Genomic DNA, 144179 nt, shown 5'->3' on the forward strand with positions numbered 1-144179 from the left:
TAATCCATCCTGGATTTGGTTTAAATATGTAGAATAAGGGTTTGCTAAGCAAATAATAGTGTAAATCACCTTAAAGAGAACAACTGCTTTTGAGAACATTAGCACAGTATGGTAAAATCTTGATAGGGTTATTGAATTTTTTTGCACCATGAAGTTTTTTTTTTTTGTTTGTTTGTTTTTGTTTTTTTTTTTTTTGTTTTTGGTCAAACACCATAGAAACATGTTCTCTCTTTTTTTTTTTTTTTGTTTCAGCTAATAAGGTAATTAAATTTGATTTCTGAATATTTTAATTCCTCAGGATGTCATTCTGGACAACAACAACCACTCAGCACAGGTTAGTAGATGGGAATTAATTAGGCTATCAAGTCTCTGGAAGTTTTAAATGATATTTGTTGATGCAGAGTTATGGTCTTGTGAGTTGATTCATCCTTCTAAAGGTAGATTGCAGCAAAAACATCAGCAGGATCCAGGGTAATGGAGGTTTTGATTACGGTTCTGTATGTTTACAGAGATCCTCTAATTTCAAATAGATTATTTATTAAAGCCTGCGGTTTGTGTATTTGAAATAAGAAGATCTATTTTATTTTAAAACTTTTATCATTCAGACTTTTTGGTAATTCAGAATTTCTTCTGCCTGTTAGTTAAAGTGCAATCCTGAATTATTACTGTAGTAGACAAATGTTTTTAGTAAGTGGATTTCAAAAGGGGGCTTTTTCTGCATCACTAAAGAAGTGGGTTGTAAAAAAACCTATGAAAACTGGACTTCATAATGGAAATACAGTAGTGTTTGAAGAGGGTTGGGGTGAGCACTGTTGCTATGGAGACCTTTATAGGTGTCCTCCTGCTTAGACTGTCCCACCTTTGTTATCTACAGGTGGTAGCAATATTGGAAAGATCAAGGGTCTTACTTTACTGACTTGACCCTGGCATTCTGAAGAGCTACCCCTTAAATTCCTAGCCCCTTAATGGCCTTGTAGCGGTAGCTGCTGCCTGGATTGTTTTCTAATTCTTGTTCATATTCTCAAGTTTGAAGGCTCTACCTAACATCACTTTTTTTTCTTGAGTCATACAATATATGACTAAACTTTCATCTGACAGCTGGGGATGAAAAACTATATCCTGAAAATGGTCTTGTCTTGCAAATGGAGAAGTCTGAGCCGGTTCATCACTGACTCTCAATCTGCGTTGCTTTTAACAGGATAATTGAAGTCTTGCCATTTAAAAAAAAAATATTTATTTTGGTTCCCCATGGATGAAAGACATCCAGAAGGTATAGAAGTTACCCAAGAGTAGCGTCAGAAGATGTGAAGTGATTGTTAGGGGGAAATATCAAGCTGTGGATTCTTTAGTTAAATGTGATTGTTTTAGTCAAAATGATGTGTTTGGGGCTATCCTCGTGTGTCTTAAAATACTTGAATGACACTTACTTTTGTATAACTCCCATAGATCTCCCTAACTGATTCTTCAGTTAGATAAGGTTTTAAGTACTAATGAAAATTAATGCTGATTTAAGCATAATCAGATTGAAAATTCTTCCCTGTGGTCTACATGAAGGCAGATAAACTTCACATAAAGAATTCTAGGCCGGGCGCGGTGGCTCAAGCCTGTAATCCCAGCACTTTGGGAGGCCGAGGCGGGTGGATCACAAGGTCGAGAGATCGAGACCATCCTGGTCAACATGGTGAAACCCCGTCTCTACTAAAAATACAAAAAACTAGCTGGGCGTGGTGGCGCGTGCCTGTAATATCCCAGCTACTTAGGAGGCTGAGGCCGGAGAATTGCCTGAGCCCAGGAGGCGGAGGTTGCGGTGAGCCGAGATCGCGCCATTGCACTCCAGCCTGGGTAACAAGAGCGAAACTCCGTCTCAAAAAAAAAAAAAGAATTCTAAATGTTATGGGACACACACACGATCCTGAGTTTTAGAAGTAGTGAGGCACAGATGGGCACGGTGGCTCACACCTCTAATTCCAGCACTTTGGGAGGCTGGGGTGGGTTGATCATCTAAGGTCGGGAGTTCGAGACCAGACTGACCAACATGGAGAAAGCCCATCTCTACTAAAAATACAAAAATTAGGCAGGTGTGGTGGCACATGCCTGTAATCCCAGCTACTAGGGAGGCTGGTGCAGGAGAATCGCTTGAACCCAGGAGGCAGAGGTTGTGGCGAGCCAGGATTTCACTGTTGCACTCCAGCCTGGGCAACGAGTGAAACTCTGTCTCAAAACAAACAAACAAACAAATAAAACAAAAACAAAAAAAGAAGTAGTGACACACTGTGCTGTTTTATTATTGGACACTACATGCTTTCAAGGAATTTGTTATATATTTATTGGTAATTTTTACAAGATTTTATTACACTGAAGAAATATGTAAATACATGTGAGCAAGTTGTAGTTAGCCTCAAGAAACAAATAGTCATTGCTATTTTAATCTCATATTTCAATTAACCTTAATCTTTTGTTTGTATAGCCTTGAAAAGCTGTAAAAATCAGTTATTATAGTTTAATTACTAACCACTATCCCAGGTGGTTAACTCCACTTCCTTCTAAACAAGTGCCTTCCTTCATTTACTTTTTAAATGCCACCGTTGGCATTCTCTAACAATGGTATTATGCCTTATAACCAGGTGCTGTAAGTTACGCTGTAGAATATTTTAAGTCTTGTTGGTTTCTCCTGGTACGAGAGAACTGCTGCTGCTGCTTTTCTTTCTTTTTGAACTGGACTGTTTGCTGCACTTCCACTTCGGCATGGACTCACACTTGAGTTTTACATAATGACAGAAGTTGAATGTTTCCTGCGCTAGTGTTTATTTAGTAAAACATTTTACATTCCTGGATAGATACCAGTCTGTCATTAATGGATTCTTGGCTTTGGGCCAATAGCTAATAGTTTTATTGGTCCTCATAACATAGCTATGTGATTTTTGTAACCACAAGGGGCTCTTTTCCTTTCTTTTCTTTTTTCTTTCTTTCTTTCCTCTTTCTTTCTTTCTTCTTTCTTTCTTTCTTTTTTTTCTTTCTTTCCTCCCTCCCTCCCTCCCTTCCTTCCTTCCTTCCTTCTTTTTTTCCTTTCTTCTTCATATGATTTTTTAAGAAAAATAATCTAACAACCCAGAGGTGCACCAAATTTAAGGACAGCGCATTTTATTTAAACCGTTATCTTTTCTACCCCATTCATTCTCTCTGCTCTTAGGAAATTCTCACATATCCTGGAGTACTTTGAACAAATCTTGGGATTCAGTTGTACCATTCTCAGCTTTCTTGTTGCCCTAAGGAGGCCGAACAAAGCTTATATTCTCTGCCAGGTGCTGTCTGTTTGCCTATCTCAATAGGGAAAGGGCAGGCAGGGTTATTTACTATAGGGAAACTTGTTAAACTTTATTTGATTGTTTTAAGCATTGAGTAAGGAGGGCTAACTTTGGAAATCTTGGAGTCACGTACCCTAAAAAAGGAAGAAAAGGTCTTTACAATTGGGTGAGTGTGAGTCAAGTCTGTGCATTTTATGTAGTTTTTTCTTAGATATATAGGTGTTAGTCTTGAATTCGAAACCTGCCATTTTCGTCCTGACCTCACACAAGGCTATGCTGTGCTGTCCTTAAACTTCCATGTTTGTTTCCTCTCGGTGACATTTCCTGTTTAGATCTTTCTTCCCTCATCCTCCCATGTATTTTAAAACAGAGTTTCAAATAAAACAAGTTAAAGTGCTTTGTGACTCTAAATTCCCCTTAAACTCAATCCTCTCCCTAGTGCATAAGTTACCATGCAATCTCACAATCACAAAACCATCTAGAAACAAACTTGAAGTTGGGCTGAGTTCCAGGATGGCAGATTCTGTTTTTTGCTTTGCCTTAATATGTACCAAGCAACAACAGCAACATGAACAATAAAATACAAAGATCGTGCATGCCAACAGTGGAAAACTCAGAAAATATGAAGAGGATGAAGAATAGGATAATTCTTCCCAATCTCCATTTCCACCCCTGTGCCATCACAATGATACACATTTTAGCCTGTTTTTCATATAGTAAAGAGCATTCTTTACATAAGATTTTTGCATTCTGATTTTTGTTATATGATGCTCATTTCCACATGCCATTTAAATTCTCTATTAACATAATTTTAAAAAATAGATAACATTTGGCCATGAGCAGTGGTTCACACTTGTAATCCCAGCACTTTGGGAGGCTGAGGCAGGCGGATCACTTGAGGTCAGGAGTTCGAGATCAGCCTGATCAACATGGAGAAATTCTGTCTTTACTAAAAATACACAAATTAGTCGAGCATGGTGGTGCATGTCTGTAATCCCAGCTATTTGGGAGGCTGAGGTAGGAGAATTGCTTGAACCTGGGAGGCGGAGGTTGCGGTGAGCCAAGATCATGCCATTGCACTCCAGCCTGGGCAATAAGAGCGAAAGTCCTTCTCAAAAAAAATACATAAATAAAAAATGCATAACATCCCATGATAGGAGTTGTACTATAATTTACTCAACCATCTCCCAATATTGAGTATCTTGTTTTTCTTTTCTTTTCCTTTGCAATTATGGAAAATGTGGTCATTAACATATTTGTGCATAAATCTGTGTCTCATTGTCAAAATTCTTGGAGATTTTGCCTCATTTTAAACACAACACCATGGAACATTAGCAAAGTCTAGTACTATTGATGGACACTCACTTCCAGTGGCTAATTCCAGAGAAAATATGTTGCCCAGGGAATAGTAAATAAAAATGCTCCATTTTCGTGTAAGAGATTTGCCTTTAAAAAGAGATAAGATTCTAAAGGTTTGGTGGGTAAAGGGAGGGTCCTAATTCTTTTTCAGAGGGATGTATACTCTTGGAACTCAGCTGGAGAAGTTATGGTATGACATATGTATAGATGGATTCCGGTGGCATGGCTCGGCTGGAGAAGATTGAGCACTTTGGTGACATAGGTCAAGTTCCCTTTATGCTGTGATGTTTTAAAACAGGATGATGCCAGTTTAACTAAATGTCCCAAAACAGCGGTGTGCAAGGCCATTCTTTGACAAACAAAACAAAATAAATGTTTCCTGCTTTTGAAAACAATACCTACAAATAAATCACATTCTACATAAAACAAACCAGCCACAAAATAAAATATATTAGAAAAACCAAGAGAGAGGGCTCTACCTGAGGATACCAATGATCAGCCATCAATCCATCAGTCAGCTGTGACTGCTTACTGTAAAACTAATGTATTTTACTGTTATGGTAAAAATTACATCTGGATTTACTGAACTCATGAAAACAATAATAGCTAAAATAAAAGTCAATGTTCTTTTATGTAATAAACCAGTGTTTTTTTTTGCTTGGCCGATGCCTTTAAAAGGTAGCATGTTTCTACTACTGAATCCAACCTCACTCCTCCTGTTACTATCACAGCCAGGTGTATTTGGAAACTGAGAGGAGAAAAAGAAAGAAATTATTGCTCCTGCTGTTTCTGATTATGAAATTAAGCCTGTCAGTGATTGGATTTTAAGAGGAATTCTTTCTTCACTCCAGTTGTCAGAGGTCCTTTTGTGTAAATTCTGTTCAGGTCGCCAAGTCTGGTTATGAATTTTATTAACCAGCTTGTTTGATGGTTGAATAAAACCCCACTTAGCAGCTAGCAAGGGAAGAACTCCTTCTCTCTTGTGTTACTTTTGTGTGAAAATCTGGAGTGACCAAATGAATTTAGCAGCCCAGTGAGCCAGTTAGATCTAAAGAGCAGTCTCTGGGTCTCTTGAAGGTCCAACATCGTCACCCTAAGTCTGACTGGAAGAAGAGAGGGTGATGAGTTTAACCAGGGCCAAAACTTCAGTTTGGCTTTTGACCAGGCAATAGCTGGTTGAAAGACATAGTTCCATAATTAGAGTAGTTTAATTTCCTGCAGCACTAGCGAAAATTCTGACTTACCTGAACAACTATCTGAAGCAGCTCCTAGGCCCAACCACAAAGCCAGTAGAAGAGAAAACCCAGGCTCTTAGAAGATAAGATCTACATCTTCATCTTCATGTCTCCTTTGGCACCTAACACTATTGTTTATTTTATTATATTTCATTTTATTTTTGAGACAGGTTTTGCCTACTGTCTGTTGCCCAGGCTGGAGTGCAGTGGTGAGACCACAGCTCACTGCAGCCTTGACCTCCAAGGCTCAAGTGACCCTCCCATCTCAGCCTCCCGAGTAGCTGAGACCCCAGGTATGCACCACCATGCCTCGCTAATTTTTGTATTGTTATTATTATTATTTTTTGTAGAGATGGAATTTGCCCATGTTGGCCAAGCTCACCTCAAATTTCTGGGCTCAAGTGATTCTCCTGTCTTGGCCTCCCAAAGTGCTGGGATTACAGGTGTGAGCTACTGTCTCTGGCCAGCACTGTGTTTTGAACATGGTAGTTCCTTATGGAACATTTGTTGAAGAAAATGATCAAACAAATAAGTTAGGAGTAGATATTAGAAGCCAGAACATATTAATAGAGCCAAGTCTCATGCCAAATCTAGGAGTATATATTTTTGCCCTGTGTTATATGAGGCCCCAGGATGCTGAGATAAAGGAATCAGTCCTAAGGGCTCCCTGTGTACCGTGGTTTGGGATCTGCCAAGCGGCTGTCACAGTGGATGGCTTGTTTTGAAATAGGTTCTGAAGAGGGGACTGAGCAGGAGGTGGCCACCTGGTCTGCAATGAATTCTCACCAAGCCAGGCCTACTATAAACAGGAGTGTTTTAAAATAGCAGGATGATAACGTGAGGGATTCCACAAATGATCATTTCTCTCTGGTTAAATGGGTTATGAAGTAATGCTCTTGTCTATGCACTTTCCTTTCATTTTGAACTCTCCATCTCGGCCTCAGCAAGAATTGTGCAAGCTTTGAAATATGTCAACATAAAATAAGCTTTGAGACAGCTTGAAAAATGTAAGATTCATAATGGACTCCACTAAAAATATGGTTTGTTAAGAAAACAAACCAGGCTCGATCTTCCTCACTTGGAAAAACAATCAGATGGAACCTGAGCTATCACCACCCTTTTATAGATTCCTGCACCATGAGAAGTCAAGCATTTCCCAATTAAAGCAGGCATATTTGTGATGTTCTTTTCAACCACTTGCCTAATGACCTCCATGACCTCTTCAAGTTCTACTTGACATTCTTCAAGGCTCTTACAGAGGCTGCCTATTCCATGAAGCCTTCCAGACTACTCCACCATGACAATCTATCCATCTAATTTCATGCTTAGCTGTGCATTGGCATGTATTATCCTCTGATTGATTCATCAGTATTTTCTCTCAGCTTCCCAATAGATAAGGCCCTTGGTGGTAGGAGGGAAGTCTTTTATTTAATGTCTTAGCACAACAAAAGTTTATTTCTTATTCATACAGGCCCTGATGCAGTTTTCAGGGGCAGGTTGGAGTATGTTGGAGAGCTATTTTCATGACTTAGGTTTCTTTTCTTAGAAGGTTGCCTTTCCTCAATAGCGACCTTCTAAGATCACTGCAGCAAGGGAGAGTGTGGATGTGGCTGCCAGGTCTTAAATGTCTCAGCCTTAAAGTGGTGTACATCACTTCTCATTTCAGTTGCAAGATAGATGACAAGTATAGCTGTCACATGGGCTCAGGAAGAAGAGGAAATTATATGTGGGTGATCCTAATTAGTGTCTACTATGTGGCTAAACCAACTCAAACTACTCTCTCTGGCTCTTGTCCTACTCATTCTAATCCATTCTCCATACTTTAAAAAAAAAAGCAAAACAGATTATTATATTTTCTGAGCTATCCATTACCTACATGGTAAAATCCTAACTCTTTAAAAAGCATAGAGTTCCTCTAGAATCTGCTCTGTCTCCCAGTCCTTCACATCTTTCTTAGTTACCCATAAATACTCTGCTTTTTCAAGCCTGAATAGTTTTGTACATGTGATTCCTTCCTTGAGCCTGGAATGTTCTTCATCTCTGCACACCAGGTAAATTTCTGCTCAAAAGTCCTTTTAGAAGTTTATTCCTGTTAAAGGGCCTGTTTCACCAGAATTAAAGACCTATTCTTTGAAGTCCCATGGAGCCATCTTTCATGGCTCTTCTCACATTGTTCATATGTCACTCTCTCCCATTTAATTCAACTCCACATTCTCCTCATCTCTGTTAATCATCAGGGTCTAACATGGTGCCCAGCACTGAAAGGGCTCTCAGTATATATTTGTTGGGAGACTACATTTAAGTTGAAGATACACATGATTATACTGATATCAAAAAATTAATGAGATGAATTTGATCTGTTTTTAAACTTGCAATGATTTGAGGGGTCTGGGCTCATGAAAAATGATAGAGTTTGGCTGAGGGGTAGGGAGCTGTGAGTTCACATTTTTGGTTTAGTGCAGGCAGTTGTGTGACTGAAATAGATCCTGGCTATTGGAAACAGGTGTGCTGAAGAGGCAGGAGGGAATATCATTTAGAGGCTAGTCTGGTTTCATCTCAGACATCATTACCCATGGTGTTATTTATTTATTTATTTTACCTCATTGATTTTCATTGCTCATTGGACTGTGTTCTCCTGTGCTGTGGAGAACATGTTGCTTCCACTGTTTTCCTCTTTTATGGTTGTTTCCCTTCTCCCCGTGATTGGTGTGCCCACATGTTAGGGTCTTCTCAACCTTTACTCTAGCTAAGCTTTGTGTGTGGAAAGTCCATCCCTTTATGCCCACTTCTGTCCATCAAACCTTATTTCGAGACATCCTGCTCCAAGAGTCATCACTAGATTCTATATGCACAAAGGAAGTGCCCATCAGGAGAATCATACCAGTCATTTGGAGGGGTCAGCATGTAGGTTGGCTTAACTGGGCAGCCTAGAGAGTGCTGAGAAATCAGGATGGGAAGGAGTTAGAGATGGTAGGATTCTAATTTTGGGCTGAGAAGCTTAAGGCAGAGGTTTTCTCAATCTCTGCAAACATCCCTGGCTCTACCCTCTGGACGCTCTGATCTAATTGGTCCAGTGTGTGACTCAGGCATCACTCTTCGTAAAAATTACTCTCACAATTCTGTTGTGTAGACAGGTTTGAAAAATCCATTGGTTCACAAAGCCCTTGAAATCCATGAAACATTAGGACTGGCTACTAATGGTCATTAATATTTTCCGTGGCAGTAAATCTCTCTTCCTTCTCTTTCTTCTCTATCGAGAGCTGAAAAAAGGACACTTAAGGATTATAAATTTTGTTTAGTAATTTTAGAATTTAACAGAGGTGCCTCAGGACTGCAGGCGTCCCCTCCTCTTTCAACCAGAGAAGGCTCACATTTATTATTTAACTTATTTTTTAAAATTGAGGTTCTGATCAATGTTTTGTTTGAAAAATGGGTTCTGCTGCTACAAACAGCTGAAAACTTCTGAATCTTGTTTAACTATTTTAGAGGTGGACTCACAGTTTAGAGTGTGATTTACTATATCACACACCTCTTTAATTCTCACACTGACCTTGGCAGGGCCACAGCTAGCTACGTGACCTTAGCAACTAACTTTTAGGAGCTTCCATTTCTATATCACAATAATATTAATGTCCTGTCCCCAGCTGAGAGGCATTTGAATAAGAATATATGCAATAGCAGGCTGGGCACTCTATAAAGTATACTAATGTGAAATATCTTTAATAAAATTCAGAATCTTTTCTCATCTTTGCTATGATGCCAACAGACAAAACTAAGCCCACTTGAAAGTCCACTTTGGAAGGGGATGTAAAAATTTGAAAGGTTTGACTGTGTTTTATTCATTCACTCAAAAACATTTATTGAGCACCTGATATTGTGCTCAATTCTGGGGATTCCACAACCAATGAGAAGAAATTTCTTCTGGGATTGCAGAGAGAAGCACTGCCGATAACCATGGGCAGAACGTGCTTGAAAACAGAAACATTCAGAGGAACCAAGTCCTGCTCATTTTGTTTGTGTTGTCTTATTCACTGAAGCCTGAAATCAGACTAGCCCTGAAAGTTTTTAGTTATTCAAGGAAATACATCCTCACCTTTATCCTTTTTATTTTTATTGTTTTTCATAAGCCAGTTTGAGTTTTTCTTAAATCACTAGATATGGAGGAAGTTTAAACATTCCTAAACATTCATTCATTCATTCATTTATTCACTTATTCCACAAATAATTATTGATGGGCAAATGTTTAAAGCACAGTAATTTGACTCAGATAAAATGCATGTGTAAACAGAAATATAGTTATACAAAATGGGTGACTATGATCTGCAGTTTTATTTAGTCTGTATTTGTTTGGATCTTTAGAAGGTCTTTTCCATATAGTGGTTTAACCTGGGAAGGCCTCCAATCTGTGGACATTTTGTGGGTCACAGAGCTTAGATTAATTATATAGGTATGCAGGGAGATACTGTGTTAGCAGTGGTTTCAAATGTTTGTGCATCTGTTTGACTCTTGAGGTCTTGATTTTTAATAGATCATATCATATGAAAGTTTCACATTATCATTTGGAGGAAATTCAGATATTTCGAGATGGAGTGATATCAAAAGATATTCTGTTTCTGGGAATTTTGGTTCCTATATCCTGTGTTTGTTAGCAAGATAAGTGCATAAAACCCTCTTCAGGGGAGGCCAGCCATGCTGCACAAAAATGGCTCACCACCACTAATATTTTAAAGAAATCTAAAATGTCAGGCAAGGACATCTGTTCTCATGACCGTTCTTCAGAGCTCGGTAGGTATTTGAGTTCACGTCTGGCTCACTGAGACTGCAGCGGAACTGACTGGCTTGTGCTCTCCGCTGGCTGCACTGAACCATGAATTCATACTGGATACCTGTATTGCCAATATCTAATCAAAAAACAACTCAGTTCCTCCTGTACTGTTCACTGGTATTTCCTACGGCATTCTACAGGACTTGTTTCCCCAAGTTATATTTGTCACGTGGTATTACATTTTGCCACATTAGCTGATATTTCATAAAGCGAGGATGCAGGGTCTAGGACAATGCAAAAGATGAATAAAAAAGAATTAGCATTAGTATGCTTGGATATTTTAAAGCAAATTTCATATCATAGTATGCTTGGATATTTTAAAGCAAATTTCATATCATTTTTTGACTTAATCCATAATATCAGCATCACACCTACCACAGTTAGCAATATTCCCTAATTATTATGTGATATACAGTCTTTTTCAACATTTCTGTTAGTCTCAAAATGTCTTTTTACAGTTGATTTTTTCAAACAAGGATCTAAACAAAGTCCATACATTGCATTTAGTTGTTGTGTCCCTTTCTTCATCGTCCTGTATCAGTCCACCCTTTTGTATCCCCTGCCTTGTGCTGTTTATTTGTTAAAGGAATGGACAGTTTGTTCTGTAGAATGTCTCACATTCTAGATGTGGCTGATTGCTTCCTTTTGGCGCCCTTTAACTTGTTATTTTATTCCTTTCATTTTTCTATAAGCTGATCAATAGGTCTAGGATTAATGAAATTCATATTTATTTTATTTAGACAAAAATATTTGCAAGATGATATGCTTCCTAGTTTATTACAGCAGGAGACACATAACCTGCTGCTGTTCCTCTATTAGTGGTGCCACGATTGAGCAATGGGTGTGGCTGCTCTCTGACTCATTCATTTATTATAAAAAGTTCACCCTCAACAGGGCACAATGGCTCACACCTGTAATCCCAGCACTTTGGGAGGCCTAGGGAGGTGGATCAAGAAGTCAGGAGTTCAAGACCAGCTTGGCCAAGATGGTGAAACCCCGTCTCTACTAAAAATACAAAAATTAGCTGGGTGTAGTGGCATTTGCCTGTAATCCCAGCTACTTAGGAGGCTGAGTCAGGAGAATCACTTAAATCGGGAGGTGGAGGTTGTGGTGAGCCAAGATCGCACCTCTGACTCTTCCAGCCTGGGAGACAGAGTGAGACTCTGTCTCAAAAAAAAAAGAGAAAAGTTCACTCTCACCTACTTAGTTGTTTTAGTATTCATTGGTCATTGTTGCCTGTATCTATTCTTTTATTAGGGGCTATAAAATTCTTTATTTCTCCTTCATTGTTAGCTGGAAATTTTCCGTAAAGAAGAATGTTCCCTCTGTCATTGATGTTGAAACTGTAGACTGGAAAAAGGGAAATAGGAAAACGCTTCAAGGCCTGATTTTATATCTGGGGACCCAAAGAATCATCACAGCCTCCTCTTAGACATACTCTAATAAATATGGGCTGAGTCCTAAGTCTAGCCCTACCCCAGATCTAGTTTACGGTGGGTCCACTGGGACTATTGCCATACCTGGATGTACTTAGCAGTTGGCACAGCCTGCACATTTATTCCTTGGCTTCTGGGTTAAGAGCTCTTGTAGTGAAGAAAACCAGGTGGAAGCCTCTGAAACTGCCCACATGTTCTGGCAAAGATAGTTAATAAAAAACTATATTGCCTCCCAGGGGAAGGAAAGGCTTACTGTCACCTTTGAAGGTACAAAGTATGCAGGGTGGTGGTCCCTATTAAGTCTATATTTAATTTGTCAGTCTGACCCTTATGAAAATTAGACGATCTGCTCAGGTGCTGTGGCTCACACCTGTAATCCCAGCACTTTGGGAGGCTGAGGCTGGCAGATCACAAGATCAAGAGTTCGAGACCAAACTAACCAACATGGTGAAGTCCCGTCTCTACTGAAAATACAAAAATTAGCTGGGTGTGGTGATGCACACCTGTAATCTCAGCTACTCAGGAGGCTGAGGCAGGAGAATCACTTGAACCCGGGAGAGGGAGGTTGCAGTGAGCCAAGATCGTGCCACTGCACTCCAGCCTGGGTGACAGAGTAAGACTCCATCTAAAAAAAAAGGAAAAAGAAAATTAGATGATCCTGAAAGATGACAGTAAATCATAACAAACTCAAACAAGTAACAGTTCTTTGCAAGTCCGCTCTTCCAGATGTGCTGTCTTTTCTAAAACAGATTGATACGGCCTCGGGTGTATGGTATGTAGCAACTGATCTAGGAATTGTGTTACCACTGCCCCAATATCAGAAAGGAGGATCAGAAACAGTTGGTATTCACTTAGTGTAGACAGCAAGAGGCAGGTAGAGTCTTGACCAGACATATGTAACTCTCCAATCTTTCATCACTGTATACTTCAAAGACACCTGGGCCATCTGGATATTCAGAACATAACACTAGACATCCACTCTACCAATGACAACGTTCTAACAGACCAAATGACTAGGAAGCGGCAAGTATATTAGAGCTTGATAAGATATGTGGGCTCCAGAGGACAAGAGATAAATCTGAATGGTTCAGAGGTCTACCCTATTAGTAAAACGCTTAGAGGTCTAATGGCTAGAATGTGTCAAGACATCGTCTCCGAAATAGAGGACACTTTATGCTGCATAAAGGGATGATGCCTTTCTGCATCTAGCACTGGGAGGAAAAATATTTCACACCTGGGTATTCTACTCCCAAGATGCAAAGGACATTAGAGAATAGGGTAGGACTTGGCAATGGTTCAGACCTACTATTTGCACAAATAAAGGATACAAAGATGATGCTGAGGTTTCAGGTCTGAGACTTTGAGATGATGGTGATGACAGGAACTCAACGTTCACATGAAAGATGATGAGTTAAGTTTTAGACAAATTTTGTTTGAGATGCATGTAAATAGTCTAGCAGACAGTTGGACACATAGGGCTAGAACTTGTAGATATATTGAGACTAGAAATAACATGACTTCACTAGTCATTCAATAATTATTTACTGAAAATTATTGATGTTTTTAGAGCTGGAGGTAAGTTTTGGTGTGGTCTCAGCTGGCTGGACTGAACCATGAATTCACGCTGGATACCTGTTGTTTAAATCAATTGCCAATATCTGATCCAAAAATAACTCAGTTCTTCCTGCAGTGGTCACTGGTGCTTCTTACTACATTCTACATTCTACTGTCACAAGAAAATTCTTAGATGCCATCTTAAGATGCTAAATTTGTATTTGAGAAAAACTTGCAGTTTATTTGACATGACTGTCATCAGCATAGGCATAATACTGAAGCCCTGATTTTCATTTGTTCCTCATTCACTGATTTATTCATTCATTTACTTGGTGAGATTTCTCAGGAATATAAAGGGCAGAAATCACCTGGGGAGCTTGTAAAAAATCGAATGTCTGCTCTTTACCCTGGATAGAATGAATCAGAAACTCCAAGAGTAGGGCTTGGCACATATGTCTTTTCAAAGCTCTACAGGTAATTTTGACATTCAGCCATAATTGAAAACTACCAGTGGAGTGAAAAAACACGAGCGGACAGCTCATTTATGAGAGAAGAGCTAGAGAAAGACACAGAGCAGGAGGACATCAGCAAAACAGAAGATGACTCAAAAGAGGATCATATCATGGAAGCCAGGGGAATAATATCGTGCATGTGTATGTGTGTCCACTTAGAAGGTGCATGGAGGACAAGATGAACTTCTAACCAACATTAGTAGGGAGATGTTGTGGAGGAAGGGAGAGCAACACTAATACGATTTCTACTGCAGAAGAAGAAGTTGGAGGAATGATGGCAAGGAGACTCTATGCAAAGAAGGCTCCATGTGCATGTGTTTTGTTCTTACAGGAATGCAATGGCTTTTGAATCCTGTTAAATCATAATTTTGGCTTCAGGCATGGAGTCTCACTGGAAAAGTGTGATCATTTGGTTTACCACTGTCTGAGAAAGAGATATCTTTGTACCACAAACCAGAACCCAGAAGGCAGACCCTTAGGTAAGTACAGGAGAACATTCAGCCTCCACTGATATTCCTGAACCCAAGCCATCAAGATGGTGCTTTCACTCGGACAGTGCACAAGAAACCAAACTTGGTGAAAAGTGATGGTGGGATTAGTGCACTGTACTGTACCCCCTGGTAGTGAATATCTCTTATGAGTTCTGTGTGTTTGTCCTAAAGGAAAGTCCCTTCTGACAGTTCCAGTCTCTCAGCTGTAGAAGGAAATGAAGGAAGAGCATTTTGTTCTCTGCAGTCAGAAAATGAAGCACAGAGAACACAGCATGGTGGTGTCACGCTTGGTGCAGCCACCTCTCCTTTCTAAGAGAGTCTTGTTCCACACTTTACCCTGTGGGTTCTGGAGAGTGTGTTAAGCAGGAAGACCTAAATCAGGGTATGCAATGAGGAAAGCTGCACATTTAAGTATGATTTCTATGTGTATTTCTGGTTGGTTTTCTCTTACAAAAACCTCTTCCATGGGGCGGTCAAAAGCGGGCCATTACCTTTTCATCTGCGACTTTTTATTGTAAAACATTTTATAAAACTTGAAAGAATGGGATAACGATTAATCATATTATTACTACCTACTTTCAATAATTGTTAACATTTGGCCAATAGTTGCGTTATCTGTCAATCAATATTTTTTTTTCCTGAAGCATTTGAAAGTAAGTTGTAGATATCATGATATCTCATCCTGAAAATACTTCGTAATTCATCTCTCAAATATATGGACAACCTTTTTCATAGTCACACTATCATTATTAGATCTAAGAAAATTGACATTAATTTCCTGTTTCATCTAATTTCATGTAAATCCCTACTGCCCTTTAAATGTCTTCTTACTTGGATTTTTTAAAAAACAGGGTCCTGGCCGGGCATGGTGGCTCATGCTTGCAATCCCAGAACTTTGGGAGAACAAGGCAGGTGGATCACTTTAGGTCAGGAGTTTGAGACCATCCTGGCCAACACAGTGAAACCCCGTGTCTACTACAAAATAAAAAAAAAAACAAAAAAAAAAAAAACAAAAACACACACACACACACACACACACAAAAATTAGCTGGTGTGGCACATGCCTGTAATCCCAGCTACTCAGGAGGCTGAGGCAGGAGAATTGCTTGAACTCAGGAGGTGGAGACTGTGGTGAGCTGAGCTGGTCCCACTGCATTCTAGCCTGGGAGATAGAGTAAGACTCTGTCTCAAAACAAACCAAACCCCAAAAACCAAAAAACAGAAAACAGGGTCCAATTAAGGTGTAGGCATTACTTTCAGATATTATATCTCTCTCTTCAACACAAACTTTCATGATATGGGTCACTAGCTATTTGGGACAAGGACCACATCTTAACACTTTTAATCTCCAGTCTTGAACGTGACCAGGCATAGCAGTAGATTACTGCTTTTGTAACTGCCCTTGGGTAGGCCCCTCTCCTTGAATCTGGGCTGGCCCTCCAACTTGGTTTATCCAATAGTGGTGGACATGATGATCAGGAACTTAAGACCAAGCCTTAAGAAGGCTTGACACCTTCCAGGTTTACCCTTTCGGAGAAGCCAGACCCTGTGAGAAGTCTGACAACTAGATCCCTGTGCTGTGAGAAGCCTAACTTAGTCAAATGTAGAGGCCAGCTGGAGGAGAAATGAGGCTTCCAGACGATGGACAGCACCATCTGGCCAGCTATATGAGTGAGGCCATCTTGCAAGTGGATCGTCTAGCCCCACTTGAGCCACCTCAGCTGATGCGGTGTGGAGCAGAGATGAGCTGTCCCCACTGACACCCAAATGGCAGAATTGTCAGCAAGTAAGTGCATGTTGCTTTAAGTCACTAAGTTTTGGAATGAGGGATACTCAATAATCAAGGAAGACCCTCAATAGTTGTTTGTTGAACTAGACTGGGTAAGAGCCTGAACAGAGGTAATATGGGAAAAGCAGTCAGAAGCTGTAGAAAAAAGGCCTTCTGCCGGGCGCGGTGGCTCAAGCTTGTAATCCCAGCACTTTGGGAGGCCGAGGCGGGTGGATCACGAGGTCAAGAGATCGAGACCATCCTGGTCAACATGGTGAAACCCCGTTTCTACTAAAAATCCAAAAAATGAGCGGAGCATGGTGGCACATGCCTGTAATCCCAGCTACTCAGGAGGCTGAGGCAGGAGAATTGCCTGAATCCAGGAGGTGGAGGTTGCGGTGAGCCGAGATCGCGCCATTGCACTCCAGCCTGGGTAACAAGAGCGAAACTCTGTCTCAAAAAAAAAAAAAAAAAAAAAGGCCTTCTGACTGAAACAGCAGACACTTTATGGTCTCCTAGATCACAGGAATCCAAACTTGGCCAACCCTAAAGTCAATGCCTGTCTTCTTCCTTGCCTTCTCCAACCCCAGCCAAAGAGGACCCTGTCCCACCACATTCTTCGCTCTCTCTTTGCTCTTCACACCTTGACCCCAGTAGACTTTTGTAATCTTGTTTCTCATAGCTGCCTTCCATGCGTGCCGTGTCCTGGCCTGTCCCGAACCTCCCAGGTTCTCCTCAGCATGAAATGCCATCCATCCGTGTCTTCTCTGTCTGTAGGCATGTCGAATGCCACCTCCTCGATGAAGCCATTCCTAACGCCACACGGGAATTAATCAAACCTCCTGAAGTAGTTGTCTATGCCTCTCCTATTCTATCTGTCACATTTTTCCTTGTTCTGTGGCGATTTTTATACATGTGTCTCTTTCCTCATAGCTCACAAAGCCCCGAAAAGTAGGAACCATATCTTTCCATTCTGCTGTTCCTGCCACTGTGTGGCTTACAATCACTGGCATGGGAGATGCACCCAAGAAAAGGAGGTGGCATGGCACAGTAGCTAAGCAGGGGCTCTGAGTCAGGCTGAAGGTCTTGGTCCTCATTCTGTCACCCATCAGCTGTATGATTCTGAGCAAGTTACCCAACCTCTCTGTTTCTGGATTTATCATCCATGAAATGGGGATCATAACAGTAGACACCTCAAAAAGATGCTGTCAGGATTCATGAGATGCACAAAATGCTTGGAATAATGTTTATCACATAGCAAGGACTGCATAAATGTTAGCTACTTAATCCAGGCTGCTCATCGAATTGAATCAACATCTCTTTTTCTTGCTATAGTACTGCTTTTCTTTTTCTCTGCAGTCCTCGCACCCACTTTAGACGACATTATTTTTACAGAAAGTATCACTGCATTGGAATTAGAGGGAGAAATAAAGGGAGGGGTATTATGATATGAATAATATGATACACAAACCTCAGGAAGAATCTATATGTTAAATGCCCAGAACTTTCTTTAATAATTTTTTGAAATAGATGGAATTAAGACAGGAGAAGTTTATATGAGTGGGTGAGGAAGAGGGAAGAGTGGGACTAAGAAAGAATAAAGTCCCCAGGTTTTGACCTAGAATGACTGATAACTGTTTTTTAAGGTGACGAAAGGAAGCTATTTTTTTTTTCTGCCCATGTCAAACGTCCTTGGTTGGGTGGATTCAGCTGGACCCCACCCTCAAGCCAGATGCTGTTGTTTACTTCCAGCTTTTTTTAAGGAACCATATTAGAGAGGACCCTTTGGGTCCTCTTGAAAGATCCTGTAAGAATGAAGGCACTTCCTTGTAAGTAAAATATCCCCAAATGCAACAATATTTGGATAATTATAGTCTCCCAGGAGCATAATCCTTAAATGGCTGAGATAATTATAGCATCCCAGGCCTGTGGCACTTCTCTTTTAAGAGCTTAATCCTATGGGCAGAGGGAAGTGGGGACCCCAGGATGTTTCTTATGCTGAGTCCCCCTTGCCCACACCCTAGCGCAGATCATTCTCCTAGAAAGCAAGCCTGGTGAATCTTCAGACCAAGACTTCCTTATTCACACTGGCTGTGTTCCCTAGGGTGCAACAACAACAACAACAACAACAACAACAACAACAACAAAATCTAGCACAAAACAGTGTGCATGAATGAGTACAGCTATTTCTGACAAGTAGAAGACAGCTCTGCATGTAAACAAATGAGATAAGAAATGATTCTTTGGAACCACACCTCTGATAGTTACTAGAACCCTAATAGTGCTTTCTGCTGCACAGGCTTGGGCAAAGAGAGATCCAAGTCAAAGTTCATGGTTATTGGTGTGACTTTTATTTTTATCTTCTCATCTAGTCTGAGAAGTGAGTTGTATGGGGTGTGATATTTTAGCCATGGCTATATCTGATTTCTTAAAAAGACAAATGGAGTCAAAGAAAGAAAAGTGTTACCTTGGCTATGAGCTGCACCTCTACCACTGGTCAAGAAACCTCTTTTAAATTTATGAGCTGGTGTTCACACACAGAAATGAGAGCATGATAATGGTTTGGTGTAGCCTACCACCTCTACTGGAAAAACAAGCGAGAGTGAACCTTCAATCGATAGGCAAGCAAAAGCTTCCTGCCTATCCGTGAGTAACAGTTTCTCTATCCTTTATTGCTGGATGCCTTATCCCTTGTCACTTGCATTGTATTCGTTTTCTCTTGATTGAAAGTGACTCTTTGAGTGACTTGAAGGCACTGTGAGGGCTGTATATTTTTCCTTTTTTTTTTTTTTTTTTTTTTTGAGATGGAGTCTCACTCTGTCCCTCAGTCTAGAGTGCAGTGGTGCCATCTCGGCTCACTGCAACCGCTGCCTCCCGGGTTCAAGCGATTCTCTTATAGCCTCCCGAGTAGCTGGGATTACAGGTGCATGCCACCATGCCTAGCTAATTTTTGTAATTTTAGTAGAGATGGGGTTTCCACATGTTGACCAGGCTGATCTGAAACTCCTGACCTCGGGTGATCTGCCCACCTCAGTCTCCCAATATCTTTTCTTATTAATTAGACTATGAATCCCCATGGATAGGTACAATGATTGATAAGATAGAGGAGAATATTCTAAAGCCTGTTAACACTGTCTGCAGGACTTACCCTGTGGTTTATGGGAACATGCTGCATTTTCCTTTTATAACCTGCCACTGTTTGGTTCCCACAATTAGAAGAGGTTGTTATGACTCACTTCGCTTACAGAACCCTTTTCTTTTCAGGTTTGACAGGTGTGCTCTCTGTGGTTCAGCTGACTTCTATGGGCCCTGGGATGATTTTTATAGATAACAATAGTAAAACTCTGTTGACCTTTATTTCCTAAGCTGGTAAAGAGGGAGCTGCACCAATTTATCTCTAAGGTCCCTTTGGGATTTACACAACTCTCTCTCTCTGTGTGTGTGTGTGTGTGTGTGTGTGTGTGTGTGTGTTTGGTATCCAAATTCTTTGCAGTATTTGTTCATTCATTTATTTACTTCCTACTATTTGTTTTATTATACTTTGCAGACTATTAGACACCAGGAAAAAATTAAGATATATGGCTTGTCCTTTCAGTGATCATTTGGCACATATGAATGCTCCGTAAATGTTGCTCTGTTCTCTTAAAGCACAGCCATATAACTATACTATGGTATCATAAGCTGTTTTGCAACCATGGATACATTTAACATCGACTTTCTTATGTCATAGATATTGTCCCCAGTGACATCCTTTTGACACTGTTCTGTTAAGGTGATTCAGAAAAGTGTTTTGCTGGGACCTTGCCTTTTCTGATTCATTTTTCCCCCAGCTCTTTTCTCTTTGAAGAATGTAGGTGTCAAACTGGGTACATTTCTTGGGACTCTTGCCTGGGTGCCTGTTACGGTTTCTTTGTGGGCTGTACAAAAAGGCAAAGGTTGTAGCAACAAAAAGCAAAACTGAGAAGTGCTGCCGAGACCTGGGACAACCTCTGCTGAAGCTTCTGAATGGCAACAAACACAACAAATCAAGCATGAAGACTATTTCACAAAAGGGACATGCCGACTTGTGAACAGATCCCCAAATCAAATTTTCCCTTAGGTTCCCTGAAAATCTGAAAGAGTCAGAAAGTATAAAGGATATAGCCCTAAGATTTCTCTATTTCTCATTGTGACGAGAACATTTGCCATGAGATCTAGCTTCTAGAAAATTTGATACATGGTATTCTGGTCAACACTGTGTTTAAAATGCTCTAAAACTCCAGGAGAAAATGAAGTATTTCTACCACAGGATGTGAAGTCCACCTAAATCTGACTTCTGTCTGCACCTCCTGCCTTAGCTCCCACCTTCATCTTCTCTCCCTGTAGGTGGCAGCGTCATTAAACTCCACTGGGTTTCTGCCCACATCAAGTTGTTTCATGTCTTTTTGCTTCTACATACCTCGCTCTCTCCCAGGAATTGCTTTTCCTCCCCTCAATCTCGGTATCTGATCCCTACGCAGACTGGAAGACTCAGTTTGTGTGTCACCTCCTCCAGGAAGCCTCCTCTCAACTTTCTTCCCCACATTCCCTGTGCTTGTTCTCTGCTCCCACAATACCCTGTTCATAGTTCTATCATTTAATTTCCTGTGATACATTTGTCTGTTTCTGTGTCTGGAACTCCCACCAGACCTCAGGCACTTTGAGGGTGGTGGCGCTTTATCTCTGTATCCTGAGAGTCTGGTAAAATGCCTAACAGAGTCATAAGTCCTCGTGGACTGAATTAATATAAGTTGTTTGAATTTTCAGAGCTTCAGCTTGCTCATCTGCAAAATGAGGACAATAAAACCTCTCTTTCAGGGTAGTAGTGTGGGGATAAGAGAATGTATGCAAAGTACCTAGGCGAGTACCTGCAAACAAAAGAAACCCTTTGAAGGATAGCCTTTGTTATCACCAATGAAAGTGCAGTCGATGCAGTGGAGAGAAGGCCATATTCTGACTGTGGGCCAGGAGTCCTGGCAGAAGAATGAAAGACAGGATTTTGTGTGCTTCTCAAGCCATATCAGTGGAATGACCCAAAACCTGGGTCCCAGCTTACTCACACAAGTGACTGTCACTGAGAGATGGTTGTGGGTGATTGTGGCTCATAGATTCTTGAGGAAACTACCTTCCACTCCTTTGACAGACATGTCAGGTGACCCATGGAAACCATGCAATACAACGGAATTAGGTTGAGTGTATTTACTTTCCACGTCCTGCAGGAACTGTGGTTCTCATGAAGGTGCAACCAATGGCTAATTCTGCTTCCAATGCTCAGCCTGCCCAAGGCCCAGTTTGCAGCCTGCTGATGTTGTTTGCATGAAAAAAAAAAAAAAAAAAAAAAAAAAAGCTGTGTTATTCTGGATTTGTTCAGTTAAACTCCAATTAACTAGAACTCCAATAACCAAGACTTGGAGTTCACTTTCCAAATTAAGAGGTAAATCTTATGGTGCATGAATCAAGGTCAGGATTTGGTAAAATAAACAAGGAAAGTGACTGACAAAATCCCGATAACAAGCAAATAAAGCTCAGAAAGGACCACTCACAAATAACTTCCAGAACTCGGTTACATGTGCTTCAGAGTTGGGTTCAAACTTCTTTGGCATGTACAGAATGAAAGATTTGGGTTTTGAAGATAGGGGACATGGGTTTAAGTCCCAGCGCTTCCATGCATTATTTTTTTTTGAGATATTGGGCAAGTCATTTTATCTGTCTAAGCTTTAGTGTGCTCATGTGTAAACTGGGGACAGCAATGATAACTGCAGATGGTCCCCGACTTACGATGGCTCAATGTAATGATTTCTTGACTTTATGATGCTGTGAAAGTCATATTCATTCAGTAGAGTACCCACATAACCATTCTGTTTTTCATTTTCAGTACAGTATCCAATAAATTACATGAGATATTCAACATTTTATTATAAAATAGGCTTTGTGTTAGATGGTGTTGCCCAACCATAGGTCAATGTATATGTTCTGAGTATGTTTATGGCAGGCTAGGCTAAGCTATAGTGTTCAGCAGGTTACATGTATTAAATTCACTTTTGACTTACGATGTTTTCAACTTATTGGATTATCAGTATGTTTCCCCATAGTAAACTAAGGAGCATATGTACTCATTCAAACTCATAGAAGCAGAGAATAGAACAGCACTTACCAGGGCTGTGGGGAGGGGAAGAAGGGAGCTGTTCAATTGATATACAATTTCAGCTAAGCAAGGTGAGAAGTTCTAGAGAATTGCTATACAGTGTAGCACCCATAGTTAACGATAGTGTAATGTGCACTAAACATGTGTGAAGAGGGTAGACTGTGTTCTTACCACAGACACACACAAAAGGGCACAAAGAAATTTCTGAAGACGTTTGATGGATACGTCTATTAGCTTGATTGTAGTCATAGCTTCACAGTATATGTGTATGCCCAAATTCATCAATTGTATACATTATGTATGTGAAGTTTTTAAAAATATTAATTATATCTCAATAAAACTGTTAAAAAAGTAACACTTGTGATGGCTTAGCATAGTGTCCAGTGTGTGATAAGTGCTCATAAACCTTAGTTGTTATTAACAATCCCTTGACAGTGAAAGAAAATATTTAGGATCATTACATCTCAGTGTCAAAAGCTAAATTGTGTCCAGTATTGTTTATTTATAAAAGCAGAAAGATCAACATTTTTGAAAGACAATGGATAATAATGCTCTATACAAATATCAGCTATAGTACTTCAGTTGGCATTATGTTGTGGAACCAGAGGGCATATAAAAAAGAAAGATCATGTGGTAACAGGTTCTTCTAGAGAATCAAACATTCTGGATTATGCATAACGGAAGGAGAACATTCAATCTTACACAAATTGTCTCTGATTATATATCATATATATTTTTAAAAGCCTTCCAGTTCTTATTACTGAGTCATGTTCAAGAGCAATGTAGAGGATGTATCAAGTGACTTGCCTGGAGTTCAAACCACCTCAAACTTCCTATTACCTTTCCTGGCCTTCCTTCTATTGACTACCATTTCTACTGGTAAATAGAAAGCTCAATTCTAAAAACGTATCGTTATGACCTGCATTATCTGTTTGCTGCTGTAACAAATCACAACAAATGTAGTAGCTTAAAATAATACAGATTTATTATCTTAAATCCTAGAAGTCAGAAGTAAAAAATGGGTCTTACTGGGCTGAACCCAAGGTGTTGGCAGGGCTGCATTCTTTCTGGATGCTCAAGGGGAGAATCTGATTCCTTGCCTTTTCCAGCTTCCAGAGGCTGTCTACAATCTGTGCACTGTGGCCCTATCCTCACCTTCAAGGCCAGCAACCTTGGGCTGAGTCCTTCTCCTGTGGCCATCTCTCTGGTTCTCACTTTTCTGCTTCTGTCTTCCATTTATAAAGACTCTTGCGGCTGGGCACGGAGGCTCATGCCTGTAATCCCAGCACTTTGGGGAGGCTGAGGCGGGCAAATCACTTCAGGTCAGGAGTTTGAGACCAGCCTGGCCAACATGACAAAATCCCATCTCTACTAAAACTGGGTATGGTGGCACACATCTGTAATGCCAGCTACTAGGGAGGCTGAGGCAGAAGAACTGCTTGAACCCAGAAGGTGGAGGTTGCACTGAGCAGAGATCCAGCCTGGGCAATGAAGGAAACTCTGTCTCAAAAAGGAAAACAAAAAGGACCAGGTAATTGGCAAGCTCAATGCTCAATTCCCTTTAGTGATATAACCTAACAGTCATAGGTTCTGGGGATTAGGATGTGGATATCATCGTGGGTGGGTGAGTGGGGGTATTAGTCTGCCTATCATATAGTCCCAGTAGGCTTGTAGCAAATAAAGATGTCATTTCTCCCCTTCTCTTGGGAGTAATCTGCTTGGTTGCTGTGGGAAGTATATACTTTACATGAATTTTTATAGCAGCAGTGAAATAGGGGAGTGTGTTGAAAGGATGAAGGTTATACATTAGCATACACCAGAAACGTTTGTGTATGAGAAAGTGTGAGCATGCACGCATATACAAAGTCATCAAGAGATCAAGTTCATTTTTTGCGACTCACTCTACAACTGTGGGTCATTGCTCCGCCTCTCCATGTCCATTTCAGAACATCATTGTACTTGCTTTCCCTTTGGTGCACACACAAAATAAATAAAATTTAATTTGAATGTTGCTTTTCCAAATGTAGACTCCAAGAGGATTGGTAATATGACTGCAAACACTTTTTGTTGTGACAGAAAACCTGACCCAAATACGCTTTAACAATAAAGGGAAATTTTAATCTCAGAAAATATGCAAAGTAGATCAGTTTTAAAAAGTAGATTAGTAATCATAGTCCCAGCTCTGTTTTGCCGTGATTTTGCTGGTACTGCTTCCCATCAGGTAGTAGCTCAATTCTCAGGCAGAGCTGCCTCATCATGACAAAAATGACTGTAAGTTTGGGCACAGTGGCTCAGGCTTATAATCCCAGCATATTGGAAGGTGGAGGTGGGCGAATCTCCTGAGCCCAGGAGTTCAAGATCAGTCTGGGGAACATGGTAAAACCACATCTTTACAAAAAATACAAAAATTAGGTTTAAGAAAGAGATTGAGACTTTTTGCATCAGGTTCTATCAATAGTGGTTAATGGCTGAGTGATAAAATACTTACAAACCCAGGGCCAGTTCATAATGTGTACAGATTTCTAAAAACTTGGTACAGGCCTCTAAAGACATAGTGGCATGTATCCATAGTCCCAGCTACTTGGGAGGCTGAGGTGGGAGGATCACTTGAGCCCGGGAAGGTGGAGGCTGAAGTGAGCTGAGATCATGGCACTAAACTCCAGTCTGGGCAACAGAGACCCTGTCTCAACAAAACAAAAACAAAGAATGGTTGTAGCACTGCAAGTTTTCAAACTTATTTCAAAGCACATGTCCTCAGATTTACTGTTATTGGTTCAGCACATGTCATATACGTTACATGTCTGCCCTAAATCAATAATGATGGCCAGATTGCTTAAGCCAATAAAAGCTGGAGGTAGAGCATCAGCTTCAACCGTGAGTACCTGAGTGGAAGGAAGGAGGTGACACAAATGAAAATCTTAGAGGGGTAACAAGTCACTACAAGCATGAGGGAAGTCATTATCTAAAAGATGGTGTGAGGCCAGGGGCAGTGGCTCACACCTGTAATCTCAGCTCTTTGGGGTCTCTTGAGGTCATGACACCAGCCTGGCCAACATGGTGAAACCCTGTATCTACTAAAAATACAAAAATTAGCCGGGCATGGTGGCATGCACCTGTGATCTCAGCTACTCGGGAGGCTGAGATGGGAGAATTGCTTGAACTCAGGAAGTGGAAGTTGCAGTGAGCCAGGATCATGCCACTGCACTCCAGCCTGGGTGACAGAGCATGACCTGGTCTCACACACACACACACACACACACACACACACACACACAAAGATGGTGTGATTTTTGAAGCCTGGTTGAATTAGATCAATTTGGTCTCTTTAACCACATTTCCAAAACATGGAAAACATCAGAGTAGGTTTCTATAATGCCCAAATAATTGTGAAATAGATAATCATAAGCTTCATGAAATTATGTCATCTAAATAGAAGTTATTATTATCTGCTTTTGTTGAGGGATTATGTAGAAAGAATTGGCTTCCCAACAGTACCTTATGGCTTTAGAGAGAGATTGAGACTTTTTGCATCAGGTTCCAACGGATTAGTGGTTAATGGCTGAGTGGTAAAATACTCAAAGACTCAGGGCTGGTTCATAATGTGTACAGATCCCTAAAAACTTTAATCATACAATCTTCTGCCTAGCTCCACCTCAGCCCTTCCACTGTGTTTTTAAAATAAAGCTACCAGTTTATAAACAACTTTCATACCAAAGGCGTGACCCCCTGGGTGGTAAGTGACAAAAGAGGAGTACTAATGGACATTTTAAGTGTTCCACATCCGCAGACTCAGCCTGCCTCAAACTGGCTTGGGGTTATCAGTGTAATCTTTTAAAAATTACTTTCTAAACAAACTTAACAACTAAAATGATTGGTATAAGGGAAGGAAAGTTAAAGTCTAAAATATTTCAAATGTAGCTTCGAAAAGAATAATGGCATATACATCACCAATCAATTTCTGACCTCTGTACATTTTCCTGTTTTCTTTGTAAAGCAGAAGAGTTTTCCTCTGCTCTTGTGCCCTTGACCTCCTGCCACACATCCTAAATAAAAAAATTTGTGACTCTCATAAGCATGATTCAGAATTACTTCTGCACATGACACTGTGTTAGGTGTGATGGTAAACAAGATGAACAGTCTCTCCCATGAAGCAGCTTTTATTTTAAATCAGTCTTAGCTGGTCTTCTAGTTAAATTAATGCATTGATTTTCATGTGTTTATTTTTCTTCTCCCTCTACCTCTTGGGACCCACAATAAAGAAAGAAATATTAAAGGATAGGGATAAAATCTTTAAACCAATTTTTGGAAGATGGAAAACAGAACTAGGAGTTGTGCCTGACATAGTAGAATAGAGGAAGTTATAACCTAAATTACTTATTAAAAGTGATGCTGATGAGGGACCAAGAAGGATACTGATAATAAGCAAATTCATTCTCCACCGCAAACTTCCTTCTGTAGTATTTAAGAATTTAGAGTCACCAAGAAACCCTGAAGGTGAGCATAAAGCATGAGACTGAATACAGAAAACTTATTGAACTGAAATTTTGCAAAAGGAACAATTGGATCCCAGAATTTCCTCCCTGATGCTATGTGAGCAGAGGATTCTAGTCTAAGAATAATGCTGAAAATGTATTCTTTGGAATCATTCAATGATATCATATAGAGAGGAGGGCAGGGAAGGTGTTGAGCTGAAGCAGAAGAGTAAGGAAAACCCACCCTAATGAAGCACAGGACCCTTAGGATATGCCCCTCTTTCCATCTCTGCAAACATAAAATTCCAAGCACACAATCCTTAGGTAGGAAACTGGAAAACTTCTCTTTGGGGAAACTCTGGACGTTCACCTACTGATAACTGGGAGTTTCCCAAATCCAGCTGGCATGCTCCTGACCCATTTCACCAGAGTGTAGACTACCAATACACAAGTCTTGCTCACTCACAGAATTTCCAAACAGTTTAATTAAAATTCTTTTGGTATAGAAAATTTCTAACATATAAAAGTAGAGAGGAGTATAATAAACCCTCACACACTCATTATTCAGAGTCAATGCTTAGCAATTCATGGCCAATCTCAACTCATCTCTACTTTTACCTGATTTCTCCCACCTATATTATTTTGAAACAAAGATCAGGCATTATATCATTTGACCCTTAGATGTTTTAGGTCTTATACCACGTTTTTCTAATAAAGGCTGGCTCTTAGCCTATACTCAGGCAGCATTCCATCCCCCGGCACCATCCCAGCTCTTTTCCTGGAATGCAGACTGCCGGCCAGAGACTGGGCAAGGAAAAGCAGCAGAGACCCAGCCAGACCCATCTTGCCTTTCTGTCCTGGAATCTGAATGCTGCTGCTTCCCTCCTACCTGCACCGGAGAGCAAGAGGCCAGGCTGGAGGCCTAGGCTGAGGTACTGGCAGATTTCCTGTGTGCTCTCTGCAAGAGACCAGCTCTATCAGAGGGGAACAGGGATCTGGTGAATGACCACAGCCACCAGGAAGCAGACTGGAAAAAGATACTTTTACTGGTAACTCTATGGTCTATATAGAAAACAAATGAGGTGGCGGTGGGAGGGTGGTGAGGAAGACATTGGCCAAGATAGAATCCCAACTTTGTCACTGACCACTAGCAGTCATGTGACCCTGACAGATCATTTCAATCTCTAATCCTCAGTTTCTATTTTAAAGTGGATGCAAAGTAAGCAGTTCTTACGGTGGTTGTTGTCATGATAACTAAATGTAATCCTGCTGTGGGCTTTCCAAATGTCAGGAATTGGCATGACATCATGACATCTACAAAAATTTGTGCCATACCTTCATGCCAGTTCTAACATTGTTTCTCTGATACTTCCCCATAATTGCTATGCTTTTTAAATGGGCATCTCTCAAAGCAATGCTGCTTGAAAACCAGAGTTTAGCCAGGCGCAGTGGCTCAAGCCTGTAATCCCAGCACTTTGGGAGGCCGAGGTGGGTGGATCACAAGGTCAAGAGATCGAGACCATCCTGGTCAACATGGTGAAACCCCCGTCTCTACTAAAAAAAAAAAAATACAAAAAATCAGCTGGGCATGGTGGTGTGTGCCTGTAATCTCAGCTACTCAGGAGGCTGAGGCAGGAGAATTGCCTGAACCTAGGAGGCAGAGGTTGCAGTGAGCCGAGATTGCGCCATTGCACTCCAGCCTGGGTAACAAGAGCGAAACTCAGTCTCAAAAAAAAAAAAAAAAAAAAAAAAAAAAAAGAAAGAAAAAATAAATTACTAAAGTAAGAAAAAAAAAAAAGACTGACTCTTTAGAAAATAACCACGGTACTATTATCAGAACCAAAATAAATGATGATTTGTTAATATCATCCAATAGACAGTGGTCAAATTTTCCCAAATTGTTTTCTAAATGTCATAATTTTGTTTAGTAATTTGTTTGAAATAGGCTTCAACTTCGATTTCTCCCTTAAAATTAGTTGAATTGTTTTTAAGCTCTTTTCATCTATAGGATCTCTCTCCATCTTTTTCTCTTTTTTGTTTGCAATTTGTTGTAAAAACCAGGGTTTCCCTACAGGACAGTGTGGTAAGATTTACTGGTTACATTTTTGTGGTATAGTTTAACATCTTCATTGTCTACATTTCCTGTAAATTAGATCAAAAGGCCAGATCAGATTTAGGTTGACATTTTTTGGAAAGAAATATTTTCAGGTGGTGCCATGTTCTTTTATTTGGTGGCATATAATATCTCCCTCTTTTTGTATGATGTTTATAGTTGCTGATGCTCACCCATTATTAAGTGATGCAAAATACTGATATTCTAATTTTATTAGTCCTCTATTTATTAGTTGGATATTTGTATAAAAAGAAATTCCTCTCATTTGGCATTTGCTTACATATAGGAAAGGTATGGTTAATATTTGACTTTTTCTCTTTGTAATTTTCTAAATAATGAATTGGCTCTCTAATATCCTACAGTGATGACTAATTAGGTTTTGATTTGCTTCACAGTTTTTATGAACCCATAGATTTAAATATATTTACTTTGTTCTAGCCAAGGCATTAATATTATTACATTTATTGAAGCTTAAATTGTGCCACTTTTGGTCAGTGGGTTTGGCTACTAAACTCTTCTGACATGACATTAGTAATCTTTGATATCTTCTTTACTATTTGGAATTACCAAATGGTTCAGGCTCACTTAGGTATTTCCTTCTTCAAAACATAGTCATTGGAGAAAAGTCTCAAAAAAATCTCAATATTAAAACTATAAACCTTGGGCCGGGCGCGGTGGCTCAAGCCTGTAATCCCAGGACTTTGGGAGGCCGAGGCGGGTGGATCACGAGGTCAAGAGATCGAGACCATCCTGGTCAACATGGTGAAACCCCGTCTCTACTAAAAATACAAAAATTAGCTGGGCATGGTGGTGTGTGCCTGTAATCCCAGCTACTCAGGAGGCTGAGGCAGGAGAATTGCCTGAACCCAGGAGGCGGAGGTTGCGGTGAGCCAAGATCGCGCCATTGCACTCCAGCCTGGGTAACAAGAGCGAAACTCCTCCTCAAAAAAAAAAAAAAAAAAAAAAAAAAAAAAAAAAAAAAACAACTATAAACCTTAAAACTGAGAAGGCTCACTGAGTACCAAGTACAATAAAAAAATAGACTCCACATGAAATTTCAAGAATTTTCAGAATACCAGTAATAAAAAGAGCTCCTAAAACCATTTATGTATGAAGAAACAAAAATGAGAAGAGCTTTGGATTTCTCAACATTAAATACTAAAAGACCATGGAGGGACTTCTGCCTCCATATAGGATGTCATAATAGGGATTACATGTATCCTCCCACCCAAAACAACTGAAAATCAATGTTTTCAAGACATCAGATACCAGCCAACAAAAAAACCAATGATCCCTGAGAGATGAGGAACAATCAAGCATGCTTCAGCTTACTGTCTTGAGAGAGTTTTCCAGACACGAAACTGAATTTAGGGAGATTAAACTAAGGGTTAAGGAGATTAAGCTGACTGATAGTCTGGAGAGATCAAAATAACTGGAGCTCACAGGGCAGAGTACAGAGAGAACAGAGCTACAACTCTAGAGAACTGCAGAAGTTCTCAAGTATTCAGTAAATTACTGATCAGCATCCCTACAGAATCTGGGGAAAGAGCCATTAAAAATAATTAGAGGGAACAGTACCTTAAGCTCACATAGGTCTGGGAGTAGTTTTTATTTCACCAGCCAGACTGGCAAATGTCACTAGGAAGAGTATCAGAAGGCTCTGTCCTTATTAGTGAAAAATAATTATCCCTAAATCAAATGCTGTTCTGATCTTGCTTATCAAATATTAGTAGCAATAGTCCAATAAATCAAACTATTTTTAGGTTATTTCTAGAATAAAATTTAAGAATATTTATAGAGATACAAAAATATCCAGCATCCAAAAAGGTAAAATTGATCAGGTCTAACATTCAAGCAAAAACGACTAGACATACAAAAAAGAAGCAAAATGCAACACATGTTGAAGAGAAAATTCACAATCAATTAAAATTGATACAGAACATAATTATCAGGCAAAGACATTAAAACAATGGCTATAACTGTATTCCACACAGTAGAGAGTAAAACCATGATGTTCGAGATCAAAATACTACTTGGTAGGATTACCAGCATATTAGACATTGCAGAAGAAAATATTAATGAACTTGATAATGTAGCAATAGAAACAATAATAATAATTTAAAAAAAAAGAAATAAGCCTCAAAAGAAATGAACAGAACGGTGAGTGGAGGGACAATTTCAAGGGGTCTGTATTATGGGTAATTGGGGCATCAAAAGAGGATGGAGGAAAAGACCTTTGAAGAATGATGGCCTGAAATTTTCCAAATTTGATTAAAACTATAATCCCACAGATCCAAGAAGCTCAACAAACCCAAATCTTAGGGAAAAAAAAAGGAAAACCCTACACCCAAGTATGTCATAATCAAATTGTTCAAAACCAGCAATAAAGTAAAAATATCCAGAGGAAAAAAGACATCTTTCAGACAGAGGGAGAAAGATTAGAATTAGAGAAGGTTTCTCCTTAGAAACAATGATAATGTAAACAAGAAGATAGTAGAGCAACATTTTAAATAGTATTGAAAGAGAAAATTTCAACCTAGACTCCAATAACCAGAGAAAATATCCTTCAAAGCAGAAACTGAAGTTAAATTAAATAATTTTTCAGAATTATAAAAGTGAAAAGAGTCTATCACCCACAGACTATAAGAAATGTTAAAGAAAGCCCTTCAGGCTGAAGGAAGATCATACCAGATAGAAATATGGACCTATCCAAAGTAATGATGAGCATCAGAAATGACAACTAGTCTCTGTTCCTCCTATTTGATACACAGCTGCAACTTCTCATGGAGCACCAGCTTTAAACTCTGGCAAAGTAAATATTGTCACCATCAATGAATTTTCATTGACCTCAACTACATATTTCTACATGTTCCAGTATAATTCCACCTATGACAAGTTCCATGGCACTGTCAAGGCTGTGAACAGGAAGTGTGCCATCAATGGCAATACCATCACCATCTGCCAGGAGCAAGATCCCACCAAAATCAAATGGGTTGATACTGGAATTGATTATGCTGTGGAATATCTTCAGTATCTTGGAGATGGTTGGGGGTTACTTAGCGTGGGGAGCAAAAGGGATCATCATCTCTTATGCCTCTGTTAATGCCCCTGTGTTTTTGGTGGGCATGAACCATGAGAATTTAAAAAAAGAACCTCGTGATCGTCAGTAATGCCTCCTGAACAAACAATTGCTTAGTCTCCCTGGCCAAGGTCATCCATGACAACTTTGGCATTGTAGATGGAGACTCATGACCACAGTCCATGCCATCATTGCTATCCAGAAGACTGTGGATGACCCCTCTGGGAAACTGTGGTATGAGGGCCACAGAGCTCTCCAGAATATAATTTCTGTATCTTCTGGTGCTGCCAAGTCTGTGGGCAAGGTCATGCCTGAGCTGAATGGGAAGCTCACTGGCATGGCCTTCCATATCCTCACTGCCAGTGTATCAATCATGGACTTGATCTGCCATATGGAGAAACCTGACAGATATTATGATAGTGAGAAGGTAGTGAAGTAGGCATTGGAGAGCTTCCCTAAAGGGCATCCTGGGCTACACTAAGCACTAGATTGTCTCCTCTATCTTTAACAGTGACACCCACTCTTCTCCCTTCAATGCTGGTAGAATGTCTTCAATGATCACTTACTTTGTCAAGCTCATTTCCTGGTATGACAATGAATTTGGCTATATCAACAGGGTGTTAGACCTTATAGTCCACATGGCCTTCAAGGAGTAAGAACCCCCTGGACCACCAGCCCCAGTGACAGCATGTATGGAGGAGAGGGGCCTTCAGTGGCTGGGAAAGTCCCTGCCACAATCATTCACCCCTACACTGAGAATCTTCCCTTGACACAGTTTTCATACCAGAAACCCTGAAGAATGACAGGGGCCTAGGGAGCCCCACCTTGCCATGTACTGTACCATCATAAAGTCCCCTGTGCTCGGCCAAAAATAAAATAAAAAAGTAAACCCATTGGTTAGTGCCTGACTTTAAAAAATTATTTACATCTCTTTACAAGATAACTTACTACTTAAACAAAAATAATAACAACGTAGCATGGGGTACATAATATATGTAGAAGTAAAATATACTACATTAACACAAGTGCTAGAAAGAGAGAAATAAAAGTAAACTATTGTAAGGTTCTTAAACCATATGTGAAGTGGCATGATATTACTAGCAGGGAGATTGTTGTAACTTGAAGGTTATGCTATAAACCACAAAGTAGCCACTAAAATAACAAAAAATCACAGCTAATTAGTTAACAAAGGGGATATAATGGAACAACAAATATACTCAATACAAAATAAAAGGGCATAAAAGAGGAGGAAAAGGTAAACAAATAACAGGACATATAGAAAACTAATATCATGACAGTGATACCAATAAACATACTAAATGTAAATGTCCTAAACATCCTGATTATAATGCAGACATAATCAGATTGGATAAAAAAGCAAGACTCCAATTATATGTTGCCTACAAGAGATCCCATGTCAATATAAAGACACAAATAGATTAAAACGAAAAGGACAGAAGAACATATACTAATCCTAGTATGATTTAATGGAAATCTGCACTGGCTATATTAGTATCAGAAAAAGCAAACTTCGGAGCAAAAAATTTGACCAGGGACAAAGAAGGTCATTTCTTAATAATAAAGGAGTCAGTAAATCAAGGAGACATAGCAATACTAACTATGTCAGCACTTAATAATATAGTTTCAAAATATTTGAAGCAAAAACCAATAGAACTGCAAGGAGAAATAGACAAAGCCACAATTTCAGTCATAGACTTTAATACCCTTTTCTCAATGTATGAAATAATGAGACAGAAAGTCAGGAAGGATATAGAAAACTTGAACGATGCTATCAACCACTCTGATCTAGTTGACACTTATAGACTGCTCCTTCCAACAACAGTAGAGTACACATTCTTTTCAAGTACACAGGGAACAAGTTTATCAAGGACCAAGTACATACATATCAAATAAATCAACACACAGTTTAGCAAGATAGATCATGTTTTAGGTCATAAAATATGTTTCAATAAATTTGAAAGAATTCAAGTCCTTCAAACTGTATGTTTAGAAATGGAACTAAATTGGAAATCAATGACATTTAAAAAATCTGGAAAATTCAAACTATGTGGGAATTAAATAATATACTACAAACGTTGCTTCCACTCACCCTTACTGAGGAAGTTAAAAGTATGTGCTCTAGCACAATTAGAGAGTAAAATAAGGAAGGGAAAAACTTGAGCTTCAGTATATAGGAAATTCTAGACAAGATCTTGTAAAATCTAAGTTCAGGGTTATAGCCATCTTTGAGTCCAGAGAACCAACACTGGTTTAGAATTGAGAAATAGACTTGCGTATGTTGAACCAGCCTTGCATCCCCGGGATGAATCCTACTTGATCATGGTGGATGAGCTTTTTGATATGCTGTTGCAATCGGTTTGCCAGTATTTTATTGAAGATTTTTGCATCTATGTTCATCATGGATATTGGCCTGAAATTTTCTTTTCTTGTTGAGTCTCTGCCGGGTTTTGGTATCAGGATGATGTTTGTCTCGTAAAATGATTTGGGAAGGATTCCCTCTTTTTGGATTGTCTGGAATAGTTTCAGAAGGAATGGTATCAGCTCCTCCTTGTATGTCTGGTAGAATTCAGCTGTGAACCCATCTGGACCTGGGCTTTTTTTGGGTGGTAGGCTCTTTATTGCTGCCTCGACTTCAGACCATGTTATTGGTCTATTCAGGGTTTCGGCTTCTTCCAGGTTTAGGCTTGGGAGGTTGCAGGTGTCCAGGAATTTATCCATTTCTTCCAGGTTTACTAGTTTATGTGCATAGAGTTGTTTGTAATAATCTCTGATGATGGTTTGGGTTTCTGTGGAATCTGTGGTGATATCCCCTTTATCGTTTTTTATTGCATCAATTTGGTTATTCTCTCTTTTCTTTTTTATTAATCTGGCTAGTGGTCTGTCTATTTTGTTGATCTTTTCAAAAAACCAGCTCCTGGATTTATTGATTTTTTGAAGAGTTTTTTGTGTCTCTATTTCCTTCAGTTCTGCTCTGATCTTAGTTATTTCCTGTCTTCTGCTAGGTTTTGCGTTTTTTTGATCTTGCTCCTCTAGCTCTTTCAATTTTGATGATAGGGTGTCAATTTTCGATCTCTCCTTTCTTCTCATGTGGGCACTCATTGCTATATATTTTCCTCTAGAGACTGCTTTAAATGTGTCCCAGAGATTCTGGTATGTTGTGTCTTCGTTCTCATTGGTTTCGAAGAACCTGGAAACCATCATTCTCAGCAAACTGACACAAGAGCAGAAAATCAAACACCGTATATTCTCGCTCATAGGCGGGTGTTGAACAATAAGAACACATGGACACAGGGAGGGGAGCACTACACACTGGGGTCTGTTGGGGGGAAATGGGGGAGGGGCGGGGGGTGGGGAGGTGGGAAGAGATAGCATGGGGAGAAATGACAGATACAGGTGAGGGGACGGAAGGCAGCAAATCACACTGCCATGTGTGTACCTATGCAACAATCTTGCATGTTCATCACATGTACCCCAAAACCTAAAATGCAATAAAAAAAAAAAGAAAAAGAAAAAAAAAAAAAAGAATTGAGAAATAGAAGGAAGAGTTTCATGAGGAAGATATCCAGGAACAACAGAAAATTGATACATCATCTGGTTATGTTTAAACATAGGCATATGATGGAGAGGTTTGAAACATCTAAGGATATTGTTTATAGATAATTATGAGATAAAAGATATAGGTGATGATGATAAAAAGGGGTAATTAAGAAATACTAGTAAAAATCAAAAAGTATAAGAAACATAATTATATTATAGCATTTGCTATGCAGAGAACAATATTTTATGTTTTCACGATGATGGAAACAACAGTTATTGATTTTACTAAAAAATCTGATAACTGTATTGAGAGGGTGAAGGAAAGGAAAAGGTACGTTGGGGTTAGATAATTTGATCTCTATCATAACAACGGTAAATAATGCATCTATTTGATAAATGAAGAGGCAAATTCTTATTTAAAATAATGGCAGAAATACAAGAAGAAATGGTTTTTGTAAAAAATGTTGCTCTTGGAAATTATATTAGGAAAACATGACAGGGAAGACATTCTTCATCATAAGCTCTGCTTAGCTTTGATTAAGATAAAATTCTGTATAAGTATTTTTGGGGGGAACATTTTTAAAGAAGAAATTAAACAAACTAAACAGAAATCAGTCATGTTGCCTATTGCTCTCTACTTCAACTAAGAATAGAATAAGAAAAAATAGTCAATTCCTTGGGGATGGTTCACTGACATCTGAGCTGTTGAAGGTAAAGCAGAATATGTCCTAGGTGTAAAATTTCCACATACTTCTATAATATTTAACCAAGTTTGCTAACTCATAATATTGGGTTGTAAGGGCAATGACATTTAAAAATATTATTTAAAAGGGACATTCTAATATACAATTCATGGATAAGGTGGAAAGCATAAAAGAACTCAGTAATCAAAGTAAATAACATTTTAATGCAATATTTAAAAATTAAAATCTGCAAAATAAAGGCAAATCCCCAATATCAAAGTTTTAAATAAAAATAGGATCAGTATTGCTGACTTTTTTCTTTTGTCTCAGGCTCCAGTAGGCCCAGCATGGCATGGGTTTAACTTATAAATATTAAGAATTCTGGATACTGGGAGAATAATAATCATCCTCTTTCACATCTCATAATTCTGCTTGAAAATGAAACATACTGTACAAATGTGAGTTGTTTCAAATAATCTCCATAGTACTTTACTACCTCCTAAATCATTCATTCTGATCAAAGGTGTATGGTTTCTGGTGTCTTCTAGCAAACTCATCAATCCTGTATTTTCTTCAATGACCTTAGCAAAATGAATAATTCTTCTAGACACCATTTTCTTTGCAGGTGACTAGTGTTTAGTGTTATTAACCATCTGTTCCATTTACTTTACTCCTCACAAGTAAAGGGCAATTTGTACAGATTCCAGTGTTGGTTTTTTTCTGTGCTTACAGCGTGGACTGTAACAATGGGGTGGGACTCAGTGCATTTTCTGTCTTGGAGAAAGCACACCGGTGAGAGAGCGAGCCATAGACCTCCAACATCTTGAAAGCAGTTGGGGAATTTGGAAGCCAATGGGTAGCTAGCAGAAGAAACAGTCATACCTCTGAATAGGTACCTTACTCAAAGACTCATTTCTCTCAAGGTCCCTCTTTCTAATTGCTGACTTTGCACAGACTCCACAACAACCTGCATACCATAATCTGAAAGGAAAGGTCAATCTAAAGGTCACAGGTTTTAAGGGTGCTACTTCAAAGACATTTATCTCCTTTACAACACCATTAGGCTTGGGTAATGGTCTATTGTCTTTCATCATCCCAACCTCTTCACCTGTTTGTTTACTTTGAGTTCAAACTCAGAATTCAAGCCCCAGCATAAATGAATGAGTTCCTGCTACTTAAAATTGGCCCAATGGAAGCTTGTTCATAGTCCAACTTCCAATTGTCAGTTGTTTAAAGGAAATAGTTACTAAGGGAGGGATATGGTTTAGTCTTGGAAAAAAGATGAAAAGGCAAAGAACTTTTTAGATAAATGGTTAGCAATGAAGAAAATAGCTTTACGCATTGTTTATTGTAAGTTTTATTGGTAATTCTAAAAAAAATTGGGAACATAAATATCCAGTGATAAAAAATGCTATATTTGCCTAGTACTGATGTAAATATTTTATATTTGATATCTCACTGAATCCTCTTTGTGACTCTATGAAGCAGGTATCATTATTAATTCTATTTTGCAGATAGGGAAAATAGTTTATAAAGAGTTCGTGTTATTTTTTAAGGTCCTAGTAAGTAGCAAAGATAGTGTTTGAACCCAGGCTCTGTGGCTGTGAAGCATGGGTCTTTAGCCTCTATGCTATGCTGCACACGGAGAAGAAACATACCAACTTGGTTCATTATTATTCAACCTTTATCATAGTAGAAAGCCTGTGGAGTAACATAAAAATTAAATATAAATTTTATGACCTTGTGATTTAAACTATATAAAATATCTAACAGTGTAGATAAAGACTGAGAAGTAATAGGAAGAACTGACTTAGCTCAAGAACCCCAAGTGGTCAAAAGAAAAAAAAAATACAAAATTAAAATAGGAAAGGCCCTTAGTAGAATCTAAGCATTACTAATAACTGCTCCTGACTAAATTCCATTTTCCAAACTCAGCTTTGTCTCTAGATTATGACATTCTGGAAACTTCTGGAAAGGTTCTTAGGGAAGTCTTTTACTGAAGCATGTTATCCGACTCTTTTTAACTGCTTGAATCACATGCATTTACTCTTATGTGGCTGATACTCAACATCTATTTCCAGTCTTTTCATCTACATAGTCCTCCCTCTACCACCAACAAAAATAATGAAAATACTTCTGGTAGTGTGCCATTGAGATTGTGTTGTTCATTTTCTGTCATTAGAAATGTTTTTCTGTTATAAACAAAGATAAGGTAAAATTGGAGGTGAGCCTGTAAATAAAAAAAAGATGCTCCCATAATGATGAATGAAGTGATATCTGAAGGAACACATAGTATTAGGAGAAAAAGGAAATGATTAATTCCAGACAGAGTCAGTGATCAATTTACATTAATTCATTCATCTATTCAGCAAATATTTATTGAGTACTTGCCATGTGCCAGGCACTGTGCATGTGCTGGATAGTCAGTAGTGACCACAATGGGTAAGATCCTAACAGTCTCAGAATTTACTGTATAATCAGTGGACTTTGAACAGGCAAATATAAACATATAATTACTAACTGTGAAGTGATATGATGGAAAAAGCAAAGTGTCAAGACTAAGAATAATCTGGGGACCTGCTTTAGACTGAGCACTCAAAACTGGTCTTCCTGATGAAGTGAGGCTTAAGATAAGACTGAAAGATGAAAGGAGATTGGCCATATGATAAGTCACTGTAAGCACTCTTCTGGAGGAGGGAACAACAGGATGAGGGAACAAAGGGACTGTGAGGTGGTAAAGAAAAGGTCAAAAAGGCGGAAGTGTAGTGAATAAAGAGGAAAATGAGATAGGCCAGGGGTGAGGTATAGGTCATGTGAGAGTAGAGGATTTAATTATAAGTGTACAGGAAACTGATCACTATTATTCTGAATGTTTGGGGAATAAACTTGAGGGTTACAAGAATGAAAATTAAAAGGATACTGTAGATATCCAAGTAAGACCTGGTTGATCCTTGACTAGAGTGTTGGCAATGAAGATCAAGAAGAGAGGAAGAATTGGAGATATATTGTGATGAGACAATTTTCAGAATTTAGATGAGGGGTTGCACTTGGGAGGGAAAGAAAAGTAACAAAAGCAGGTATTAGGTAGGGTAGTAGCTGCTGTAACAAACATCCCCCTCCAAATCTCAATGACTTAACCCATTTTCTTCTTTCTCATATCACAAGTCCAATATGGATCTACAGGAGAATGAGGAGATCTGCTCCATATCTTATGAAGCCTCCATTTTCAACAGGTGGCCTCCAAAGAATAGAAAGAGAGAGTATGGAGGATCACATAGGACATTTTAGGAGCCAGGCCAGATGTGCAGTACATCACTTTCACCTACATTCTCACTGGCCAGAGCTCAATAACATAACCATGTTCCTGTAGGGGGCACTGGGAAATGTAATCTGGCTGTATGTTCAGGTTTAAAAAAAGTGAATAGGTTTGTGAACACATAGCATAATCTCTGGCCCAACTGACTGCCTGGTTTTGGCTTGAGTAACTGGCTAGATTGTAACTCAGTGTACATACTGAGATTGTTGGTTACTGTACTGCATACTGATGGTTACTCAATCTACATACTGAGCTGGGGAAGACTGGGGGAGGAATAAGTTTGTGGAAGGGATTGCTATGATCTAAACACTTGCATTCCACCCAAATTCATATATTGAAATCCTAACCCAGTTGGCCATTTAAATGTCTTCTTTTGAGACATGTCCATTCTTATCCTTTGCCCACTTTTTAATGAAATTATTTGTTTTTTTCTTTTACCTTTGAGTTATTAGAATTCCTTGTCTATTCTGACTATTAGTTCCCTTCAAGATGAACAGTTCAAAAATATTTACTCCCATTCAACAGGTCATTTCTTCACTCTTTTTTTTTTTTTTTTGATACTTCTATCTATGGGAAACTACTTCTAAGAAGATTTATAGGAGGATGCTTAAATCACATAGCAGTGACAGAGCTGTCAAGGTTACCACCACCTTCTGGCAGCTTCCAATGGCTTCTATGGGAAGATGCTTTTCAAGCAGCACAGTAGCAAGAGCTGATAAAGTTCACGGTCACCAAGGTGGATTGCCGTTCTGAGGGCAGCCTTCCACAAGAACTGGAGCAAGGTCCTACAACTCCTTTATCAGGAGGAGTGGCTCTCGCCCCAAGCCTGCCATACAGTGGGTATCTTTACAATACTGAACACTGCCGCCTGGGCCATGGATTCTTGTCCTGGTATAACTGTCTTCCCTTAAACCATGCTCTGCACTGTGTCTGCTCTAGGCATTCCTCTGACTATAAGCTGCTTATCCCTAATTCATGCTCTGTACTGTGTCCACTCTAGGCATTCCTCCGATTATGGACTAAGATATAATTATAGGTATATATGTAGGGAAATATTCTTTTTTTTAAATTTTTTTAAATTTTTTTATAAGAAAAAGAATAAAGAAGAGGAAGAAAGAGAAAGAGGAAGAGGGAGAGAGAATGGGGGTATTGCTTTATTGCCCGGGCTAAAATGCAATCTAAATATGGGTATGCCTATAATTGTCCTTAATAATGGAGATATAAAAGAAAATGAGGGAAGAGAATAATAAACAAGGAGCCAACGAACATTTCGTTTAAACTTCTAAGTTGATATGATGTGGTACTGGTCTACGTATTCCTGTATTGGATGCGTATATATTTAGGATCTTTAGCTCTTCTTGTTGTTGCATTGATCCTTTTATCATTATATAATGTCCTTCTTTGCTTCTTTTGATCTTTGTTGCTTAATTTTAACTTCTGCTTTTTATTTATTTATTTTAGCTCTCTGTTTGGTTGGTAAATCCTTCTCCATCTCTTGTTTTAAATCTTTGTGTATCCTTGAATGTGAGATGGGTCTGGATGCAGCATACTGATCGGTTTTAGTTTTTTATTCAAATTGCCTGTCTGTCTTTGGATTGGGGGATTTAGTCAATTTAAATTTAGAATCAATAATAATATATGTGAGTTTAATACTGCCAGTTAATATTAGCTGGCTATTTTGCCCATTAGTTGATGTAAATTCTTCATTATATTGATGCTCTTTTTGGTATTTTTTTAGAAAGGCTGATACTGTTTGTTCCTTTCTATGTGTAGTGGTTCTTTCAGAAGCTCTTGTAAAGCAGGCCTGGTGGTGATGAAATCTCTGAGTGCTTGCTTATTCACAAAAAACTTTATTTTTCCTTCACTTGTGAAGCTTAGTTTGGCTGGATGTGAAATTCTGGGTTGAAAGTTCTTTTCTTTAAGGATGTTGAATATTGGTCCCCACTCTCTTCTGGCTTGTAGGGTTTCTGCTGAGAGATCTGCTATAAGTCTGATAGGCTTCCCTTTGTGGGTAACCTGGCCTTTCTCTCTGGCTGCCCTTAGTATTTTCTCCTTCATTTCAACCCTGGTGAATCTGACGATTATGTGCCTTGAAGTTGCTCTTCTTGAGGAATATCTCTGTGGTGTTCTCTGTATTACCTGGAGTTGAATATTATCCTGCCTTACTAGGTTGGGAAAATTTTCCTGAATAATGTCCTGAAGCGTATTTTCCAGCTTGGATTCATTCTCTTCCTCATTTTCAGGTACTCCTATCAAGCGTAGATTAGGTCTTTTCACATAGTCCCATATTTCTTGGAGACTTTGCTCGTTCCTTTTTATCCTTTTTTCTCTAATCTTGTCTTGTTTTATATCATTGAGTTGGTCTTCGACCTCTGATATCCTTTCTTCTGCTTGATCAATTCGGCTGTTAAAACTTGTGCATACTTCACGAAATTCTCCTATTGTGTTTTTCAGCTCCATCAATTCACTTATACTCCTCTCTAAATTGTGTATTCTTTTTAACATTTCGTCAAATCTTTTTTCAAAGTTCTTAGTTTCTTTGGATTGGTTTAAAACAAGTTCTTTTAATTCACAGAAGTTTCTCATTATCCACATTTTGAAGCCTGCTTCTGTAATTGGAACACACTTGTTCTCCATCAAGCCTTGTTCCGTTGCTGATGAGGAACTGTGATCCCCCGTTGAGGGAGAGGCGTTCTGATCTTGGGTATTCTCAGCCTTTTTTGGCTGTTTTCTTCCCTTCGTTATAAATTATCCATCTGTGGTCTTTGTATTTACCGTCTTTGTAATTGGTTTTCTGAGTGGACGTCCGACTTATTGATTCTCAGCGCCGAAATCTGAGCAACCCACTGCACTGACTAAATCAGCGGCGTTAAGATTGATGGTGCTTTTCTGACTCTGCACCAAGAACCGACGCTCCGAGGCGCCCGCAAAACCACCTCGCCGGTCACAAGAGTCGCGCTGGCGACCCGTGGAGCTCCTCCGCTGGGAATCTCCTGGTGCGTGAGCAACAAGAATTCATGTGAAGGTATGGCGTCCTCTCGTTCTTTGCGCTTTCACTGGGAGCTACAATCTCGAGCTGCTAGTGATCAGCCATCTTGGATCTCTCTCCCATTTCTTCACTCTTAATTAGTTCCTTTGCATTACATAGAAGCATTTTAGTTTAATTAAGTCCCATTTGTCTATTTTTGTTTCTGTTGCCTGTGCTTTTGAGGTATTTGTTATAAATTCTTTGCCTGCCTACATCAATGTCCAGGAAGAGTTTTCCTTATGTTTTCTTCAAGTATTTTTAGAGTTTCAAATCTTATGTCTAAGTTTTTAATCCACCTTGAGTTGATTTTTCTATATAGTGAGACACAGGGACATAGGGGTTCAGTTTTATTCTTTTGCATGTGGCTCTCAACTTTCCCAGCACCATTTATTGAAGAGGGTGTCCTTTTCCCCATGTAAGTTTCTGTCAGTTTTGTCAAAGATCAGTTGGCTGTAAGTTTATGGCTTTATTCCTGAGTTCTCCCTTCTGTTAAATTGGTCTATGTATCGATTTTTATGCTGATACCATGCTGTTTTGGTTACTATAGCCGTGTAATATTTGCTGGTACCTTGATCTTAGATTTCCCAGCTTCCAAAACTGTAAGAAATACATTTCTGTTGTCTGTAAGCTACTCGGTCTATGATATTTTGTTATGGAAGCCCAATGGACTATGCCAATTGGACTAAGCAAATGGTTTTAGACTTGCTAAGCTTGAGTCACATAGTAGCCATTCAGGAGGGGATGTCAGGTAGAAAGTTTGATACTCAAATGCTGAGTTCAGTTTTTGGTCAGATATATTAGCCACTAGGAAATATGTAGGTAATTTGATCAAGGTCAGGCATATTGACTCTCTATTTGCTTAGCTATTAATTAATTAATTATTTACTAAGCACCTATTGTGTCCCAGGTATTATTCTAGGCATAGGGTAAATAGGGTTATACACAGTAGTTAATATGTTTAGAGCTTAGATTCTACTGGAGACAGACGAACAATAAGCAAGACAAATAAGTAAAATATGTAGTATGTTGAATGTTGATGAAATCCAGAGAAAAATAAACAGAGAAGGGGAATAAGGAGTGAAGTAGGTTGGCTTTTGCAATTTTAAATAGGGTGGTTAGGGAAGATTTCACTAAGAAGGTAACTTCTGAGCAAGATCTAAAAGGAGATGAAGAACAAGATGTGGTTAATGAGAGAGTGGTGATTTAGGCAGATACAATACTAAATATAAATGCCTTAAGGCTGGATGTGTCTGTCTTTGGATGGACTGAACTAGGAGAGGAAGGAAGAGAATGAAGTGGATGAGGTCACAGAGGTAGTGGGTAGGGGTCAAGTCAGACTGTGTAAGCCTTATAAACCCTTATAGGACTTAATCTTTTACTTTGGCCATGCGATTTATGTTTATTTAAAGTTTTCTTCTAAAAGTTGAATAATCATTCACTTTTTGAATTTTTCTTTAGTCCTCTGTCCTGCCTTAGAACACAATATAAAACTGGTAGAATCACCTCATTTTATAGTAACACACTGGTTAGAGTTCCTGTTTCTGTAAGGCTAGGCACTATAATCACAGATACATTCAACAAGAGTAACTGAATATGTATTTTTTTCAATGGCTCATTATTTACTAGTCACTAGGCTAGGCACTGCAGATACAAAGATAAATGAGATATGATTCCACTTATATAACTTCCTGAAACAGATCATTTTAATATATCATGCTAAGTACAGATAGATACATGCAGAGGGTGTTGCAGGAAGCCCAGAGAAAGGAAAGTGCTCTGTTCAGCAAATGGAATATGTACTAGAAGAGGTCAATACTTGAGCCAAGACTTAACAAATGAGTAGGCTTTAGACAAGTAAAGACGGTGGAAGTATAAGTGAGTGAAACAGAAGTAAGTGCTCAGGAGGATGGTTTAGGCAGAGTAGACAGTGTTAAATCGATGAATAACATATGTAATGGAAGGTAAAAGAGTTAAGGTCAGAGAGTATTTTGGAAAAAAAGTTTGCATGACAAAATTCTTATTCCACACATTTATATTAAAGATAATTATGAGAACTTCCAATCTAAAAAAAAAGCACATATACTCCTAGAACTCAACAACAAAAAATTATCTAGACTCTCATTTTACAGATGAGGGAACTGAGAGCAGAAGAGGCCAAATGATTTGTTTAACACCAAATAGCAAATGAGTGGCTGCCGTAGGACTCAAGGCTGTGAGTGATTGTTAAGCTGATGCTGTCCCAAGCCCTTCCTCAAAAATAAACACACTTTTGTACTGGTTTCTTTATCACTTGGAATATGCATCTCTCTGAGCCCAAGTGTACTTCCAAATATTTTTGGAGACTTCAGAATGGTTCCTAAACTCTCTGTGAATTCATTTTCAAACACCTGTTAGAATTGGTCTTATTCATTGGTTTGTGCTTGAAGGATTGCTGTCAGCCTACTACAACTGTTCTCCAGAGACTTTCTCCAAAAAACATAGAATTTGTTGGTTCTACTTAATTTTCAGTTTTGCTCTGTTATTTTTTCTCCTTTGGTCTTGGAGAACACAGAGAACTTATGAGGCTAATTTAGGGCAGATATGCTAAAAGTCAAAAGTAATGTTTTCTCTTTGCAGAAAACACCCCAGGGGGCAGAGAATGCAGGAAATTGTGTGTCACTGTGATGAAAAACAAATGAAAGGCTTTACGGCAGAAATGTTGGTCTCTGATCATCTAACACGTCCATCACAACATGCAGATGTGTTGTGTAGACACCAGCCAATTGAGCATTCAAAAACAGATTCTTCTCATTCTCTTGTTCACCACGTCCTTCACTGGAAATCTCAGAGATCAGTAAGAAGCAGTAGATATTCTGAGAAAAATGTGAGAGCATGTGTAACTTTTACAATAATCAGATTAGATGTAACATGTGACCTTGTATAAGGAAATAACTCCCTTGAAACTATAGTTGCTTTCCTCTTATTGAATAAATGTCATGGTTATTTTATTTTATTAATGTATGGTTATCCAGATGAGATAATTCCTGTTTCAGTTACCTGAAGGAAGAGAAATATCCCAGATAGGCAGTGAGACAGAAGACCAGGTAATGTTGGCTGGAGAAAGAACCTTTAAGGGTTTCTTGTGACTTCTCTAGCCTTTAAGGGTTTCATGTGTCTGGGAAGATTTTTCTTTGAGAAAGCCTTAAAGGTGGTATCTATCAAAAGGAGGCAAACCAGGAGGTAGGAAGAAATCTCAAAATATCATTTGTTTCTCTGAGCTTCAGTCAGCCATAGCTTGTAAATAAGATTAGTTAGATTCGTGGTCTTCTCTGGATTTATTTCCCCTTTGTTATATCCCAGAAGCAATGAATTCTGAGCACACTTGAGCCAGTAGGTTTTTGTTTGTTTGTTTTTACATTTCTATCATTCTATTTAATAATTATGTATTTCAGATTACTTTTGCCACTGAGAATTAAGGTTTATATCTTTCACACGGCAGTTTCTATACACATGCCAGTTTTAAACCCCCTTAAAAAATACAGGAGAGTTCTCCCTTTTATCCGGCTTTGTGCACATTCTAAAGAAGCCAAGGATCATTTACCATGGCCTGTACACTCTTGGACATGGCATTTCCCTAGCTCTTCTATTTGTTACTTGGGCCAGTTTTAAAGGAGTGAGTGTCCTGAGGCCAGAGATAATTGAGGAGAGACTCTAAAATGGTAGTTCCATCTGTGGGCAATTTTGCCTCCCAGGGAACATTTGGCAATGTCTGGAGACATTTTTGGTTTTCTTAACTGGTGGGGAGGATGCTACAGTTATCTAATGGATAGACAAGGGATGCTGCTAAACTGAGTCTTGCAATGCACAGAACAGCCCCACGACAGAGGACCATACAGCTTACAGTGTCCATAATACTAAGACTGAGAAACCCTGCCCAAAAAGGGAAGGTGAATCTCAAGAGAACATGATTGGCATCATGTGGCTCAGCTGTTTCCAAATTCCAGAATATTTTCCTTTAATGCTATCTCTGGAAGTTCTGGGTTTTCATTGCAACTGGGATAAGTAACATTTCCTTATTCTGTCTTAAGTAATATGCTTTTCCTATTGCCAAATCTGAAAAACCTCCCTGACTTTTCCCTCTCTCTCTCATTAATACCAAATACTGATTAATATTATACTAGTCTTATAAACTAAGCTATGCACTGGGGATACAAAGAAATATGAGATGTTATCCCTTCCCAGAGATGACTAAAGCCTTACTTGGGATACCTGATTTGTCACTGTCTTTATAAAATTTCTTTTATAAAGTAACTTGGTTATTTGGAAAAATGGGCCTTAGCTCCCTCTGTGAGCAGGTAGGCTTGAATCTTCCCCTAGGTTACTCCCAGAACCAAGAAGTCATTCTTGAAGTTTATAATAAACACCTGTGACATGAAGATATTTGCAGTCCTCTTAACCTAACCAATCATGAAATACAAAAAGTGCTTGTTATTAACTATTCAAGATTCTCAAATTGTGTTACGCTTTGACTTCTTAGTGGGCTATAATCTCTCAAATACATATTGCTCATTGTATTTTCCCTTGATAGAATGAGGATTGATTTCTTTCTTTTTCTTTTCTTTTCCTATTTTTTTTTTTTTTTTTTAGGTGGGGTCTTGTGCTCTGTTGCCCAGACTAGAGTGCAGTGAAGCCATCTTGGTTCATTGCAACTTCTGCCTCTGGGTTCAAGTGATTCTCCCATTTCAGCCTCCTGAGTAGCTGGGATTACAGGCTCATTCCACCACACCCAGCTAATTTTTGTACTTTTTGTAGAGACAGGATTTTGCCATGTTGTCCAAGCTGATCTCCAACCTCTGAGCTCAAATGATCCATCTGCCTCGGCCTCCCAAAGTGTTGGGATTATAAGCATGAACCACTGTGCCCGGCCAGGATTGATTTATTTCTTAAAGAAGACCTGCTTTAAGAGAGTTGTTCTTGAATCTTGTTTTTTGTTTGTTTGTTTTGCTTTGCTTTAAAAAAAAAAAAAAAAAGGCAGGATTGGAGGCTGTCAAATATTGTTGGGGACTATTGTTTGCCAATTCTGAACAGACCTAGAGCTTTGGGTATGTGTATATATTATTGCCCCCTCCACAGGCACACTGTGGAGTAGAAACCACTGGGCACCCTCACCTGAGGGGTGAGTTGGTAAGGGGTGAGGACAGACAAATCAATAATCCCATAATTTTTATAAATTATAAAAGAAATAAGAAAATATAATTTGTTGTGAAAATTAATATGATGCCAACTAACATCTTAATAATTTAAAACTGTAGGCAGTTTTCCCTAGAAATACAATACTTATCTCTGATTTCTACATATGTATTTCCTTATCATTTATTTATTTTATGTTTACACAGTGGACCTCTCCCATTTATTTTATCAGTCATGTGTAAGGTCTGCAGTTTAAGCTTCGATTCTGACTTTCTGACTCAAGAATGCCAAGGGCTATTACTTCTATAAGGTAAAATGGAATATATTAAAGCTCTTGTTCAGCCAAGATCTCATTACTGAAGAAATAAATTAGATTAAAGGTGTTATCTTCCTACAGAAGGACTTTAAAGGTGGGAAATATATCAGCATGCAGTATAAAATGAGATACTTTACAGAATTCAGGGAGTTAGTTGGAAAACCTCACCACAAGACAATTCAATTAAGTTGACTTCCAAAATACTCAATAAGAGTACCTGTTGCATATACTAGAATTAAAATAAAATGTGATTTTAACTGAGAAATCAGTGCAATGTTTTGTGTTAATTTTAAAATTATTATTTTTTCAATTCAAATGTGTTAATCCTGCCATGAAGATACCTGATAATATGTTCTGCAATCCATACACCTCGACAAATTAAAATGAAAGTTACAAACATTTAATTAACAAATGAAAATTAGCAAGTATTTACTGAGTACCTACTACATAAAAGCAACTGTTTTAAACACAAGTGAGGTAGAGCAGAGCTAGGAGGAGGTATAAAGACAGGTAACAGCAGGCTCCTAACCTCAAGTATGTTACAGATTAAGCCATTTGTAGTTAGTTCAGTCCCAGTCTGGGAGAGAAATATATGTGCTGTGTGGGTGGTGGCGGTAGTAGTTGTGGTGTGTGTGTGTGCATACTAACCACTGACAAGTGTCCAACTGAGAAAGAGTTGGACGAGGGGCTAATACTAACCTTCCTTGTAAAATGATTCATTAAACTACTGATAGGATGTACAGAGAAAGTTAAAGATGTCTTATAAACAATTGAGATTTGTTTAGAAACTGTGAACAACTACGGATTTCTGGAGAGCTGTTGAAATGAAAACCAAAGTAAGAAATAAACGAGTGTATCATGTGATACTAAAGTGTAGCAGAGGATTGCTCCCCCTTCTCCCAGAAGTATGAATACAAAGAGAGGGAGGGAAGGTATCTGGCTATTTACATGAAAAATGACTCTCCCCTACAATCACCTTCTGTCAATAAAATGCTTATTTTCTGACATGTCAATTAGGTGATTCATAATCCAGATGACCATCCCCTTCCATTTAGTACTGTTGGGCTGGGTTAAATGTCTTAAGTGTTTACCCTTTATGACCAGTGGCCTGGATCTGTTCTCAGTCAAACTGGGCCACTCATGACATGTTTGCCTGTAGGATTTCTCTTGAGGTAAAGTAACCATTATTATCAGATTTTAAACTGAACGGCAGATTAGGACAGTGGTTTTGCCATCAGCAGTGAAGAATGCTTGTTTTACAGTACCGTGTATCCAAAATACGAAGTTTGTGGGAAGAGTGCGATACAAAATAAATAGCCTGTAATTTGCGGAACTACAGAGAATGAGACTTATGGGGCTGAGCTTGGTACTTCAAAGGAATCGTCTGTTGTTCAAAGCCAGTTATTAGGGAGGGATGATTTGTCCTCAGCATCTACAACTAATTTTAGACGATCTGACTGATAATAATGTAACTTTTAAAATAAAAATTGAGATAAAGTTCACATGACGTAAAGCCTGCCATTTTAACCATTTTAAAGTGTACAATTCAGTGACTTCCAGTACATGAAACAGTCATTTTTCAAAAATTAGTGAATAGGATTCTAAGGTGTGGAAAATAAAATTAAGCATATTGAAATTTTCATTCATAAATACATCCAATTCTACCTAACACATATTAAATAAGTACATTATTAATATATCAGAATGCTCTTTTGTACTTCTGTGATGAAATCTGCAAATAAATGATATATTTTAATGCTATTGAAGGCATGAATTGTCAATCAGTTTTACAATTAAAGTTAGTAGGGTATTTTCATCTTTAATTCTGAAGAAAGGCAGATGGGGTTTAAAATGTCCACATTGCCAACTTACTTTGCAAAAATGACATTTGGAGAATGTTTGGATGGAAACTTTGAAAATTGTTCTGGAAACTAGAAAACATAATTTTTGATAGATAAAAATTAGATTTTTGCAAAAACATGTTTGCAGATAGGCTATATTTTAGATAAGACTGCTTTTTACTATTTTGGAGTAGATGTAAGAAGAACACAGAAAATCGCAAGTTTAAAACTTCAGACTGCCATGTAAATGACATAGGCTGGTCAAATAAGCTAGTGAGAGACTTCTGGGTTAATAAATAGAAAATAGAAGGTAAAAATTTGTTTTGGCCAAGAATAGATCTTTTTAACCAGTGATTCTCTGCCAGAGATGGAGGTATGTTTCCATAAAGATAAGTACAACTTCCTAGAGGCTCTTTTAAATTACCAGTCCTCTGAGGCACCCTGCTACGCTTTCCCCCTTTTGATTTGTCCCATGGTACATGGTGAGTAGTAACAGCCTCCTCCCCAGCTGAGACCCAAGAAAGAAAGATAACTACTGCTCTTAACCAACAAGACTTTCATTTGTAGATATATAGGAGAACTTTTTATCTGAATCACTTAGTCCTTATTTAAGTCTGAATTTATAATACTTTTATCAAGAGTTAGAGTTTATCTCTGAGTTATTTGTGAAGGAAAAGAATTACTAAGTAGCTGACTACCGTAAATATATTAAAGCCTCAATCATTTACAAGTGTATTAACAAAAACATAGAAAGAATTCTATTTCATTAAAATAGAACTGCTGTGGACCTCTGTTTGGCCATCTTTTTTACACTATGGCTGTATTTCCTAAACAGTTGGGGTGAGAGATAATTTGATAAATAAATTTGAGACACATTGGGTTAAATAAAATGAAATTAGCTTACAGATTTCTCAGCCACTTTACCATTGATACTCCAATAGGGCCTTGTCTGATAAGCAAACTTTACCGTTTCATCGGTGTTTTGATTTGTATTTTTCTTTAAAATGAAAGTTCCAGAACGTCTTTCATCTTTGTATTTTTCTGTACATTGTCTGCTTGTTCGTATCATTTACCTGTGTTCCTATTGGGTTGTTGGTCTTTTTCCCACATTCCTTTTGTATTACACATGTTCCAAATATTTTCATTCTGTTACTTGTCCTTTAACTTTACGGTATCTTTTTGAAACAGAAGTTTTTAGTTTTGAGTAATTGAATTGGCAGTCTTCCCTCTTATTACTTCTCGGGTTTGTTTGTATTTTAGAAGAGACTTCCCTACTCCAAGATAATAAAGATATTGTTGTATTTTTTTCTAACAAGGATGTAGTGTTTAAAATATTTCAGTGCCGATAGAGCCTTCTGCAGTGATAGAAATACTCTGCATCTGCGCTGTTCAACATGGAGGGTGGGGGACTAGGGGAGGGATGGCAGGGGGTGAGGGGATAAGGGAGGGATGGCGTAAGGAGAAATACCTAATGTAGATGGGTCATGTATACATCAAACCACCATGGCATGTGTATACCTATGTAACAAACCTGCACGTTCTGCACATGTCCCCCAGAACTTAAAGTGAATAATACTAAAAAAAAAAAAAATACGGTGCTACTAGCAACATGTGGCTATTGAACACTTAGGATGTGGCTAGTGCATCTGAAGAACTGAAGTTTTAATTCACTTTATTTATTTGTTTATTTATTTGAGACAGAGTCCTGCTCTGTCACCCAGGCTGGAGTACAGTGGCGTGATTGCGGTTCACTGCAACCTCCATCTCCTGGGTTCAAGTGATTCTCCTGCCTCAGCCTCCCGAGTAGCTGGGATTACAGGCAACTGCCACCACACCTGACTAATTTTTGTATATTTAGTAGAGATGGGGTCTCACCATGTTGGCAAGGCTGGTCTCGAACTCCTGACCTCAAGTGATTCTCCTGCCTCAGCCTTCCGAATAGCTGGGATTACAGGTGCCTGCCACCATGCTCAACTAATTTTTGTATTTTTAATAGAGATGGCGTCTCACCATGTTGGCCAGGCTGGTCTCAAACTCCTGACCTCAAATGACCCTCTCATCTTGGCCTTCCAAAGTGCTAGGATTACAGGCATAATCCTTAGCACTGTGCCCAGCCTAATTCACTTTAATTTAATTTTATTGTTAAAAAGTTTTATAGTGTATACTCAAGGTTTACAGCATGATGTTATGGGATACATATAGATAGTAAAATGGATACCATATTGAAGAAATCTCGTATAGTTACTATTTTTATGACAAGAGCAGCTAATATCTACTTTGTAAACAAAAACCCCAAATCTAATACGATTTTATTAACTATAGTCCTTATATTATGCTTTAGATCCCTAGACTTGTTCATGCTTTATATCTACTACTGTGAGAAAATAAGCTTATTTGCTACTTTGTATCCTTTGACCTACATCTCTTCATTTCCTCCACCTGCCTCCTCCATTCCCTGTGACCACAGTTTTATTTTCAATCTATATATTTTACCTTTCTTCTTTTTTTAAAAAAATTCCACATGTAAGTAAGATCGTGCAGTATTTTTATTTCTGTGTCTGGCTTATTTCACTTAGCACAGTGTCCTCCAGGTCCATCCATGTTGTAGCAAATGGCAGGATCTTTTTTTTTAAAAAAAGGCTTAATAATATTTCATTGTGTGTCTGTGTATGTGTGTGTGTGTGTATATATATATATATATATTCATTTATCCATTGATGGACACATATTGTTTCCATATCTTGTTTATTATGCATAATGTTGCAATGGATGTAGGAGTGCAAGTATCTTTACAAGGTGGTGATTTCATCTCCTTTAGATGTATACCAGAAGAGGGATTGCTGGGTGATATGGTTTGGCTCTGTGTTCCCATCTTGAATTGTACTCCCATAGTTCCCATGTGTTGTGGGAGGAACTCTGCAGGAGATGATTTGAATCATGGGGGCGGGTCCCCCATACTGTTCTCATGGTAGTGAATAAGTTTCATGAGATCTGATGGTTTTATCAGTGGTTTCCGATTTTACATCTTCCTCATTTTCTCTTGCCACAACCATATAAGAAGTGCATTTCGCCGGGCTCGGTGGCTCAAGCCTGTAATCCCAGCACTTTGGGAGGCTGAGGTGGGTGGATCATGAGGTCAAGAGATCGAGACCATCCTGGTCAACATGGTGAAACCCTGTCTCTACTAAAAATACAAAAAAATTAGCTGGGCATGGTGGCACATGCCTGTAATCCCAGCTACTCAGGAGGCTGAGGCAGGAGAATTGCCTGAACCCAGGAGGCGGAGGTTGCGGTGAGCCGAGATCGCGCCATTGCATTCCAGCCTGGGTAACAAGAGCGAAACTCCGTCTCAAAAAAAAAAAAAAAAAAAAAAAAAAAAAAAAAAAAAGAACTGCGTTTTGTTCCCACCATGATTCTGAGGCCTCCCCAGCCATGTCAAAGATATACATTCGTTGGAACTGTAAGTCCAATTGAACCTCTTTTTCTTCCTAGTCTCTGTTATGTCTTTATTTGCACAATGAAAATGGACTAATACACTGGACCACATGGGATTTCCATTTTAAAATTCTTTAGGAATCTTCACACTATTTTTCATAGTGGCTGCACCAATCTACCTTCCCACCAACAGCATATAAATGTTCTCTTTTCTTCACGTCCTGGTCATTTGTTTTCTCTTGTCTTTTTCATAATAACCATCTTAACGGGTGTGAGGGGATATCTTACAGTGTTTTAAATTGGCTTTGCCCTGATAATTAGTGACATTGAGCACCTTTTCATATGCTTGTTGACTATTTTTATATCTTCTTTGCAGAAAAGTTAGTTCAGGTCTTTTGTTCATTTTTTAATTAATTAATTAATTAATTTTACTATTTAGTTTTGGGAATTTTTTTAAAAAATAAATTTTAATTATTAATTCTTTATTAGGTATGTGGCTTGGAAATATGTTTTCCTAGTCCAGAGATTGCCTTTTCATTTTGTTGATTGTTTCCTTTGCTGTGCAGAAGCTTTTTAGTTTCATGTAGTCTTATTTATTTATTTTTGCTTCTGTAGAATAAAATTTTGGCATGAGATAAAAAAAAATCGCTACCAAAGAGTTTTTCCTCTATGTTCTTTTCCAAGAGTTTTATGGTTTTAGTCCTATATTTTGGTCTTTTATTCATTTTGGGTTGATTTCTTGGTCTGGTGTAAGATAAGGATCTAATCTCATTGTTTTGCAGGTGGAAGTCTGATTTTCCCAGCACTATTTATTGAAGAAACAATTCTTTCCCCCATTAACTTTTTAATTTTATTAATTTTAAGTTTTAATAGTCACATTTGAATAGTGGCTATGTATTGAACAACAAAGGTATATCTTTGACCTGTCTGAAATTTGTTTTTATGTTCATTGTGGATTAGAGATTTTTCCTATGTGAATGTCCAATTATCCTAACACTATTTATTGACCCTCTCTTATTTTTTCCCATAATTCAAAAAGTCACTTATATCATATTACAAATTCCCCTGTATATATAAGTCTGTTTCTGAGCCATAATTTGTTTCGTTGATCCATTTGTCCATCCTTGAGCCAATACATCATGTTTTAAATTATTCTTTATCTAGTTGATAAGACATTGTCTTTGTTTTTCTTCTTTTTCAAAATTTTCTTCCCTCTTTTTACATATTCTCTGTTCCAGGTGAAGTTTAGAATTGGCTTGCCACATTTCATGAAGTTGTTCTGTTAAGTTTTTTTTTTTTTTTTTTTGCTATTATTATTATTACACAATTTGATGTGATCTAAGTGATACTTAAAAATTTTTATACTTATATTTGTACATATTTATAGGGTATGTGTGAATATTGTTACATGCATAGAATATGTGATGATAAAGTCAGAGTGTTTAGGGTATCCATCACCCAAGTATTTGTCATTTCTATATGTTGAATACATTTTGAGTCCTCTTTTCCAGCTATTTTAAAAGTACAATTCATTGCCGTTAACTATACTCACCCTACTGTGCTATCAAACATTAGAACATTAATTAATTAATTAATTTATTGAGACAGAATCTCACTCTTTCACCCAGGCTGGAGTGCAATGGTATAATCTCAGCTCATTATAATCTCTGCCTCCTGGGTTCAAATGATTCTTGTGCCCCAACCTCCCAAGTGGTTGGAATCACAGGCATATGCCATCATACCCAGCTAATGTTTGTATTTTCAGTAAAGATGGGTTTTGCCATGATGGCTAGGCTGGTCTTGAATTCCTGACCTCAAGTGATCCACCTGCCTCAGCTTCCCAAAGTGCTGGGGTTATAGGTGTGAGGCACCGTGTCTGGCTCATATTTCTTTTATCTAACTGTATGTTTGTACCCATTCACCATCCTCTCTTTATCTTTCCATCCCCACCTATAATCCTTCCCAGTTTCTAGTATCTATCATTCTACTCTCTACCTTCATGTGATCAACTTTTTTAGCTCCTACATGTGACTGAGAACATGCAATATTTGTCTTTCTGTGCCTGGCTTATTTCACTGAACATAATGACCTCTAATTCTATCTATGTTGCTGCAGATGACATAATTTCCTTCTTTTTAATGGCTGTATAGTATTACAATGTGTATAAATAACACATTTTCTTTATCCATTCATTCATTGATGGACATGTAGCTTGATTTGATATCTTTGCTACTGTGAATAGTGCTGCAATAAACAGGGGAGTACATGTTTTCCTTTGATATATTGATTTGTTTTCCTTTGGGTAAATATGCAGTAATAGGAGTGCTGGATCCCCTGGCAGTTTTATTTTTAATTTTTTGAGAAATCTCCATACTGTTCCATAGTGGCTTTACTAATGCACATTCACTCTAACAGCGTACATAGTTCTCTTTTCTCCACATCCTTGCCAATTTTTTTTTGGCTTTTTGATAATAGCCATTCTGACTGGGGTAAGATGATATCTCATGGTGGTTTTCATTTGCATTTCCCATCATGATTGATGATGCTAATAATTTTTTTTTTCTGTTGGCCATTTATATTATTTTGAGAAATGTCTGCTTGTGGTCTTTGCCCATTTTTAAATGGAATTATTATTATTATTTTTAACTGCTGAGTTGTCTGAGTTCCTTGTATATTCTGGCTATTAGTACCCTATTGGATGAGTAGTTTGCAAATATTTACTCCCATTCAACAAATTGTCTCTTCACTGTGTTGATACTTCTGCTGTGCAGAAGATTTTTAGTTTAATAGTCCTATTTTTCTATTTTTGCCTTTGTCTATGATTTTAAGGCCTTAGCCATAAAACCTTTGCCTAGATCAATGTCCTGAACAGTTTTCCCTCTGATTTCTTCTAGTAGTTTTATAGTTTTGGGCTTTTTGCTTTAAGTCTTTATCCATCTTGAGCTGATTTTTGCATCTGGTGAGAGATAGGGCATCCAGATTCATTCTTCTGTGTATAGCTATCCAGTTTTCCCAGCACCTTTTATTGAAAAAGGTGTCCTCCTTATACAAAAATTAACTCCAGATGGATTAAAGATTTAAACATAAGACCTAACACCATAAAAACCCTAGAAGAAAACCTAGGTAATACCATTCAGGACATACACATAGGCAAGGACTTTATGATTAAAACACCAGAAGCAAGGGCAACAAAAGCCAAAATAGACAAATGGGATCTTATAAAACTTAAGAACTTTTGCACAGTGAAAGGAACTATCATTAGAGTGAACTAGCAACCAACAGAATGGGAAAAAAATTTTGCAATCTACCCATCTGACAAAGGGCTAATAATCAGAATCTACAAAGAACTTACACAAATTTACAAGAAAAAAATGAACAACCTCATCAAAAAGTGGGTGAAGGATATGAACAGACATTTTTCAAAAGAAGACATTTATGCGGCCAACCAACATATGAAAAAAAGCTCATCATCACTGGTCATTAGAGAAATGCAAATAAAAACCACATTGAGATACCATCTCATGCCAGTTAGAATGGCGATCATTAAAAAATCAGGAAACAACAGATGCTGGAGAGAATGTGGAGAAATAGGAATGCTTTTTACATAGTGGCAGTGTAAATTAGTTCAACCATGTGGAAGACAGTATGGCAATTTCTCAAGGATCCAGAAATAGAAATACCATTTGACCCAGCAATCTCATTACTGGGTATATACCCAAAGGATCATAAATCATTTTATTATAAAGACATATGCACACACGTGTTTACTGTGTCACTGTTTGCAATAGCAAAAATTTGGAACCAACTCAAATGTCCATCAGTGATAGACTGGATAAAGAAAATGTGGCACATATACACCATAGAATACCATACAGCCATAAAAAGGATGAGTTGTGTCCTTTGCAGGGACATGGATGAAGCTGGAAACCATCATTCTCAACAAACTGACAAGAATAGAAAACCAAACACTGCATATTCACATTCATAAGTGTGAGATGAACGATGAGAACACATGGACACAGGGAGGGGAACATCACTCACCAGGGCCTATTAGGGGAAGGGGAGCTAAGGGAGGTGAGGGAATTAAGGAGGGATAGCATTAGGAGAAATACCTAACATAGATGATGGGTGATGGATGCAGCAAACTACCATGGCACGTGTACATCTATGTAACAAACCTGCACTTTCTGCATGTGTACCCTAGAACTTAAAGTATAATAAATAAATAAATAAATAAAAGAAAAAGGTGTCCTTTCCCCAGAGTATGTTCTTGTCAGCTTTGTTGAAGATCAGTTGGTTACAAAAATGTGGATTTATTTCTGGATTCTCTATTCTGTTTCTCTGGTAGGATCTCGAAGAGGGATTTCAATAAATTTATAGAACCATTTGGAAAATAATTGACTCTTTTTGTTATTATATTTTCTCTCTAGCTATCCCTTAATATTTTTAGCCTGTAATTTTACTTCTATGGGCTTTGTTTACTTTTTGTTAAATTATTCCTAGACATATTACAAATAGTTTTTTTTTTTTTTTTTTTTTTTTTTTTTTTTTTTTTTTGAGAGGGTCTCACTCTGTCACTCAGGCTAGAGTACAGTGGCATGATAAAGGCTCACTGCAACTTCAACCTCCTCAACTCAAGTGATCCTCCTGCCTCAGTACACCCCTCACTTCCCACTGAGTAGCTGGGCCTACACGTGTGGACTACCACACCTGGCTAATTTTTTGTAGGGATGGGATTTCACCATGTTGCCCAGGTTGGTCTCAAACTCCTGAGCTCAAGCAATCCACCCACCTCAGCCTCCCTACATGCTGGGATTATAAGTGTGAGCCACTGTGCCTGGCCTACAGAGAGTCTCGTTTTTCAATTAAATATTATAATTGATTATTGTTGGAGTATAAGAAAGCTATTGATATTTTCATATTGCTCTAATATTCATTTACTTTGCTGAACTTTCTAAATCTTTGTCTTTATTATTTCTGATTTTCTAGATAGTTACAATCTCTTCAAATAATGCTAATAATACTTTCATTTTCAAAATGAAGAAAATTTTCATAGTCCATGTATATGTATGTGTGCATATATATATGTGTACACACACACACATAGTATCCACACACTGTTGAAGAGATTGAGTAATGTTGAGTTCACTACCACAATTGGGAGTATTCTTTTCTTTTCTTTTACGATTGGGGCTGCTTCACACATTTGATTGTGACATATATTGCTTGTTGTGGACATCCTGCAGCCCTCCTCGCCAACATACTCCTCTTGCAACCTTCCCCATCTCAGTCAATGACATCTTTAAACTGCTAGTTCGTCTGGATGAAAATCATGAGCATCATTCTTGACACTAGACTCTCTCTCAAATTTTATTAACCAAACAAAAATTATGCTGACTCAGCTTTCCAAAGACCTACAGAACTATTTCACTACCTCCATCGCTTCTACCACTTCCATGTTGATTCAGTTCATGATCACCTCTTGGTGGATTATTGCATTAGCCTCCTATCTAGTCTCCTAATTCTGCCTTGGTCATCTATCCTCAACACAGGAACCAGAAAGATTCTTTAAGTTTGTAACTCAGATTATGTCTTTGCTCAAATTCCTCCATATCAAAGCTAATTCAGAGAAAAAGCCAGAATTCCGACAGTGTCATCTAAGATCCTATGTCGTCAGCCTTCCTCATTACCTCTGACTCATGTTCTTTTACTCTTACTCTCACTCACTCTCTCATCAATTTAAAGTTTCTGCTAAAATACCAGCTTTTCTATAAATTCTTCCCTCACCACTCCATTAACATTTTTACAACATCTACTTCTACCTCTCCTATATTCCTGTTTAGTTTTTCTCTACAGCCCCTATGAACATCTGACATATTGTACATTTTGTTTATTTGTGTGTTGTCTATCTTCCCCGACTAAAATGTAAGCTCCATAAGGGCAGGGATTTCTTGTGTTTTGTTCATTAGAGCATCCTTATTGCCTAGAAGGGTGCTTGATGCATAGTGATGCTTCAATGTATATGTTATTTTTTCTCTTTAGTTCTCTGAATATGAATTCAGATTTAATTGAATGTGTAGTTATCCTTGTGTTCCTGGAATGCATAATGTTTTTTATTCACTGCTGATGTTGAGTTAATACTGTTTTCTTTAGTATTTTCGCTCATAAGGGAGACTATACAAAACTTTCTGTTTTGTATTATAATTGTTCAGTTTTTATATCAGGATACTTGTCTTATCAAATGAATTCAGGAGATTTCTACCTTTTATTGTTTATGCCTTGGAAGAGTTTATATAACAGAGTCACTTCATTAGATATTTTGTAAAATTTCTGCATAAAAATCGCTCAGGCTTGGTACTAAATTTTCACTTCTGTGGAGATTGATTTATTCAAGTTTCCTAAATTTTCTTTAATTTTGATAAATTATATCTTCCTAGAAAAATCATCTTTTAAATTTATATTTTTAAATTTATATATGTGTAGTGAATATCTTTTTATTTCTAATGGTGTTTGAGTCTTTTTTATTTTTTGCTTAAAAAATTGATCTCCTACTTTGGCCTTTTGAAGAAAGCTTTGGTTTTCATTTTATGTATTCTTTTTCTTTCTCTTTATTATTTTTTTCTCTCAGCTTAATTTATCCATACTTTGGGAAAATTGTTTAAAGCATTGTCAAAACTTTGAATGCTTAGGATTTTATGTTTATTTTTTTGTCTTTCTTTTTTAATGAGTATATTTAGTGTATAAAAAGCACTTGAATTGCAGCCTAAAGATTTTAGTACATGTTCTCTGTCATAGATTTATAAATAATCTATAGTTTCCATTTTGATTTCTTTTTTCATGTAATAATTATTTGGAAGAGTTTTAAAATTTCCAACTAGCATAGATATTATTTTATTCATTGTTTTGACATTATTGTTATTTTCATTTTACCATGCAGAGAATCTGCACTCAGTATACGTTGCTGTTTATAAAATTTAATAAGACTTTGTCTTTTGGCTTGATAAGTTTTTCCAGTAGCTATGTCATGGGTGTTTGAAAAATATTTTTTTCCTTTGTTGTGTAAAACTTTATAGGTATCTATTAGAATCAGCATGATAGTTTGTATTCAGAACCTCTGAATGATTTGCTAATTTTAGAGACAGTGTTTTAAAATCGTCCTGTGAATTACATTTTGCATTTCCTGTAATTTATGTTTCTTATTTTTCTTTTTTTTTTTTTTTGAGACGGAGTTTCGCTCTTGTTACCCAGGCTGGAGTGCAATGGCACGATCTCAGCTCACCACAACCTCCGCCTCCTGGGTTCAGGCAATTCTCCTGCCTCAGCCTCCTGAGTAGCTGGGATTACAGGCACGCACCACCATGCCCAGCTGATTTTTTGTATTTTTAGTAGAGATGGGGTTTCACCATGTTGACCAGGATGGTCTCGATCTCTTGACCTCGTGATCCACCCGCCTCGGCCTCCCAAAGTGCTGGGATTACAGGCTTGAGCCACCGCACCCGGCCTTCTTATTTTTCAAATCTATACTGTTAACTGCATGCCATTAACATTTTACCCTTACATTTTCTCTATTACTGTTATTAAAAGCCAAAGTAATATTTTGCCTATTTAATTTTTATTGTTTTGAATTCTATTCTGAATGAACTTTATTTACTAATTTTTTAAATTTTTTCCTATGTATCTTTTTTCTCTTATTTTATTCTTTCTTTATTTCCTCAGAGATCCTTGTTCCAGTCTTTTTTTTTTTTTTTTTTTTTTTTTTAATTTAAGAAAAAGAATCTCACTATTTTGTCCAGGTTGGTCTCAAACTCCTGGGCTGAAGCTGTCCTCCTACTTTGTCCTCCCAGATTACAGGCAGGAGCCATCACACTTGGCCCCAGTGTATTTTGACCTGTAGGAATTGAATGAATTTTATGTTGTCAAATCTGTTTTGTTATTGTTAGCACTTTATTGGCACATGTTTAAAATCTTTATATTTTAAACCTTTCTCTGTTACTTGGCTTAAGTGTGTCTCTTCTAAATAATATTAGCTAAATTGTAAATATAAATGTCTCCGTTTTTTTTTTTTTGTTGTTGTTGTTGTTGTTGTTTTTTAAGGAGTCTTGCTCTGTCACTTATGCTAGAGTGCAGTAGCGTAATCTTGGCTTACTGCAACCTCCATCTCCTGGGTTCAAGTAATTCTGCCTCAGTCTCTTAAGTAGCTGGGATTACACGTGCCTGCCACCATGCCAGGCTAATTTTTGTATTTTTAGTAGAGATGGGATTTCACCATGTTGGTCAGGCTGGTCTTGAACTTCTGACCTTGCAATCCACCCAACTTGGCCTCCTAAAGTGCTGGGATTAAGGTGCCACCATACACAGCCAAAAGTCTCTATTTTTAACTATAGAAAATTAGCATATGAAGATGATAAAAGGATAATATTCATAAACTATTAAGAACTCCCATGAATCAATAAAGCACCAACATTCCAATATAAAATGCACAAAAGAAATGAGCAAAGAATTCATAGAAAAAGAAAACCAAATGGCCAATAAACATGTGACATGAAACCCTGCTTAATATTCAGGAAGTGCATATAACAGTAAAACTCACCTTTTGCAAAACAAAAGATTAATAATGTTTTCAGTAATAAAATGAATACAGGGAGAAAGGATGTGAAATTCTCAAGTCCTCTGAGCATAAATCTAAATCAATTTTTCATGCTATGACTTTTTTTGTGAGAGAGGAATAACTATCTTAGCACTTTTCAATAATCCTGAAGAACTTAATTGGTCCAAAACTGGCCACTCTACCCCAAACCATTTGGCTTTGGTGAGAGTTATGGTTGGGCAGGGAGCAGGATGATATGACTGGCTGAGTAGGTCAATGTGTACTCTGGAACCACCAATAATGTCCAGGGCTAAGGTCACGTAAGAGCATGTGACTCCCAGAGTAGCCATGGGGGCTAGGGTTAAGGGAGAAAGGAGCAAGGGGTTTGATCTCAGGAGAACATGGAGGGGTTGCTTGGCAGACAGTTTCACAGATGTCCACCAAATTTTACTTTACTATGTGCAAAATAGGAGAAATAATACATCAGTGCAAAAACTAATTTCACTGTCTACTTTTCTCAAATAAACATACCCACTTGGAAAGCCTTCTTGATTTGAGAGGAAACAAAGCTAGATAAATGAGCCAATGTATGTCAGACGTCTTGCAATTGCTTAGATGACTGAGTAAATGCAAAACCGGAGGTGTTGATTACTTCTAAAGCCAGGGGTGAAAATAGGAGCACATGTAACAACTTTCAGAAGGGAATTGATCTGGTCCACAGAACAGAATTCTAAATTCTTAAAAAGAGAAGTTCACGGAAATGTCACCTCACAGCTGAGGCATTTCAATAGTACTGAAGTGAAGGGGAATTTCAGATTGTTCATTCATCTGGCTTCCTACTTAAAACTGTGTGGTGTATTTTGCAATTTGGCTGAGGTGGCCATACTTTCTTAATAAGTATTCCTGCAAAGCAAACCTTTACTCATGTGGAACAAAAGGCAAAGGAAAATCACAGAACCATGTAATTTAAAGCTAGAAGGAAGAGAGGAAAGAAGAGAGTTCTTTTTTAGTTTAACAACCTGAATTATGGAAGATATTTAAATACATGTAATTTTATAAATCTTAAGTATATGTTGTGAACTAAGATACAAATAGACCTCAGTAAGAAAATTGAGGCAAGGAAGAATGACAATTTACCTGGGTTTCACGTCACAAAATAAGATGCCATTGTGTAATGAGGGATGCCAGCGGCCTCAAGGATTTTAACTAGTCATGTATGCTGTCTTGGGAAATATGTACTTTTGGCATTTAAATATATTGCACTGCAATTATTTGGTTTCATGTATGTCACTTATTAGCACGCTGACTCTTTGAGGAAAGGTATGTGTCATTCATTTTTGTAACTGCCCTGCCCAGAACTCTAATTAGTTCCCAAATTGTACTTGATGCTTAACAAAAGTTTGCTGAAAGACTAAATGAATAATTGGATAGAGAGGATTTATATAGACTGGTCAAAATCCATCATGCCTCTGTCCCCAAATAGTCCAAACTCTTGATGGATGAAGTAACGAAATTAAGTATGAAAATCACCTGAAGTGTCTGCATTTAGCACAAACTCTGAGTTAGTAGGGTTCAGTTTGCTGAGGACTTTCTGTGTTTATTCATCACCAAGGGATTGCATGAGGACAGAGTTGTACACACATTCCTAAATCCTTCATTCCTTTCCTCTGCAGCTTTAATCACCTCCTGCCCTGGTGTGCCTAGGAAAGTTCTGACTTACGCTGTTATCTCAGGGTATTATTAGTGTTCCATTTCAAAAGTGTCTCAGATTGAAAAATAAATTATATAGTTAGTTTATATATAGCACCTCTTACAAACCCATGTTTGAGGACCTATATGCCCTTCTAAATAGAGGAGATTCTTTTATGTTTGGAATGGAACTTTTCTCAACCAGGAGGAACCCTTTTGCTGTGGAGGTCTGCAGGAACACCTTACAGCTGTGGGAGAGTCGAATTTTAAAGCTTCGGGAGATGACATCCTTGTTTCCCTCAACATGCTGGGACATTTTTGACTTCAGTGAGACTCCAAAGGGCCAAACCATCTTGGTGCAGCTTTTATGACTCTGAAGCACTCTCTGTTAGTTGCTTTTTAAATTAAATTAAATTAATTTTATTTTCTTTTAAATTTTATTTGTTTTTAATACTCCCTATTAGTTGCTTGATATTTGACCTATTGGAAAAGGAAGAACTATCAGCTTTCTCTGAAGCTTTGAACATGAAATTCTTTCACACTCTGGCAAAAATCTATTGCCAAGAGAACTGTCATAAAAGTGGCCTAGGCAGTGATGGGAGTTTGGAGCTTCCTGTGTATCAGGTATGTGGTAAAAGTAGGTTGGAGACCTATAATCATGACTGTTCTGTCCCCTGACCTCTTGTGACCATTTATCCCTCTTTGCTATCCTCACCCAGTCAGCCAACCTGACTCCCTTCTGCCTGCTTGGTAGTGCTATGTTTTTGTTAACCCGAGTCATAAATGTAGTTACGAAAACAGATATTTGTTCAATACACATTTGTCAAATACCTGTCATGTGCTAAAACTGAAAAAACAGATTTTCAAAAGATCTCTGCATTCTGGGTTTTAATGTTCTAGAAAATGAGATTGCTACATATAGGTAGATCATAACATCCTACAGTCTCTCCAAAGTGTTGTGTAAACATTGAGACAAGAGTGATTGATTAGTTAAGTTTGAGCTCTTCTATTAGATGATCATGTACAAATGCCCTGTAGGCAGTTAAGGGCTCAAGAAAGAGGCTGAGTTAGAGCAGAAAATTTTAAGTCATTAACAAAGAGATAGTATTTGGAGTCTACCAGAAAGGCACACAGTGTCGCTTAGAGTTTAAAAATGCACCCTCTGGAGTTAGACTATTTGAGGCAAAATACTGCTCTGGTAAAATACCAAAAAACACATTTTGCTTCTCTTTTGGAACTGTCTTCATTATGGTTATGTTAAATCATTTTTGTTGGAAGTATATAGGCATCATGTCATATGTCAATAAACTACAAAACTTATAAAAAACCTTCCTTTTGTTATGCAAAGAAAATTGTTTGCTATCTATTAAGGATGAAATGAATTTACATATTGCATAGTACTAATGTTCCTTTAAGGAGATTTTATCAGTCTACCTATCTATCTATCTAATCTAATCTATCTGAAACAATTGAAAATCATGGGGATAAAAATACTGATTGTGAGAAATAATTTTTTCATGTAAATGAACACGTAAGGGAACCAGCTCCAAAATTTCTATTGTTTTACAGGTATTCCCTCTTAGTTCAAGGTGTGTGAGATAAGGCAATCTAGATTTTATCTTGGAAATAACTCAGGGAACCTAATCCTGATTGGAGACATCTGGGCAAAGAATGCTTATCTCCCTTACTCTTTTTTTTAACCCTCAGGGCAGAGAAGAAGAATAGTACAAAGTCTCATACCCAGTGCCTCTCAAACAAAACCTAAATTATTTGATAGTTCTTCAGTCCCATAATCACTACCAACTTCTCACTCCACTGCCAGGGATCATAAAATCCTCTGGCGGCATATTAGAGACATTATTTGAGCAAAATAACATAGGAAGGCAGTGGTGCAACTAGGAATAGTATATAGGACATTCTCCAAGATCTTTCTTAAGTAATGTTTTTGTTTAGGATGTGAATGACTAAAGATATAGGAATGACTTATTTAAGTAGCCTCAAAGGAGAAAACAACTGGAAGGAGGTACATGTGTTTATATGGCCTGCAGAACCCACATACAGAAAATACATTTATGTTTATTTTTATTGTTTCTTTTTAGAGAAAGGGTCTCACTCTGTCACCCAGGCTGGAGTGCAGTGGTACAATCATAGCTCACTGCAACCTCAAACTCCTAAGCTCAGGCAATTCTCCCACCTCAGCCTCCTGAGTAGTTGGGGCCATAGGTGTGAGCCACCTCGCCTGGCTCAGAAAATAAGTTATTAAATATTTATGCTATTAGAGAGAAGTAAAGACATAAAAAATTTAATATTAACAATAAAAATAATAATAAAATGGTAACAACTGCAATGTTAATAACCAGCAGTTACATAATGATCGCTGGGTGCTAGGCATTCTTCTAACCACTTATTTAATCCTTACAACAACAAATCTATGAGGTAGGGATCTTATCATCCCCATTTTATATGTAAATCAGAGGCAACAAACCCAAGAATGCTCTAGAAACAAATCTGGGATCCTAACTTGATTAAAATTTAATAATTCTATCTTGGGTCAAGATTTTCTTATAGAAACCTGAGAAATAATAATGGTAATTATCAGTGAATGTGATATTAAAAACATTTCAAAAACTTGATTTTGAAGGCAAATTAATTTAACATATGCATTGAAATCTTTTTCATCCCTTTAAATCAGGTTGTATTTGGCTTAAGAATGGCACAAAGAAACACGTTCTAACTTAGTTGTGACACCTTTTTCGGTCACTGAGTCTTGATTTCAATTAAACACATGCTCTTTCTCACCTGTACCAAACTAGGACTTTCTTGGGCAGGAGAAAGGAGGATTCTTAAATAATCTGCTCGGGAACTTGCTATCATTCAAAATAATGTTTTTGTAGGAATTGAACAAATGATAAACTTTTAGAAGTCTGGAAAATTTAGAGCTTGGTAGTATATTTAAAACTGAGTACTGGGGGCTGTTAAGCACGTTTTTGCTTCCTTTTATAGTTTCGGTAGAGGAAAGAAAACCCATGCAATACATTACATTTAAAAGAGAAATGAACAATACTGTGCTCCCACACAGGAATTTTTCTGCGCAGTGTTGACATCGGGTCAAGTGAGCCTGATGAGTCAAGCCACAAGTTGGATGGGCAAGAGATAGCTGCCCCAGGACACGAACATGTTGGATGCTTTATGCAGAAACATGAACGTCAGAGTGACAGAGCTCATGCTCTGTGGATGACTGATAAGAGTCAATGCGTGCAGGAGAAAAATTCCCGGGGTTGAAATCAGAAGCCTAGGGTTGGAACACTAGCTTTGTAATACAGTGGTAGGGTGGCCATAAACAAATCACCAGAGGTCTTGGAGCTCCTGGTTTTTCATTACAAAATGGAAGGCATATCTAGTTTGCTGTTAGGTATAGGATTCACTGAAATAATGCAGGTATTTTTAGGCTGTACAGTGATAAATGTTTTATTGATGGCAAAAATAGTAACACATTTTAATTGTTTCTTCTGCAAATATCTATTGAGTGCCTGCTGTGTGTTAGGCAGAATTCTACCCACTGGTAATACAAGAGCAAATGATTTAAACCTTTCAGTGGGGAAGACAATGAATATGCAAAATAATGTATATGTAAATTTATAAATCATAGTTATAAATTTAAATAATCAATAAATACACTCTTTTGCTAAGTAACATATTGCAGCAAAACTTAGCACCTTAAACCAACAGATGCTTCCTATCCAGCACAGTTTCTGAGGGTCAGGAACTCAGAAGTGCCTGAGCTGGTAATGGCATCTCACAGTTTCTCATGAGGCTGCAGTCAGGATCAGGAAGTTGGCTGGGGCTACAGTCATCTCAAGGCTTGGCTGGGCTGGTGGACCCACTTCCCAGCTCATTTGCATGGCTACTGGCAGGAGGCTTTGACTCTTCAGCCTGTAAGTCTCTCCATGGTATTGGTCACACAGTGGCATCTGGTTTCCCCTAGAGTGAGTTACCCTAGAGGGAAAGCGAAAGACTAAAATGGAAGCTGTGGCTTTTAAGTTAGTCTCAGAAGTGACATACCATCCATCACTTCTTCTCTATTGTATTGGTTACACAACTCAGCCTTGGTACAGAGTGGAGAGGGAATACAGAAGGTTGTAGATTCTAAAGGGGGAGAGTCACTGTGGGTGATCTTAGAGGCTGGCCATCATAACACTCTAATACATGTAGTAAGAAGTACTGCAAAAGTAATAAAGTACTGCAAAAGTAATAAAGTAAGAAGTACTGCAAAAGTGATAAAGATGGCAGAGGGGCACGACCTAATTTGGGTGGCCTTTCTAAGAAACTGGCTATTAAACTGGATCTAGGAGCAGAGAAGGAACCAGCCATTGGAAGATCCAGGGAAGAGTATTCCAGCAGCTTCAGGCAACAGCACATGCAGAGGCTTTGAGGTGAAAGCGGTTGGTGTTTTCCAGGTATTGTTGGGAGGATGACGTGGATGAGTAATGGTGAGGCAGAGAGAGTGGCTTGAGATGCCACTGGAGGATGAGGCAGAGGCCACATCATATAGGCCATGTATCTGTGATAATAGTTTGCACCTTTTTTCAAAACAAAAACAAAAACAAAAACAAAAACAACAACAACCAAAAAAACTACAAGCTGGCCAGTTGCGGTGGCTCACACTTGTAATCCCAGCACTTTGGGAGGCTGAGGTGAGTGGATCTCGAGCTCAGGAGTTGAACAGCCTGGCCAACATGGCAAAACCCTGTCTCTAATAAAAATACAAAAATTAGCCGGCCATGGTGGTGGGCACCTGTAGTCCCAGCTACTTGGGAGGCTGAGGCAGAGAATTACTTGAACCCAGGAAGCGGAGATTGCAGTGAGCCGAGATCATGCCACTGCACTCCAGCCTGGGCAACAGAGTGAGACTCTGACTCAAAACAAACAACCAACCACAAAAAAACAAGCTATTCAAAGGCTTTATGTGGGGCGTAGGTATGACCTGCGTCATAAAAATATATCTTTCTCCCTCCTTTTGGAGACTAGATAGAAGGAGAGCAGGAGTGGAAGCAAGGAGAGCAGGATGCAGGTTACTGTAATTGTCTATCATCCAGGTGAAAGACGAGGGTGCCAAGGGCAAGTTGATAAAGAGTGGTGGACAGATTAGAGCTGTATTTTGGAAGAGGAGCTTTCAGGATGTGTTGATGAACTGAAATCACTCGTGTGTGTGTGTGTGTGTGTGTGTGTGTGTGTGTGTACATGTGGTAAGGGCAGGATCAAGAATGATTCCCAAGTTTCTGCTGGTGCTAGGTGCTATTTACTCAAATGAAGAACAATGAGTTGAAGGGGTTTGTTTGGGGATGGGGGTTTAGTGGACTGGGGAGCAGGGAGATTCAAGAGCACCTTTTTGGTCATGGTACCTTTGAAATACCTATGAAATAGAACTTATAAGAAGGTAGTAGTACCTATGAGACTGGGGATTTGAAGGCAGATCTCTGAATTTGGGAGTTATTAACACAGATTTTTTTTTTTTTTTTTTTTTTTTTTTTGAGACGGAGTTTCTCTCTTGTTACCCAGGCTGGAGTGCAATGGCGCGATCTCGGCTCACCGCAACCTCCGCCTCCTGGGTTCAGGTGATTCTCCTGCCTCAGCCTGCTGAGTAGCTGGGATTACAGGCATGCAGCACTATGCCCAGCTAATTTTTTGTATTTTTTGTATTTTTTTTTTTTTGAGATGGAGTTTCGCTCTTGTTACCAAGGCTGGAGTGCAGTGGCGTGATCTCGGCTCACCGCAACCTCCACCTCCCGGTTTCAGGCAATTCTCCTGCCTCAGCCTCCTGAGTAGCTGGGATTACAGGCACGTGCCACCATGCCCAGCTAATTTTTTGTATTTTTAGTAGAGACGGGGTTTCACCATGTTGACCAGGATGGTCTCGATCTCTCGACCTCGTGATCCACCCGCCTCGGCCTCCCAAAGTGCTGGGATTACAGACTTGAGCCACCGCGCCCGGCTAACACAGATATGTTTTTAACGTCATGTGGTGATTGAGATCCTCTAAAGAGGATGCAGATGGAGAAACAAAGGGCCTTGGTGATCCTGACTTTATTCTTGAGATACATAGGTGACTTTAGCCGTTAGCAAGGTTACTCCATCTTTCTTGTGAGTGCCAAGATTGTGTATCAAAGAAAGTTCAAAAGAAAGAACAAAAGAGGAAGGGAAGGGAAGAAGAAAAGTCAGGACTGCCAGAGGAGGAGCCAGCAAAGACAAGCAGAAGGACTGGCTGTGAAGGGTGCAGAAAACAAGATGAGGACTGCCCCCAGCGTGGAAGAGAGAAGGAGAGAGAGGTTAACCGTGCCAAAAGCTGTTGAGACGCAGTTGTTCTCTGGACTTGTTTTCAAGGAGATCTTGGGGGTGCCACTCAAAAGAGAGGTTTTGGGAAGTAATAGGCAAAATCCTAGCAGATGAAAGAATGAATGGGAAATGGGGACGAGGAGACAGGTGCTGCAAAGAGAAACAGAAATGGCAGGTGAAGGTGAGACTGGGAACCGGGAAGGTGTGTGTGTGTGTGTGTGCGCACGTGTGTGTGTGTGTGTGTGTGTGGTTTCAGGATGCTTTTATGTTGTTGGAAATAGCAAAAAGAGACTCATGCTGCATGAAAGAGAACCAGAGCAAGAGCGAGCAAGAGGAAGTGCAGGAGAGGATAACCTCTAGATAATACACAACAGGGAAGGTAAACACTGGGAAAATTAGTTTAAACTTTTTAATTCTATTGTCCTCTTCACCACCACCACCACCTCCTCTTCTAATAAAGAAAGATTTAAAAAGTTGATTTTTTGCCATGTTTATTTAGAATGTGGTGGTACTTCCTTTCAGTTCATATGATTATTATTTTTTGCCCAGCAGGCTGAGTTATTGATTCTCAGTCTTTCTCATGCCTGGGTGGAGAATCTTGAAAAATGGCCCCAGCTGGGTGTGAATATCTTTTGCACAACATAAGGTTTCATGATACTCCATGTGGAAGAGTGAGACACCATCTAAATAGAAAACAAATAGGATGTTATTGGTTTAATGCCAGCCCAATTAAAAGAAGAGTAAAAGAACCTGTTCGAATGTACTGAAGGTCCTGAGTATTCCTGGCATGTTACCAGGGTCCTTTCTGCTCTGTGTGGTATTATGCCAATTAAGTTACCAGGAAAATAGCTTGCATAGTTTGTTCAACATACAAGTTTTATCTCCCCTCTCCTCCCCTCCCCCCCTCTCCTCCCCTGCCCTCCCTTCCCCTCCCTTTCCCTCCCTTTCCCTATTCTTTCCTCCCTTCACTTCCCTTTTCTTCTCTTCTCAACTTCTCTCCTTTTTCCTTTCTTCCCTCTCCTTTCTTCTCCTTTTCTCTCCTTTCCTTTCTCCTCTTTTTTTCTTTGATACATGTTCCCGGCACTGATAAGGAGAACGGGATGACAGTGCTGATGACTGAAGTCACCTATCCCCAGAATAAGCACAGAATCAGCAAGAGATTATGCAAATTAACATGAATTGTGCATCCCCAAATACCTTGCATTTAATAGAGAAAGAGGACACCTGTGCTGAGCCTTGACCTTTCTTTTGGATTGTTCTGACTTTTCTCTGGTCAGCAAGAAGGGTACTGTCTTCCACTAAAGGCCAGGCATTACGCCAGGCATGCGTTATCTCATTTAATGCTCCCCAAAGTTTTGAAAGGTAAGTATTTTTATGCTTCTGTTACTGTTGAAAAGAATTGTTAGCAAGGTACGTTAAGCAACTTGGCTGAGCCTGGATTATATTTGTGTATTTTTACATACCTGATCTCTTTCCATGAAGGATGAACAGTGGTGCAGAAGAGGTGGAAGAAGCATTGAAGGGCAGGAAGGTCTTTGGTGATTTGGACAGTCATCCACTCAGGGCCCAACCCTAGGGCCTCTCATTGTGTTTGCATCACGTGGATCCTCTCTTGCCTCACACATCCTGCCTTTCCACTCCTACCACAATAGGCTACTGTCAGGGAAAATTGCTTAACCTCAGGCAAAAGAGTGATTTAAGCAAAGTTTTCATTTCCATGCTTCTGGCTTCTAATGTCTTCCTCCGGTCCTTATGCTCTGCTCCATTGCAGGTGCCTCTCAGGCCTTTGCCTCTTGTTTAATCCTGTTCTGGAGACAGAAGCAGATAAACTCATTCTCAATGAGGTGCAAATTGCGCATCAGTCTTGGTAGATGGCCTCTCCTAGGGGTACTTTCTTTTTTTAAGAGGGGAAGAAAAGACTTACACAAAAGGAATGAAAAGCTCTCAGGGAAGGACTTCTGTAATCAGTAAGCTGTTGGGCAATTGGCATACATTTCACCTGGGAAACTTTCTCTGGGCTCTGGAGCATTTTACACCCCCAGGGTAGCTGAGGCAGCCACCGTGGGAACAGGGACCAGGCCAGCTGGGGAGTGCCAGGGCACACCCATTGAAGACTCTTGTCTTCATTCTCTGGCTCCCATTCTGACATTTTCAGCCTTATAAATATATCCTGAGAGTTGGATGAGGAGAAAGATTTGTTTTACATGTGTGTCATTAATGACACAGAAGAAAATGACAAAGTTCTCTAAACTGTAATTTAAGGGAATGGAACCATCGAAGGTAAGGTAAGGCAAAATGACCTATATGTTTTCTAGTTCCTGGCATTTTTGGAAATATATTTGGGACTGTGAACCTTTATATAAGGGGGCTTGGGAAATGATTGTCATAGTTTATTTTTAAAATTTAGTATTTTTATTAGATTTCAAGAAATATCATTAATACTGCTCACTGAAGTAAGTCATCGAATAGAGAGGCATATAAGGGAAAAGTATCTACTCTCTCCTCTTTTTCTAATCTTACTCTCTGCAGAAACAGTTTGGTGTGTACCCTTTCACAATTTTCCCAGTGTTTTTACAAACTTATCTATAGAATATAAAATTTATATAAACATATACATGTGCATACACACACACATACATGCACCCAGTAGGGTTTATTTTCTAATTTCTGTCAATAAAAATGGTATCATGATAAAGAAATCACCTACAATTTGCTTCTTTTCACTGACAGTTCGTTCCAGAGATCCTTCTAAGTCAACACAAACAGATTTACCTCAGTTTTTTTTTTTTTAAATACAACATTCCATAACACGGCAGTGACATGATTTGTTTGACACTATTTCTCTATTGATGCACATTTAATTCTTTTCAGTCCCTTCTGGGAAGGCCTGATAAGCTCTTAAGTATAAAGAATATTCACAAATTGATCAGAAAATGAAAATCCAGTAGTAAATTGGCAAAACTTATAAACAGATAATTCACAGGATCGAAACTGAAAATGTCCAAATATAAATGAACAGATGTTCAACTCTCTAGAGTTGTAGATATACAAATGGGAACAATTTGTCACTTTTTACAAGTTCAGTAGGTTATCAGAAATGAAAAAGTTGGCCAACACCCATTGTGGTAGAAATAAGGCAGATACCTTCATGTCTTGCTGGTGGGAGTGAATTCCACCTAGTAGCACCTTTTCAAATCAGGCCTGCCTTTCCCCGACACTGTAGTCTCATATTTAGAATTCTAGCTGACACAATAGAAGCACCAGTAAGAATGATTCTTTGCAAAGAACATATGTTCAAACATGTTTACTGCCAGTTTGACCTTCAGATCCAGAAATTTTATTTCACTCTGGTGCTCACAAGAGAGAAGTCCACAAATTGATTTTAGTGGAAGTCTTAGTACAGTGCCAAGTTCATGGGAAATGCTCAGTAAATGTTTGCCATTATTGTTATTGGACAAACTAGAGACGAGAAGGGCTAAACAACAAGAACAACAACAAAGGCAAAAGAAGTCAGCAACAAAGACAACAAATAAGGGAAAACAATTAAACAACATTAACCAGAGAAAAGAGTAAACAACAACAACAAAGCAACAAAAAAGGGAAAAACAAACAGAAGAGTTAACCAGCCGTGAAAAGACTCCAGCTAATGTTTGTGGAATACTTGTGAGGATGAATTCCATACAGATGTCCCGCTCTCCCAAGCAATGTCAGCTCTGGGAGGGTGGGGGAGTCATGTGTGTGCTCTGGGTACTACGCAGCCTGCTGACATTGCGTAGTGATTGTTAAACCAAAAGAAAACCCCCCTAAAAGATGGCTTTGCTTATTTTCTCAAATTTTGTACACCTGCACTCAACTCTGATTTTGTCCATAGGAAGAAATGCACAATGCACACTTTTAATCTTTTCCTACATATTTTAAACTACTTACCTTCTTTTCAAATTGGAATTTCAAATCCCTAATATTTCAATATCCTCCTTTAAGATTCTGGACAAATTATATAGACTCTGCATGTCATCAGCAACTATGGACTGTGAACCTACTATGTCTTGAGAGTCATGGAAAGGGCTGAAATAATGCACATGATAGGTGTCAGCTTTAGAGGACTTAGCAGCCTGATTTGAGGCAGAGGGTGATGGGGAAGGAAGGTGTGCAGAAAAGGGAGTTGAAATTCTTCGGAATATATTCTGATAAGTACTAAAGGAAAGGAATGAGGCTTCTTAAGGGGAGATGGCATTGAGTCTTGAAGAATGAGTGTACTTTTATTTCAGAGGGGATGGCATTTCATATAGAGGGTGAAAACCGATGCAAGCTCAAGGATCGAGGACAGGCCTGGGGAAGACCCATGATTTTGGAGCGATTGGTGTAGTGCACGAAGAGAGGCGGAACTGGATGTTACTTTGCATCCGGATCACAAAAGCCTGTGTTGAGTATGGCCTCTAACAAGAGAAAGCCAGGGGATTATATGTAGGAGAAAGGATCAGAGTTTTCACTTTTGTGAAACATATTCTGGAGAATTTCTTGAGGCTGAGTAGAGAGCAGGTGGCAGGGAAACCACCGAGGACCCTGCTGTGATTATATGGAGGGATATCATGATGTAATTTATGGTTAAGATTACAGCTGGAGCCACACTGCTTGGTTCAAACTTCAACTCCATCATTTCTTAGCTGTGTAACTTGGGAAGGTTACTCATTTCCCCATCTATAAATTGGGGATAATAAATCTCATGGGATTGTTAGGAGAATTATATGAGTTAATATTTGTAAAGTGCTTAAAATAGTGCCTGAAATATAGCACATGTGTTAGAGATAATTGTTAAGTAAAATAAATGAATGTTAGTAATAGATATTGATAGTCAAGACTAAGTAATTGGCAGTAGGAATAGAAAGGAAGACCTGGCTGGAATTGAGAAATATTTATTTCTGAGGTACAATTTCAGTGGTTTTTGTGACCACTGGGATGGGGCAGATGAGGAAACAGGAAGAGTTGAATATGAGGCTATGCAGCATAGCAAGGCTCTGAAGTAACACAGCTTTGAGCCCCATGGCCGGGACATGTAACATTGCCCTCACCTTCATTTTTCCTCTCTATGAAATAAAGCTGCTAATAAATGCACTGTAAACCTCCAGGGGTTCTTCTAATACTGAAATCAGAAAACACATATAAAATGCTTAGCACAGTGCCCAACTACTTTTTTTTTTGAAACAGAGTCTCGCTCTGTCACCCAGACCTGGAGTGCAATGGCACCATCTCGGCTCACGGCAGTCTCCACTTCCCAGGTTCAAGTGATTCCCCTGCCTCAGCCTTCCGAGTAGCTGGGACTACAGGTGCCTGCCACCATGCCGGGCTAATTTTTGTAATTTTAGTAGAGACGGGGTTTCACCAAGTTGACCAAGCTCCAACAACTATTAAGTTGTTAATAAATTTACTTAAATTATTATGACTCTAAGTTTACAGCGAGGGTGAGAGAGAGAGTGTGTCATTCACCAAGATGGTGTGTATGGTGTTGAAGGGATGGAGAAAGACAGCAAGCTGCATTCTGAACTATGCTTGAGAGGCCTGCAGGACATCATGTTAAAGATCTAGTTAGGAAATGGCTCTGGAGCTTCTGTGAGAGGTTTCAAGATAGTCATTGCTTAGGCCATGGGACCAGAGATGATCACCTACAGAGAGTCTTCATGGCAGAGGGAAAAAAGGACACTAAGACAGACTTCTGTGGGCCCCAACATTCAAGGGTCAGCTTGTTGGAGGAGGAACCAGGGAAACCAAGAAAATAATTATGTTTCCAAAACAGATAGAGTAGTAGGTGTGTCCCGTAATACTGTGAAACTTGAATGTCCATCCACAAGAATGATCTCACATCTTAAATCTTCTTTACAGCATTTTCATGTGCATTATCTATTTTAACGCTCCCAGCAACCCTCTAAAGCCTTTTTTAGTTATGTAAACTGAGGCTCAGGTTTTCAAATGGCAGAGCTAAGACTTGAAACCAGGCCTTTCTGCTCCCAATCCAGTCCTTTTTCCACTGTCTCAAACTTTCACCAAAATAATAAAATAATAATAATAGTAATTAATAATACCTTTTTGAAAAAGCCAAGTGAAATGCAGAGTTGAGTTCAATCACACCGCAATGTCTGTTAATCTCTTGAGCACCTGCTCTTTGGCCTGGGCCCCGATGACTTGGAGGAGCAGCCCTGAGGACCCAGAGAGCTGAGGAACAGGTCTCTCCTACCTCAGGGCGGGTGGGTGGAGAAGGATGGAACACAGAGGTTCTTGCAGATATCTTAAAGGTGATTGGGAATTTTTGCCCTCATCTTGCCCCTGGTGAGGGGCAAATGCTGTTTTCCTCAGCATTTTCGTCCTTTTCTCATTTACTGGATGAGACAACACGGGCTTTAAAGTTGATCTAGTCTGCTTCCAGATTCTGGTTCTGCCACTTGCCAGCCATGTGACCTTGGGCTTGTCACTTAACTCTTGAAAGACTCAATTTCCTTTTTCAGGAAATGGGCTAGTAGTATCTTCCTAAGGGATCTGTTGTGTTTGACAAATGATGGATGCCAGATACACTGGCTTGCTTTCTATCCCTCCCATTCACCATGCACCCTCTCACCATGGGGCCTTTGCATGTGCTGCTCCCTCTGGAATATTCCCCTCTCCCCTCCTACTCACCTTTTAGAACTCAGTTTATATGTCCCTACTTGAGAAAAGCCTTCTCTGTAGATAGGCTGACCTTTGTACACATCTTCCTCATTGCAACTTATCATAGGTGCAATTTTCCATTGATTTGTATGGTTTCTGGTTCAAGTCTGGGAAGATTGGAACCTTGTCTGTTTTTGTTATCTGTGAATTCTTCGTGCAATATATTTGTTGACTAAAGGAATGAATGAGATAATGTATACAATGTATTTGAAAATTGCTAGTGTTTAGGTGATTTCAGTTGGTTTCACAGGCCTCAAAAGTGTAGCAGAGATCTCTCCTTGTGAAGTGATGAGTCACTCTGGAAGATAATATTGTGTTATGACACTAATATAGTATTTAGAGTTGCACTGAAACTGAATTTGAATCCCAGCTTTGCTTACAAACTGAACAAATTATTGTTACCTCTCTGACCTTCTGTTTCCTCATATGCAGCAAGGGATAAAAATCGCTTCCAGAGCTGTTGTTGATATTCATTCAAATATTTATGGAGTACCTTCTGCATATCAGGCACTTTGTAACCACTGAAATACAGCAGTGAACAACGTCAATCAAAGTAGCTGCCCATATTTTGGTAGGAAAGACAGAAAATGAACAAAACAAGTAAGTAAAATATCTATATGTTAGATGGTAATAAGAGTGTAAGAAGAAAAATGCAGCAAAAATGAGGATAGGAAGTATGCAATTGATATTCACATGAAGAAAATGATATTGACAGGAAGAAATGAAGAATGTGAGAGAACTTTTTTTTTTTTTTTTTTTTTTTTTTTGAGACAGAGTTTCACTCTTGTTACCCAGGCTGGAGTGCAATGGCACGATCTCGGCTCACCACAACCTCCGCCTCCCGAGTTCAGGCAATTCTCCTGCCTCAGCCTCCTGAGTAGCTGGGATTACAGGCATGCACCACCATGTCCAGCTAATTTTTTGTATTTTTAGTAGAGACGGGGTTTCACCATGTTGACCAGGATGGTCTCAATCTCTTGACCTTGTGATCCACCCGCCTCAGTCTCCCAAAGTGCTGGGATTACAGGCTTGAGCCACCGCGCCCAGCTGAGAGAACATTTTAGGCAGATGGAAGATAAGAACCAAGGCCCTGAAGCAGGAATATGCATGGCATGGTTGAGAAATAGAGTAGATTAGTCTAGCTGGCTGGAGAGGAGGGGCAGAGGTGGAGGGTAGTAATCAATGTGGTCTGGTGACAGGGGTCAGACCACATAGGGTTTTATGGGTCACTGTAAGGACCTTTACTCTGAGTTGAGGAGAGTTTTTGATAGATAAGTGACATGTATTTTAACAGGATGACTGTGGTTGCTGTGTTCAGAATAGAACGTAGAACCAAGAGAAGAACCAGGGAGAACAGTTAGATAAGAAAGGCTAGTGTTTGAGCCAGGGTGGTAGTCGTGAAAATGGTGAGGAGTGGTTGGGTTCTTTACGCATTTTCAAGGTAAAACTGATTTGCTACTGGCGTGGATGTGGGATATTAAAGAAAGAGGACTCAGAGGTGAATGAACAACAGGAAGAATGGAGTTACCATTTACCGAGAGGGTGAAGGTTTGGGGAGAAGTCAGTTTGTCACATGGAGTGGAAATCAGGACTTTGTTTTTGTATCTCCTGAATTTAAGATGCCAAGTAAAGATATACAATGGCAGTTAGATAAATAAATCTGCACTTTAGGAGAGGGATCTGTAATAAAGATATAAGTTTGGGAATTCTCTGCAAAGAGATGACATTTAAAGCCGTGAGACTGGATGGGGTAACATCTAGTCTAATTTTGGGGTAAATGTAGAGTTAGAAACAGAGAATAGATCCAAAACTGACATTTGGAGGTTGGGATGGTAGGGGATGCCAGTAAAGAAGTCTGGCAGCCAGGAAGGTAGGAGGAAAACCAGGTGGGTATGTTATCCTGAGAGTCAAATGAAGAAAGTGTTCAGAGGGGAGGGACTGACCCATTAGAGTCAAATGCTATTGAGAAGTCAAGTAGGATGAGATCTGAGAATTGACCAATGTGGAGGTAAATGGTTTTATTATTACATGCATTTGTGTGTGTAGTGGAGGAAGAAAAAACAATTAAGCCACAATGACTTTCTAGAAAGGCTGCCTTTCATCGATGGAAAGTTCCTTTGGGGCAGCTGAGTCTCAGTTAATACATGCAAGTGTGTGCCTGGAGCCTTAGGCAGTAGGATTGGGGGTAAGCTGGACCCTTTCTATACTGGAGTGAAAAGTATGTGGTTTGGGGGTGCACTGGAGTTACCTGGAAGGAAAGGGATGAGAAGGAAGATAAGAAGAGAGTGTGAGAAAGTTACTGAGATGACCTGAAGCTGGAGTTGTAAAAAGGAACCTCCAAAAATGTCTGATGGTCAGAGCCAAAGAGCCTTGAAGAATAGGAAGGATAATGTTTAAGTTAGGTGAACTGCTAGGATGAAACCATCTCTCCTCTGGCTAAATCTTTGATCAAGTGTATCACACATGTTAACAGCATTTGAGAGAGAGAGGGAGAGAGCAAGAGCAAGCCTGTGTGTGCATAGATATGATGTGTGTGAAGAGGTTGAACTTCATGCTTGAGTTGACATGAAGTGGGCCAGATGGGGGATGTATGAGATGGAAAGATGATCCACAAACTGAATAGAGGCAGCAGGGGGTGGAAATCTGAACTACAGATGACCATGGTAGGGTTAGCTTCCCTAGACATTTACAGAGAAGGCTTTGGGCTTCCCCTTGTGTGGCATGAGAGGCTTAAGGTGACAATAACCAGAGACATCTGCATTAGAACTTACAAGGCACCAGACATTCAATAGTGTTTCAGCGAACGCTACTTTCATTTCTCCATCCCAGATCTTTTCTAACTAAAAGTAAGCACGTTCTTGAAACATTTTATTAATTAACCACTATGATTAATTATTCAAAATGTACTAGTTGCAGTAGGCAAGTAGTAAAGACTTTGTTTTCCAGGTGCTTGCAGTTGAGATGAGGAGCTAATGCAAGGCAGAATGAACTCAAAGGCTAAGTGTCGTGGTTCAGACTATTAGAGCCATGGATTTGCCCTGCAAGTTTTTGGCCTTCCAAAGGCACTAGACAGTATTTAACCACTCTTTCACAGGGCAACGAATTGGTCAATTTAGGTAATACTATAACAAACAGTGCCCAGATTTCAGTGACTTAGTCTGACAAAGGTACACTTCTTGTGTATGTCCCAGTCCAATGTGGATCAGCTGGGGTTGAAGTGGGTTGGGTGTTTTGCTCCACATTGTCATTCAGGGACCCAGGATCTTTTTGTTTTTAGTGGCCCCTTAGGCCTCAGAGTCCTCTGCTGGGTATTCTGCGTCTGACTGGCCAACAGATAAAAAAAGGGAAGGACTGTCTGACCCCAGATGACTAGTAGGGGCACACTACTTGGACTCATATACCTGTGGTGAAGATTGGCCATGTGGCATCACCTTGTGGCAAGGGAGATGTAAAATGTGGTTTAGCTGAGTACCCATGGAGGGGAACTGGGTCTAGTGAACATCTACATTTTCAATAATCCCTGCCACGGAGGAAAATAGCATAATAATATAGAAAACTTTTTAAACAAAATGTCAAAATTTGGATGCAGATTTTTTTTCTTAAATACTTTTTACTTCATAAGAGGCAAATTAAGAATACAAATTAAATGGTAAGGGCTTTAAATATACTTGATAGTTAGTACCTGATATTAGAGGATCCCAGCAAACCCCTTTTACTGACATTTTTGTATTTATTTATAGACATAATTACATGCATGTTTAGGTGGTAAAAATGGCTTCTTGAAAATAGGCTTCTGGACCAAGCTGAGTTCTCAACTACTTTTGTCATTAGACTAACGTTGGTGAAGCTATATTTTCTCAAGCTAAATTTGGGGGCTTTGAGAACATTTTTGATGTAAACTTTCTGAAGGAAAATGGGACCAACGGTTAGAAAAATATGGAGCGAGGGTAAGGATGTGTATTTTTTTCCACTTTTTAGGAGATAGAGCAGGTCTTTATTTCAATTTAAAGGAAAAATTTCAAGAACAATTCCAGTGTGTGAGTTACTGTGGATATAAAAATGAATAATTCTTATTTCCGATCCTGCCAAGAGAATACAGACATAACTTACATATCTTGTGGTTTGGTTCTAGATCACAATAAAGTAAATGTTGTAACACAGTGAGTCACATGAATATTTTTGTTTTTTTTTAAATTATTTTATTATTTTATCTTATTTGGAAACAAATTCTCATTCTGTTGCCCAGGTTGGAGTACAGTGGCACAATCATAGCTCATTGCAGCCTCAAACTCCTGGGATCAAGAGATCCTCCTGCCTCAGCCTCCCATGTATCTGGAACTATAGGTGAATACCACCACAGCTGGATAATTTAAAAAAAATTGGGGGGTTGAGATAGGGTCTTGCTATGCTGTCTAGGCTGGTCTTAAACTACTGACCTCAAGTGATCCTCCTATCTTGGCCTCCCAAAGTGCTGAGATTACAGGTGTGAGTGATCACACCCAGCTGAATTTTTGGATTTCTTGGTGCATATAAAATGATGTTTACACTGTACTACAGTCTATTAAGTTTACAATAGCATTATACCTAACACAACAATGTACATACCTTAATTGAAAAGTACTTTATTCTTTATTGCTTAAAAGTGCCAACAATCATGTGAGTCTTCATTGAGTCATAGTATTTTTGCTATTTGGAGGATCTTGCCTTGATGTTGATGGATGCTGACTGAGGGTGGTGGTTGCTGAAGGGTGGGGTGGCTGTGGCAGTCTCTGTTTTTTATTTTTGTTTTTAAAATTTTTTTTTAGATGGAGTCTTGCTGTGTCACCCAGGCTGGAGTGCAGTGACATAATCTCAGCTCACTGCAATCTCCGCCTCTCAGGTTCAAGCGATTCTCCTGCCTTAGCCTTCCAAGTAGGTGGAATTATAGGCATGCACCATCACGCCCGACTGATTTTTGTAATTTTAATGGAGATGCGGTTTCACCATGTTGGGCAGGCTGGTCTTGAACTCCTGACCTCAGACTCCCAAAGTGCTGGGATTACAGGTGTAAGCCACCATGCCCAGCCTTGTTTCTCAAAATACAGTAACAAGGAAGTTTGTCACGTCAATTGACTCTTTGGTGTTTGAAAGATTTCTCTCTAGTATGTGATGTTGTTTGATGCCATTTTATCCACAGTACAGCTTCTTTCAATATTGGAGTCAATCCTCTCAAACCCTGCCACTGTTTTATCAATTTAGCTTACAGCCTTTGTTGTCATCTCGACGATGTTCACGCCATCTTCACCAGGAGTAGATCCCATCTCAAGAAACTGCTTTCTTTGTTCATTCATGAAAAGCAACTCCTCATCCCTTCAAGTTTTCTCATGAGATTGCAGAAATTCGAACACATCTTCAGGTTCTACTTCTCATTCTCCTCTTTTGCTTTCTCCACCACATCCAAAGTGACTTCCTCTACTGAAATCTTGAATCCCTGAAAGTCATCCATGAGGATTGGAATCAACTTCTTCCAAACTTTTGTTAACAAGAATACTTTGACCTCCTCCCATGAATTACAGATTTTCTGAATGGCATGTAAAATGGTGAATCCTTTCTAGAGGCTTTTATATATTTTGCTGAGATCAATCAGAGGAATGGCTCTATAGCTGCAATAGCTTTACAAAACGTATTTTTTAAATAGTAAGATTTTAAAATCAAAATTACTGCTTGATCCATGGGCTGCAGAACAGATATGTGTAGCAAGCATGAAAACAACATTAACCTCCTTGTACGTCATTAATCTCCGTCTATAAGATTAATCTCCATGAGAGCTCTTGGGTGACTATGTGGATTGTCAATGAACATTTGACGAGAATCTTTTTTTCTGAGTAGCAGGTCTCAAGCGTGAGCTTAAAATATTCAGCAAACCATGCTGTAAACAGATGTGTTGTCATCCAGATTTTGTTTTTTCGTGTATAGAGCACAGGCAGAGTAGATTAACATCATTCTTAAGAGCCCTAAGATTTTTGGAATGGTCCAGTGAGCATTGGCTCCAACTTAAAGTCACCAAGCAGCATTAGCTCCTAACAAGAGCGTCAGCCTGTCCTTGGAAGCTTTAAAGCCAGGCATTGTCTTCTCCTCTGTAATCATGAAAGTCCTAGCTGGCATCTTCTTCCAATAGGGGGCTGTTTTGTCTATGTTGAAAATCTATCATTTAGAGTAGTCACCTTCATCAATGATCTTAGCAAGGTCTTCCAGATAACTTGCTGCAGCTTCTCTATCAGTACTTGCTGCTTCACCTTGTACTTTGATATTATGGAGATGGCTTCTTTTCTTAAACCACATGAACCAAATTTAGCTAGCTTTATGCTTTTCTTCTGCAGCGTCCTCACCTCTGTCAGCCGTCATAGAATTGAAGAGACTTGGGCCTTGCTCTAAATTAGGCTTTGACTTAAGGGAATGCTGTGGCTGCTTTGATCTTCTATCCAGACCACTCAAACTTTCTCCATATCGGCAATAAAGCTGTTTCACTTTCTTATCATTTGTGAATTCTCCAGAGTAGCACTTTTAATTTCCTTCAAGAATTTTTCCTTCACATTCACGACTTGGCTCTAACTGTTTGGCACAAGAGAGCTAACTTTCAGCCTGTCTCAGCTTTCTCCATGCCTTCCTCACTAAGCTTAATCCTTTGTAGCTTTTGATTTAAAGTAAGAGACCTTTAAAGCAACTCTTTCTTTCACTTGAACACTTAGAGGCCATTGTAGAGTAATTAATTGGCTTAATTTCAATACTATTGTGTCTCAGGGAATAGGGAGGTCCAAGGAGAGGGAGAGAGACAAAGGAATAGCTGGTACACACACCATAGATTAATTACGTTCATCATCCTATGTGGGCAGAGTTTGTGGCACCCCCAAACAATTACAATAGTGACATCAAAGATCACAGACCATAGGTCATCATAACAGATATAATAGTAATGAAAAAGTTTAAAATATTGTGAGAATTACTCAAGTGTGACACAGACACCCAAAGCGAGCGCATGCTGTTGGGAAAACGGCCCCAACAGGCTTGCTCAAGGCCAGGTTGCCACAAACTTTCAATTCGTAAAAAAAAAAAAAAAGTAGTATCTGTGTAGCACAGTAAAGTGAAACACAATAAAAAGAGGTATGCCTGTAATTATTTTGAATAACACACAAAAAAGAGGCCTTTGAATTGGCTAAAATAGTGTGGTTCACCAAACTTTATCATCATCAAGCAAAATGTAATATAGTCATCTTTCTACTCTCTGTGGCTGAAGCAGAGTATTTGAGGAGAAGCAGAGCAGGCGTTGTAATAACGTACGTGAACTAGAGAAGAATTCTATGGACAATTTATAAACCACATGTACCATTTTCAAAAGAATACTGACATCTTGGGGCAAAACCCTATAGTTCTGTTGTGTGTTAGTCATATGCCATTGCTTGAAATTATACCACCGATACAGCCTTGAAATATGAGATTTCTTTTAATTAACATCCTCATGAACCTTATCACCAGGTTCAACGTGATTTTTTTTTTCTTGATATACTCACTCTTTTGCCTGAGGCTGCCTACAGGAGGCCATGCCCCAACTCTCCCATAAAAATGACTTCCACATTCCACATCCCAATTACTCTGAAGGACCTGCCCAAGATGCCTATAAAACCCTACTACAGTCTACACCACCTTCTAACTAATATTCTACATGTGTTTTTGATCATTGAATCAGATTTTCAAAAGTCAGAATGGTTTTCCACATGGAATTTTGAGTAAACATATAAACCTTTGTTATTTATATACCTAGTTTAAAAATAACATATGAGGCCAAAGACGTAGAAAGAGCACTGGACTTAGAGTCAGATGAGCTGCATTCTCAGGCCAACCACTTATTCTCACAGTGACATTGGGAACGTTAGCTTATCTTTGTGAGTCTCAATTTCCTGATTTATAGTTACCTCCAGGGTTACTGTGAGACTAACATGAGCTAGTGTATGCCAAGGGCTCACACAAGGAGGTGCTTATAGTTGGTGTTCAGGAGATAAACTTGTCCTTGCTTTTATCAGGAGTTTTTAGGTATCAAGAAGAAACATATTCAGCTCAGCTGTTATTGGAAATACTTTTGGTTGGCAGTGACAGAAACTTGAACCAAATGGATTTAAACAATACAATAATTTTCTTAGCTCATTTAGTTGAAAATTCCAGAGGTGCAGGACCAGGCGTGGTTTGGTTCAGAGGTTCTGCACATCACCGGGGCTATATGCCCGTTTTCCTGGGGTCCTCTTGGATTTGCTCTGCTTCGTATTTTGGTTTCATCTTGGGTTGGCTTCTTTCATGTCACATGGCTGCTAGCTGCTCCAGGACTAGTTTCCTCATTGATATCCAAGGAGAAAAATGGTTTCTGCTGTCCCAAACACCAAACAGTAGTTATGAACTTCCTTCTGGTTGGACTAGTTTAGTCATGGGTTCATCCCTGAACCTATCAGTGTGACTAGGGAAATCTGATTCCTTGATTCACTTAGACCAATCAGGGCTGATTTCTGGAGCTGGGGAAGTAGAGTTAAAACTGCTGAAACCAGAAATCTGGGGAGTTTCCTGTCTTATTAGGAATGCGGGAAGAAATGGGGGGGAAGACATTCCACTGACAAATCCACTCCTCTGGCTTCTTCCATGTCACACACTCCTTTCTTTCCTTATGTACATCTTCAAAAGTTCATGCCTACTGGAATCATAAGCAGCTCTCTCTCACAGGTGGCTACCCCAAGACTCATTTTGAGCTCCAACTTCTGGATTTGCGGCTGATGTGCCTTGTTTTAGGTCAGTTTCTGGATGGAGCGTTTCATAGTCTGATATAGCTGAATAATATTATCCACTTCTGTGGAAAACCCTACAATTTACCCCTCATTATCTGATTTCCCAATCTTCCCTTTTGTAATAGAACTCCTGATTTTTAACTGGGCACATGGTCACCCAGCTAGACACTACATTTCCTAGACTTCTTGACATCAGGTGTGGTTGTGAATCCAAATTCACAACAAAGAAACGTGAACAAAAGTCAAACATGCCACTTCTCCATTATGTCCGTAAAATAGATTATTTGTCCTCTCTGATCTGTCCCCCTTCCTGGGAATGAGAATGCCATGTGGTGTGAGCCAGGCGGGCAGAAGAGCACAACAACCCAGGCCAGTGGTTCTCAAAGAGGGGTCCTGGACCAGCAGTTCAGGGAACTCACTGGAAAGACACATTTTCAGGGCCTACTCCAGAACTGGTGAGTCAAGAACTATGGCAGTGGGGCCCAGAAATGTCTGTTTTAATAAGCTCTCCAGGGCATACACACGTAAATTTGAGAACCACTGCTGGGGTGACTTTTTGGCCCTACACCCTCCAACATTTGGGATTATTTTTGATTGTCACATGTGGAGGGACAGGGAGGTAGTACTACTGCCACCCAGCGGGTATGGGACAGGCTCACTCTAAACATCCTACTATGCACTAGATAGCCCCAAGAGCAAAGCTTTATCAGGCCTCAAAAGTCAATAGTGTTGAGGTTGAGAAATGCTGCTCTAAGGAATGGTGGGATAAGGAAATCAAAGAACTATGAGTTCCTGGCTAGGAACTCTCTCCAATCCCTATTCTGCACTGCACAATATGGTAGCCACCCGCTACATGTGGCATTTGAGCTCCTGAAATGTGGCTAGTCTGAATTGGCATGGGCTATAATTTAGTCCCTCCCCGAAAAATGCAAAATATATGAATAGTATTTTATATCAATTACATGCTGAAATGATAATATTTTGGACATATTAAGTTAAAAGGAATATATTATCAAAATTAATTTCACTGCTTATTTTTTCCAGTGTGGCTACTATAGAACTTTGGCTTACAAATGGGACTTGCATTGTATTTCCATTAGACAGTGCTGCTTTAGCACTTGAGAAATAAACTTCTTTCTGCCTTCTTTGAGCCTCTCAAGTTTTAGGCCCTTTTGTTGCAGTAGCTAAGCCTGTTCTCCCTTCTATGATAACCCAGTAAACATAAAATGGTGGAGGATAGTCTCCCGGAAAACGTTTATTGGAAGAAATAGGCAGTAAGAAACAATATGCAGTGGTCTCTGGTTCACTGTATGTATTTTTCCCTGCTTGACAAAAACAGTGAAGTGTCCTTGCCTTGGCGATGCAGTGAGTTCCTTGGTCAGCCAATCCGGCAAATCCTGGGTGTGCTCTCTGGAAACGTCTCCCTTGTCCCTTGTCCTCTTGTCTCATCTGAGATGGATTTTGGCACATAGGCCCTTTCTGAGATCTGTACTTCTTTGGAGCCCATAACTTTTTGGTGCAAATGTGAGGGGCCTGGAAATGACCTCAGGAGTTGAGTAATCACTGGATGTTGTCAGCCAGGCTTGGGTTTTTTGGACTGAACCACATTCCTTAAAAACTCGAAGGCTTCCTGTCTATTTGCCTCCCTCCAATTCCATGGGCTGATAATCAGAGCCAGAGTCCTTGCCTAGCCATCTCTGAGTCTGGGAATTCCGGTCTCTCAGCAACAGGCTTCTGTGCTTTCCCTGACAAGAGAACCGGGGATGAGTATGTGGCCAAAATTCTACTGTCCATGGACTGTCCTGAAAAGCAGCCGCCCACGGGTGCTGCCCCACAGAGATACCTGGCACTTCGTGCTGAACGAGCACATTGTGCGGGTCCTGCCTGTGAGTTTCCATTCAAGGCATGTGCAGAGTCAGTCAGTCAGCAGTGGCTGAAGCTGGGGCAGCAGGCTCAAGAGGTGGTGGGGCCATTGTCATGGTCGAGCACTTGAATAAGCCACAGTCCCCTGCTATGGAGCAGCAACAAAGCCAACAGGCATGAGAGCTGTTTATAGGCTGAATAAGGCTCCAGTTTCTGAATATCTTTCTGGACTCCATAAAACCTGGTTGTGTGGTCAGGGTGGTGACTTTCAGAACTGAGAGCAGGGTGACCTCTCTGTATAGGAACTCGTGTGTAAGGACCCTTTATCTGGCCTAGCCAACACCCCTCCAAGTGAGCATCCCAGTCATGCACCCCTGCTGTCTGTATACAGTGCACCCCCTTCCTAGGGGGTACTTGTCAAGGCATTCTAAGTCCCCTGCTTTTAGGACTGGACAGGGTAAAATCCCCCTCTTAGATTTTTAAGTAGATTTTTCTGGCAGAATAACAAGCCCCTCTTGCCATTAATCTTAATAAGCTTTGGGGCTAACAAAATCCATTTTCCCAAGGTCGGAATTATTCTTAAGTGGACTTTGGGAAACATTTTAACCTTTTTGTCACTCAGGCTAAAGAATTAAAACACATTTCTGGAATTTTTTTCTGGGGTTACTAGGAAGCCAGAGTGAGGCGTGGCTGCCTTTGTATATTTTTCTTTATAAAAACCTCGATGTCAGGGGACCCGGGCCCTTCTCAGCTCCGGTTCGTGTTTGTATTTCCACATCTAGTGCACATTCCTGGTGGATATTTCTAGGAAAAAGAAGAAAAAGTGGCATAATGATAGACTACGGCAAGGAAAATGTTTTTATGAAGGAAACAAGCCAAAAATGAAAAAATGAGAGCAACTCTGACCCTGGTATACCACCCTGCTCACAACTCAGGCAGCAGGGTTACCGGTTTTGTGTTAGATTCTCAGACTAAATTCTTCTAATGTAAAACAGTGCATGGGAACTGAACTCCCCGTTTTCTCTCAGGTATGGTGACATAGGAGGAGATGTCACTTTGAATACTCCCAAATGAGAAAGAAAGATGACAGATTTGGTTGCTGCATGGTTCAAAGATGCAGGAAATGGATACAATGCATGGTGTCGTTTATATTCAAAATAAGGGTACTTGAGTGTTCAGTGTTACTTGCAATAAATATACTAGATTTAAGCCTCAGTTTGAACTTAACCATAACTGGATTCTTAACTATCTAGTTTAAATGACTGGTAACATGAAGCATTTCATAATTTCTGGTCCATTAGTTGTGATCAGGTCCTAATTAACATTCCAGGACCTGGTTTTAGCCAACCTATGTGGAAAATTTGAAGCGGGAACACATATTTGGGGCTGTGTTTCTAGTACGGTATGTATCATGTTGTGGTTTGTGCTACTTTTTTTTTTTTTTTCAGGCAGAATTGGACCAGAGGAGGTTACTTATACAGTTATGAGTTGCTGAATGATGGGAATATGTTCTAATAAATATATCATTATGCAATTCTGTTGTGAGAACATCATAGAGGGTATTATATACACCTACAGGGTGTAGCCCACTACATACCTAGGCTATACGGTGTAGTCTATTGCTTCTAGGCTACAAACCTGTACAGCGAGTTACTGTACTGAATAACGTAAGCAATTACAACACAGTGGTAAGTATTTGTGTGTCTAAATATAGAAAAGGTACAGTAAAATTATGGTATAAAAGATATAAAATGGTACACCTGTACAGGAAATTTATCATGAATGGAGCTTCCAGGAGTGGAAGTTGCTCTGGGTGAGTCAATGAGTCAATGGTGAGTAAATGTGAAAGCCTAGGCCATTACTGTACACTGCTGGAGGCTTTCTAAACACTGTACAGTTAGGCTACACTAAATTTAGGAAAAAATAGTTTTCTCTCTTCAGTAGTAAATTAACCATAGCTTACTGTAACTTTTTAACTTTATAAACATTTTACTTTAAAAAAATTATAACCCTTTTGTAATAACTGCTTAAAACACAAACACTATCTGGTATATGGCTCATGCCTGTAATCCCAGCATTTTGGGAGGCTAAGGTGCATGGATCATCTGCAGTCAGGAGTTTGAGACCAGCCTGGCCATCATGGTGAAACTCTGTCTCTACTAAAAATACAAAAATTAGCTGGGCATGGTGGCTCACACCTGTAGTCCCATATACTCAGGAGGCTGAGGCATGCGAATCACTTGAACCCTGGAGGCGGAGGTTGCGGTGAGCCAAGATCACACCACTGCACTCCAGCCTGGGCAAGAATGAGACCGAGTCTCAACAAACAAACGAACGATGCATAAACACATCATGTTGTACAGCTGTGTGAAATATTTCCTTTCTTTATATCCATATTCTATAAGCTTATTTCTATTTTTAAAATTTTTAATATTTTCTTACTTTTAAAACTTTTTTGTTAAAAGCCAAGACATAAAGCACACCTTACCCTAGGCCAACAAGGGTCAGGGTCATCAATATCATTGTCTTCCACCTCCACATCTGGTCCCACTGGAAAGTCTTCAGGGAGAGTAACACACCTGGAACTGTCAGCTTCTATGACAGCAATGCCTTTTTGTGGAATCCCTCTTGAAGGACCTGCCTGAGGCTCTCTTTGAGAAGGTATCACTCTTTTCAGGAATATGTCCATGGTGGTTTCTTTTTTTCACCATAAATTTGTGTGAGTGATGCTTTGTGCTACAATGTTACAATAGCTACAACATTAGTAGGCAATAAAAATTTTTAAGCTCAATTTTAATCTTAAAGGACCATTGTCATATATGCTGCTGTGATTTAGCAGGAGATGGAGATAATCCTAATACTCCATCCAGAAGGATTTAACAGACAGGTTCATCCCAGGTGGTGTTTCATGGAGCAACAGTGATTAGAGTGAGAAATGCTCAGTCTGGGAAGAAATGAGAATGGCTGTGTATCTATGTGTATCTATGACAGGCTCATCTAGCAATATGATATTCCTGAGTTTCAGGCTTTCACTAAACACACTCATTGTTGCAGGATTGACTATTCTACATGTGTAGCTTTGTGAGTTTTACTCAGATTCCTTTTGGCTGGAAAGAGTATGCAGAAGAGGGGCAACATTCTTCCTGAGATTTTCACCAGTGGGGTAGGCTACATTTTTGCCAGGGTGAGGTTGAGGATAAATGAGCCCTGCTGCATCCTTGCACTTAACCCCATATTCAACCACATCGTAAATTGGTCCACTTCCTTCTCTCTCCACAGACCCCAACACCTCTCGCCTGGAACGCTGCAAAAGTCCTACGACTGGTCTTACGGTATCCATCCTTGCTTCTCTCCAATTGGCTTTTTCCATCCTGCTGACAGACAATTTTCTTAGATTTCGAATCTCATCATCGAACTTCCTTCCTTAAAACTCACAAGTAGCTTCACGTTGCCCTCGGGATAAAACCCCAAACTCCTGTGATGGCCTGTAAGCCCTGTTTGATGAGGTCCCTCCCTTCCTCTCCAGCCCCCTCTTGCCCCTTTGCCTTTTGTTGAGTGGTAGCCTTTCCCCTCAGACTACCATTTCCAAGAGGGGAGGGACTGGGAATATCTTGCTTACTGATGTGTCCCCACTGTTGTCATGGTACCTGCACAGGGTAGGTGCTCAGGTAGGTATTTGCTGAGTGAATTAATAAATGAATGAGTGAAAGAATGACTGCAGGGCCAAAGGCCAGGGAATCACATAATGACTAAACTAATTGCAGGCTTGAGTTTATCCATCATATTATCTGTATATGAGCAGAAGGCTAAAATCTAGAAAGTCAAGGACTTTAGCTCTTCAGGGATGAATGCAGGTGAAAAAAATTGGTATATCAGACTGGTCATGGAATGATACATTAATCAGATTAAAATAAAATTGCAAGTTGGAGATTTAGATGAAATGTCCAATAGTGCTTCTTTTGTGGTATGAAATGGAATAGTTATCATGATATAACTCATCCCTGGATATGGTTTGACAATCTGCAAATACTTTTAGTCTCAGCAGGGCAGCTATCCATGTTCTTATGTACATATTTGCATGTTTGTGTGGCTCTTGCATTTGTCACTGGAAAAATTCCCTGTGGATTAATGTGTCTCTGGTTCTGCACCCATGCTATTTTGGAAAAAATAAAGATGAAGAGCCTTGTTTAGCTGGCTGAGACTTCTTCCTTCTAGGAGTTGGGACAAATGTTCTTGATGCCTGGGTAGCTACTCACTAGCTCCAATAGGAGCAAGAGATGGAGGATATAGGCATAGGGCTGCAGGCAGGCATGTGCATGCTCAAACAAAACTTTCTGAATAGAATTCATGTAATAAACAGATTTCCAACTACCGTGCCACAAAACGTTTAGATGGGTGATATTTGGAAAGTAGGAGTATTCTCTGTAATTTTTGTCAGCATCAGCTATAGTCAGGTGCATATCTTACTTTTATCAAAGTAGGTAACTGATAGAGCTGAATTTAGACAAGTGTATCTAGAGAGACAAGAAGTTCCACCTACTTCTACCAACCATAATATTAATAATGATCATATATAATTCTTGCTATCTTCCAGATATTGATGATCAGGATGTTATAATATGTTTTGCACACACATCCCAGAAAAAAGTTCCTTTTTATTTGGCCCTCAGTATACATGCAATTTAAATTATCTGTAGCCTGCTAACTTCTCGTGTTAGTTACTCCCCACAGTAGATGAATGGGGAGAAGAGACTACAGAGCTTCAGGTAGAAGAAAAAAAGCATTTCTCTCCTTCCTTTCTTTACCCTCTGGTGACTTAGTGTATAAACAAAAGCAAATATACACCAGAACAGTTATTTGCTTATCCCAATACCTATTTTCCCTCCCTCCTTCATAAAAAAGTCTGATATTTAGCTAGTTTTGTAGTTTGAAGGTTTGTCCCTCAAACTTCATGTTGACATTTGACCCCCAGTGTCAGAGGCAGGGCCTAACGGGAGGCATTTGGTCATGGGGGCAGATCTCTCATGAATAGACTGACACCCTCCCTAGAGATTGGGGGTGAGTGATTTCTCACTCTACTAGTTCCTGGAAGAACTGGTTGCTAAAAAAAAAAGCCTGGTACCTTCCCCAACTCCCTACTTCCTCTGTCTCTCCATTTGATCTTTGCACAGGCCAGCCCCTACTTCACCTTCTGCCATGAATGGAAGGAGCCTGTGGCCCTCACCAGATGCAGATGCCCAATCTTGAACTTTTCCACACATCAGAACTGGGCACGAAATAACCTCTTTTTTTTTTTTTTTTTAAATAAATTACAGTGTCTCAGGAGGTATTCCTCTATAGCAACACAAAAATGGACTAGGAAAGCTAGACACATTGCCTCTGAGACAAAAGACTATATTTTCAAGCCTCTTGTGTTGTTAGGTATGGCCTTCTGATTAGTTTCTAGCCAGCAAGATATAAGAAAAGTACTCTGTGGGACTTCTAGGAAGTGTCCTTAAAAGTGAGATACTGTGCCCTTATTTTTACTTCTTTTTCCATCCTACTACCTGGAGCTTCTATGGTATGGCTGAAGTGTCAGCAAACATTTTGGATCATGAGGATAGTGGAGAAGGTAACTGGAAGAAGCCTGGATTCTTATTGTAGATTGGTTCTGGTTGACATATTTCCCATCTTCTTTTATAAGAGAGAGATATTAACTTGTTTAAACCACTGTGTCTGTATTACACGTAGCCAAATCAAATGTTAACTGTTATAATGTGAACAAGAAAAGAGTGGGTGGATTGAATTCTGGTTCTTGGCACCCAGTGTCTGACTGCAGTAATGACATTTCCCTGGAGCACATTTTTTCCCTGGGCAGCATACCAGCTTTATATGAGGTAGTCTCTCACTCCTCAGACAGAATTCAAAGCAGCAAACAGCAAGATTTGTTGGGTTGATGTCTTAAGTCTGTTTTGTGTTTCTAAAAAGGAATATCTGAGGGTGGGTAATTTAATATAGAGAAAAGAGGTTCATTGGCCTTATAGTTCTCCCAAAGCTACCAAATTCTTGTTAGGAGTATTTACACCATTGGAATTGGCAAATACTAAATGTCAGTTGTCATTGTTTTTATCAGAGATTCTGCTTATCCACAGACAACTGACTAACACTGGACTATTGTTATAAATTTTTTTTTTTCTCATTGAACTATCAGAGAATAGTCTAGGGTATAATAATTATTTACAGAATTTGAGGTTAATAGGTTATAAAATGCTTTTTCTGACATTATATCATTTAATTATTGCAAAAACCTGTGAAACAGACAACAGTTTTTGTCATCTTCCTTGTATAAGGGAGGAGCTGAGATTTACATTTATACCCAGTGAATGAGGAGCAAAACTGGGATTAAAGGTACAGCTATTGTTTCTTATTTCTGCTAATTTCATGGCAATTAACTTATTTTCCAGGTAATTAGGAGGAAGAAGAAGAAGAGGAGGAGGAGAAGGAGGAGGCAAAACCTATTCCAAAGGAAAAGACAAATAAAAAAAAATAGGAATTTTATTTTATTTTTTTTTTTTTTGAGACGGAGTTTCACTCTTGTTACCCAGGCTGGAGTGCAATGGCGCTATCTCGGCTCACCGCAACCTCCGCCTCCTGGGTTCAGGCAATTCTCCTGCCTCAGCCTCCTGAGCAGCTGGGATTACAGGCACGCACCACCATGCCCAGCTAATTTTTTGTATTTTTAGTAGAGATGGGGTTTCACCATGTTGACCAGGATGGTCTCGATCTCTTGACCTCGTGATCCACCCGCCTCGGCCTCCCAAAGTACTGGGATTACAGGCTTGAGCCACCACGCCCGGCTAAAATAGGAATTTTTTCATTTTCAGTGATCTTTTTTCTAAAACAGGCATATTTGAAAAATAGTAAAGAGTCAATGTAAGTGTTTAGAAAATGGCACAATATTTTTCTTTGAATACTAGTACTAGATGTAGTTAGCTATTAAGTTGTGGTGGGAACAAGTGTGCTATTGAGGGAAGAGTATAAGTTTTGGAATCAAATGCCAGCTTCTAGACCTGGCATTCTTAATTTACTGCTGTGTGAACTTAGGTAAATCATTTAAACTTTTCTGCATGCATCAGTTGTTTTCACCTGCTAAATGGGTCTAATAATGAACTCTTAGAACTACTGTGAGGATTAAATGAGATAACTATGTAAAGCAACCAGGACAATGCCTGGCACATAGTGAATATTTATGAAAAGTCATGGCTCTTTTTCCTTTTAGATTTTGAGTACTACTTATCATAAAGTAAATCATGAGCTGTGATTCATACCTACTTTTTTGTCAGAATGAGCCAAAGTATCTCTAATCTAAAACCATATATAAGTGTACTGAAGGGTCTTGTGGGTATCCAAATCCAGAACTTGTATTACCAGTTTGGGGGAGACTGAGAGTTTGGAGAATTTTGTGAGAAAGGACAGCAGTTTTTAATTTTGCTCTCTGTCTGTAGTACATTCCATGCTGGCTTTTGAGACCAAAACCAAATCTGGCAGCAGCAGACAATCATAGAGTTTTCCTGTAATTCAATAATTTATCACAAAGAATATTCATTTATAAACAATGACTTGTTTTGGAATGATAGCAGCTGTCAGTTTGGAGGCCTTGTTTCTCCCTGCTGGGACAGGAGTCTGGCTTCCCCCTTTGTTAAATCATGCAGGGTTGCTGAGTTTGGAATCTGAGACTGAATGCACTTTACAATGTGTTTATGTTTTGGTATGTGCCTTATTTCATTTTTACTTTGTGTTCATGAAACCCATGTTGCCAGATGCCAAGGGAGTCTCTGAGTAGCCCCCTATATGTGGAGAGGAAATAGTCAAACTGAGAGCAATGAGTGCACCTGAAAACCTTGAACCAGAAGATGTAGAAACGTAATCCTCTTCCATGGCAGAAGCATAAATGTCCTCGTGCTTCTCTGTGTCATCACTTAGATTTGCTTCAGCAAAAAAGAATCCTGGATCCTTTGCTCTTCAGAAAATTTATTGCCAGAATGATTTGTACATCAGAAAGATGTGATTATTTCTCTCTAGTGTCTTGGGAAATTCAGTGTTTTGAGTTCCAGAGAAGATCAAACTGCCTGCTGGAAATAAAGTATTCAGCATCCTATGAAAACATTTGATACCTTGCACCACTTTCACAACTTTCATGTCACTAGCAGCCAAAAGTCCCTGGTTTCTCTTACAGCTCCCCAAACTTTCATGAAAGCCTGGAAAGCTGTTGAGTAAAGAGAGGAACCTGCCCAAGTCCTGGAGGCCTTCCATGTCCAGCATAATTTTCATTACCTGATGTGGCATTTACATTCACAAGTTAGTCTTTGGAAGTTCAATCAAGTACATGCTCCATGGCCAACTGAAGACCTATGACGTGGTCTACTCGGGGGTTGATTAGAGGTTACATTGCATCCCCCTGCCAAAAATCTGAACATTCGTTGAAGTCCTAACTTTCAGGACCTATGAATCTGACCTTATTTGAAAATAGGATCTTTGAAGATATAATCAAGCTAAGATGAGGTCATTAGGGTGGACTGTAATCAATGTGACTTGTGTCCTCACAGGAAGAGAGAAATTTGGACAAAGACACACAAAGAGAATGTTATGTGATGACAGATGCTGATATTAGAGTGATGTAGCTGCAAGAAATGCCAGGGATTGATGGCCACCAGGAGAAGCTAGAAAGAGGATGCAGGTTTCAGAGAGAGCATGGCCCTGTGGACACCTTAATTTTAGGCTTTCATTCTCCCATTCTGCAGAACTGTGAGGCAATACTTTTCTGTTGTTTTAAGCCACCCCACTTCTGGTACCAAAATCTGTGTTAGTTTTCCAGGGGTGTAGTAACACAGTGCCACAAACTGGGTGGCTTAAGTTCTTCCTGGGTGGCTTTCATGTGTTGTAAGAATCAGAAAAGCTCAAAGGAATTCTGCAAATCGTGTCCTCCCATCCTTTTAACACAACTACCCGTCTGCTGCTCTTCCCTTAGCATCTTACAATGCTCTTCATAACTCTGTCTGCTGGCACTCTGAGTGTGACATCACCATTCCAACCAGAGGTGCTCAGGCTCCTGGCTTCCTGGCTCTCTGTCTGATTTCATCACTCATTGGCCCTTTGCCACGGAGTAGCAATCACTTAATGGGATAAATAACTTCCCAGTGGGATGACGTCTCTATGATATTCCTTCCAAAGGCCATGTTGCCTTAACACAGACATCATCTTAATACTTTTCTTAGGAAGCACAGAGTCTCTTAAACACCATCAAGGGCTAGAGGGGAAGAAAGTATCAGTAGCCCTCTTGAGGTCCTTTAAAGAACAGAGGTGGTGCTATGTTTTAATTTCCATTTTACAAAAGAAGTGATAAGTCAAGAAAGAAAGAGCCACTCACCTAGATCATCTCTTTTAGTAGTAACTCTTCAACCATTGCTGTTTTTGCCAAAATAGGCTTTGTCTTAGGAGAAGGGATTTTTCCTTTGCAGTAGGGAGACCAGGTGTATTTTCTAGTAAGCAGGACCCCTTAATAGAGGCCTTTGCTTTTGTTAAGAGACTAGATATTATACTGTGAAATATGTTGAAAATAAGTTGTTTAATTTGTAATGATATTAATTCAGATCCTTTCATTCATTTCTTTCCTCTAAGTTGAAGAGCACTGAGTCACCTTCATTTAGTTTGCCTGATCGATGAATGGTCTGTGAGAATCACATGGGACAGTGAGGCATGTCGTAAGTTTCCACTCCTGTTTCTCCTTTAAATGTACACTTCTAGCTGTTTTTTCCTCACTTCTGAAGTTTTATTCAACTTAATTACAAATTGTTAGGTTAAAGTAAACAATATGGAGCATTTTAGAATGAGGATAGGAAAAGGAGAGTGGGTGGTGGTAGGGTGGCGGGGGGGGAAGAGAGAGAGAGAGATTGAGATTGAGAGAGAGAGAGAGAGAGAGAGAGAGAGAGAGAGAGAGAGAGAGAAGAATGAATAAAGAGCATCTGGAAACCTGGAAGAAAGTGGTACATTTGAAACCTGATAAGCTGCCGCTGGTATTACCAGACCTCATGGTTTATAACAGCCATGCAACATTTATGGCTAAAGACATGTGCACTTCTTACACAGGGACAGCACACTCACACTCCAGGGCAAACCAGGGACATGGCACTTGGGACTTGAGTCTGTGGTTGGCTAAGCCCTGTGCTTGCACCAAGCTCTGTGTGTGGGGACATGATTGTGTTGACATCACCAGCAGACCCATTTTAAGCAGCTGCCCACCCAATCTGTATCTGTAGAATATCTGGGAAGCATGACAGATTGAAATGAATGCAGAAGAAGGGACTGAGGAACTCCTGAACCCCTCAGCTGGATCTCATTGTAAGGGGAAGCAGATGGACCAGATGCTTTTTCAGTAATTATAACAACTACTCAAGCCACCATTTATGGATGGTTCCTATGCATTTGGCATTGTGCTAGGAACTTGACAGGTATTATCTCATTTAATTCTTACAACAACCCTATGAGATGTGTTTTATTAGTTCCTTTTAATAGATGAAGGAGCTTAGTCTTAGAGCCTACCACACTGTCTGACACATAGTTGGCCCTTAATAAATACATGTTGACAACATGATGAGGAGTAACAGTAATGTGCTTAATTTACATAGTTAGCAACTGATGGACCTACATTTGCATCCACTCTGTATGGTATGAAAATATGCAAACTAATGTACTCTGAATGGAATTTTAGATTGAAATAATGGAACTGGAGCTAGATTTGCTCAAGCAAGAGTCAGAAATCCAAGAATAGCAGCACTGAAATACTTTGTTGGCAAAGTAGAAGATGGAGGGCTGGTGTTGTCTATGGTAATAGATCAGAGCAGTCAGGGTAGGGCCGTGAACAAGGAAGGAAGGCTTTCTAGGTCATAGTGTGCAAGGACAGACTTGAACTTGTATAGGAGTTCTTGGGTGTCGATGAGGCAAGGGTGGGGTGGTTCTGGAATCTTACAGGATATGAGCATAAGGAATGAATTAGTTGAGTAAGGGCAACTCTGGACCAGCCAATGCCAAGGGATCAGTGATAACAATCTTGGTTTCTTTCTTCTTTTGCTTGGAAGAAACTGCTATGTCTACATGCTAATGTATGGTTCTTAAACCCCAAGTCCTGTTTTAGAATCACAAGGGCATTTAGGGAAGCAGAAGTTTGATTCCAAAGAGGTTATATCACACTGGACAATCTGAAGATGACCACTTCAGAGATGGGAAACAGTCTGTGTTATCGTCAGCAAACATGGCCCTCCAAAAAGCAGCTGTGGCTTGAGTCAATGGAAAAAAAATCGTGAGCAGGAAAATGTGAGCCATGTGCCTGTGCCCTGCCCAGTTGCCTTCACCATCTGAGGAATGGTCTGCCCTTTGAAATACTAGGAGCAAGGCACTTGCACGCAGGGGCTTGAATGGTTTGTGACATGGGAATGTAGAGTTGGCTAATTTTCCAGGAAGGGAGCTGAGTTTAGAGACATTTTCAGGCCTGGTTGTTACTTCATTGTGTAACTGCTTCCCTGTGGAAAGGGAATGAGCCCACAGGAGCGCAATACCTTTCAAACGTGGTTTCCCCTAGGTCAGACAAAGCTCTCTAGATCCTCCACAATCCTAAAAGGCAATGGAATGGAGCTTCACAGTTAATTATTTCTTATTCATGGGTTATGCCAATGCATCATCTAAATAGATAAAGGGAACATATCCAATCTACTGGGCAGTGTTGATGGCCTATCTAGCATCTCTTATCTCCTTTCTTCACAATGACATCTCAGTTTTATTCATTTGATTTAGGGGAAGTTACCCCATCTCTAACTTCAGTGGTAAGACTTAATTAATTGAAGCCAGCTAGGGAATCTAATCCACTTGTCAGTGAATGCTTCAGCAATGGGCATATGTCCCAATTCTGGTCTAAAAATGGGTTACTGGAGACTTCAGGTGAGTTCTTTCTTGTCCTTAGGAGAGCAGGACAGAAGTCAGCTGCTTCTTTCAAAGGATGTGAATAAGGACGGGTGATCCCCTACCTCTTGCTGTTGGCTGCCATCTTATGGCCAGAAGGGAAGTCAGATTCATATAAAGCTAATTAATGGAAGAGAGAAGAGACTTACAGAGAAGTGGAGACCTGAATTTATCATGAGAATAACCTGTCCACTACTGAACTTCCAGCTATTTAGCCAATATAATTCTTTGATATTTTAGCTAGTTTGAGTTGGATTTCTGTTACTAGCAGCTGAAACCTTTTGGACTGCTAGAACTGGTAATAACATGGGAGAGTGAAGAAAGTAGTAGTAGTTAAGGTGAAGGATAGATATGAGAGGGAAGACTGGGAAAGTGAAAGATAAGGCAAAATTTACTTGAAATAGCTGGTTGGGACATTTGGGACTCATATTCAACCTTCCCCTGTATTTTTGCTTATTAATAGTTGTAGGTAAAAGGAGGAATGGCTGGTGTCAAGGTTTCTTTTGCCCAGTGGATGATGGCAAAAATTTGTCCAAATCTAAAAGCACAGCCTCTGTATCAATATCAGATGGTAGTAAAGAACAGAAGTGATGAGTGCATGCTGGAAGAAGAAACAGATGAAATGTCCCTGCCCACTGGCCTGGAAAAATTGTGTGATCTCCTTCCTCATCTGGATGCATAGTGTACCCTCAGTCTGCAAGGCAGATTTACATAGCTATCCAGAGACTGGAAAGTTTTAAAATGTCACTGCAGGGAGCTGTTCTTTATATCCTTGGCAGTAAGTGTTTTTGATTGTAAGTAGGAGTCTGAGGAGCACTGAGGTTCTCAGCGATCCATAACAATTATCACATTTGATCTTTTGGTCCAGATGGTGACCCATAGCATGTATTTAGGAGATACTGGCTAGTGGCTGATACGGGGATGAGATTTAGAAAACTCACAGGTCATGCCTATAGAATAAATTAAGTAGTCTCAGTACATAGATCGAACATGGAGTCATGATGTTGGCCTCATTAGCATTCCATCTAGGGCCATTTGCAAAGTGGTTGATGCTTTTCCTAATCTTATCTCAGACACAGTTGTGCCAATGGTTCACAGAAGCAGTAGTTCACTTTCTACACTAAACAACCAACCAATTAATCAACTGTACACATGAAAAAACAACACACACACAGGAGCAGGGAGGGAGAGAGAAAGGAGAATTACGTTAATGCCAGTGCTGTTTTCTAAGTCTGCCTTACTAGAAGATCACACTGCATAGGAATGCCACTTTGGCCAGCAAAGCCATTAAATATCTTTTTCTGAGGGTGAGTTTGCTTTATATAATATTAAGGGTTAAAAATCAAATCCCTCTACACTAAAAAGTGAGAAAGAAGCCCACAATTCCAACTATGATATGTACTTAATTATTGAGTGTAGATGTTGCCAACTGTTTCTGCACAATATGAGTGATGGATGATGTTCACAGGCAGGACGCATTTCCATTGCATCCCTATGCACCATTCTAGGGGTCTTCGAAGTAGCATGAACCCTTTTGCTCTGACTCAGTAAAGCATGTCAGGGAATGTGGTGGTTTAAAGTGACATTATTATAGGGGTTACCTTGAAGCTACTGCAAGTTTTATTTAAAAGTGAATTGTCACAAACTTTAGTACTTTATTGCTAACTACAGATCACCTGTGGCATACCCCACACACTCAAGTAGACTCAGACCTCTTGCACTTCCAGAATAAAGTTTATTTTCCTTACTTAACCCAATGTCTGTTTACTAAGTTAGGAAATAGCATTGAGCTTGATTTTCAGAGACCACACTCAACTTGTAAGCCCGAATATTTCATGTCACTCCACAAATGTAACTAAATTTGTGTTAAATTTTCTATAGGGTTCACAACTTAATAAAAAACAATGAAGAAATAGGTAAATCTGCGTCTATAAAAATAAGATTTATGATAAAAAACTAGATTGGAAGAAGCAATTGGTTTTATCATGGTGAATATCGTCAGAAGTAGTAGAATGCTGAATAACTAAGGTTTCAATGCCCCTTTTTAAAGTAACTTTTGGGTTTGATAGTTTGGATGGCCCTATCTATCTCTTGTGGAACAGGTAGAGAAAGCATTCATCATTTGACATGCCAGCTGTTGTCTGGGCTGTGAGGGCAGACTCAGGTTACCCAGGTCTTTTTTTTTTTTTGCGGCTTCCAGTTTGAGAGCAGCTCTGGGTGGACTGGCATGATGCCAGTATTCAACACAACTGCAGTAATAGCGACTATTTCTCTCACTTGCCCATGCTGAGAGCAGACTTGACCTAGTGGTTTCCTGTATACCTTCTTCCCAGCTGAGAACAAAGCTGCCTGATGTGAAGAATGCTGGGAGAACTCCCAGGACTTGAGTTCTGCCTCCTGTTTTCGAGAGGCCTTGCTTCTCATTTTTCTGCTCCTGGTTGACAGGTGGATAAAACCCAGTACAGTGGAAGTCATAGGAGGAATTTAATTCAGTCTCACCCTAAGTCAGCCAGTTGGTCTGATTACAGAGAAGTGATGCCTACCCCTAGTCTGAGTTAATGCCACAAAATACGTTTACTCACCACGAGTCAATGCACACACACATACACTCACAAACACAATCACACTCATACACCATAGCAATAGCAGCTCAATCAAGCCATCACCACGGATGAATGGAGACATTTTGCCAAACCCATAGTGGACTGAAGCATCAAAAGATTTGGAATTTGGACCCTCCCACTGCACCCCTTCAAACCTAGGGAGTGGAGCACGTAATCTCTTGGCTAAACAAGGCTTCTTAATATTCAGGGAAGAAGGGTTCAACATGGTATTATACACCAATGCAGAGCCTGTGAGACGTAATAGCCCTGACAAGAGGAGATTCGGTTAGTTACGTGTACATGAATCAGAAACAGATGGATAATATTTTTGTTAAAATACACACGGGTTTTAAAATTAAGAGGGTGAAGAAGGGTTGCAGAGACAGCTTTGGCAAAAATGTCTTGTGCTCTGCCAGGCCCTAAGGAACTGTTCAATGAACTTAGAGTAGAGCTAAGGTCACTGTTCTACCATTAATGGATAGCATACAGCCCATGACCACACACAAGCTGTGTAATAGGAAGACTCCTAATAAATATTGACATGTATCAGCAAGATTTTCAGCTTTTGATGAAAATTAAAAGGCTCATGTTATGTCATAGGATGGCCTGACATGGGTTCCACAAGCCAGCAGTTGACTTGGTCTTGAAATGTGAAAAAGATGATGGTGTTTTCTATCTCACCCCCTTCCTGGGGTTGAGCCACTCCTCTGTCACAATTTTTTACAGGGTATTAAGAAGCAGTGCTTCCAGATTCTAATTTACTCTTCTTTTAGGTTTTTTTTTTTCTTTTTGCTATGTTTCTTTACTAATTGAAAACGGACAGCAAAAACACCCCAACCACAAATATCTAGAAGAAAGTGGAGACATTTGGACAGACTGAAATACTTTTGAGTTTTATGAGCTCTAATAAGCCTAATCAAGGCCCTGGAAAGAATTTTGTTCCATGGTGGACTGAACAAAACAATGAACTGAGTCCTTCAAACAATGAGCTGATTGGCAGGGGCGAGAGGCCTGAGGGCCGGGGCCCTGATGAACTGCTGGTCAATTTGGGTGTTGCAACCACTTTCCATGGTGACGCGATCGCAGCGGAACTTGGGCACCATCTGTTGCTTGGCCTTCAGGCTGCTGTCAGTCTCCCACCACTGCAAGTCTTAAATAAGCCTCCCGTGAAGCTCTCAAAGCGGAACTTATCCCTCAGTGAATTTGTTTTCTGAGTTCATTCATTCTACAGTGAGGGTGTGTTCCTCACCTCATTTCTTTATGGCAGTGTTACACAGTCCAGGGTGAGGCTGGGGAGTGTGGTGCGTGAGTGAAGAGCACACAGGAAGGCTTACTTTCTAAGGATGGCAAAGGAGAAAGTGGAATTGATAGACAAAGGGGCAGTTCCCTCTAGGTTAGTGCCAATGTCAAATTCCTCTGTGCTGAGAAGAAGAGGGGTGCAATTCCTTTCCCTCATCCATCCTTCATCCCCTCAAGTGAGCTCTCAGGGAATAAGAAGGTTCTGCCAACCCGTAGGTTCTGAGGACTGGCTGAGCCTAGAGGCCTCCTTTCTAAAGACAAAACTGCTGTGAAGTGGGTGGGCTTTACCTTTGCCTGGGCAGGTGCCACTGCTGTGGTACCTCCACAGAGGCCTGGGAGGAGCTGAACTCCATCTTCAGTGCCCCTCACCTCCTTTCCCAACCTGCTTCCTCTATTTTTCCCAAGTTGCTTCCATGATTTTTCCTTCCCCTGACAAGCTATGAATTTCCCTAAATTCTCAAGGGCAAATACTATAAACTCCTCAGGCATGGGGACTCTATCTAATCTAGTGTTATAACCTTAGTTTCAGCACAGTGCCTTGCACATAGTGGGCCCACGACAAATGTCTGGAAATGTCTAAGACCTCAGATCTCCCAGCACCTGAAGCTTGGTGCCTCGGCTGTGACAGGGGCATGAAAGCTTATGACCTGTGTCCTTTTTAAAAGACCATCGAAACTTTCCTTTCCCTTTGTCTTCCTTCAGGTGTGTGTTTTCATATGCTCTCACTCTTGTGTGTGGGTCTGCCCACAAGAGTGTGTGGCATTTTATAAGATTGTTCCTCCTTCCACTCTTAACCCCAGAAGTGTGTGAACTTGAAGCATCAAAGTTTAGCTGAGTCATGTCCCGTTTCTTCTATTCTGGAACAGCAAAAAACGTAAATCTCTTCCTGCTAATGTGGCCTATGTGCTAATGGATTACTCAGATAATATATTTCTGTTAGAGATAATGGCCTAACTCAAGGAGTGACTCCAATGGCGGGAACTCCAGCACCACACTGTCCGGGCCAGCTTTCCACGGCCCGCCTTCGGTAGGGAAGTGGTATGAAGCATCAGAAGGGCATGGCTGCAGACAGACCTGGGTTTGTTCCCAGGTTCTCCCACTTACTCACTGTCAAATACAGGCAATTTACATAACTTCCTGGGCCCATTAGATACCGATACTCATCCTTGGGGTTATCGCAAGGATGAAACAAAAATGATGTATGTAAACCCAGCACAGTGACAGGCACACAGTAACCACTAATTCCTTTCTTTCAGTTATTCATTTGCCTCAACAGTAAACCATTACTAAAAGCCTATCCTTGCCAGCCACTCTGATTGCACTACAAAGATTGTGGCGTTGCCCGTTGGCATTAGAGGTCTGGAATTCTCCACTTCTCAAACAGCCCCCAACTTACCTGAGCAATCTCTTGTAACCAGATGCTGTTTGGCTTCTGAAGTCGGGCGAGGTTTCTGTGCAGATACGCATATTTCTGTGATGAGTCCTCGTCTGCACACCAGGGATCTAGGAGACTCTACCGATGAGGAGAGGATCTGGGGGCTCACCTCTCGCCCTGGGATTGCTAGCTATGCATCTTCACAGGTGTGAGTCCAGCTTCCCAGGGGAGGGAAGCAGAACACCCTGAGCTTCCTTTTCCCAAGAGAAAGAGCCCCACAGTTGTCTCTCTTCTCAGCATCCTAAGGCACCAGCCCGGAGTTGCTTTAGGAGCTGGGAGCGGGAGAGGGTGGAGCAGGCCATGAAGCCGGTCTCAGAGCCTGTCCCCTGGAGTGTGGATCTCTGCTGACCGGCACGCTGCCGCGCTAATAAATATCAAACCCTTCAACGGGAAAATAAATTATCCCCCACTGCTAGGCAAAACAGTCTTGATAAATTGTCGTTTTAGCTAACAGTGTTTAAAGTAAAATCAGTAAAGTGTGAGTAATGACGGCTGGGTCAAAAGTCCTGTACTAAACACAATGGTAGGAGGAGAGTGGGGGCAGCGTTCAGAGAACAGCGAATGCAAGTTTAACTAAAACAACCCTTGTTCGGAGAGAAAAAAATTAAAAAAGAACTTGGGATTTATTATCCTATTAGCTTCTTTCTGTAGGAGCAGCTCTCAGGGTGTCCCGGGCATAAAGTCAAAATTTCCATTTACCAGAGATGTTTAGAAAACATGCTCTTAAAAGTGAACTACCAAGTTTTTGACTGGACAACATAAATAAGGTTAAATTCTTTCAGTACGTATAGTGAAGAATTCTGAAAGAGCTACAGTTCTTAAAGGGGCTGTCTGGGAAGGAGTTCTCAGAGAGGAAAACCTAGAGGATGATTTCTCTTAAAAAAAAAAAAAAAAGATAAATTAAAAAGCACAATGATCAGTTGCTTATGTGACCCTGTATTTCAATATTTATACATTATGCAATGTACAGTCAAACCTCACTAATTCTGATTGAATTAGAATCTGAATGATGAGAAGTTGAGGGTGATACATTAGATGAATGGACTTTAACGTTTTCGAATCATGATAAACAACCATAGATAACACATATTACCGAGAACTTAATGTGTTCTAGGCCATCGGTGGACCATTTTACACGACTGCAAAATTAAGTAACTTTCCTAGGGTCACATAAGTGACAAGTGATGTAGCCAGGATTCAAACTCAGTTCTGCTTATTTCCAAATCTGCACTTAATTATTATCAGGTGATAATTTAATGAGCTGTTATGCTAGATTATAATCCCAGAATTCTAGTGAAAATTTTACATTCTTCATTCCAATAAGGTCAGTTTTCCAATCCTAAAACCTCTCCATTTCTATGGGAGCCTTTGTAAATCATGCTTTGATGCCAATATCTATGCTAGTCTAGGTTCTTAGTTGTAAAAGCTTTAGCAGGACTTGTGTGATTTATTGTTCAAGTTTTTAGTGTTCAAGTTCCATCTTTGCTTCCCCAGCTTAGAAAAAACACTGAGCTCTGTTTGGGGTACCCAGTTCTTTACTGTGTCCTGGAGACTGCCTCTGGGCTGTAATTTAGTATAATTGTAAGGCATACTTTTTGCCCCCTTTTTTCAGTATTACTGAAGGTAGAAGAAATCTATTCTTTATTGCTCCATCTTCTCTGGACATAGAAATCACCGTATTATATTATATTGAGTTTCTTCCTAAAATATTAATTTTCCAAAGAAAAATTACTGGATCAATGGTTGTAAACTTGTTTTTAACCTTTCCAAGAACCCCTATCTCTTTCTATATGTTTATGTATGTAGATGTAGATATGTAGATATCTAGTTCATCTATCCAGATTATCTATTTGTCCTTGACTCTTGACTGAATTTTGGTAGATTGCGTATTTTAAGGAATTAACCCATTTCAACTAGGTTATCAAATTTGGGAGCATAGAGTTATTCATAATATTTCTTTATCGTCCTTTCAATGACCATAGGATTGGTAATGAGAATCCTTTTTATTTCTTATATTGTTATTTAATGTTTTCTCCTTTTTGCTTAGTTAGACTGGCTAGGAGTTTATCAACTTTATTGATCCTTTCAAAGAACCGGCTTTTGGTTTTATTGGTTTTCTCTATTGATCTCCTATTTTGAATTTCATTGCTTTCTGCTGTAATTTTTATTTCTTTTCATTTGTTTACTTTGAATTTGGTTTGCTTTTTCTTTTTAAGTTTCATAAGATGGACATTTAGATTATTGATTTTAGAACTTTATTCTTTTATAATATATACATTCAGTGCTACAAATTCATTTTAAGCATTGCTTTTTCTTTGTATCCACCAAATTTTGATGAGTAACACTTTTATTTCTATTTAGTTCCAAATATTCTCAATTTCCTCTTAGGACTTGGTCTTTGGCCCCTGTGTTATATAGAACTGTGTTGTTTAATATTCAAATATTTTGATATCTTCCAGCTATCTTTCTGTTACTGACTTCTCATTTAATTCCATTGTAGTCAGAGAGCATACTTTTCATCTCTTTTGGTCTTGGATACACTCTGTTCCTTTCAGGCAAAGCTAGTCATCTAGGGTATTGCTCAATCCTTGTACCCTAAACATGGCTACTATCACAGGAGACATTTTTTTTTTTTTTTCCTACTAACTAGCTTCTGGGAGTCATGTCTGTATCCCAATGAGTTCAATACTCATTTGCCCCATGCTTCTTACTGATATCAGCTTTCTCCTTGATGTGAACCATCATGCTCTTCTCATCATTTAATATAATCCTTTTCTGAGGATTCTTGCACATATTCTGAGTTAATTTTTCTCTGTATAAATCTCATCTGTTTCTCAAGGATGCTGCACTAATAGTTTTCTCTCTTATGTTTGCGTACCCAAAATATGTTATTTATTGTTGTGTAATAGACCAGCTCAATGTTTAGTAGCTTAGAGCATTAACACTTATTTAGTTCATGGGTCAGCAGTTTGGGCTGGCTTAGCTGGGTGGCTGGGCCAATTAAGGCTGACTAAACTCACTGAAACATTTGCTGGCAGCTGCCTGGTTAGCTGGAGGTTGTCTGGTCTGAGATGGTTCAGCTGCAATGGTTTGTCTCTGTCCTACATGGTGTCCTACCATCCAGCAGGTCAAGCTGAACTTTCTCACACGGCAACAAAATCAGAGGTTCCAAGGGAAAAAGCACAAGCATGCATTTAAGGCATCTTGAGGCCCAAGCTTAGAACTTGGACAATATGACTTCCATGGCATCCTATTGATTAAAGCAAGTTTCAAAAGTAAGTTCTGATTCAAGTAGTGGAGAAATAGACTCCACCTGTTGATGAGACAAACCACAAAAGACTGTGGCCATTTTTACAATCTACCACATTTTGCTGTATAAACATTTATGTTGTCTATAGCGTTTAAGTCTTGTTATCCTGATGGTGGTGGTGGTGGTGGTGGAGGCAGTGAGCTCTATTAACACTTTTGTATGGGCTCAGTTCATCATTTTCTATCTAACTCTTTAATTTCATCTGCAATTTCTTCTGGTATATGCTGTAAGACATATTGCCAATATATTTTCTTCTAAAATTTACATATATATCTGAATTTTTAATCATTTATTAAAATTTATCTTATGATTATTTTAGAAAGCTTACTTTATCGAGTTTTATAGATAACAGGGTCTATTTCTGGACTCTTGTTTCATTGAATAGTTTTTGTTTTCCTGACACCCCTCCATTTGAATTATTATTTTCTTATGATAAATTTTAGTAACTAATAGAAGGACATACCCTTATTGTCATTTTTCAGATTTTTTTTGTCATTCTCACATGTAGATTTTTCCTTGTGAACTATTGGTGTTTTCTAAATTCCATAACTATATTGATCCTGTGTTCAAATGTAAAACAATATAGGTAGAAAATTTAACTTTTCTAGTTTTTAAGAATACTATAAATCTACATTTAAATATGTAAAGATAAATCTCTTTACATATTTAAATTTTTTTAAATGCAGTAATATTTAGTCTTTTAAAATATAGTTTCTAAATTTCTTTCATTAAATTTACTTGTTTTGTTGTTTCCTTCCTATTCTAAATGAAATCTGGATCTATCTTTTTATAGATATGGTATAATTTAAGTAGTTATTGCCAGCACAAAGAAGTAATACTGATTTTTTAGAATTTATCTTGAACTTTAACTATTCTACATAAATTGTTTCATGACTTTGAATGGTTTTCATATAATTCTCTTGGATTTTTTTTTCAGATGTACAAAATCATGTCATCTCCAGTTTTTAATTTATCTGTCTCTTTCTAATATATATTTTTCTTATTTGTCCTAAAATTTTGCGTTATTGAAAATCTCCAGTACATTTTAAAATAAAAAGGGTTGTTTTGCTCTTGAGTTTAATTAGTATAGTATTGATTAATTACAGCATCTTCTGAACAAACAAATTTGATTGTACACATTTATGTATTTTATGAGATCTTAAAATATTAAATTATAATTCTATTTCTGAAATAGTTGGTTATGATGTTTGTTCTTTTATTGCTGATTCTATTTCAGTTAAAATATTAATTAAACTCTAGAGATTTTTGTATATTTATAAAAATAAAAATATCCAAATACAATGTGATTTTTTATTTATTCTTCTATTTTTAACATTTTTTTTTTTTGCTGTCTGTATTTTTTTGTTATCGATTTTTAGGTGCATTCAGATCTTTTTTTTTTTTTCCCCAAAAAGTGTTATTTTTTTATAAATAACTTAAATCTGCCATCACAACATAATGATCTCCTTCACTTATATATATGCAAAAGTTCATTAATAATATTTGCCCACACTGCATTTTAAACTATTGACTCTCTTTGTGTTTTGTGTGCATCTCTAAGTTCATGCACGGATTTAAATAATCAACTAGGATGTCTTGATGAGTTTCTACATAATTTTATGTTCTTATTTTGTGAATTCTATATCTTCCTATTTTACATGTTTTGACATCCATGTTTTTTCATTTATATTAAGAATTTTAATGAACTGTAATTTTTTTGTATGAACATATTTATTTTATTTTATTATTGCATTCTTTTTCATGCTAGAATAATTTGAAAGTTTAATGTTCGACACTTACCATTACTTATGACTAATTTTAAACAGGCCATAAGCATCTTTAATTGCAGTAGTCATTAATATATTACTATAAAATTAGCCACAATCACTTTTGCCACATGTTTTCTATTCCAATATTACTTTACGTTTGTGTATTTAAACACAATTACTTTGGTATCTTGTCTATGGAGGATAAGATATTTTTGTGCTTTGTGGCTCCCCCTTTCATCTATTCATTATTTTCTTAATCTGAGGCACTTTTGCCTTCATTATTTTTTATTTATTTTGTCCTGCTTTTATTTAAATTATTACTCTCATTAGTTAAACGTTTCAGCAATATCAATTTCCTTTTTTTCCTGATTTGCTCTTATTCTGTTAATATCAACTCGCTATCTTTTCCTACTAATATTTGCTTATATTTAAAAGAAGAAAAGGAAACTTGACTTTACTGGTTACCAGGCTGCATTTCGACATCAGGTTTCCCCTCCAAAAACTCCTTTTTTTTTTTTTTTTTTTTTTTTTTGAGACGGAGTTTCGCTCTTGTTACCCAGGCTGGAGTGCAATGGCGTGATCTCGGCTCACCGCAACCTCCGCCTCCTGGGCTCAGGCAATTCTCCTGCCTCAGCCTCCTGAATAGCTGGGATTACAGGTATGCGCCACCACGCCCAGCTAGTTTTTTTGTATTTTTAGTAGAGACGGGGTTTCACCATGTTGACCAGGATGGTCTCGATCTCTCGACCTCGTGATCCACCCGCCTCGGCTTCCCAAAGTGCTGGGATTACAGGATTGAGCCACCGCACCCGGCCTCAAAAACTCTTTCTTATGCTGCTGTCCCAGGGTTTGCTGAGCTGGTTAACATCCCATGTGATCTCTGCAGAGAACATGTTCTGGCAGTTTTCTAAAAGATTGACCATTTGAAAATTTTTGTCTTTCCTACAACTCACAGCTTGACTGTGTATAGTATTCTTAGATCAGATTTCTTTTCCTTAAAAATTCTGAAGATTTAATTCTATTATCTTGGGATAGCAGTAAAGAAACCTGAAGAAATTCTAATTTTGGCTCATTTAAAATGGTGGAATCTTTATTCTCAAAGTTGAAGTATTTTAATACTTACCTTCCAGAGTTACTTTCTGTTTAATTAATTTATGGTTCTTTCAATTAATTCTTTTTAAAATTCTAGATCATAAGAAATTATACCTTGATCATTAACTTTGCCCTTCAGGTGCTTTTATAGTTTGCATTTGGGATTTCTGTTCTTCATCTTCCATATCTTTCATGTTTTCTAGTATTCTTTTGGTCTTAATATTAACTATATGTATTGCACCTCCAAAAATTTATATATATTTTCAAAATCTTTAAGCGTTATTCCTTGGGATTTGTATCAGAGCAGACGTTGACCTGGCTTCTTTTTAAAGCTTTGTTCTTTTACTTTTGACTTAGAAAATTTTATTTTAAAAATGCTTTTAATACGCTTCCTTCCTTTTTTATTTGTTTCTGAGGATGCAGAGAATTTGAGCACATAGGAACTGTGAGTGACTTGTGGGAAAGTGATACTTTTGATCCCAGTGCTGTTCTCTTTCAGCAATCTTTCCAGGTTAAGCTTTCTCAGCATTCATGTCAAAGTCTGGGTTCTTCCTACCAGGAATGTAACAGGTGCCACATGTTTACCTGTTAGTTCACAATTAGACTCCGTACACTCCCCATCCCTTCCTTTCAGCTACCTTTTGAAAAGAAGGTACTGTGTTTTCAATGGCAACTCTCTTGATCTGTTGGCCTTTTCACACCTGAATAATAATAAAACCCACATTTGAAAACATGTTGAGGTGGGTATTTGTGATCTTGTGGTGGATCAAGACTACTTCATGCTTTGGCTCCAAAAGAGACAGCTGAGTCTGGTGGTCAACATTTTCTCCCTTCCTTCCAAGTAGAGGATGCTACATAACCTCACATAGGTTGTTCAGACAACCAAGACACTAACAGTATCACTGCATTTTTGCTCTCAAAAACTCATATTTGGGACTGGCTGTTCTTTTAGAAATTTTAATATTGAGGTTCCCTGTCAGCCACTTGCAGACTTGGGTGGTTTTGGCCATTTCAATGAGCTGCCCAACGTAATCCCCTCTGTCCTATGAGTGAGAGTCTTCTTTGACCAATAGTAAGAGTTGAGCAGAAAGTGCGTAAGGTTTTACTAAGCCAGCTATAAAATGCATAAATAACCATGCTTTGTAGGAACAGAAGAGAGAAAGAATGAATAATTCAATGTAGGGAAGAAAGGGAAGCAGTCACTTGTCCTCCAGAAATAAGTTTATTTACCTTAAACTAATCAGAAATTCAGCCCAACTAGACTGATATTGAATTAACTTAAAATGAAACCATATTTCTTTCTTTCTTTGCCTGAACCCGTTCTTATGTTAACCTGCAAGTGTTCTGGCTGGGATCCCGGTGGATTCCTATGAACAATGTATTTTTTCTTCTAATTTAAGTTTGCCCTCTTGATGCTGCAGAGTGATACTGCCTTGGAAGTAGCTATAAGCCAAGGAGTAATTTGTAAAATTTGTAAAACTTGCAGCTGGTATGAACAAGTGATGTTGCCATTTCTCATGAGCTCATCTCTTCCAGTTACTATAGAGTAGTTTCATTTTGAAAGAAATTCGTAAATGTCTGTATATTGAAAATACATTTTATGCTACATTATAGCATAATTTTTGAGTGCTTTTTTGTATGTGAACTATAATATGAATCCCTTTTCTCAAAGAAAAGACTACAGTTTTGTAACAGAACTTACTTTTGAAATCAAAATCCTTAGATAAAAAAAATCCTTATGCATTTATCTAAGCTTATAAAAATGTATAATTCTGTGCACATAATGATGCAGTTAGAATTCAAAGTACTGAAATTTGAATAGTTTGTGGAGTTGGGCAATATCTCAGGAAAAGGGGCTCATGTTTTTTGGGTAATCACTGCCACAAAAAATCTCACTGCTCTGAAGCTGGAAAATGAAAACCGTTCAAAAAAAGAAACCCAGTATACATTTCTCCTTGCCATTCTGCTTCTGACAGAGACCAGGAAAAGAAATGAAACCGTCTTATACTGAGTTTCAAGGGGAAATGCCTAGCAACTGGGGGGCTCCGCAAAATGGATCAAAAGCAGGTCACAAGTGAATTGAAAAGACCCTCAAACGGCATATTGCTTAGAACCGATAGGGAGCCGCATTTGGAACCATATGATTAACTTGAGGAAACAGAAGTCTGAAAAGAATTTCATCCTCCTTTAGTGATGTTCTGGGTTGTGGGAAGGTCTCGAAAGAGAGCATAGATCTTCCAAGAAGATCTGGCTTCTGAGATGGCACAGATGGAATCATCTTCCTATAGATTTTTTAGTCTATGTGGCTCTCATGCTCAGGAACTCCAGGATGCTAGCAGCTTTTCTCCGAGGTGGGAGGGTCCCCTGGAGGCAGCCTGTACCTGAGGACCTACCCCTTGCAAGGGCTCTGTTTGCTGACTCAGTGAGATCTGGCCATCTGCACTCCCTGCTAGGCAGATGTTCCTTTCAGGATTCAGCTCATGCAGCAGATGAAGATGCAGAACACATATGCAAGCACACATGGAATTCCTTATTCTCCAGTTCTGGGGAAGCCCTTCAGAGAATCTGAGCCTATGTCTCAAGTCCCACCAGCAGATGTTTCTGCTGTGTCTGAAGGCCAGAAGCATCTCACAGGCTTGTGTCTGGAGCCAACTTGGGTTTTGATCTGATTTGACCCTCTCACTAGTTTTTGGTAAGGATACTTTGCACTTGGCATGCTATTCTGCTTTCAAAGATATTTTCCTAAATAGGGCCAAGGAAAAATAAGACATATTTGGAAGTTATTTTTAAATACATCTAACTGAAAAAGACATCGTTTCCTCCATTTTCAAGTGACAACATATGCAGTCTTTTCTGTAAGTTTTGCCACAAAATGTTCTCAACAAAATAACTCTGTGCAGACTCAGTTTTAAGCAGAATTTCTGCTAGCTTCTTGCTTTGTGACCCTGAGTAAGTCTAAAATGTAAATCTGGTTACAGGGTTCCTCTGTGTAACACTGGTCCTGCTTCCTCATTGCCCACAGTCTCCTGCACGGCTACCAAGGCCCTTTGTGATTAAGCCCCCTTCCCTCCAGGCTCCCTCCCTGACAGTCTTCAGTCATCTATGTCTTAGGGCCTCTCCTGCAGCTGACCCTGTTCCCTCTCACTCCTGGGTCATGTACACACTGTTGCCTGCAGATGAGCTGCTCTTTCTCCTTCCTTTCCCTCATTGTATTTGGTGAAACTACTAACAACTCTCTAGGTCTTTGCTTAGATATTGGCCCTTTCTGATCCCTCTGGGGTGGGTTCAGTGCCATTTGTATGTGCTTGTACTGCATCTAATGACCCTGTGGTGCCTCTTTATTCTTCTATATTGTCATTGTCTATTTTCCTGAACATTACCCTCCCTCTAAAGTTACTCTAAAATAGACTTTAAGCTTATAGGAACTAACTGTAGACTAGGCTACAAATAAGTGTGGGGCTTACTGACCTGACTGTACCATTGGAGCTGGGGTCTGCAGCTGGGCCAGATTCCTCTGGGTCTATCCCAGCGTGGCAGTCATCAGGGCTGGTCTAGTATTCAGGCTCCTTCTTTTCAGGCCCATGAAGGGGTTGTACCTCCCTGTCCACTAGATGTTGGTGTGGCTATGCTGTGTGACTTCCTTCAATCGATGGGAGGTGAGCAGAAGTGCGGGGTGTCACATCCACGTGGAAGTCTTCAGAGCCACTTTGTGTTTCCACACATTTCCTTTGCCTCTCTAATTGGCAATGTTCCAGATAAGTGTACTTCATTAGCTAGAGCCTTGAAGTGGGCATGATCACGATGTGGAGCAAAGCTCTCGGCCAGCTGTTAAAGGACGTGGAATCTAAACAAAAGATGAATCTCTGTGGTTTTCTGCTATGGAGATTTTGGAGTTACTAATAGCTTATCCTGACTGATAAACCAAGATGATGGATACAGTTTTTTTGTGATGTCAACTCTTGATTGCCAATGGCTACTTAGAGCATTGAACTATAAAGTGTACGTTTGGATTCAATGGGAAAGGATGCTGTGATTGATTAATGTCTCTATCAGCATAACATGGGAAATCAGAGCCTATTTGCTTGTCTTGATTTATTCTGTGCTAATGATGAGTACATTTCATACCAGGTGTCTTCTCTCTTCCTGATGACCTATCCGCTTGACTCCTTGTTGCTTGCTGTATACATCAATGTAACTAGTGTTAGAATTTCAACATAGCTGAGTAAGTAACCCCCTAACAATCATAGGGTAAGTTAAGGAACTGAGACTAGTACACTGACTTCCAATCAAATATCCTTTCCTAACTGGGCTGTTGTTTATTAACAGATAAGCATATGAGATTCTCTATTTAAAAACAAATGTTTTTTATCCTGAGAAAAAATACAAAGTGGTGATTTAATTCTGTCTTTTGTCTATATCTCTAATAATTTACTAGCCAAAATAAAATTCTTTTGTAGTTTATTACATGATGATGACACTTTTGGGTAACTTAAGTCATTTTCAGTACTTTATTTAATTCATATGAGACTATAAGTATGAATAAAAATATTTATTTTTTAAACGAAATTTATACATTCCTACCTTCATTTGACATTTATACACTTAGACAAGTATAATATTTTTTTATCTAACATTTCCTAGGTGTGTCCAGGCTGGGCAGTACTGAGTCATTCAGTGATCACTACTTGATGGTTGACGCTCTGTTTGTTCTTCCTCAGTTTTTTGGCTGGCACTTTCCTCTTCCCACTTCTTAAATCATCCTCTAAATCCAATCATCAAGCACACCCTACTATTCCTGTCCTCTTAATTTATTCCAGCGCTGTTCCACCTTCTCCATCTTCACTGCCATGCAACAGTGGCAGTGTAAGCCCTTCTCATCTCTGGCCCACACCACTGAGGGAGTTTCCTCACTGGACTCCTTGCTTCGTGACTTGTCCCTTAGGTAACTATTGTTTATTGAGTCCTTACACTGTGCAAAGCATCAAGACAACGATTACTTATATTGTCTCTCTTAATCCTTACAATAACCGTATTATATTCAGGCCTCACAAAACCTGGATCCCCCATGTTGTACCTCAGCCAGAATTTGCTTAGAGTAGATCACGTGACTCCAAGCATCTGGAGAAACTATAAGTAGGGGAAAAAGGCCAAGAGTGAGGGTCCTCATTTATCTTATGACTCAATGAGAGAAGAAATTGCTTTGAGTCTTTCCAGAGAATCCTTTAACCCAAAGTTTGTTTCCTCCAGGGGGTTCTTCGGAGCTGCTTTTTGAATATGACTTTCTAATCTTGTGTCTAAACCATAGGCAAGCATAGGCTTCCCATCTATGCATGTTTAACATTCACGGGTGTGTCCACCGAGAGGTTTTCCCAGTGGCCTTCAGCCCCTGACTCAGGTTTCCAGATCCTCTGGTGGGAGGTGCTTGCCCTTCTCTAGCCCAAGCCAGCTGTATCTTCCACCCTAGGCCCTGAACCAATGTCTTGTGATGCTGTGGAGAAGACAGACATGTCAGAATGAAGAGATTGACGAATTCTGGGCTACATGGATGGGTTCCTTCTTTCAGAAGCTATGTGATCCTCCTGTTCTAGAACTGTCCCCAACAAGTAAAAAAGAAAGACACAAGCTCAATTTATGTTATTACTATTGCCTATTTTGTGTATTTTTATATTTAGCCTCACCTGTGTTAAATGCTTCCTACTAGAGTGGAGCTTTAATACTCCAGACTGTTTATACCTCAAAAAAAAAAAAGTAAATTCAGCCCAAAGCCATAAAAATAAGGCTCCCTTCAAAGCTTAGGAAAACTTATTTTGAATGAGTTCAATCTCCTGAGAAAATTAACATTTCTTAAGCATTAATTTGAACATAGTGGCTGAGATATTTAATTAACCCAAGTATAGTGGTAAGAATGCAAATGACTTGGCCAACAAGCACATGAAAAAATGCTTGACATCATTAATCACTACAGAAATGCAAATCAAAACCACAATGAGATACCATCTCATGCAAGTCAGAATGGCTATTATAAAAAGTCAAAAAACAACAGATGCTGGCAAGGTTGTATAGAAAGGGAATGCTTACACTGCTGGTGGGAATGTAAATTAGTTCCACCACTGTGGAAAGCAGTTTGGTGATTTCTCAAAGAACTTAAAACAGCAATCCCATTATTGGGTATAAACCCAGAGGAATAGAAATTGTCCTACCATAAAGACACATGCACGCATATGTTCATCACAGCACTATTCACAATAACAAAGAAATGGTATCAATCTAAATGTCCGTCAATGGTAGATTGGATAAAGAAGATAAGATGTGGTACATGTACACCATGGAATGCTATGCAGTCATAAAAAAGAATGAGATCATGTCTTTTGCAGCAACATGGATGGAGACCATTATTCTAAGCAAACCTACACAGGAACAGAAAACCAAATGCCACATGTTCTCATTTATAAGTGGAAGCTAAACATTGATTACATACGGACACAAAGAAGGGAACAACAGACACCAAGGGAAGAGAGTGGGAGGAGGGTGAGGATCGAAAAACTACCTCTTGGGTACAATGTTTATTGCCTCAGTAACAAAAATACTCTGTACACTGAACCCTCATGATGCTCAATTTATCTATATAACGTACCTGCACGTGTACCCCTGAACCCAAAGTAAAAGTTAAAGAAAGAATTATATGATTATTAACATGTTTAACACTGAGACCTGGTCAGTTGTGTCTTCCCAGTGAACATAAGGGGATGAAGTCTAGAAAATAAGAAGCTAAGGAATACAATTTTTCAGAGCATCTCTATCACTGTCTAAAGAAGATGGCACTCCGGCCAGTCTTTGGGGCCATTTCCATCAACTCAGGAAGGATATAGAGAAAATGTTGAGTGGCTGGGTGGATGCGTAAGTTAAGCCGGCTCTTCTTCCTCTAATTGCAAGTTTATCAAGCAAATTTTCTCATTACAACCTTGTTTTCTTCTTAGATTCTCCTGCTGAGAGAATTCTGACTACAGAACACTGGCAATTAAAGTTTTGGGCAGTTATGTTGTGCATAACACTAGTAGACAGCATCTACTGCTGACCTCAGTAGATGGCAGGACCTGAGTGGACATGAGGGTGTCTAGATGAGCTCCATATCTCTTTTGCTATAAACATGAGTGCTAAATGTTAGTTTGTTTTAAATCTGTTGAAATTATGGTTAGTTGGGATTTGGTTCATAGGTTTAACTATATTCAGATTCTTCTAAATGTTCTTTATATGTTCATTTATTCAATTATTATTATTATTGAGACAGAGCCTAGCTCTGTCATCCAAACTGGAGTGCAGTGGCATGATCTTGTCTGGCTGCAACCTCTGCTTCCTGGGTTCAAGAGATTCTCATGCCTCAGCCTCCCGAGTAGCTGGGATTTCAGACATGAGCCACCATACCCAAATAATTTTTGTATTTTTTGTTTTTCTAGTAGAGATGGGATTTGTCCATGTTGGCCAGGCTGGTCTGGAACTCCTGACTTCGGGTTATCTGCCTGTTCCAGCCTCCCAAAGTGCTGGGATTATAAGTGTGAGCCACCATGCCAGGCCCATTTATTCAATTATTTATGTAACAAATTGATTACCACTATATTCCAGACATATTATTAGATACTGGGAATACAACCATGAACAGTACACAATCGCTGCCTACCAGGGGCTCTCAATTCAGTTGGAAAGACCATATTTTAAACAAATAATTATAGAATATGATAGGTATTGTAAAAGAGTTACAGAAAAATAGCTAGTGTAGGAATGCTTAATTGTGCTCATAGCAAAGTCAGACAAGGCTTCCCATAGGAGGAAACATGGGAGTAGAGTCTTGCAGGCTGGCCAGGCATTTGCCAGGCAGATTGGATACTCATAAATTCTCCAGGCAGAGAGAAGAACGTCTTCAGATAAGTGGTTCAGTTAGGACCACTTGAGTGTGGGTTAGGGAATAGGGTAGAGGAAGATAGATGAAGCTAGAAAAATAAGTGTCAGGTGAAGGACTTTGTATGTTAAGAAATTTATATTTTTGTCCTGTATGCTAGAATGTAAGTTTCTGAAGTATTTTTCAGGGAATGTCATCTATTACATCATCTCTGTCTGATTATAGAGGATAAACTGTGTGGATATAGACCTGGCGTCGGGAGGACCAATTGACAAACTCTGGTTGAGGGCCTTAAATATAAGAATGGATAGTTAAAGCCAGTTTTGAAGAAAATTAAGGCAGAATAACTGTCAGAGAGCTGGGCATAGGTCCCAAATTTCTGATTTGAGGGGAAGGGGCTGCAGAGAACCTCAATAAAGGGTAAAGGAGAAAGAGCAAGATATTTTTATGGAGAGACAAAAGATTTGTTTTGTGTTGACTTTGATCTATTCAGGTCAAATTTGAAGCTCAAGAGAGATATCCACGCTCGAGATAAATGTTTGAGGATTAATGAATGGGCAGTAAGTGAAGCCCTGGTCAGGATGGCATTGCCTAAGAGGATCTTGTACATTGAAAAAAAAAAAAAAAAAAAAAAAAAAAAAAAAAAACAGGACCAGAGCCAGGCCCCTAAAGAACTTTCACATATAAAGTTTAATCTGAAGAGTGAGGAAAGCTGAGAAGAAGGAGCCAATGGAAGATACGTTTTGGAATATTCCATGTTAATCACCTTTTTGATAATTACCAGGACCATTCTTCTTGCCTTTTTCTCTCTCCCCATTCTCCTCTTCCTGTCATCTTTGTCTCCACCATGGTTTCTTTTTCCTCTTCCTCTTTTTCCCTTCTCCCTTTCCTCCTTTTCTTCCTTCTTTCCAACTCTTGACTGCTCAAAAATAAAATTTCTGATGAAGATTTTTTTTTCCTAGCAAAGTTTTTCCCTGCCAATCTCAGAATCTTCATATAGAAAAAGCGTCATTCACTTACTTTGCAATAGCTACCTAACAGCTGATAGTAAGAAGAGCTGACATGGGTACTCTAAATTATTTTCATTTTAAACAGGATGAAACAGGCTCAGAGAGGTTTCATGGCTTGCCAAAAGTCACACAGCCAGATGTGCTAGTCAAGAGTCAAACCTATGTCCATGAGCTTAAGTCCTAGGTCATGTCACCTTTCCCTCTTCCCAGTTTCTTGCTCTTCTTGCCAATTCCAGTTGTGTGATGTTCCATTTCTTTGTAACTCAGCATCATTTTTGAATCCTCTAGTCTTAACTCCTACCAGCCCAAAAGAAAAGACCCCTTCCCAGTCTCCTTGCAGTGGCTTCAATAATTATAAGGTTCTTCCTCAAGACCCCTGTAGTAGTTTTGCAAATATAGCCTCAGTTCCTGTCTCTTGTCCTCTGCCCAGTTTTGAAGTCTGCTCCTGAAGGTTGATTTTGCCACAAAAGCAGGTGACCTCACTCCTAATACATGATGGTGATTATGATAATAATAATTAATTATAATACTAGCAAACACTTGCACTTATCATTTGGCAGGTATTTACAAGTTCATTTTTACCTCCCAGCTGCCTTGAGGATGGTCTGTGGGGCTTGTTTCACTCATAATAGCAGCTCCTTTGCATCTAGACTTGGCCCTGGTTGGCCTTCCAGGAGTCTCACATGGTGCTTCCTCCTCACTCTGCAGGGTCCATGGCTAAGTCCCATTTTTTCCTCTGGTGGCAGCTAAGTCTCTCTGACTAGGCCCTCCCACATAACCCCGAAGCATGTGGTCTCTATTTCCTAGCACTTTTGTTCCCTTTCTTTCTGATTTCTACTGCTTTGGAAAGTAAACACTTCCAAATCTGCCTTTCCAAGTTGCTGGCAATGCTGCAAATAGAGTATTAACGTGCTTCACCACTGTAAACAGTCATCAGCAGACATGGAGCCCGGTGCAGGCTGCTGGGCAGGTAGAGCTCCCCCAGTAAAATGAGCATTCTTGTTTTCCAAAGACAACATTTCTAGGCTATTGAATTTTAATTTTTTTGCTTGGTTTCTCTGGCTGTAGTAAATTAGGTAACATTCCAGTTTCCTCTTGACTTTTGTGGGCTAGAGGAATAAGTCTTGCCTTTCAACTTCAGATTCCTACCTCCGAAACTAGAATGTTCTATCTCAGAAAGATGCGGAAGTGGGCTGGGGTTTGCATACCACAGGGTTAACATGCTGCATTTTCCTACAGCAAGAGTTTTATTCCATGGAAGAAATAAAACCCCTGTTTATGGTATAGGACAGAAAATTCACATTATTTTTAAGATAAAATGAGACTTTACATTTCCTCCTTTACAGGCTTGATTCCCAGAGGTTATTATCAGATTCTGGGCCTTAAGGTCTAACACCTTTGGGAAGCCATCATTCTACTCACCATGGAGATGTGGACATATTCATAGATGATAATTAAACAATCAGGAGTGTTACGCTTCCTAGGTTGCGGGGCCATGAAAAGGAAGAGCTACTGAGAAATGGTGAGAGCTTTGGCTATAGAAAGGCACCACCCTGAAGAGGCCGTGGTCTTTAAATATAAAACATAGTCATGGCCAAACTACAGCCCAGCAGGAGAGAGCCAGAGGAATACAAACTCTTTGTCCTCCCAACTTTTAATAATCTGGCTCTTGCCTTCATTGACAAACTCAACTGGAAGCCAGAAAGCAAGGGACCTTTGTAGACACAGCCCATGGAATTTAGCCCTCTGTGGCTCAGAAGAGAGTGAATCTGGAGGGAAAACCAGGCACATGACAGGAAGACCTTGTATGTTGTGAATAGAGAATCTGGATTTTCGTACTGAAGGTTACAGGGAGCCCCGGAAGTATTGTAAGCAGGCCATTCAATGGTTCTTTGAATTTTTCAATGAGTTTGTTTACCACTCCATTTCCCACATCACCCTCATACCATAGAGTAAACTTTTTACCTATCCTGCATCTCTTATTTTGATCCCATCTCTTACAGTCTTGACAAGCTGATCTTACACTCCTTGTCCGTCAGGGTGTTAAGGGTCAATAATGCCTTAAGGAGCTAACTTTTTTAGATAATGTTTAGATTTATTGGGGATCTTCAGTGCCTAAATCAGCTATTGCCATCATCGTGGTGTATTATAATCCACCTTCAAAGTCAGGAGCTTCAAATGATGCACATTGATCTCACTCAGAGGTCTTTAGGTTGGTGATTTAGGCTGGGAAATTCTTCTGGTCTCAACCGAACTTACATATTTGGGAGTCATCCAGCCTGTTGGCAGAGAACTCACACTTCCAGGTATTGGCTGGTGGTCAAATGGTTTAAATACAGCTCTTCTCTCCAAGTTCTCCTGCTCCTCCAGCAGACTAGCCTAGGCTGGTTCTTAGCACCATGTCCCAAGTGCAACAGCAGAATCAGAAATGGTTAAGTTTTTTCCTAAGCCTCTGCTGTGTCACAATTGCCAACATCCTACTAGTCAAAGTAAGTCATGTGATCAAATGGACACCACCTCTTGCTAGGAGGAACTTTAGTCATATGGCAAAGGACATGGACAGAGGAGCAGATAAAGAGCTGGCATCATTAATGTAATCAATCTTCCAATCATTGTTGGGTGCATTAATTCAGGCAATGAAGATTTATTTAGCTACCAAATTATTTGTTTTTTAATTGTCAGAATCTTCTATTAAAATTGAGGCCTGGTAAGAACACGGCTGCAGCTTCAGTGACTCTAAAGTTTAATTTGTGTTCAGTAAATTTTTCTTTTCTTTTCTTTTCTTTTTTTGGTTCAGGGATACAGGTGCAGTTTTGTTATACAGGTAAATTGTGTGTCCTGGGGGTTCGGCATACAGAATATTTTGTCTCCCAGGTAAGAATCCTAACACTTAATAGGTAGTTTCTTGATCCTCACCCTCTTCCCACCCCCTATCCTCAAGTAGGCCCCAGTGTCTGTTGTTCTCTTCTTTGTGTCCATATGTAGTCAGTATTTAGCTCCCACTTATAAGTGAGAATATGCAGCATTTGGTTTTCTGTTCCTGTGTAGGTTTGCTTAGAATAATGGCCTCCAATTCCATCCGTGTTCCTGTAAAGGACATGATCTCATTCTTTTTTTATGGCTGCATAGCATTCCACAGTGTATATGTACCACATTTTATTTATTCAGTCTATCAGTGATGGACACTTAGGTTGATTCCACTTCTTTGCTCTTGTGAATTGTGCTGTGATTAACATACGTGTGCATGTGACTTTATGATACAATGATTTATATTTCTTTGATGTATAGCCAACAATCTGATTGCCAGGTTGACTAGAAATTCTGTTTTAAGTTCTTAGAGAAATTGCCAAACTGCTTTCCCCAGTGGCTGAACTAATTTACATTCCCACCTGCAGTGTGTAAGCATTCGCTTTTTACACAGCCTAACCAGCATCTGTTGTTTTTTGACTCTTTAATGATTGCCATTCTGACTGGTGTGAGATGATGTCTCATTGTGGTTTTGATTTGCATTTCTTTAATAATTAGTAATGATGAGCATTTTTTTCATATGCTTGTTGGCTGCATGTATGCCTTTTTTTGAAAAATGTCTGTTCATGTCCTTTGCCCACTTTTTAATGAAGTTGTTTGTTTTTTCGTTGTGAATTTGTTTAAGTTCCTCATAGTTTCTGGATATTAGACCTTTGTTGGATTCATAGTTTGCAAAAATTTTCTCCCATTCTGTAGGTTGTCTGTTTACTCTGCTGAGAGCTTATTTTGCTGTGTAGAAGTTCGTTCTTTAATCAGGTCCCATTTGTCAATTTTTGTTTTTGTTGCAATTGCTTTTGGTATTTTCATCATGAAATATTTTCCAGGTCCTATATTCAGAGTGATATTTTCTATGTTATCTTCCAGAGTTTTTATAATTTTAGGTTTTATATTTCAGTCTTTAATCCATCTTAAGTTGATTTTTGTATATGGTTTAAGGAAGGGGTTCAGTTTCAATCTTCTGCATATGGCTAGCCAGTTATTCCAGCACCAATTATTGAACAGGGAGTCCTTTTTCCATTGTTTCTTTTTGTAAATTTTGTGGAAGATCAGATGGTTGTAAGTGTGTGGCATTATTTCTGGGCTATCTGTTCTGTTTCACTGATGAACTTTTATTGAAGCCATAAGTGAAGGCTTCTGGGTTCACTATTTGGAGAATGGTCTTCATGGAACTATTATACTCCAGCAAGTTCACATAAGCAGACAATTGTCCCTGAAAATAAACAAGCATTAAATGGTTTCCTTCTGTACCTCTAAGCAGGCTGAACTGCTGTTTCACTTTCACTCTTTCAGGTTTGATTAACTTAATGCCCAGTTGGAGGCATGAAAAACAAGGAGAAGAGCCTTTCCTTACTCAGGGACTTCTCTTACCTCATCACTCTCCAATAGGGGTTGGAGAGTTGGCTCAGATATACAGCTTGAAAAGATATAGCACTGAACTGAAGGGTGTGATGCCTCTCCTTATGGGCTAGTTATGTGCCTCCAAAATTCATATTATAGTCTTAACCCCTAGTGCCTTAGAATGTGACTGTATCTGGAGAGAGATTTGCCTTTAAAGAAGCATTAAGGTTAAATGAGATAATATAGGTGGGCCCTAACCCAATATGATTGATGTCCTTATAAGAAAAGGTGATTAGGACACAGGCATACACAGAAAAAAAGACCTTGTGAAGACACAAAGGAAGATGACCACCTGCAAGTCAAGGAGCAAGGCTTCAAGAAACCACCCTTGCTAATACCTTGATCTTCAACTTCCAGACTCCAGAACTGTGAGAAAATAAATTTCCATTGTTTATATCACCCAATATGTGGCACTTTGCTATGATCGTTTTAGAAACTATTGCACTCCCTTAGTTAGAAGAGAACAGCCAGAGGAAGACTTGTTAGGAGGGTCTCCCCCAGCCCCATCCTGGTGTGAGTAGAGGGTTATTCCAAGCTGCCTGCCTGGAGAGGCATGCCCGTGGAGGAAGCTCCAAGAGCTGTGTGTGCTAGAAACTCACAGGGGCCCTTTAGAGTGGCCAGTGAAGGCTGAAGACAGATGGTATTGGGGTCCTTTCATGTGGCCTTCCCTGGGGCTTTGCAAGCAGTTCCAACTTGTTCCTTGTAGGCTGATGTTAAATTCCATTCATTAGCAAGTTTCCCAGTGGCCTAATTTTATTGGTTCCTCAAGAGTTCCTCTCTTGCGTTTCAGGCCTCCCCTCATCTAAATGTGGTGTCTTCAGCAAATTCACTCACCTCATTATGCGTGATCCCTCTTCTAGGCCATTTAGCCCTTCTCCCAGCTCCTAATAAATAAATACTGATTTTAAGACCAAAGCCCAAGAGGCCATACATTTAATTGCTTTCCATGCTGAGAGAGAATCATTTATTAGCGCTGTGCAAAGCACTGTGTTTGAAAACTCCAAACCACATGAAACACCACAAGTTTTGAGCCAGAGCCTAGCAGAGAAACAGCCAAATTTCATCCGAACTTTGTTAGGCCTCATGACCTTTCACAAAACCTCAAAGCAAACATCATTCAGCCCCTGGATAGGCTCAAACTCTGAGTTGAGTGCTGTCATTTGTTTGGTTTTGTAGCAGCTGCTTATATCACAAATCCCCACTTCTGGTTCAAAAAAAAATCTACAAGATGGCTTCAACCCAGTGTGATGTGCTATTTTATTTTTGTTTTGTAATATGTCTATTGATTGTGAAACTCATGACTCTATTGGAAAGCTAGCTCTACAGAATGACTTGCGGATTTAGAACTGCCAGGTCAATTGGGACAAGGAGAGTAAAATGGAATTCAATGAGAAACCAATTTTAGTGAATCTGACTGGAAGGATGAGAGGAGGAGATGGGGGTAGCAGTCACGAGGTCAGAGGAGAATAGTTTTATTTTGTTTTCAAGAAGAAATATTTGGGGCTGAGGCCTTGTCTGGACCTAGTAGGTGTTTGGTAAGAATTTGACTGACTTTTTCAGCACATGTAATCTATAATTTCTCTGGGTCTTAAACTTAATTCAGAGATCCCTGCAAGGGACATGACGGTCATTTATAGATCACCACGTATTCATCTGGGCCTGCTGGGATGCTGTCTGCCTGAGTTAGAATGGCTTGACAGTGAAGGCTGTTTGGAGATGGAGGCCAGTCCATGGCTCATCTTGTTATACTTGAACTGAAGAAAAGCAGGAATTGGCAGACAGAGAGGGTTTGGACTTCAAATCAGACATGTCACTGGTTTGGGACAGGTGCCTAGGGTAGAGGCAGACCCAAAAATGGGTAACAGAAATGTAATCATTTCTGTGGACTAAACACATTCCTCAGATATTCTGGTGGCAGTTCAGGCAAACAAAGATGACCAGAACAAAAGTAAGGTCTTCCTCAGGCAGGGGCAGCCTCATGACAGCCAGCCCTTTGAGAGTTGGCTCAGGTTAGTATGATAGCAGGTGGCTTACCTAAGTGTGAAGCTAAAGTTTGAGGGCAGAATTCTGATCACTGTGGTTTGAGGTAAGAGGGGATGCTTATGATGTGGTGCTGGGGTAACAGGATAAAGAGTAGATTCCTTTGAGTTTCAGATTGGGAGCTTAGTTCTAACAGCTGGCAGATGCCCACCTGTTAAATGGTGTCTAAAAATTAGGTAAACTGATGCTGACTCATCTACAAATTAGATCAGAACTACTTAAAGCACTTCACGTTTTCCTTTTATCCCCCTCTCTAACCTCCTCTACCACAGATGTGAATGGAAAAGGTTTTTGGGGTGGGGCATCAGTGGAAGAAAATAAGGTCACAGTAGAAGGGGATTTAGATCATGTGGGGTCTTGTAGGTCATTGTGAGAACTTTTGAGGCAAGGAAGTCTCCAGCAATTTAAGGGGCCATCTGCTCTTCTCTGCTTTTATGTCCCAGGTCCAGGATAAGCCCTAGCAGGAACCACAAGATACAATTTGACTTCGTTTTCTACATTTCAGGTGATACATAAGCCAAATCCAAATTATTCACATTGGCAACCTTTATGTAGGTATTGATCTTATTTTCAATAGCAACTCCTTGCATTTGGCCACATTAGTGGTTGTATCATCTTACATCCAGCTCACAGAAAGGAACAAAAGAATAAATAATATTTTGACCCTGCTGTTTTGACCCTACTGTTTTATACTTCCTTATTGATTCTGTACATATTTTATCTCTGTTTATATATACAAACATTTTAATAAGAACTGCACCAAAAATAATACTTTTTAAGGTAGAATCTTCGTTAATTCAATCATTTGATAACATTTTCAAAAATAGTTAAACCATTTTTATAAAAGCATTATTTTACTATTAATTATAATTAGGATCAATTATTTTCTAATGCAATTTATTTATTTTAACTCACCTTCTACCTAATTATATATTCTGTGATTATGAGTTTTATTTTGCATAAATTATTTCTACTAATTCATTTCTCAGGTCAAATTATATAAATATACAAAGACTTGATCCACTTTTAACTAAAAAAGTTTTAAATCATGTGCAATTTTATAGACTGTAGATCAGGTGTCCCCAAACTACGGCCCGAGGGCCACATGCAGCCCCCTGAGGCCATTTATCCTGCCCCCCACCACACTTCAGGAAGGGGCACCTCTTTCATTGGTGGTCAGTGAGAGGAGCACAGTACGTGGCGGCCCTCCAGCGGTCTGAGGGACAGTGAACTGGTCCCCTGTGTAAAAAGTTTGGGGATGCCTGCTGTAGCTTTTGTTTTAAAAATTTATTTCAACCAAGTCTGTTTTCCACTTTTAATTTTTCAGGTTTTTATCTATACCAAATTTTATCACCTACAATTTTAGCCAATGTTAGTTTCATTAGCACTTAATGATCTGTGTTGATTATTTCTTCCAGTAACACTCAGTAAAAATTAGATAAAGGGCTGGTGGTTGGAAAATTTTTATCAATGCAATGGCAAAAGGAACAATCACAGGAATTGGATATAGGACAGTCTAATCATCAGAGTCAAAATGTCTTGCACTTGGCTCTCCCTGCCTCTCCTCAGTCCACCGTGATGTCCAAACCCAGTAACCCTTTGTGCACACAATGAAGGCCTTTGGAAAGATCCCTTTGTTGGCTCTTTGACATGTGCCAGCTTCACCAATAGGGAGTGGTGGTGGAGGGGCAGAGAAGGAAAGAAACTAAGAGACAAATGACAATGGTTTATTGTGACAAAATTCCAGAACAAAGCAAAAACTTGCATATTTCTTTGACAATAAATTTTGGCCCAAGATTATTGTTCCCAGGTTACAACATTGCTGGATTTGCGTCTTTTTAATGCATAAATTTTTATGAGATGCTTAGAAAGTTAACAGAGAAGGAAAGAGATTGTCATGAGTATTTAAAGAGTTGAAAATTTTCAGGATTGAAGCAAAGTAAAGAAGACTGACATAAGTGTGGGGAACAGACACTATAAAATTGTATTGGAAAGAACAGGAATGTGGGGCCAGAAGACCTGGTTTCCAGCCTCAGCCTCAGTGTGTCTTCTTTCTGGCATGGGGGATATAGGGTCATTTATTTGGATCTTCTGGAGTCTCAGTTTTCTCATCTATAAAACTCTAAACACTTCATAGAGTAGTTGTGAAATTTATGAAACATACAAAGCTCTGGCTAATGTGGAGGGAAAAGCAAATGGCAATTATAACTGAGTTGTGGTGATGAACTCTGGGAATTAATTTCCTTTCTTTTCGGAAGAAAGTTTCCTGCTCTGTCTCTTCCTCTCCTTGCCTTCCCTCATCTTTAAATCCTCTCCTCCTTGTTTTTCTCCTCCTTTGGATGGCCACATCCAATAGTCTTAGGATGGGGGATGACTACAAAAGAAAGACTAAGTTTATGAATTTAGGGCAGGAGCTCTGGGTCACATGGTATCAGATGACCTAGAGACTGAGTTCATTCATGTGGACAATCAATAGACCAATTAATCAATCATGCCTGTGTAATGAAGTCTCAATAAAATTCTGGACACACAAGCTTGGGTGAGCTTCCTGGGATGACAGAACTCTGAGGGATTTTGCTGGACTCTACCTTATACATCTCTTCCTTTGGCTCACTTTAATGCATCTTTTCCCTATAATCAATATAACCATGAATATCATGGGTTTCGTGGAGTTTGTGAGTCTTCCAGTGAGTTATCGAAACTCAGGTGGTTTTGGAAAACTCTTGAACTTAGTTGGAGTGAGGGTGGTCTTGTGTGGATGCTTCCCTCTAACTTTGTCATTGGACCCTAACTCTTCATCTTTGGGGACCGAAGTCTTGGGCAGCATTGGCAGTCTGGAGAACAATGCCCTTAACCTGGCAGTTTGGCTAACTCCAGGTACCATTCCTGATGTTTCTTAATTCTCCCTTAATATTCTGAAAAAACTTGATTCATTGTATCATGTTTTCCACCTTTGGTGATTTCTGGAAGAGGAGCAAGGAAAGAAATAATTTTCAGGTACTTGCTTGTTTTGAGCTATGGGTGAAATGCAATAGAAATGAAGTTTTAAGTTTCTTCGGTGAGATCTAAAGAAAAGTTTATCCATATTATTCGTATGGCTCATTCACTCAACAAACATGCGTGTCTCTTACCATTGGTCAGGCACTGTTCTAAATGCTATATATGTATTAATTCATTTGATGTTGACAACCGTGGAGACTGACTCAATTATTATTCCTATCATTGTACCAGTGAGCTTCTTAATTTACTTTTTTCAGTTTAGGCCTTATATGCTGACTTTCCCCTTATGAAAAATGGAAATTTCTCTTTCTTTCACATGCAAATATAACCTCATTTACACACAAACACACACTTTATATTTTCCAATCCTCCCTATGTATATATAGTAGAATTTGAATGAGATCAATAATAAGTAGTTACATTATTATGTAAACATGTGAAAAAGCTATTCATAGCAGAGCCATGTACAGTAAGGACACTCATCATTAGCTGCCTAACATTCATTTTTCCCTGGCATTTTAAATACTTTCTTTCTTCATTTGTCTTTCTTTGTTTAGTCTTTACGTTCTGATTACTTATTCAATCCCAAACTTTCCTTCAGCAATATAAATCTCTTCTCAGTATATTTAAGCATATGAAGTATTTTGTGATATTCATCTTCTTGAAGAAAGCTTGCTGAGAGCCCTGTGTTGTGCTCTAAAATGGACAAGTTGGTCTCCAGCTGCATGGCTATTGTCTTGGTGTTTCTCTTCATCCTTTTGTGTGGATCTCATTTTTTGATCCCATGCCTTCCTCCTTCATGACTTGCTCCATCATTCTAGGAAAGCATTGTATCAGTCATGGTCCAGTCAAGAGGTAGAAAGCACGCCAATTATTTTAACAGGGAAGAGATCATATAGTGAATTGCAAGTAAACTAAAAAAGGCAAAACCTAAGGTGTCACAGAGAAAGGGAGTACAGGAAACAGGTGCTACTGATAGGACTGAGGAAATAAAGGAACAATTGGGAAGGCTCAGAAAGGGGTTCCTGCAGAGCTGGGATCCAGCTGGAAAGGAGCATTGTTTAGCCAGTAGTAGGTGGCTCTGGAGCTTAGAGGGGAGACACTGCTGGGATTCATTCCTCTGAGGAGTGGGCACCAATTAAAGCTTTTGTCTCTGAAAGGATAACGTATAAAACCTGCCAACTGTAATGAACCGTTGCTACCCAGGTGAGGACCGTTAAGTTGGGATGAAACTTACAGAAACAAGAAGCCAGCAGGAACACATCACTTCTTCCTCCTCCCGCCTTGCAGCCTCTCTTGCTTGTGCTCCCTATTGGCAGAGACTAGCATGGAGCCCGCTGAAAAAGGAGAAATGGTTGCAGAGTCCAGCCCAGCATCTGAAAGCAGAGCTGGGGAGGAAGAGGAAGTTAAAGCTGGGAGACATTTGCTCTGTGATCCTTACAGGGATATTCTCCAACAGTTTCCTGAGAAACAGTGCATTGTGGGAGTGTTTCATTTTGGTTTCGTTTTGATAGTATTCATGCTTGAACATTTTACCTCTCAGTGTGATTTGGGAATGGGATTCTAGATTGCACATTATTTTTACTTAGAGAATGTTTCTGGCGATACTCCTGTGTTTTCTACCTTCTGCTGTTATTGCTGAGAAGTCCAGTGTTATTCTCTTTTTGACTCTTTGTTTGAAATGGATTTATTCCTCTCTTAAGCTTATGTAATTTTCTCTTTAGTCTTCTGAAATTTCTTGATGATTTGCCTCGGTGGGCCTGTTTCATTGTTCTCAGTTGTCAGCCTGTTTAGGTTGGACACCTGTCTTCTTAAGTTCTGAAATTTTTCTTAAATTATTTTTTTAATGACTTCTCTGCTCTCTCTCTTTCATTCTCTCTCCCTCCCTCCCTCTCCCTCTCTCTTATTTCTTCACTGTTTTCTAATTTCTAAATTCTTCACTAGGACTATTTTCTAATTTTATTCCCCCCCCCACACTTTCTATCTCTTTGTCTTTTTGTTTACATTTCTGTGAGATTTCCTCAACTTTCAATTTAAAACTTTTAATATTTCTCATTTCTGCTCTCATATTCTAATTTCCAAGAGTATTTGTTGTTCTCTTTAATGTCCTTTTTTTTTTTATGGTGTCTTGTTCTTTTTCCATAAATCTAATAGCTTCTCTGTTTTCTGTAAGTCTTTTGGTAGCTTTTATTGAAGTTTTCTTTTTGTCTTCCTAATGTCTCCACAACTTGGCTTTTAGCTATTTAACATAATTAGCACACTATTCTAATTTGAAATAGATGTCGTGTCTATAATTGTGTCCACTTTTAAATAACCATTATTAGCAGTTTCTTCCTTCCTTCCTTCCTTTTCTTTCCTTTTCTTTCTTTCTTTTCTTTCTTCCTTCCTTCCTTCCTTCCTTCCTTCTTTCTTTCATCAGTCTTGAATATCTTTCAAAAGCCAGAGCTTAGTGTGAACTTAGCACTCATATTTTGGTTGGCAAACACATGCGGGGGCCTGTTTGTGTGCTCATGCCAGTTCTCTTATGCACAGATGATTCAGGGGTTACACTGTGTATTTAACCACCCATCCCCCAACCCCTAAGGTAATAACATCCATTAAAGCTGCTATAATATTTTATTAATTTTTGTAATGTTTCCTATCCTGAGCTCAAATAATTTTTTCCTCCTGGCTGAGAGCCAATGTAAGAGATGTGACCAAAATATGCCTTGTCATAAAAAGAGCTAATTCTCATTAAGGGACTTACTTCACACACTGATCATCTCTGCTATGTCAGTTTGTACTTTGTAAGACCCAAGAGAAAATATTAGGAGTGTGTTGTGTGCTGTCTAGCACCTGATTATTGCACTAATAATGTTCCAAGTATGTCATTTATCACAGCAGTAATTAACAACAACAAAAAACCCTTATATGCCACTGAGTCCCCTGAAATCTACTTAGTAATCATAGAATAATTGTGGCTTTTCCTCCCAGACAAAGCCCTTAGAGATCATTTAATTCAATCTCTCCTTTCATGTTTGAGGAAACAGCATGGGAGGAGTCAATGATGCACTTCAGGCTGCGTGGCTGAGGCCTTGTGCTCTGTGACTGACCCTCCCCAGGCACACTGCTTTTCCCGAAGGCAGTGTAGGGTTAGCTGCTGGCTCGCACACCTGCAGTTAGGACCTGTGGGCAGCCTCTGAGGCAGAGAACATGTTGCATACAGATTGTCCTCTTCCTTTATAAGAAACATTCTTGGAATTGAATTCTGATGTGCCAATGTGGACCCACACATTTGCAGTCCTGGCTGATAAGGTTAATGAACTTCACTCCTAGGAGATTCTAGTCCTTCAAAATGAACTGCATTCGAGCCAACATGTTCCATATTAGCTGAATTTTTAAATAATAGCTTACCAAGGACTTTCTTGAGCCTCAGCCTAACCTGGGCTTGTATCTTACTGCCTGTCTTCAATTGTACATTGTGTGGCAATGCCGATGTAGGGACATGACCACAGCTGCAATGCTGCTGGAGAATCTAGAGGCCACAACCCATGCAGCCTTACTCGTCTTACTTTACTTAACAACCAGAGCTGAAGCATGTGGCAAAAGAAGAGCTACTATAAGAATTGGCCTTGTGTCCGGGCATGGTGGCTCACATCTGTAATCCTAGCACTTTTGGAGGCGGAGGCAGGTGGATCATGGGGTCAGGGGTTCAAGACCAGCCTGGCCAACATGGTGAAAATCCATCTCTACTAAAAATACAAAAATTAGCTGGGTGTGGTGGCACATGCCTGTAGTCCCAGCTACTCAGGAGGCTGAGGCAGGAGAATCACTTGAACTTGGGAGGCAGAGGTTGCAGTGAGAGGAGATTGCACCATTGCACTCCAGCCTGAGTGACATTGCACTCCAGCCTGAGTGACAGAGTGAAACTCCATCTTAAAAAAAAAAAAAAAATCCCTTGCCTGTCATCTGTGGCTTCTTGTTCTGGGTCTTATACATAAGAACTTTCTGGACAGAGGAAGCAATCAACAGACTTCAGAGAATATCTTCCCAGCCTGATTGCTGGATGTGCTCTGCTGCCTTACCTCAAACACACAGTGGGCAACAGGGGTTGGCTCCTGAGTTCAAGTTCTGTAATTGGCGATCCCAGACTTCTGTTTGTGTCTTATGTGTGTTGCTGTGACTGCCCATGTTTGTGGAATGACCATGTCTCAATACCTAATATCATGGTTTCCTCTTCTGTGTATAACTAGAAAGGAGAAGACTCTAAAACAAATACAGCAATACTGATTGTTTTGACCAAATTGGCAATTAATTAACTCCCTGTGCTAGAAGTTGCAGTCAACATCTGCAGCAAGAGCAGCATCTTCTGTATGAACAGAAAAAATGAAAAGAAAAGGATGAAGAAGGGGTCTGAAATCAACCTTGGTTGGTTCATAAGCTTTTCGATATGTAAACAAGGACTGATGTTCATTTCCAGGTTTTGTGCAAACAACTCTTAGAGAGTAAAAGCTAACTGGTGCTGTGTAGGGAAGAGCAGGAAGAAAATTTTAATTACATCTATTTTTAAAGGAAAGATGGAGATGGAAATCAAAACCTATGTTTCAGAAGGGGAACAAAGAGCCACCCCTATTTTGTTCATGTGTATGCATTCTGAGAGAATTTCATTTCCAGCAGGAGTTACTTTGACCATAGAAGAATCCACTGGAGAGGACTCCTTTTCTGTAGCATGAATGCTTGAGGGTGACATTGAAATGCAATTGAGAATGGAGGGTGGAAAAACAAGGTAGGGATGTTGAAGAGTGTCTATGCCAAAGCTGGTATGCAGATAATCATGTATAATGGTGAGACCACCACTCTTTCTTCCTACTGCCTTCATTGGTTTCTGCCAGTTTCTGGTGTGTTTCCTGGGCAAATTTCTGTTTTTATTCACAACCCTAATTGCTTGAGAGACTGAAAACATGAATGTGCATGCACGCACACACACATGCACACACACATTCATGGCATTGCGTCTTACCCCATCTCCTTCTCTAATCACAGGGGCACGCATGCTCATGGCTTCTGCCTTTGGGGCAGGAACAGTGATGTCCCAGCTTTCTGGTGAGCCCTACTTATGCTATGTGGTAGCCATGTACCCTCTGTCTGGTGTAGCAGCTGCTGAATGATGTGCATAATTTTTCTTGGGGCCATGACTTGTTTTTCTTTCATTTGTTTTGCTTCCTATATTTTTTCCTAAATGAACAAAATCTTGGCATATGGCCTATCTTAAAAAAAAGGCTGTTCTGGTTTCCATTTCTAGGAGAATTTTGGCAGTAGAAGGCACAAGCGCTGGATATTTTACTGCAGTTATCAGGCATTGTGCATGTGGGAACAGTCCTATGTAGATAAACTCTCAAAGCAATCGCTATTTGTAAGGGGCCATTTTGAAAGGATTTTCTAACCCCAAGTGTAGTAAAAAAGAAAACTATAAGAAACGAACAAAAGAAAAGATTTAGTGACCAAGAGGAATAGTATTCCTTTCTGTTTCATAAAAATAAAGACCGTTTCATAAAAAACTTTCTGTTTCATAAAAATAATAACTCGTTTGTAGTCAGACCTGCTGATTTTATAAGTCAGAAATTCATTGTTTGCAAATCTAGATATCAAACTCCAACCATTTTAACCAAGAATGGTACTTTGTTCTTAAGATTCTTGATCCTCAAGGGAAATCTAAGGAAGAGTTAAAGATGTTAGTTATAGAAGTAGCAGGGTTGGTTGGCTGCGTTGGCTCACGCCTGTAATCCCAACACTTTGGGAGGCTGAGGCAGGCAGAACAGGAGGTCAAGAGATTGAGATAGTACTGGCCAACATAGTGAAACCCTGTCTCAACTAAAAATACAAAAATTAGCTGGGCATGGTGGCATGTGCCTGTAGTCTCAACTACTTGGGAGGCTGAAGCAGGACAGTTGCTTGAACCTGGGAGGCAGAGTTTGCAGTGAGCCGTGCTTGTGCCACTGCACTCCAGCCAGGTGACAGTGGAAAAGAAAAAAAAAAAAAAAAAAAGAAGAAGTAGCAGGGCTGCAGATAAGCCTCCATTTTAACTGGAATGCTCTCCTAGTGTCATCTGGCTTTCTCCACGTGGTAGAAAATATGACTTGAGTTTCTCCCTTCACCACTGAGAAGAGACTGATCTAATTCTTTCAGACCCAAGTCCAAGTATTCAGTGTGGAACTTACTGGCACAGCTTGACATAGGCGCTCACTCCTGGAACAGTCAGCAGTAGCTGGAGAGATGGGACACTGGACTGATCTAGCTTGGATCTGGTGCCCAGCTCTGGATAAATCAGCTGAGTGGAGGATGGGGGTCATACTACACTCACATGGAGTTTCGCACGTTAACTATGTGGATTGAGGAGGGACTAAGTGGAAAATGCCATAGGTGTCGTCTGCACAGTTCAGCACTACTCAGAGAAATGCCTTTTGCGTGCTTGTTTTCCTTACAACTTTGCTGATTATAGAAAAATAATATGTTGCTTCAACTTAGTGTAGAATGGAGCCTACGTTTGTGTTTGTCCCTGGGGCATATTTTTGGCTCTAGGAGGTTAGGCACGAACGCTCTCCAGAGTGAGCTCTGATGGCATTAAATATTGGCTTTTGTAAGAACCAAATACAAATGGATGCTAGCCAACATCATAGTTTGAAAAGTATTGTGTTTCTTCTAATTAAAGGCTCTTAGGCAGCAGCTGGGCTAAGGAAATGCTTGAATCAAAGATCAGCATCTTATAGCATGCTGATTTTCAGTGAACTATGAGCTGGGATTCATTGCCACACACCTCTTCCTGCCACTTGTGGCATTCTCAACACACTCCGTTCCCTTATGAGTCTATAAGATTGCTATATTGATATAAACATTTGAAAGCTTCCCATCCCTAACTTGTAGATTACCAGGGTGACTAGTTAATAATTCCCTACTGGCTTTTTTATAACAATCACTGAAAAAAATGCAAGATTTCAGTAACATCAACAGGAGCACTAGTCAAGGGTTTTGTAATCTGCAGAGAGAATTTGCATCAACCCATAGAATCCTAAAGATATGGCAAGAGTAGGAAGAAATGCATCTGGGGATGTCCAACCACCTCCATTGCTTACATATGGTAATAAAACCACACATCTGAGGAGGAGATAGACAATCAGAGCACATGAACCAACAAGGGGAAAAAATCAACAAATGGCTTATGAAAATATTATGAAATATAAGAAAGTACAGTTCATGGAAGACACCAAGGAGAACTTGTGTTAGAAAAGACAGTTAACTGAAAGAATACAAAATCAGTCTTTGAAAGCATGTTTTTTGTTCTCAAGAAAATTCTCAAAACATGTTCTTTATCAAATAAGAGGAAAGAGAAGATGATGAGACAGTACACTAAGATTAAAAGTAACTTGCTTAGGGTGTAGGAAGAGATTTAAAAGGCTCAATGCGGTAAAGAAAGGTAACAAAGAAATGTAAATGTTTCATACCTTTTCTTTTTTTTTTTTTTCTTTGAGACAGGGTTTCATTCTGTTACCTAGGCTGGAGTGCAGTGGCACAATCGCAATTCAATGCAGCCTCGACCTCCTGGGCTCAAGCAGTCCTTTCACCTCATGCTCCCTTGCCTGCTGAATAGCTGGGACTACAGGTGTATGCCACCATGCCTGGCTAATTTTTCATATTTTTTGTAGAGACAGGGTCTCACTATGTTGCCCAGGCTGGTCTTGAACTCCTGGGCTCAAGTAATCCTCCCGAAGTGCTGAGATTACAGGCATGAGCCACTGTACCTGGCTGCTTCATACCTTTCTAAGTTGAGGTCATAAGTTTGAATAGTTGCAAAGGATCTTTCTAGTGTATTATCAATAATAATTCAAAACAAAAATATATGATCACTACTTTAAATGTGTCCAGTGTATTCTAAGTACCTTAATTATTTTTATGACTATTATCTACTTTAAAAAGTATATGAACAAAGCTCATCTTTAACAGTTAAAAAATTAAAATAGTTTTTCACATTTTCAGTTTGATTTTCCTTTCCCTGTAGGATATATTTTAAGCATGGATTTTAAAAAATTGATTATTATATTTTCAACAGCAGAAATATGATATGCATTTAAATTTAAACTTGATACATTTAAATTTAATCTTGAAAAAGTTTTCTGTGAAAAACCTTGAGATCTTCCCTCTTAAAAGATGTTAAGTATACAGTATATTATTATTAACTACAGTCACCATGCTTTACATTATGTCTCTAACACTTATTCATCTTAGAACTGAAGATGTGTACCCTTTGACTATTATCATCTTTTTTCCACCCCAAAGCTCCCAAATTATGTGAAGTGATGAATATGTTCATTAGTTTTACTGTGGTAATCATTTCACAATACATACATATATAAAAACATGTTGTATACCCAAAATATATGCAATTTTTGCTAGTTTTACCTTGATAAAGACAGAAAATATTTTTCTGTGACCATAGGCTCTAAGTGTTAAACAAATTTTTTCTAGTAACTACATCATACTTATTTATTTTATTTTATTTTATTTATTTATTTTTTTGAGATGGAGTTCCGCTCTTGTTACCCAGGCTGGAGTGCAATGGCGCGATCTCGGCTCACTGCAACCTCCACCTCCCAGGTTCAGGCAATTCTCCTGCCTCAGCCTCCTGAGTAGCTGGGATTACAGTCACCTGCTACCATGCCCAGCTAATTTTTTGCATTTTTAGTAGAGACGGGGTTTCACCATGTAGACCAGGATGGTCTTGATCTCTTGACCTCGTGATCCGCCCACCTCGGCCTCACAAAGTGCTGGGATTACAGGCGTGAGCCACCGCGCCCGGCCACACTTATTTTTTGAGACAGAGTTTTGCTCTGTCCCCCAGGCTGGAATAAAGTGGCACAATCATGGCTCATTGACCTGGGTTCCAGTGATCCCACCACTTCAGCCTCCCGAGTAGGTGGGACTACAGGTGCACACACTTGGCTAATTTTTGTGGTTTTAGTAGAGATGGGGTTTTGCTGTAACGCCCAGGCTTGTCTCAAACTCCTGAGCTCAAGTGATTCACCTACCTTGGCCTCCCAAAGTGCTGGAATTATAGGCATGAGCCACTGCACCTGGCTATCACATATTTTGATAAATAATTATTAAACACAAGAAGTATGGTTTTATTTGGAAATGCTGTTCTTAATGAGATGTTTAGATCTATTTATCTTCTGGTTAGTTAGTTCAGATGATCATGGGTGAATATTACTATTAGAATAAAACATAATCTCGCATCCACTCTTCTTATTTTTTATTTTTATAAATGAAAATGCAATGAAATTTTGTTCACATAAATGGGACTAGAAAGATTTTTATAGCCAATATTGTATATTATTTGAATTGTTTATGACTTATATACCAAAAGTCACATAGCTACCAGACATAAAAAAATATTTTAATTACCTAACAGCTGATAAATCTATGAAGTTTTGTTATAATTTTGTTGAAAGCAAAGAATTAGAAACCACATGTCATGTAACAATATATGCTAGCCAGTCACTTTAGTTCTTCATTTTATCAACATCTATTCCAATATTCCAAATGGTTCCTTTGTTTGATGCCCTGGAAATTTTTAAACCTTGGGCCAAGGCACCTGGGTTCCTGGTTCCTGATTGGGCCAGTGCACAATCAGCTCCTGTTGCTGCATGAGAAACCTTCCCCAAACTCAGAAGCAAACAACCATTTTGTTTTATTTACAGATTCTTTGGTTAAGAATTGGTCAGGTCATAGGTGAGGAGGCTTATCTCCTCTCCTTGATGTGTGGGGACTCAGCTGAGAAAAATCAAAGGCTTGTCTGACCCTACACTGGGAACTAGAATTACCTAGAAGCTTCTTATTTTAGTCTATTTGTGCTGCTATAATGGAACACCACAGACTGGGTAATTCATAAAGCACAGAAATTTATTTCTTATGGCCATAGAGGTTGAAAAGTCTGAGATCAAAATGCCAGCAGATTGTTTAGATTGAATACGGGAGTTCTTTTCTGAAGTGGCTGTCTTAGTTCATTTGTGTTGGTATAAAGGAATACTTAAGGCTAAGTAACTTATAAAGAAAGGAAGTTTATTAGGCTCATTGTTCTGCAGACTGTACTAGTCACGTGGTGCTGACATCTATATCTGGTGAGGGCCTTAGGCTGCTTCCACTAATAGTGGATGACAAAGGAAAGCCCACCCCATGGTGAGAGCAGGGAGAAAGTGAGAGAGAGAGCAAGAGAGAGAAGGGAAGAAGAAAAGAAGAAAGAGGAGGAGGAGGAGGAGGAGAAGGAAGAGAGAAGGAGAAAGAGAAGACGAAGGAGGAGCCACGTTCTTTTCAAGAACCGATTTCCTAGGAACTAATACTGAGAACTCACTCTTGTGAGAATGACACTAAGCCATTCATGAAGGATCTGTTCCCTAGTCCAAACACTTCCCGCCAGGCCCTATCTCCAACATGGGAGATAGAATTGCAACATGATGTTTGGAAGGCTAACTATCCAAATTATAGCAGTAGCAGAAGGGTGATTGTGAAAAAGGAATTACAAAAGAACATTTTGATGTCTTGACTGCATGTCTTTTGCTAGGTAGATCAATTTTATGAAAACTTACATACAGAAGCTGAGAATCTGGAAATGAATTCCTTTACATCTGTGCCCACATACAAATTGGAAAGTCTTTCTATGCCACCAAGCCTATGTATCTGTCAGTCTGAAGATCACTGTTGCAGGTTTCAGTTTTGGCAAAGCTGATTTTGATATATTCTGGTAAAACTTTAAAATTATATATATATCATCAAATGAACCACAACAACAATGACCAACCAGCCTTATAAACAATAACAGCACAAAAATACCTTAAATAAATAAATGAAGAAGCCTGAAACAGAATTTCTTTTTTGCAATACTGACAACTAGGGAATAGAGAAATACTCTGTACCGAACTTAAAAGGAAATGGTTGAGATTCAAGAGTTCTATATTCAGTAAATTTTCAAATGTGAAAGAAATTTCAGGATAAGAAAGAGCTCAGGAAGTAGAACATTTATGTATGTTCCTGGATAAATGAACAGCTGAAAACACTAATTAGCTGCACTTCGGTTGGTCCAGAGAGTACAAGTTAATAAAATCTTAAGAATTAGGAAAGACGGTTTTGGTGGTGGTTGCATAGTTCTGGGACATTCCTGAATCCCCACATCTAAAAAACAGAGCATGTAGATAGCAAAACAAAATTCATGGATATCATTTTAAAAACTAGGTGATAAGGTATCTCCACAACCAAATGTAAATGAAAAGTGACAAATCATCATAGCCACAAGTGTGTGTGTTCCATTAGTGATAGAGAAAGCAGAGGGACTTATGAGTGAGAGAATGCACAGACCAAGTTATTTCCTGGGGATCATAGTCAGCTGATTTGAGAAAGCTGATAAATCTGACAAAACTTTTGCCTTTATAGTAGTTTGTGAGTGCAAGGGACTCCCCATAAGGCCTGAAGTGGCTGAAACAGTATATCTCCATGAAATCTCAAAACTGACCCACCAGGGCTCCATACCAAAGAAACTTCTGGGAGAATTATAGTGGCAGCAGAGCCAGGAGTTTTTAGAAAATAAGCCACTATATTTTAAAATACTACACAAAAACAGTGTAAGAGGTTGTCCAATGTAAAGTTAAAAAAGATCTCTGAGCCAAACCTCTTTCTAAAAGTTAAGAAAAGCTAAATTCACATAAAAATAAGCAACAGAAAATTAACGAGGCCAAATCTCTTGCAGAGATATTATAGGAAAAAAGAGATTAAGAAGTAGAATAACATCTTTGTAGACAATGAAATCATGCCAGAAAGACATGTTCATAAAACTGCAATAGATGAAACTATAATAGATTATTCCGAAACCAACAGAAAAGATTAAGAAAATAATACTATACATGAAAGAACATGAATCAGAATAAGAAAACCTAAGAAATGAGATGACAGAACTCAATAAATAAACATGCAAGAAAAAAACATTTTAGAAATGACTTAACTAGAAGAAAAGCAAGAATGAATAAATACGACAAATACCTGAAGTGAAATAGAACAAAAAAAGAGAAAACATCAGAATCAAGAGAAGAAAAAGACAAAAAAGGGGTTGACAGAGAGTGTCAAATATTGAAGACAGAAAAAGGAAATCGAAAATATTGATAATAAGAGTCACCACAGAAGGGGAGAAGGAAATGAACAGAATGACTAATGAGGACTATAATTCAAGGATAATTCACTGAAATAAAATAATATTTGAAATACCATACTGAAAGAGTACATTGTATATCTAAAAAGAATGACCAATGCCAAGATATATTCTAGCAAGATTACAGGATATTAAAGAAAAAAATGTTTTTAATGTCTAGGCAAAAATAAGCAATAACTTACAAGAAAAGATAATTAAATTATCCTCAGACTTTTGACATTAATATTTGTGCAAGAAGAAAATGAAGTAACATTTTTAAGATAGTGAAGAAAAAAATATGAGCCAATAATTTTGTCCAGTAAAATTTTCTTTCAAATATAAATATCTGTTATAAACTTTTAAGAACTCAAGAAATATTGTTCCCATGAGATTTAATAAAGAATCTACTGAAAAAACAGGCTTTAGACAAGCAAAATGATGGGTAAAACAACAACCTAAAGACACGTGGTAAGTATTAAACATATAATTATTTGCAGAAATAAGACTGTATGAAGTTTAAAAGGAAATGATTATAATATGTAATGGCTAAAAGATATGAAAATATGGATACAATCCAACCATAAAAATGTGAGGAAGAATGGTGAAAAGAGCAAATCAAAATTAGAACTATTTCTAGTAATTATAATTGGCGGTAGCAATATTAAGTTGCTATTCTAAGACAGTTGGATGTGAAGAGTGGATAAAGCAATGAGTAATTATGAGGTATTCTATTTGTATCATCTCTTGTGTATTTGAGAGCCAAGATTGTCAGATCTATTGGAATACATAGAAACTCATGTAATGGTCTTAAATCCGTGGGATATTTTAAAACAGACCAGTTGGTTATTTTCTGAGGATAACAGGGAATTAATACATTAACTTGAAAACTGGGTGAATAAACAAAAGAATCCTGCTCTTTTGTGTATGATCTGTACCATGGAGTAACCAAATGGTAGATGAGGGGAAACATCTTATAGAATTATTTCACTAATAAATGAAAACAAAATGACAAAATGTAATGTTATTATGCTTCAACCTACAATTCTGATCACTAATGGCTATTAACATAATGAAAACAGAGGAACCATACATAATGCCCCTTCTATTATCTTGCCAATGGGATAATGGGATTAGGAAAATAATAGGAGGCACATAATGTCTCTGGATCCAGCTGTCCATTTGCAGAAAACTCCAAGGACCAAAAACATGTTGAGGTGCACCAAGAGTATGTGCTGTACAAACACAGGCCATAGGAAACTCTACAGGTTAAAATCTTTGATTCTTCAATGCTTGATTTATAAGGAAAAGAAAGGAATAAAGGGAAAATGAAGACGAAAAAAGACTTATAATAAGTGATAGGCAAGACTAAAGGACATGCACTCAGGGATAAAACAAACCCTAAAGGCATGCAGGAAGGGATTATGAGGAAAGTCTGGACAGAGCTCTTTGTTTAGGGGAAGGGAAGGGACTGTGATTGAAATAGGGCTCATGGAGGATTTTTTGGGAAAGGCAAGTTTTTATTTCAATCTGTAAGTATTAAATATTGATATTTAGAAATGTATAAGCTGAATGTATTTTAAAAATAGAAAAGTAACTGTAGTAGAAATCACCAGAAATACAATAATAGTGGATGAATTTAATATGCCACTTTTAGTATTTGATAGTTTAAACTAAAAATAAGGGACATTAAATGTTACTAAGATTATTTTTTTATCAAACATTAATGTTTTTATTACTAATAGTATTAAGAGTTATTCATTGATAACACACCATCGAAAACATACCTTTCTTTCTGATACCTATGAATCATTTACAAAAGTTGTTCTCATAACTGACCTCAAAACAGACCATAATGAAAATCCCAATACATTCCAAAAATAGAAACAGCTTGGGGTTAAATTACATACTTTATCTACAACACAGCCAAACTAGAAATGAATAGCATAAAACTAAACAACATAAACAGAGGAAACTGTATCCATTTGAAAAAGAAAATACTCTCCTAAATACTCTTGATCAATTTACAAATTAATAGCAATGTGAACAGTTTATAGCAAAATTTAAAGGAAGCAGTGAAAGCTGTATTCATACCTCCCGTCATTCCCTCCTATTTTCATCATTAAAACAAATATTATTCAGGAATCTTATGGATGGAAGCAAATCCAACCTTAACTAGTCGGAACAAAAAGGAACACCTATAGTTTCACCAATGGGAAGTATGGATGGACGTTGCTGGTGCCCAGCTGTCCCAGGATTCTTTCTCCTTCTTCCTGTTCCTGCTTCCATCTGTGTGTCAGCTGCACTCTCTCCTTTTGCAGACTGAGTTTCTTCATGGAGTGGCATCAAGGTTCTTATTTATACCATCATAGAGGAAAAGGTTCCTCCCACACCTCCTCCCCATTTCTTTCAGCTCCAGTTTGAATAATCCTGGAGCAGAACTCTGATTGGTCTGGTATAATCAGATTCCTACCTCTTG

Source organism: Saimiri boliviensis, chromosome 15 (assembly GCF_048565385.1).
Source record: "Saimiri boliviensis isolate mSaiBol1 chromosome 15, mSaiBol1.pri, whole genome shotgun sequence".
Lineage (NCBI taxonomy): Eukaryota > Metazoa > Chordata > Mammalia > Primates > Cebidae > Saimiri > Saimiri boliviensis.